The 143794-nt window shown below is 46.8% G+C and overlaps 1 protein-coding gene across 1 annotated transcript; it reads right to left on the reverse strand.

Moving 5' to 3' along the window:
* Nucleotides 1-32831: 32831 nt before the first annotated feature.
* Nucleotides 32832-120719, reverse strand: GRM4 (glutamate metabotropic receptor 4). The gene is made up of 7 exons (XM_036767858.1): nucleotides 120602-120719; nucleotides 116424-116564; nucleotides 79556-79756; nucleotides 78547-78683; nucleotides 72383-73318; nucleotides 42336-42582; nucleotides 32832-32883 (listed from the first exon to the last, which is right to left on the reverse strand). Exons 1-7 carry the CDS (start codon nucleotides 120702-120704, stop codon nucleotides 32834-32836), a joined length of 1815 nt encoding a protein of 604 aa, XP_036623753.1. The 5' UTR covers nucleotides 120705-120719; the 3' UTR covers nucleotides 32832-32833.
* Nucleotides 120720-143794: the final 23075 nt, after the last annotated feature.

The raw sequence follows: 143794 nt of genomic DNA on the forward strand, positions 1-143794 counted from the left end.
TCTAGGAGCAGTTTTGTATGGGTGTGTTGGGGGGAGGGGCACAACATTCATCAGGCAGCATCCCAGGAACCAAAGGTTACATTTGGTATTTCCTTATATTCCTCCTCCTAAATCTACCTCGTGGTAAATTTCTCCTAGATCTGCCTTCTGGGGCCAACAAGAACAAACTGAAGGCATCTTCTAACATGGCAGTTTTTCAGATAATTGAAGACTCTTACCATGCTTCCCTTCAGTCTTCTCTCCAGACTAAACACATCTAGGTCTTTCAATAAACTCTTATGGGGCATGATCTCACCACCCTCTTTTGAACTTATTCAATTTTGCTAATGTCTTTCCTAAAACAACAGGACACAGGCAATAATAAAGCAAAATTATCATCTCCTTTTGGGACCAAGTCTCTATTGTTGAGTTATTTCAGTCGTGTCCGACTCTTCATGATCCCATTTGGGGTCTTCTTGGCAGAGATATTGGAGTGGTTTGCCATTTCCTTCTCCAGATCATTTTTACAGATGAGGAAACTGAGGCAAACAAGGCCTCTATTAACAAAGGCTAAGATTGCTTTTTGCCTGGCATATTACACTGACGGATTGTTTCAATCTTACTGTCCCATTATTCTTATCCTACCCTGAACTTGTATAGTTGATTTTTTAACTGAATAAAGGATTTAATATTTGTTTCTATTAAATTTCATATTAGTCAGCTAAATAGTCTAGTCCATCGAGCTCTTACTCTGTTATTCAACATTTTAGTTATTCCCCCTAGCTTGTTGTCATTCCCCATTGTGTTAAGCATGCTGTCTATGCCCTCATCCAAGTCATGAATAAAAGAGTCGAACAAAACAGGGCAAAAAGCGGAGTCCTGGGGCACTCCTCTAGGGGCATTTCTTTTGGCTGACATCAATCCAGTAATCATTACTCTCTGAGGCTTATTATTCAACCAATTCTGAGTCCCTCTAATTACACCTTTACTTAATCCACATCTCTCTCCTCTGTTCATGAGGATTGCACGAAAGACCCTCAAATGCCTTGTTGAAATTTAGGTATACTGAGTCTTTGGTATTCTCTTGATTTAGCAGTCTGGAGAGACAGAGAGAGAGAGAAAGAGAGGGAGAGAGAGAGAGAGAGAGAGAGAGAGAGAGAGAGAGAGAGAGAGAGAGACAGGAGAGAAAGAAAGAAAGAAAGAAAGAAAGAAAGAAAGAAAGAAAGAAAGAAAGAAAGAAAGAAAGAAAGAAAGAAAGAAAGAAAGAGAAAGAAAAGAAAGAAAAAGAAAAGAAAGGAAAAGAAAAGAAAAGAAAAGGAAGAGGTCACCTCTAATGAAGAGGAAATCAAAACAATAATTAGGAATTATTTTGCCCAACTGTATGCCCATAAATTTGACAGCCTTAGAGATATGGATGAATATCTACAAAAATATAAACTGCCCAGACTAACAGAGAAGGAAGTGAAATTTCTTAATGACCCCATATCAGAAAAAGAAATTGAGCAGGCCATCAGCGAACTCCCTAGGAAAAAATCTCCAGGGCCAGATGGTTTTACATGTGAATTCTATCAAACATTTAAAGAACAACTAATTCCAATACTTTGTAGACTATTTGGGAAAATAGGTGAAGAAGGAGTCCTACCAAATTCTTTTTATGACACAAATATGGTACTAATACCCAAACCAGGTAGAGTTAAAACAGAGAAAGAAAATTATTTTTATATTTATTATAAATAGCATCTACCTAAAACCATCAACAAGCATTATTTGTAATGGGGATAAACTAGATGCATTCCCAATAAGATCAGGGGTGAAACAAGGATGTCCATTATCACCCCTATTATTCAATTTGGTACTGGAAGCATTAGCTGTAGCAATAAGAGAAGAAAAAGAAATTGAAGGAATTAGAATAGGAAAAGAAGAAACTAAATTATCACTTTTTGCAGATGATATGATGATTTATCTAGAGAATCCTAGAGAATCAAGTAAAAAACTACTTGAAATAATAAACAACTTTAGCAAATAAACCCACATAAATCCTCAGCATTCCTATACATTACTGACAAAGCCCAACAGCAAGAGATAGAAAGAGAAATTCCATTCAAAGTTACTGAAGGCACTATAAAATAACAATTCTACCTAAATTAATCTATCTATTCAGTGCCATACCAATCGAACCACCAAAAAAATTTTTTACTGAGCTGGACAAAATAATAACAAAATTCATTTGGAAAAACAAGAGGTCTAGAGTATCTAGGATATCAATGAAAAGACATTTTATTATATTAGCTCGGCCTAACCATGAGCAACTGATATTCCTCCATTTATTTAGATCTGATTTTATTCGCGTGAAAAGTGTTTCATAGTTATGTTCATATAGGCCCTGGGTTTGTCTTGGCAAATAGACTCCCAGATATTTTATAGATGATCATATGGTTTCTGCTAGTTTTGTTGCTGATATGGTCAATTATGCTAATAGTTTTCCTAATATTGAACCAGCCTTGCATTCCTGGAATAAATCCTACCTGGTCATAGTGTATTATTCTCGTAATGAGTTGCTGCAATCTTTTTGCTAATATTTTATTTAAAATTTTTGCATCAATATTCATTAGAGAAATTGGTCTATAATAAATATAAAAACTGGGCATAGACCAATATCTTACACCATATACCAAAATAAAGTCAAAATGGGTTCATGATTTAGGAGTAAAAGTTGATACTCTAAGTAATTTGGGAAAGCAAGGAATAGTTTACTTATCAGATTTGTGGAAAAGTAAAGAATTCATGACCCAACAAGAGATAGAGAGCATTACAAAATGCAAAATGGATAATTTTGATTATGTCAAATTGAAATGTTTTTGTACAAAAAAAGCCAATGCAACAAGAATTAGGAGGGAAGCAGAAAATTGGGAGAAAATCTTTGCAACTAGTATGTCTGATAAAGGCCTCATCTCTAAAATATACAGGGAGCTGAGCCAAATATATAGGAATACAAGCCATTCCCCAATTGAGAAATGGTCAAAGGATATGAACAGGCAGTTTTCAGAGGAAGAAATTAAAACTATCTACAGGCATATGGAAAAATGCTCTGGATCGCTGCTGATTAGAGAAATGCAAATCAAAACAACTCTTAGATACCACATCTCTCCTGTCAGATTGGCTAAAATAACAAATCAGGAAATTGGAACATTGTTGCATTGCTGGTGGAGTTGTGAGCTGATCCAGCCATTTTGGAGGGCGGTTTGGAACTATGCCCAAAGGGCTATAGAAATGTTCATACCCTTTGACCCAGCAATACCACTTCTAGGGCTGTATCCCAAAGAAATCACGCAAGCGGGAAAAGGACCCATATGTACAAGAATATTTATAGCGGCTCTCTTTGTGGTAGCCAAGAATTGGAAATCAAAGGGATGCCCATCAATTGGGGAATGGCTGAACAAACTGTGGTACATGAAGGTAATGGAATACTATTGTGCCATAGGGGATGATGCAGACTTCATAACAACCTGGAAAAACCTACACGACATAATGCTGAGTGAGCGGAGCAGAGCCAGGAGAACGTTGTGCACAGCCACAGATATATGGATTCCGTGAGGACCAACCCTGACAAACTGCGCTTTTCTCAGCAACCTAAGGGGCAAGGACAACTCCAGGGGACTCACAATGGAGAATGCTATCTTCATCGAAACAAAGAACTGCGAAGTTTGAATACAGACTGAGGCACACTACATGCTCGCCTTTTCTGCTTCTCTTTTGTTTTTGTTTTTGGGGTTTTTTTTTTTGTTCTGTTTCTTCTTTCTCATGATTCATTCCATTGGTCAAAATTCTTCTCCACGACTTGACTAGTGCATAAATTAATTCAATGCGAAGTTATACATGACAGTTATATGAGACTTCATGCCGTCTTGGGGAGGGAGGGAGGAGGGAGGGGAGAAAAACTGGAACTCAAAACTACGTAGAACCGTGCGTGGTAAACTAAAAATAAATAAAGAAATTTATAAAAAAAAAGGAAAAAAAAGAAAAGAAAAGGAAGGAAAAGAAAGGAAAAGGAAAATAAAAGAAAAGGAAAGGAAAGGAAAGGAAAGGAAAAGAAAAGAAAGGAAAGGAAAAAAGGAAAGTGATGTTAGTCTGGAATGTTCTATTCTTGGTGAAACTACAGTGGCTTTTAGTGATTGTGCTTCCATTCTTAAATGTCAATAAACCACCCCTTGAAGAGTACGTCCTGAAATTTTGCAGGTTGTCCGGTGCTCTATGAATTGCATGCAGGTTAATAAAGGCAGAGATGGCAAAGACAATGCTCCATCTAATGATAGTGGAAAGCAAACTCTATAATGTCCATGAAGGCTAAGGAAAGCATGAATTCATGAATTCCTCGGAGTATGGGGCTCTGGGCAAATTAAAATGACAAAATTGGTTGGCATGATGTTGGGCTTAAAACAAGTCTTTCTGGGTGGAAGTTGACTGTGACAAATTACATTGGCTTTGACCAGCATAATTTCCCACCAATCTCTTAGCATCAAACTTTGCAGCTCTGAAGATTCAACCTTTTGCAACATCAGTCCCAGGTCAGATCTTAAGATCTTAGAGAAATCGTAGATTTAGAGCTGGAGGGGGCCGTACAGATTTTCAAGTCGACCTTCTCATTTTATAGGTGAAGAAACAGAGGGCCAGAGAAACTGAACAAATTACCCAAGATAACCCAATTACTAAACAAGATAACTACACAAAATGAGTGATTATTTGATAATTAGCAGATAAGGGATTCAAATCTAGGTTTTCTGACTCTGGATTCAGAGTTTTTCCCATGACGCCACAGTGTGGAATGAACACTGACTACTGGAGTTGGAGGTCCTCGTTTCAAATCATGCCTGATACTACCAGTGTGACTTTGGGCAAGTCACTACTTGGGCTTCAGTTTCCTCTCTCTATGTAACACCAGCCGCCGTGGTCCTGAAAGCCAGATATGTTACCTTTCACCATTCCTCGGGGCTTTTCTGGTACCCTTAAGGGTATGGGGGAGTGTCTCTGCCAATGGCTCCAGCCCCCAACAATGGTGTCAGGCTAGGTATGGGGGCATTCCCTGCACCCCAGATTCCACGTCGACATTGACAGTTGGGTTAGCTTTCACAAATAAATATTTCAAAAGATACAATCACAGACATACCCATTATTCCCTCAACATGCGAGAAGCATAATCCTTCTCTCCCCCTCTTCCTCAGAATCCAGTCTTTAGAGAGGAGTAGGGCAGTAGGTTCCTAGATCAGTACAGTTCCTTTAGAGCCTAGTCCCAGTTTCACATCCAATGCCCTGCTGGGCCTTGAGTCCCAGGCACCCTGACTACTGCCGGTTTCCTTGCCAGGATGGCTGGCTGCAATATCCTGTCTGAAATTTGGCCTCCAAGGTCATCATGGCTCAACTTTCCAGGTCTGGTAAGGATTTCTGCCTAGGATAAATGACACAGAATAGAAACAAATGCTCCCAGGTTCAATTTTAGGAGCTAAAAGAGAAGGATGCAAGAGAAAGTGCCCTTTTCACCTCAAACAGAGAGAGCAGGAAAGAATGCTACCTTTAAAGATGCAGCCTCTTCTTGTTAGGCAGCCAACCAAAGAAGGCTACCCCCACCCATGGGTGAAGAGACACAAAGCTTCTCCATGTTAGGCAATCTGGGCATGCTTCAAAGACCCCATTGTTGTATTGTTGTTGTGTGTTTGCCTTTCATTCTCAAAGAGGACCGTGACATCAGGGAGATGATGACATGACTTGCAGTTGACTTTGATCTGAGCGAGGGAGGGCTGTGCAGGGTCACCAGCCTCACTTTCTCCTCCAGAGCCATCTGGGTCCAGTGGCCAGATATTCATCAGGACAACTGGAGATGGCCCAGGATGCACTGGGAGACCCATTACATACAAAATGAAGGGGTTGTATTAGATGTCCTCTAGGGTCCCTCCTGGCAGCTATGTGGCACAATGGATCTCTATCCACTGGGCTCAGGAACTCTCATCTTCATGGGTTCAAATCTGGCCTCAGACACTTACCAGGTGTGTGACCTGGGCAAGATACTTAACCCTGTTTGCCTCAGTTTCCTCACCTGGAAAATGAGCTAGAGAAGTAAATGGCAAATCACTCCACTGTCTTTGCCAAGAAAACCCCAAGTAGGGTCATGGAGAGTAGAACACGACTGAAACAACTCAACAACCAAACAAAAACAGAAAAGGTCCCTCCTAAGGGTCCCTGTCTTAGAATACTACGACCTTGTGAATCTCTGGTTTTGGCCGTACTTAAGTCCAAGTCACCACTTTTTCTGGCCTTTTCTAGCTAATCTCCTGGCTCACCTCCATCTTCATACCCAAAATCCTTCTAAGCTCAAAGGTCACAATTATTCCTCCCTCTAATGTCTCGACAGAAAGCCTTTTCCATGAACCCAGCCACATTCTACCCCGAGCCAAGTCCTGCCCTATTCACATCCTTTGCACCAGCGTAAGGTTTGAAGACTGGGGTGTTGTTGCTGTTTTCGTCTGGACACTTTCTCTGTCTCTAGTTTATTGGCAATTCTTGAATTCACCACAATTTTTAAGAGGAAGCTTTGACAGCCCCTCAGCAATCCTATCCAGCCAGCATCCCGGTCACTATTTCACAAGGAATTATCTTCAACTTCTCCCCTTTCTTCATCCCTAACATTCAGTAAGTTATCGAGTCCTGCTTTTGTTTTACATCCCAACAAGTGGGGTATCTCTGATATTGGTGAAGTAGATAGAGCTCTGGGCTTGGAGCCAGGAAAACCCGAATTCAAATCCTTCTTCCGATACTTACTAGCTGTGTGACCCAGGTTGAGTCATTTAACCTCTGCATGCCTCAGTTTCCTTAACTGTAAAATGAGAATAATTATAGCCCCTACCTCACAGGGTTGTTATGGGCAGCTAGGTGGCACAGTGGATAGAGCACCATATCTGGAGTCAGGATGACTCATCTTCCTGAGTTCAAATGTGGCCTCAGACACATACTAGCCGTGTGGCCCTGGTCAAGTCAGTTCACCCTGTTTGCCTCAGTTTCCTCATCTGTAAAATGAGCTGGAGAAGGAAATAGTGAACCGCTGCAGTACCATTGCTAAGAAAACCCCAGATGAGGTCATGAAGAGTCAGACACAAGTGAAACAACTGAACAACAACACAGGGTTGTTGAGAGAGTCAATTGAGATGATTATCTCAGCAGGACTGTTGCAATTGGTCTCCCAGCCTGTAGTCTCTCCCCTATTCTAATCCAAACTCCACACAGCTGCCAAATTGATATTTCTAAAGCATAGGTCTGACCATGTTACTCGCCTGCTCAAGAAACATCAATGGCTCCTTTTGCTCCTAGGATAAAATGCAAACTTCTCTGTTTGGAATTTAAAGCCATTCCCAGACTATCTCCAGTACGCTTTCTAGACAGACTTACACTTTGCACGCAAACGGAACTACCTGCTTCTCCCTTTACATGACCTCACGTCTCCCCTTTCTGAGGCTGTTTCTCCCTGCACTCCCTATCTACCTCCAACTCAACAGAATCCTTCGTGTCTTTCATGCGTCGGCTCATATGCTGACTCCTACATGAGATTCTTCCTTTTTCCCTTCGTTCTTAGCACGCTCTCCCCCATCGGATTCCCCATCATCACTTTGTATTAATCTTGTCTGTATTTTGCACTTACTTATCCATGGTAGAATATAAGCTTTCTCTTTTCTTATCAATTTATTTATTTATTTTTAGTTTTCAACATTCACTTCCATAAGTTTTAAATTTTCTCCACCTCCCTCCTCAAAATGGCATGCAATCTGACATAGCCGCTACATATATATATATATATTCTTATTAAACATATTTTCACATTCATCATGTTATATTGAAGAATTAGAACAAAGGGGAGGAACCATGAGAAAGAAAACAAAAACAAAAAAGAGTGCAATTAATATATTTCACTCTGCATTCAGACTCCATATTTCTTTCTCTGGATGTGGATGGCATTTTCTATCATGAGTCAAGCTTTCTAAAGGCAGGGCCAGTTTTTTGGTTTGGGCTTTATATTCCCAGCAAAATCAGGCATGTAGTAGGCAATAAATCCTTATCAAATGAATGAATGATGAACGAAATGTACCAGTACTTTCCACGTCCTATATAATCCTTATGTCAGAATGTCTCACATTGCCTCCACCCAGAAAATTGGGGAACTTCAAAGCACCGAGTGTGTGGTCAGCACCTCCTCCTCATAAGCACATCTCAAAGTTCAGAGAAGAAAATAATATTTATAGTTTAAAGAAAACAATTAGGACTCTTCTCAGAGCTCATGAAAAATATCGACCCTTACCTATGAGCAGCCCTTCCTCAGAGACCCGTATGGCTTCAGTCACTTATAAGCGTGCTGTTGGTAGGACTCCCAGCAAGCCCAGGCTCTCTGTGAATGGACTATAACGTAACTGTTCACGCTTCCCAGCAGGTTCCAGACACCTCCTATAGCTCCCAGCTGTAAATATCCATTGGTACTCCTTATGCCTCCCCATACCATTCTGTCTGCAGTCCTCTGTAGTTTCTAGCAGGTAGCATCGCTAGCCCCTTTTCCAGAGAAAAAGTCCTTCAGGTAGGCAGTTCAGAATTTTTCTGTGGTAATGCTAGACATTGAATCAAACCAGGGTGAATACTTTAAAGCCATTCCCTTGCACTACCTAGATATCTGCCCTCACAAAGTGCACAGGGAGCAAGAAGACAGTCAATCTCTCTTACCTTGGAAACAGTCTCCCTCATTGACACTAAGTTAGTCAGGATGGATTCACAGTCTGATGTTCTTTCTTCCCCCAACTCCTGGGAAATCTCCTGACCATGTCACCACTCTCTATAGGCCTAAAAGTTTGACCAAAAAAAAATCATCAAGTTCTTTCCCCAAAAAATTGTCCCTCCAAACTCATGATGACTCCTTCCCTCTCCATTGACCCAAATTCAAGTGCTTTCCACCATGCCTTCTCTTTTCCATTAATGGATTTTCTTACATCAATACAGAAACATCACTGTTGTGCTGGGAAGAAGTAAACAAAGAGATTTTGTTGCTGGCAGATACGTATCATAAATGTAGCTTCTTCATTTAGCTTTTCTTCTTTCTTATGCATGCTAATCAAAGAGGGTCTTGGGAAGAAGGCTCACATTGGTATCCTAATCTCCACATAGCTCCTCTAGGCTTTGCTAAGAAGAATCCCTGAAGTAAGGTCTGAGAATGCAGGCTCGTGATCAAAAAAGTAAAAGGAGTCATAAGGAATTTCCTAACCCTAAGTCAGAAAATGGTCTAGGACTGTAGACCTCAAACCAGCACCAAATGCAAGCAGTTAAAATTTACACGTATGTGTGCACATGTTTGTGTATACACACATACATATATGTGTATAAATGTTATGTGTATATACCTATAAAATATATATATCTATCATATAATTTCTTATATTTACAATATTATGTGATTCATTGTACATTATGTATTTATTATTATTACACATGATATCATATGTCACATATAAAAATATATTTATTACATTAATATACAATGTATAAATATATGTTTATTATATAAATATATAGTATTTATACAAATATATAAAAATACAGTCGCATTTTGTCGTAGCAAAGAACTGGGAACAAAATGGATCGGTAGATTATAGGAGACAGATAGGTGATAGAACGTAAGTGCTTCTTGTGGGTTAGGTGCTATACTAAGTGGGAGGGATACAAATGCAAGCAAGCAAGATAACCTATGCCCTCAAGAAGCCTACATTCTAACAGGGAACAATTGTATATAAAACGGAGCCGGAGAGTGAGAAGGCAAGGCGAGGCCTTGTTCGGGAGTAGAGTCCAAGGTTTGTTGTGGTTGGGGGATTTTGGAGGGGGGGGAAGTGTGTGGAATGAGGTTAATGGCCAGAATGCTGGTATCACGGCGTGGAGATGGCAGGAAGGTGGGTGTCCGTAGATTAGGCAAAAGCTTAACAAATTGTGCCGCATGATGGAACGTTACCGTTCTGCAATAAATTACTTACATGATGAATACAGAGAAGCATGAAAGATTTATATGAACTGATACAAAGTAATATGAAATAGAAAATGAAAACAATATAGACAATGTAATCAGAAAAAAATTATGACAAAATAATTAAAACTCAAGCTTGCTCCCAATGAAGACGGATGAGAAGACACCTCCTCCCCCGTCTCCTTTGCAGAAATGCGGGTCTATAAGTTTGGCATATAGCATTATAACATATAACATTTTAAAATATATGCTTTAGCTTTTAAACTTTTTTCTTTTAAAAACTCTTTATTTTAACAGTTCTTGGAGGGGGAAAGGGAGAAGAGGGATACTGTCAGAAATGTAAATAAGAATTGGAAAACAAAAGGGATCCAAAAAAAATTCTTTTAAAAGAGAATACATAATCTTGGGGCCTGGGGTAAGGAGGAAGAGGCAGTCCTATGGCCCTCCCTACCTCCCCACATAGGGTGAACAGACTCCTTCACCATCCACCATTGCAGGAAAAGCCCTGACAAGTCAGGATATTTTAAAGACTTTGACCCTTGCAGCTAAGCAGCCATCTTTGAGGAGTAGGTTATGTGTAATGAGTAAATTGAGGAACTATAAGGTTAAGGTGTTTAAGGAAGTATCAATACATCTGAAATTCCATAGTATGATGGCAGGAGTTGGGGAGAAGAGAAAGACTGTGAACCAGGCACTTAACTCTTTGAGGAAAAGAGAGTGTCTTTGGCTTCTTACACTTTACTCCCCTTCAGGTAGCCTACAATCCAGCGGTGCTGACCTTTGCCCTTTTCACTCATGCCTGAAATGCTCACCCTTCTCACCTCCACCTGGCTTCCATGGCTTCTTTCAAGTCTTAGCTTAAATTCTACCTTCTGCAAAAGGCCTTTCTTGCCTCAGCCAGCTCCATGAGTGCCTTCCTTCTGAGGGTCCCTTCCATTGCACTGTATATATCTTGTTCAATCGTAGTTGTTTGCATGATGTCTCTCCTCTATTACAATGTGAGCTCCTTGAAAATGGGGATCACGAAGATTTATATGGACTGATGCTGAGTGAAGTGAGCAGAACCAGGAGAACACTGTACACAGTAACAGCCACAGTGTGCGAGGACTGACCTGGAAAGACTCGGCTCTTCTCAGCAATGCAGGGACCTAAAACAATTCCAAACACTCATGATGGAAAATGCCATCCACATCCAGAGAAAGACCTATGGGGTCTGAAAGCAGAGCGAAGCCGACTATTTTCTTTTCTGTTTGTTTGTCTTGTTTTATTTTGTTTTGTTTCTCACGGTTTCTCCCATTCGTTACAATGCTTCTACACAACATGAATAATGCGAAAATAGGTTTAATAGGAAAGTATATGTAGAGCCTGTATCAGATTGCAGGCCATCTTGGGGAGGGAGGGGGGAGGGAAGGGGAGAAAATTTAAAACTTATGGAAGTGAATGTTGAAAGCTGAAAATAAATAAATCAACTAATAAAAATGGGGATCCTGTTTCTGTTTGTTTGTCTGTTTGTTTTGCCTTTCTTTGTATCTCCCAAGCTTAGCACTTAATAAATGCTTGTTGACTGACTTAATGACTGGTTCTCTAGGAACACACAGGTGAGAAAATGAAAGATATACAACAGGAGAAACAGGACCAGAGCTAATACCCCTTCGAGTGCTGCCTACTGTAACCAAGTCCCAACTTGACTCATACCACTCAGACTTCTCTTATTTGTATTATGAGTTTATGCAGGGGCGGGCACTGATTCTGCTGGGGATTATGAAGGAAAATAGCCCTACTCCCTTGGAATCAACTGAGTGAATCCTATTTCTGCTCTTTACATATTGCAATAAATATGCTTTATGTTCATATGTTTATTAGGGGCTTGCAGCTTGCAAGCAAGCTGACTTGAATACCCCTAAGGGAGAACCAGAAATGAGCGAAATTCAGATGTTCCCGTATTTATCTGGGAGGAGGGAAAACATGGAGAACATTAATTATTGAGAAACCTCCAAATTGAACTTGGGTTCAGAAAACCTTTCCAGGGTAATTTTGTATCATAAGTTTTGAGGCAGAAGGGATCTTAGGGGTCATCTCGTTTTACCCCTTTATTTTACAGATGAGGAAACAGAGGCACAAAGATTTGCCAAAGGTCATGCAGCGTCTGAAGCAGAATTCAAACCCAGGACTTCCTGACTCCATAAACATCTAGCCAGATTCCCAGGGATCTCTCCCTCCTCGAAGCTCTTGTGACATGGGGCTTATACCTTTTCTAAGAACTGGTCATCTTTGACCTTGTGTGACAGCCATCTAAGTGTGTGTGTTAAAAGTCTTCCATACACATCTCAGCTGACCCTCACAAAAACCCTGTGCAGTAGGGTTGCGCATGCTGAATGCAAATCTGATCCTTCAACATTTCAGTGGCTCGGTGGTCTCTTTCCGACAGTGCCTCAGCAACCATATTAGCATGTGAGCTCCTTGAAAATAGGGGTCATGAAGACTTATGTGAACCGATGCTGAGTGAAGTGAGCAGAACCGTGCCTTCTCAGTCTAGATAATTCCTGTCTGTGTTCTCCATAAGATCCCCCATAGTGGCTCTGGCCAGTGCCTTGCAGTAGGTCTTTTGCCATTCCATGGTTACAAGTGGAGTATTCAGGCTCCTAGAGATAGAGCTGGACAGGACCTCAGAGGTCAACTAGTCCAACTGAGGCCCAGGGAGTTAAGGTGATTTGCTTTAGGTTATACAGGTAGTAAATGTCTAAGGTAGCATTTGAACCCAAGTTCTCTGACTCTAGAGCTATAACAACAGGCTAGATGGGAATGGAGAGGCAAAGAGACTGATTAAAAAGCTGTTTCACTAGTCCAGTTGGGCAGCTAGGTGGTGGAGTAGATAGAATGCCAGTTTGGAAGACTCAGTTTCCTGAGTTTACATCTGGCTTCAGACACTAGGTATGTGACCCTGGGCAAGTCACTTAATCCTATTTGCATCAGTCTCCTCATTGTAAAATGATCTGGAGAAGAAAATGGCGAACCACTCCAGTATATTTGCCAAGAAAACTCCAAATAGGGTCTCGAAGAGTTGGACATGACTGCAACTGATGAAGAACAACCATCCAGTCAGCAGGGGATGAGGGCCTGAACTAGGGTGATGGCTGTGTGGATGGAGAGAAGACACAAGATGCAAGAGATGTGGTGGAAGACACAAGGTATGGCAACTAAGTGGACATGTGGGATGTCACTGAGGTTTTGAACCTAATTAATTAGAAGAATGGTGATGCTCTCTATATAAATCAGGAGAAACAAAGGTGGATTGAGAGGGTGGAAGGAAGAAATATTGAGTTCAGTCTGGGACACATGGAGTTTGGGATGGCTCAGGAAAAAGGTTAGGGCTGGAAATATAGGTGTGAGAGTCATCAGCATAGGGATAATCAAAGCTGATGAGGTCACCAAAAGAATGTGGAGAGAGAAGAAAAGAAGGCCCAGCACAAAACATTAGGATACAGTCATGTAGCCTTGTCTGGGGGATCACCCATGAGTTAGAGGGGTGACCTCAGGTGGCACACTGATAATCAGAGGATCATTGAACAAAGTTATCTCTGAAGCTGAATCTAGCAAGTAATCCTCTATGATCAACATATGCATAAGAGACACATTGTCAGAGGTGAGCTTTTAATCCTGAATTCTGCTTTAATTAGTGAAATTCCTTTTAATGATCGACAAATAATAACACAACAGAATCTTGTGTTTTCTGTGCCTTTCAGTCAATTGTGTAACTGCAGACATGTTCTGTTGTATAAAATCATTTGTGAAAACCTGCCTGTTCCTTTCTCATATTTTCATCAAAGATGCCCTCAATAAATGTGTAGATCATTTTTTATAAAAATATTGTCGAGATGAGAAAGAAAGCAGATGGGTAGATAATTGCTAAAGTCCTTTTCATTGCCTTTAAAGTGCCATCTGATTTGTTTTAGTCATTTGATATCTTCACTTCTTTGAGAAATCTTGAAAATCAAGCAGTTCAATGCTTTCAAAATTGCATTACCTCCAGGATGGATTTCTCCTGTCTTCACTTAGTCTGGTTCACTTTCTCTTGCTAATTTCATCTCCATCTTCTTTAGGGCCATTTCTACTTCCCCACGTAGCGCTGAGGTGTTGGAGCCCAAATGTGGTGGTTCTGCTATCATTGTGGATTAGAATAGATCACTATAGAAACGCTGACAAATGTTTCATTTTGTGCCAATTGTTGTCCTCTTCTTCAGTTTCATCTATAAATGCTCTTGGGACAATTTGGATTAGCCGGGTCTTACACGAAAGCTTCCTCTTACATCTGCCTCCCCGACCATGGTATTGCATGTTTTGTGAGGAAATATTGCTTATACTTTCCTACCATCCTTCTGCATAATGTTTTGCCGATGAGTTTATACTCTAAATTGGTGCTCCTCTTGGCTGCCGTGTCTCTCCACATGGCAAGGAGAATAAGTATTTAATGGCTGGAATGATTTCTGGACTGTTGGAGATGCCTCGTCGCTTTTCTTTGGTTAAACTTACAGGAAATGATGATAATCAGAATCAATGTCTGTATCTTTGTCCATTTCCATTTTTAGGCATACATAGATTGCTTGAATAGATCAGGTTGGAGCTATTTTTATGTACTAATCTTGCCTTCTAGTTTGCCCTGTAGAAGCTATAACTAGTTGGTAGTCTGACTGCACAGAGAGCTGGTTCAGAAATGGCATACATCAGAAACCAGTCATTTCCTGTTGTTAAGAAATATTTTACTTTTTGTGATGTTATTCGGTGTTTGCCATGTCTAGCACCTTTTGAATTTCTTGAGGAAAGCCCACAGGAATTAGGGGTGTATAACTTCTGGGTAGTCTAAATATCCTTTTGTCTCTTTCCTTTGTGAATCTCAAAATATGTTTTCCAGCAGATTTTTTACATGGTCCCTATACCCACCGTCTTCTTGAATTTACAAAGTATGAAGGTATGTGTATGGTGACTGGGTCTAGGGGAGCTTGTTAATTTTTTCAGGCTTCCCTCACAATGTCTCTCCGGCTTATTGCCCCACCCTGAAGAAACTCTGGGGAAATCTCTAAAGTGAAGCTTGGGTATGGCTCATATCCAGGATCTCCCCGAAGACTGGATAACAGGGTACCTTCCAGAAGAGGTACTCAATATAAAATATGGAAATCAGGTAGAAGAGAGAGGTTTATTTTTTCCACCATGGAAAATGCTTAAATCACAAAAGACTCATAAGCATGAACATATAGAGAAACATAAAACAATAATCCATCACACATATTGTACTTTACCAAAAGGCAAAAACAATTTTGTGGGACTGATGAAATAGATATTTCATATTTATCCTGGATCTACGCTGACTGAGCAGCTCACATGGTCTGGATCTCCTGGCCAGCCAAAGCACGGCCTTGCTTGGTTTCATCAGCTGTGGCACCCCTTCAGGAGTGTGCCATTGCTGGCAGTATGCCCTCGCTGGGCGGTCGGCGGCCAGCTCCTGACCTTTTAGACTCACAAGGTCGCCACTAGAAACATTCATTCCTCAGCTAGCATGCAGATTGCTGGGCCTGGAATCAGGAAGACCCGAAACAAAATCTGGCCTCAGACACTTACGATCTGTGTGACCTTGGGCAAGTCGCTTAACCTCTGTCTGCCTCAGTTTACCCATCTGTAAAATGGGGATGATGATGATGATAATAGCATCTTCCTCACAGGACTGTTGCGAGGATGAAATGAGATAATGAACGAATAAAGCACTTCTTTTTAAAAATATGGCTAATATGGAAATACGTTTTGCACAATTTCACCTACGTAATTGATATCATATTGCTGGCTTTCTCAGTGGGTGGGGGAGGGGTTGGAGGGAGGGACAGATTTTGGAATTCAAAATTCAGAAAGAAAAGAATGTTTAAAATAAATAAATACTGCGTTTGAATTCTTTTAAATTAAAAAAAACAAATAATTGTAAAGCAGGTCAGTGCCTGGCACATAGTAAGTGCTATAAAAATGTTAGTTACTGTAATTATTCTCAGGACTTCTGGCCCCTAGCCTGCGCTCACCGAGGCAAGCACATGTTCTCGCTGCCAAGGGCTGAGAGCCACCACTGCAGCCGGGACAAGGCAAGAAAAATTCCCTTCTGCCTTTGCTGTAAGTCAAAGGTAAGAGAATCACTGGCTTGAAGAGTTCCAAAGCAGGAGAGGAAGGCAGATAGAGGGGAGGAGGGGAAGAGACAGAGATGAGAGAAAGAGGGAGGGAGGGAGGGGGAAGCAGAGACAGAGAGACAGAGGGAGAATGAGAGAGCTGGAGAGAGAGAGAGGAGAGGAAGAAGGGGAGACAGGGAGACAGAGACAGAGAGAAAACAGAGAAAGAGAGACAGAAAGAGAGACAGAGGGAGAATGAGAGAGCTGGAGAGAGAGAGAGGAGAGGAAGAAGGGGAGAGAGGGAGACAGAGACAGAGAGAAAACAGAGAAAGAGAGACAGAAAGAGAGACAGAGGGAGAATGAGAGAGCTGGAGAGAGAGAGAGAGGAGAGGAAGAAGGGGAGAGAGGGGGACAGAGACAGAGAGAAAACAGAGACAGAGAGACAGAAAGAGGGAGAGACAGAGAAAGACAGACACAGAAAGATAGAAAGATAGAGAATGAGAGAAACGAGAAAAGATGAAGAGAGAGAAGGGGAGAGAGGGAGAGAGAGAGAGAATAAAGTACTTTTTGTTCTCTCTTCCTCTTATAAGTGGCAGCTTCTCCTGGCCTGTGTCCAGTTGTCTCTAATGTGAGGTGTAGTACCCGGGTAGAAGAAGAACAAATTATAAACACCAAACAGAGGCTTTTATATTTGAACCTGGAGGTGATAGGGAATTGATGGAGTTTACTGAGTAGGGGAGTGACCCGGTGATACCCGCCCTTGAGGAAGATCACTTTGACAGCTGGGGGGCGGACAGTCTGGAGTAGGGAGAGACCTGAGGCAGGCGGGCTAACCAGCAGGTTACTGCCATAGTCCAGGGGTGAGGTGATGAGGGCCTGCACCAGAGTGATGGCAGTGCGAGAGGAGAGAAGGGGCATCTACGAGAGATTTATAAAGGTAAAATCACACAACTTGGCAACACATTGGATGTGGGGGATGAGAGATAGTGAAGAGTCTAGCTCAGGGGTGGAGAACCTGCGGCCTCAAGGCCGCATGTGACCCTCTAGGTCCTCAAGTAGGTCCTTTGACTGCATCCAAACATCACAGAACAAATCCCCGTAATAAAAGGATTTGTTCTGTAAAACTTGGACTCAGTCAAAAGGCCACACCCAAGGACACAGAGGGCCACATGTAGCCTCAAGGCCGAAGGTTCCCCACCCCTGGGCTAAGCAGACATCTAGGTTATGAGCCTGAGTGCCTGAGATGTTTAAATTTCACTCTGTTCCTAAGGTTTGATCTTAAGAGGGAGTATCCTATGGTAAAAAGTATAGGGGATGGCATTTTCACTAAGACTGTCACTCCTGGGACATTTTCCAGCTAAATGTAGTGCCAGTACAGCCCAGAGTCATTTGACAAGGGACACAAGATCAGCGAAGGGAGGTGGAAGAAAACAGAGGAGAAAGAAACATCAGTAGGGATTATAACACAGTCACACTGTCCTCTTTCCCTTGTCAGTGTTAGCTCTCTGACAGTCGGGGTACCTCGTGCAGCATCATCCTTTGTTATATTCAAGCAGCTCCCCCATTTTAGCACTGAACCTTTAGGGGCAGATAGGTACATAAGCCAGATTGATGAATAGCAGAGTTTCTGGGACCTGGAAGTTATCAAACTCTGGATTTGGTGATCCCAATGTCTTGTTTGCCCATGAAGATGCACCTATCAGAACCATCAAAAAATTCTTGCAGCACTCTCTAGCCCCAATGTGGCAACCTTCTGTGAGTCAGACTTCCTGCATCTTGTTCCCACTCTACTGGGAGGCAAGGCATTTTTTAAAAAATCAGATACTAAACATCCATGTTGGCTTTCCCCATAGTTCAGCAGGCTGGAGAATAAAAACAGACTCCAACCTGGAAGGGGGATTTTTTGCCTTGGGGATTGAAGTTGAGAAGTAATTATAATGTTGTACTTGGTGACACACAAGCCTAAAGCTTCTTGATTTTATTTATCCAATTAAACTACTTGTTTAAAGATGAACTTGAGGTCTGGGTGAATGCTGAAAACAATGGATTTACCCAGAGGGAGTTGCTAGTAGGTGAGACTAACACGAGTCAATAATTGACTAATAGGCCTAGATATAGAAATGAGGTGAAACCGTCTGATCTGCATAGTACCTTGAGCCAGGAGTGATTTTCTGTGTTCTCACCTGTGGAAGGGAAGGCTGACCTGGAATACTGGTGGGGCTGTCCTATCACAGATGAGAAACAGCAGGATACCTATTACAAAGGCACGCAAGCTTAGACATAAAATACCTGCTTTTAAGTGCCCAAATGTGGTACTTCTTGAGATATTAACCCCTTGAGTCTCAGTTTCCTCATCTCTTAACTGTGGATGGAACTACTGTGTGGGCACTCTCTGCCTCCTAGGACTGCTGCAAGGACACTGCCGTATAAATGAGCCATCATGATACTACTCTGCCGTATTCATTTATTTCACACTCATTTCCTGTTTTAAGTCTGGCTCTCTTAAGACTAGCAAAAAGTTCCTTTTGCCCTCTTGTATCTCCAATGAATTCAGGCTAACATTTTCAGGGGTTTTGTACCTAAAGAGACTCAGGTAGAAGCTGTCGGCCTTTGGTCTTGGAAACTCCTGACCCTTGGAGAGATGGGTCTGGGTAACTCCAATAAAAACATAACCCAAGTAAGTGGATGGGTCTCTAAAGCCAGGGCCAGATAAAGGTTTCTGGAGATAGTCCGTGGTACTTCAGGACTTCCAAAAAAATCTACGATGGGTCTTTGTAGATGATCATAGGAGCTTCTGTGTTCTCCCCCCACCCCAACCTGTGTTGGCAATCAAAATGGGCTCTTAGCACTTAATTCAACCAAGTGCCCTTGAAGACTTTGGCCTTTATTTCCTTGATTAAATTAGGAGTCCTTGGTGACCTCCTTGCCTCAAGGGAAAGCCTAGTTTACATGGGTTTGAGCGACATGTTTGTGACATCAGAGGCTTTTAGACCACGTGGGTTTAAGTCACATTTTTGTGATGATTTTAGGTCCCATGGGTAAGTAGCATGTGTGACTCACCCTTGACCCTGAAAAAGATATAAAACCAGGAGTTGGCTTTCCTTTTTTGGAGTTCCTTTTTGGACCCACAGCAGTGGTGGCGTGCATGACTCTGGGCCAGCCCTTGTTATGAGCTCCCAGGCAGAACTTAGATGTTGATAACTATGAATGGCCTGTCTGTCAGTGTTTGTAATTTGTTTGTATTTGCTCTGAAGTTCAGGGTGCTGGCTTTTTCCCTGAACTAAGTGAATGATATTTGCATGCTGGATTAAAGTAAGCTTGTTAACCCCTCAACATTGCTTTCCTTAGTAGAGCAGATCAAAAGAACCTGGGCTTTTGCAGCGTTCTATGAGCTGGTTGTTGTTGGTTTTACACCCCCCACAGCAGCTGCTAGCCAGATTATTGAAACACCACCCCAAAAAAGTATCCTCCAGTGACCAATTCTGTAGTAATGAGCCTCTCTCAACTTACCTAAGCTGGACACTGGAAAACAGAGATACTGTTTTTCCTGTCAGTCCTGTCCTAGAAGACGTTCCAGCTTGGGAGAATCTGATCTTATCCCAGGCATAACCTTCCAAAACCCAAGACCACCTTCATATCATAACCAAGAAGACGTTAGTGGAAACAACACGGTATCCAATATGCATAAGGAGATAGAGATAAGAACTGAACCTTCAAAGGGGACTCCCAGATGAGGATATCTCCTCCACCAATTCAGAATAGCACCTTCTCTGCAGCCGAGAGACTCGCTCAAGGTAACACAGCCAGAATGTGTAAGAGGCAGGACGACGTGCTTAAACATGTACTAAATACCAGTAGTGGAAAAAGTACTAGCTTTGGAATCAGAAGACATAGAGTTTGAGTCCCAGCTCTACCAATGACTATCTGCATGACTGGACAAATTGCTTCACTTTTCTGGACCAATGTTTCCTCCTCTAAGGAGGCAGCAGCTACAGCTCCTGTTTTCCAGAGGACTTTAAGATTTGCAAATCACTTTCTTCACAGCAACCCTGTGACCTAGGAAGTGCAAGTAGTCGTGTTCCCATTTCACAGAGGAGGAAACTGAGGCCTAGGTAGATTAAGTGATTTGTCCAGGATCACACAGCTAGTAAATGCCAAAACAAGGAGCTGAGCCCAGGTCTTCACTGATACAAAATTGGGTGCTTGGCCCAGTATGCTAGTTAACCCTGCCAAGGCTGATGCTAGGAGATCTCTAAGGTCTATTCCAGCTCTAAATCCTATGATCCTAACAGGCCTCAGCAGATGAATTGTTTTTTGGCCACGGTAACTAATAAAATCAACAGCTAGTAACCAACTGACGATGGGCCTCTCCACACTTAATATTAATGCTGAAAAGAATATTAAGCAGAATTCAGTATATCGCCATATAAGTTCCAAACGGGTGCATGATTTAGACCAAAAAGGAGATACCCTAAACAAATGAGGGGAATATTGGTTTGGGGAGGGGGGATTACCTGTCCAATGTGTGGATAAGGGAAGAGTTCATGATTAGGTTCACAGAAGGCAATGTGGACAACTTTGGATTCATAAAAGTAAAATGTTTTTATGTAAACACCATCAATGCAATTTAAAAGAAACTAAATTTGGGGGATCTTGGCAGCACGTTTTTCTGATAAAGATCTCAATTCTAGGATATATTGAATCAAATTTATAAAAAGAAGAGCTATTTGGAAATTGATAAAAGGTCAAAGGATAGGAACAGTTTTCAGAGGAAGAAATCCAAGCTATCAACAGCCACATGGAAAAAAAAGCCCTAAATTACTGATAATTAGAGATATGCAAATTAACAGACCTCTGAGATACCACTTCTTACCCAACAGATTGGCAAAGTTGATAAAGAAGGAAAATGACGAACGCTGGATGGATTGTGGGGAAAAAAGGCATTTTAGGGCCCAGTTGGTGAATCAGCCATGCTGACCTGGCAGTTTGGAACCATGCCCAAAAAGTATGAATCTATGCATATCCTTTGCCCTGGTGATACTGCTTCTAGGTCTACACCCCAAAGAGACCAGAGGAAAAGGACCCATATGAACGAAAAATATTTTAGCAGCTCTTTTCATGGTGACAAAGAATTGGAAACTGGGAGAGCGTCCCTCGTTTGGGGAATGGCTAAACAAGTTATGGCGTATGAAGGCGGTGGAATATTATTGAAGGAGGTGGTTTCCAAAAAAAGCCTGGGAAGACTTCTATGGCCGGATGTGAAGTGCAGTGAGCAGAGCCGGGGGATCCATGTGATTTGTACGATAATAGTATTGTATGGATGAACCACTTTGAAAGATTGGAGACCTCTGATCAATACAACGCCCAGCCGCAAATCTGAAGGACTCGCAATGAAACGTACAGCCCACCCCCGGGCAGAGAGCTGATGTGTACTGGAGAGTATAGACTGAAGCATGTTTTCTTTGTTTTCTATTTGGCGTGATCAATGTGGGAATTCGTGTCACTTGATTTAATATATATATATGTATATATATAATTATACGTGAATAAGACTCATATAATCTTATATGATTATGTTTATAAGTGGTTTTGTTCTTCTTGCCCTTTCAAAGGAGGGGGGATGGAGAGGGAGAAGGGAAAAGATCCAGAGCTGAGCATTAAGTTAAATTTTTAAAATAATCCTACTCCCTCATTTTATAGCAGAGGAAACAGAGGCCCGGAAAGAAGAAAAACTGGGATTCTGTGAATGACCCTGTGCTTGAGAGGAAGGTAAACACGGAGACACACCTGGAAGGAGGCAGGCTGTGATTGAACATTACCTCTGAGTCAAAGGGGCCAGTGTCTGAGAGCAGACCCTCTCCTAAGATCAGGTCTATTCATAAGGAAAAGGAGTGAAAATAGTGTTTGGGGGGCAGCTAGGGGGTGCAGTGAGTAGAGCATGGGCCCTGGAGTCAGGAGGACCTGAATTCAAATCCAGCCTCAGACACTTGACACACTTACTAGCTGTGTGACCTTGGGCAAGTCACTTAACCCCAATTGCCCTACCTTCCCCCCTCTCCAGAAAAAAAAATAGTGTTTGGATGGCCCAGGGACCCCAAGGGGTAAGGACTGAGAAACGGGCAGGGAATTTGAAAACCATCTTCTGCTTTTCCTAGAATCTCAGAACTGGAAGAATCTAGAATGAGAGATTTAGAGCCAGAAGGGACTTTAGAGGCCCTTAGGGACGTGGGCGGGGTGGGGAAACACTGAATTTGGAGTCAGGGAACTGAGTTCAAATCCCAGATCTGCCACTTAGTACCTGTATGACCCAGGATGAATCATTTGTCCTCCCTAGGTCAGTTTTCTCATCAGTAAAAATGAGGACTAGGATGCTTCAAGCCCTCTGATGTCCCTTTCAGTTGAAATCTACAGCCCTATGATGTTTGTGACAGTCAAGCCCAACCACCTCAGTTTACAGCCCAGAGAAAGCAAGTGACTTCTGGGTGGTCCCACCTGGAAGCTGGAAGGTCAGAGATTCCCATTTGAGTGGGGCTCAAAAAGTTCAGCCAACTTTTCAGAAGCTGGGGAAATTATTCAGACTTTTGGGCAGGTGGGCTTCAGTCCTTCTGACTGAACAAGGATGGGAAAGAGAGTCCAGTGTGGGAATCCCCCCAGACTCGGTGCCTGGGGTTCAGTCTGCACTCTACCCCTCCCCCTCTTTGTTTTCATTCCTGCCTCTCCTTTCCCACCTCACTCGCAATAAAAACAAAATTAGGGGCTGTTTTAAGAAAAAGCAAATTATAGTGACATACTTTAATTATCTCCGAGCAATGGCGGTGGGGCTGAATTACCCAGGCAGGGACTCGGAGGTTACCTAAAAATAAAGCAGAAGCCTCATTAGATGCTAATTGCAGCTTTTGCCGCCTAAGTGAGATTTTAACACAATCTGCCATTCACTGGCTTTGCCATATGTGGGGTGGCATGTGATGGGAGAAGGCCCTAGGGTGGGGGTGGGTGCTGTGGGGGGTGGGAGAGGGGGAGGAAGAGAGGAGGTGAGAGAGAGGAGAGAGGGGGGGAGAGAGAGAGAGAGAGAGAGAGAGAGAGGAAAGGGAGAGACAAGAAAGAGGGGAGAGAAGAAAAAGAAAGGAAGGAAAAAGAGAGGAAGGATAGAGCAGAGAGAAAGAGGAAGGGAGAGGGAAGAAAGGTGAAATAAGAGCAGAGAAAGGAGGGATAGAAAAGAGAGGCAGGAAGAAGAGGGAGGTCAAGGGAAAGAAGAGAGACATGGCAAGAAACTAAGAGAGGGAAAGAGAAGGAAAGAAACAAAAAGAACGGGGAGAAACAAAGGAAGAGAAGGACAACGGAAGGGGTACAGAAGAAATCGAGAGGAGAAGTGTGAAGGAAGGAGAGAGGTGAGGAAAGAGGAAAAAGGCTTGGAGAGGGAGGGAGAGGGGAGAGGGAAGAAAGTGAAAGTAGGAGGGGCAGAGGAAAAACGGAAGAGGGCCCGCTACCGTCGATTCAACCAACAATTACTAAACTCCTACCTGGTATATGCAAGTCAAGGGGGCTCCCAAGCAGATGGCGCTGGGTTTTTTCTCTCCAGCAAAAAGGAAAGGAGCTCAAAGAATGGAGACAGTGATCTCTCCGTGGAGGTGGTGGGGGAGTGGGGAGAAGGAAGGGGGGAGGGGGTGTCTAAGGTGCGAGGAACAGAGATGGTCGCATCTGGTGTGATTTATCATCCCTCAGTGGCATAAGGAGAGTTCCTTCATCCTTCTGCATCTCCCTACAGTCTTTTTCTAATGGAAGACAGGGTCTCCAGCCCCTTTTCTTCTCCTTCTCCCCATCCTCCACTCCCCATGAGACACATGTGGAGAGAGGCCTATAGGGGCAGTCCATCCCAGGGAAGGGGCATTATGGAAGCCAGTGAGCTGAAGGGATCAGACAGTAGGTTGAGGGCTGGGAAGGAGACTAGAGGAAGACTAGATGGATCAGTGAGTGGACAAGCACACAGGATTTGGAGTCGTGAAGACCTGAATTCAAATCCTGCCTCAGACACTTATTAGCTGTGATTCGATACTGGTCAAATCACTTCACCTCTCAGCCTCAGTTTCCTTGTCTGTAAAGTGGATGTAATAAGGGCACCTACCTTACAGAGCTGTTGGGAGGATTACATGAGACAACATTTGTAAGGCGTTCTGCAGATTCTTGTAAAATACTATATAAATGCCAGTTTTTATTATTAGATGTAGTCAAGGTGGTTAGGAGACTGCCTCAGAATGACAGGTAATAGTGCCGGCCTTAAGAGCTTTCTGTCTCTTCCTTTGGGCCTCATCATTTCATTTCATCCTCAGAAAAGATGCCCCTGCGTGGCTAAGGCTGGAGCTGGAGCCATGGCATAAGGTGGGACAGACAACCACTTGACTCCCCTAGGAGATGGTCCTTAGAAAAGGAGGCGAGGGTTGGAAATCAAGAGCAGGTGAGGGTTGCATCTGGGAAGGACAACTGAGCAGAGGTGTCCCCCGTAGGAGCAAAACCTGGTGCCAGAGAGGAAGATCAGGTCCGCAGATTGTTGCAGCAGGAGGCAGGGGGTAGAAACAATGTAGGGTAACCCCTTCTACCAGAGCTCCCCCATCCTCTGAAGGAGAGTGAATATCTTAGAAGGGCCTGAATCCCATTCAATGGGCTCTTCCTCCCTCCCTCCCATTCCTCCACCCAATACTCCCTGAGGTTTGGCATTCCATCTGGACGACTCTCAAGCCACCCATAAACCCTCTAAACCAATGACGGTGTAGTATCCACGGTTCTCCCTGCCTTTCCCCACCCCCAACCCCTGCACCTTGTGGCTGATCTTCCATCCCACTTTAAATAAAATCTTTTACATGATTTTAAAAATATAACTTAACAGTTGTTTCTCTTGAATCTTCTACGAACACCACAGCTGGATTTCTACCTTATACAGATGTGGGAATCTGAAGATTCCACTCTGATTCCCTGTGGGCCTATTTAAACAAACCCTACCTCTTCATTCAGCTTTCAAGGCCCCTCTACCAACTGCTCAACCCATCTTAATTCTCATCTTGTCCTTTCTCAATAGACACCCGCAGGTTCTAGGTAAGTCTGTCATGATTCGCGCGACTCTCATTTTACACATGAGGAAACTGAGGCAATTCGCAGCTGAATGACCCATTCAAAGTCATACACTATGTTATTTAGAGAGAGTTCTCCTTGAGGAGTTCTAAGTTTTATGGAGACCGGACGCGTGAAAATGACCGTGGAGCTCTCATAAAGCCGTAGATTAACTGTGTGACTTTGGAGGGGCCATGACTGACTCAACTCTACATGTCTCAGACTGGAGAGATAGTATGGTATGGTGCCTCTAGGGTCAGAGAAGCGGGGTTCAGAATCTACTCTGACGCCCACCATCTCTGTGATCTGCGGGCATCTCCCTTGCCCTCCTTCATCAGTCAAACAAAGGAGCAGGACTAGATGGTCCTTTCTGAAGGCCCTTTCAGTTCTACATCTATGCTCTCATCATCTTTCCTCCCTTAATCCACCCCTTCTGCCTGTGGTACCACCATTCAGCCAATGTCCAATGTTCAGAACTGTGACATTACCTCTGACTCTCCCCTGTCCCTTAATTCTCATTTGGTTAATTATCAAGGCTGCTGATTCTGCCTTCACAGTGCCTCTCTCACATCCGTCACCTCCTCTCTATTATTCCCAGGGCCGCCTTCCTAGACGACTTGTGATACTTGACCAAGAGTCACAAGAGGGCAGGGAAGACGGGTCTTCCTGGCTCCTCCCTTCCTGACACCCTCTTCGGTCCATCCTTGACAACGCCGCCACAAGCTTTCTTCTATATACAGTCTAGTTATTGAGAACTGGTCAGTATCTCTCTATCCCAAACAAGTAAAACACAACTTGCAGATGCTAGCCTTCAAGGCCTTTCATAACGATGCTATACTGCCCCTCCAGGCTTAGAGATAGGGACTGGACCTGGGAGGGCATCAGTACGGGGAACTCCTAGATAAAGAAATTCCAAATTGAGGTCTGCACCTTGTCTGTAATATATATAATTAAAGAGTTGCCTCAAAGAGCTTCTTAAACTCACGACCCCATGCGGAGTTGCAAAAAATTTGGCAACAATAAAAGAAAGCACAACGACTGAAACTTAATTAAAAATTAAACACGCAATGAATGCGAGGTTTTCCTGACAGCGCTTGTCCATGCTGCGTCATGTAACTTCACTGTGGCCTTGGTTCTGAACACAAAGCATGTGCACTTTGCACTGGGTGTTCCCTCGTGCCATGCAATGCCGACGAATGCTGCCGAAACGGGAAAAGGGTCTGGAGAAGAAGAAGTTTAAGAAGCTCTGGCCTAGAGTTAAGTGACTCGTCTAGAGTCAAACATTCAGTCTTACAGCATGAATTTGTAGTTGTTCACTTGTGTGGTCCGACTCTTCATGAGCCCCACGGACAATAGCGCACCAATACTGCCCATGGGGTTTTCTGGGCAAAGATGCTGGAGTGGTTCACCATCTCCTACTCCAGTGGATCAAAACAAACAGCGGTTAAGTGACTTGCCCAGGGTCACACAGCTAGTGAGTGTCTGAGGTCACATTTGAACTCAGGTCTCTCCTGACTCCAGGCCCAGTGCTCTATCCACTGAGCCACCTAGCTGCCTTAACTTAGAGGTTAAGTGACTTGCCCAGGGTCACACAGCTAGTGAGTGCCTGAGGACAAATTTGAATTCAGGTCTTTCCACTTCGACATCTGGCTGTCTAACATGCTGATAGCCTGTACTTATTTTCCAATACAGTTGAACCGAACGACACACCATTCCAGTACATGTCCTGTGCATTCTGAACTCGGTGCCCTTGCTCATGGTGCTCCTATATTTGAGACACCCTCCTCCTTCCCTACTGCCTGCATGCTGAGTCCCTACTCATCATTCGAAGCTCACCCACAGGCCGCCTCCTCCAAGAAGGCTCTCATGAGTCCCTCTCTTCCCTCACGGACCTCACACAACACTCTGCTTTGGGCTTTCCTAGCGCAGTCACCGTATAGACATCAGCGTACGTGCCCTATCATGTTACGTCAGAGGATCATAGAATTTAATGTGGAAGAGACTAAATGCTGCCAGCTAGTCCAACCTTAGCACTTTGTGGAAGAGAAAACCAAGGGTCAGAGAAGTAAAGAACTTGTGGAAGGTCACACAGGAACTGAGGGGCAGAGCCAGGATTTGAACCCAGGTCTTTGAATGCCACATCCATTTGCACTGCACCACCTGCCATCTTTTCCTATTTAAACTTTGCATCTCCAGCCCCAGCCCTCACTTTTTTACCCATTCTCCTCCACCCAACCCAGCACCATGTGCTGCACACAGTAGGTACTTAATGAATGTCGAATTGAATTAAATTAAATTGATACAGTGCTGTACATGCCCGGTCATCAGGTCCTCTCAACAGCACGTCGGCAGGCAGCACAAGCCCCAGTATCCCCCATTTTTATAGATGAGGAAACTCCTCCATCTGACTCGCTGGAGGTCACACAGGAAAGCCCAGTCTGAGAGCTAGGAAATAAAGTTTTCCTGCTGTTTCCATTGCACTGTCAAAGATGGAAGGGGGATATCTGAAGCTTCTGCTAATAAAAGTTCTTCCTCTCTCACTCCCCCTCTCCTCTCCTCTCCTCTCCTCTCCTCTTTCCCCTGCCTTCCCCTCCCTTCCCCTCTCCTCTCTCCTCTTCCCCTCTGTTCTTCTCTTCTCCTCTCCTCCTTTCTCCTCTATTCTCTTCTCTCCTTATTCCTTTCCCTTCTTATTCTCTCTCCCCCTCTCATTCTCTCTCCTCCTTTTTCTCTCTTCCTTCCCTTTCTCCATCTCACAAACGACCAAAAATTTGGGGGAGCCCATTGCACTCTACAGAGACACTCCCCTTCCCATTCCCCAGGTGGGGGAATGGGTACTGTGAGCCAATGGGATTTACTGAATTCATCCCCTATATTTCCATATGCCCCACCCCCAAGCAACTTTAATTCCCCCTCCCCCAACTGTGGTCCTCTTTTCCATCCTGTCTTTCTCTCTAGCCTCTCCACTCCTGATCTTATAAACCCTGCCATATGTAGGTGGCAGGGCAAAAGAGGAGAGGAGAGGTGGGGAGGATGAGGAGCTTCCCTCCTGACTCCAGCTGCTTCTTCTGGGTTTTTTTTGAAGCCTGAATAATTTGCTCTCTGGTAATTCAGCTATCTAGCCTTGGAGCTGTCCCTCCACACCCCCAACCCCAACTAAGTAACAGAGGGAATAACATCTGAGATCTAGAACATGGAGCTGGAGATGGGCTACACATCCTGTGACAGACAAACAGGCAGGTGTAGCCTGAGAAAAACAGACCACATATAGAACCAGACAGACACCCCAGGATCAACAAATACGTATCTGGAAACACTCAGATAGGTGGCTTAGATGGGGAAAAGGGGAAGAGGAGAAAAAGGGAAGGAGGAAGGAAGGAAGGAAGGAAGGACGGAGGGAGGGAGGGAGAAAAAAGGAAGAGAGGAGGAAAAAAAGGAGGGAGGAAGGGAGGCAGCGAAGGAGGGAGGGAAGGAGGGAAGGGGAGGGAAGGAGGAAGGAAGGAAGGAAGAAGGAAGGGAAAGAAGGAAGGGAAGGAGGGAGGTAGAGAAAAGGAAGAGAGGAGGAAAAAAGGAAGGGAGGCAGGGAGGCAACAAGGGAGGGATGGAGGGAACAAGGGAGAGAGGGAGGGAAGGAAGGAAGGGAGGAAGGGATGTTGAATATTCTCCCTCATCACCTTCAAGCTGGTTTTAAAGGCCTGCAGGAGGCCCTCCTCAATTCCTCCAGTCCTGAGTGTTCCTCCCTTCCCTTCACTGTGCTTTTATTTTGTCTTTATCTTCTGTTTACTTATCTATGAACTTGTACTCTCCACCCCACCCCCCAAGCGAAAGTGAGTTCCTTAAGGTCTGGAACTGCCTGACTTTTATATTTGTGTTCCTTGCATCTAGCGCCATGTCTGGTACACAGTAGGCACTTAATACTTGTTGATGGTTTGATTGGTCACTTCTTGTCTCAGCCTCTATTTCATCTGTAAAATGGGGGAGTTGGACTACATGCAATCTAAGGCCCCTTTCATCTAAAAGATTCTATTTCTGCTCCTGGAAGTCATTCTCATTGAAGGAGTAGGGCTAGGACAGCTAGGGATGGGGGCTTTCAAGTCTAAGGCAAGGAGGCTGGTGAGCCTCCAGGGCTAGGGTGAGGAAACACTAGGGAGATAGTCACTAGATCTCAGCTCAAGCCACAGTTAACCAAGAATCCTCCTCTATTAACATCCCCAGTGAGTGGTTATCCAGTCTTTAAGACCTCCAGTTTTGGACAGGACTTGGTGGTGCAGTGGATAGAGTGCCGGGCCTGGAGTCAGGAAGACTCATCTTCCTGAGTTCAAATCAGGCCTCAGACGCTGAACTACTTATGTAACCCTGGGCAAATCACTTAACCCTAGCTGCCTCAGTTTCCTCATGTGTAAAATGAGCTGGAGAAGGAAACGGCAAACCACTCCAGTATTTTTGCCAAGAAAACTCCAAATGCAGTCACAAACAGTTGGACATGCCTGAAAAATGACGGAACTGAAGTTATTTTCATTGGTATAGGGAACTTCTGATGAGGACTTCCTTCCACCACAGTAGTCAGGCATCTTCTCTGCAAACTATAGAGAATCGCCTGGGGGCACTGAGAGGTGAAGGGACTTTGCCCAGGGTCACAAAGGCAGGACTTGAACCTGGGTCTTCCAGGTTTTTAAGCCAGCTCACAGCTCACTGAATTAAGATGCCTCTGATAAAAATAAGATCATACACTTAATGCTCATAACAGCATTTTCTTCACAGCTATCCTTGCCACAACCCTGTGAAGCAGGGCAATCATCACGAGGCCCATTCGGCAGGCCAGGAAACTGGAGCTCCAATAATACTGCCACTGCTGATAATAAGAGTTAACATTTACACAGTGGTTACTGTGTGCCAGGTACCATGCCAGGCGCTCTTCAGTTATCTTACTTGGTCCTCATCACAGTCCTGGGAGGTAGATGATATCATCATCCCATTGCAGAGACAGGAAACTGAGGTGAACAGAGGTTAGATGATTTTTCCAAGGTCACACCGCAATGTTTCAGAGGCCGGATCTGAACTCGGGTCTTCCTGACTCCAGGCCCACTGTACCACTCAGAGATAAAGAGATTTGTCCAAGATCACACAACTAAGTGTCAAAGCCAGAACAAATCAAGATATCTCTCTCTCTGTCTCTGTCTGTCTGTCTCTCTGTCTCTCCCCAAGTCTCGTGCACCACCATTACTGCCTCTCCTGGGGAACCCAGCACCTCTAAAGGCTTGGGGGAAGCTCTCATAGTCAGGAAGCTTTTCTTACGTGGAAGCTGATCACCACTTCTCTACAATGGTCACCAGCTCAAGGCTCTGAACTCTGCCGTCTCGGGCCAAGCCAAACAAGTTTGATCTCTCTTCCCCACGAGAGCCCTTCAGATACTTGAAGACAGTCATATTGTCCTTCCCCATCCACTCTCTACTCCAGGACAAATATCCCAAGATGATCACATGGCATGGCCTAGCTGCCCCTCAAAGACCATTGGACTCTGAGTCAGATTACCTGGGTTGGAGACTCTAGCATGCTAGCCATGGGCAAATCGCTTTGCCTGTCTTGAATTCCAAATCCCCATTTGGACCTGGGTTGAACGGTGATGGTGATGGTGGACGTCTAGGCAGCTGGATGTAGCTGCCTAGAGGATGATTCTCCCATCAATAAAAGGGATTTTGAGTTGTGGCTTCCCATTTATAGGGACCTGAACTTCCTACCTCTCAGGGTGCTTGAGAGAGAGTAACTTGGTAAACCGCGGGTCAAGCTACAGTCATTTCATTTCAGCCTCATTGACCCTATCTATAAAATAGGAATAATCTTAACCGGGGTGAAGGATGATGGACATGGGAGCTCTACTACTCGAGATGCAAAGGGCAATGAGTCAGCAGGGCAGCGGGCACTCTCCAGGCCATTCCTGGAGGGACAGAGTCGTCAGCCTCCTTCTGAGAGTCCCAGAGTTTCTCTAAGCCCCCTACCCCTGCTCCAAGTCTTTGACTGACTCGGTGTGCTCTCTCCTCCCACTGCTCCCAGGTCCCTAGGCAGGTGAGATCAGGGCCGTATAGCCGCAAGGCTGGGTGCCCATCCCAGTGTGTGACCACCTTCCCTCCCTCCCAGTCACCAAGTCCTTCCCTTCCTCTGAGTACCACCCCTCCCTCTGCAATATCAGCATAGTCCTCCTACAAGTGCTCCGGGCAAAGGAGGCGGGATGCAAAACCATGTGTTTTTTTTTATTAGAAATGTCCTTGGTATAAAAACAATCATGCTCTACACATTGTCATCAATAGTCATTAACATCCAGGCACTGAACTCTGTGTTGTTGGTGGGTGGGCGGGCGACTGGTCGGGTGGGTGGGCGGGCAGGACACACAGCAGACAGGCTTCAATCCGTGGGTTGGGTCACACAAATAGAGGCCACCAAGAGGACTCAGCACTTTGCAACACACTCGAGATTTGTTTTTGTTTTGGTTTTTTTTTGTTGGTTTTTTTTTTCCTTTTTCTTTTTTGCAACACATAAGATTTGTTAAGTGGGGGCAGGGGAATGAAATAGGACAAAAATGAGGGAGGGAAGGAAAGACAGGAAAGCAAAAATGCAAAAGGAAGGGAGACAGAGGATTGGGAACAGTCAGAGAGAAACAGAAGGAGAGACAAAAAGTCAGGGAGAGAAAGAGGCTCCAAAAGAGGCAGAGAAGAGAGAAACAAAGAGCCAGACACGGGACAGAGAGAAGGAAGGCAGGGAGAAGGACAGAGAGAGAAGAGAGACAACAAAGAGAGAAAGCAAGACAGGCAGACACAAAGATATAAACTCAGAGACTCGCAGACTGAGGAGAACATTGAGTCCAAACCCCTCATTTTATGGTGGAGGAAACTGAGGCCCGGAGCAGGGTGGTAATATTGATAGATAGGTAGAAAGACTCAAAGGCAGAGAGAAGAAAGATAGAAGGAAAGACCGGGAAAGGATGGAAGAGAGGGGGGAGGAAGAGGGAGAGAGAGAGACAGAAGAAGAGAAGGAGAGAGGAGAGAGAGGAAAGGCAGGAAGGAGGAAGGAAGAGGAGAGAGAGGGAGAGGGAGGGGGGAAGAGAGAGAGAGAGAGAGAGAAAGAAGAGAGAGAAGAGAGGGAGAGAGAGGAAAGGAGAGAAGGAGGGAGGAAGGGGAGAGAAAGAGAGAGAGAGAGAGAGAGAGAGAGAGAAGGAGAACAAGAGAAGCCAATAGGTTTGACACAACTGAATATAACCTCCTATGGTTTGGGGCAGGAAAGGCCAGTTGGTCAAAGACCCTGGAACCAGGGGAGCAGAGAGCAGCTTCCCCAGGTCCCCCTCCTCCTGCTCCCTTGGCCTGGCCAGGGCCTGCACTGCTGCCACCCCCCAGGCACTGGGGTTCTTGCTCTGTAAGCACCAAGCCTCCTCCCCAAGCTCCCAAGGCAATCAGGGAAACTCCTGGGGTGCCTGGAGATCGCTAGAGATCAGAGCCCTGTCTGGACAGGAGACTCTACAAAGTTTCCATTCTCTCCTCCTCTTCTTCCTCCTCTCCTCCTCCGACCCGGCAGCTGCAAGGAGCTCCAGCTAAATTGCATGGTTGGTGTAGGTAACATAGGTCTGTTTGGTCGCCAGAGCTGTGAGGAGGAAGAAAGGACATATACGGAAGTCACAGCATTGCCTCCATCCCTCCCTCCTCAGCCCTTCTCTGCCCCTCACTCTCCTTGCCTGTGATGGGGATGGACCACTGGTCATCTGAAAGAGGCAGTGAAGTATAGTAGCTAGGGCCCCAGATTTGGAGTCACAAGTCTTGGGTTTGAAATTGGCCTCTGACGCTGCAAACTGCGGCCGTAGACAAGTGCTGAGGCACAGTTTCCTCGGTGGAAAATCGGGAAGGTTCACTACCTGCCTCACAGCATTGTTGTATTACAGCAACGTGTGTTATTACTGCCCCATTCTGTGGACGAGGAGAGTGAGCCCAAAGAGATAAATTTAGATATTGGAACTCATATCCTCTGATACCAAGTCCGTGGCTCTTTCTGCCTCAACATGCTGCCTCCCCCAAGGTAGGGGACCAATCCAGGCAGGACCCACATCTTTTGAGCAGGCGTCCTTAACCTCTCTAGTGTCAACAGACCCCTTCCCCCCTCCTTTTGGAGAAGCCTGTGGACCCTTAATTCTCCTGAAATTCAGACTCTAAAAAGCCAAGTTCATGGACCCCAGATAAAGAGCTATGTGGGCACACCCCCAGGAAACTGTATGTTGGCCGAATGCCCAAGGACCCAGGCCACAATTCTCCCAGGAGACCCCAGGACCAGCCCTCTAATTCATCCTGTCCACTGCCCCCACAAGGATAACATTAAACACACACCCCTTTCATCCCACCCAAGAACCTTTAAAGGCTCTCCATAACGGGCCACATGAAGCCTAAATACCACCCCTCCCCAATCCCTGGCTTTCAAGGCCTTCCACCATCTGGTCCCAACCTAATTATAATAATGACAGTTCACATTTCTATAGATAGATCTCTAGGGTCCGTGAGGCACTCTGTGAATCCCATTTTACAGGTGAGAAAATTGAGGATCCTGACTGTTGAAAACTAAAACTCAATTAATTAATTATTAAAAAAAAAGAAAACTGAGGATCAGGGAGTTGAAGTGACTTGATCAAGGTAACAAGTAATGAACATCTGAGCTAGGGATTGGAACCCAGGGCATGCACACACACACACACCAAGTCCAGCAGGTACATATTATTACTGCTGCTAACTAGACAGCCTTCTTCCACTCCTCCCCTTCTTCACTATCCGATGGATCAGCTATCCTTCCTCCATTTTCTATAAAATGGCCTTTCCCTACTTCTCCAACTTGTCCATGATCTCACATTTATTGAATTTGTTTACCAGATTCAATTTCTTTTCTTTTTTTTTCTTTTGAGGAGGGAAGGCAGGGCAATTGGGGTTAAGTGACTTGCCCAAGGTCACACAGATAGTAAGTGTAAAGTGTCTGACGTGAGATATGAACTCAGGTCCCCTGACTCCAGGGCCCGTGCTCTATTCACTGTGCCCCCTAGTTGCCCCCAGGTTCCTTTACAAAATGGGAACAGACCACTGTGATGGGGAGAGGTCATGCCCTTGTAAGGCAGGCCTTTCCTAAGCACATGAAAATGGGGGTACCAATATGGGGCAGAAAGTGAGGGCAAAAAGAGAGCTGAGAATGAGCCAATGAAAACACAATGCTTTCTTCTCAGTTTGTCCAAAGCCTGTCTTCCTCTGTGAACTAACAGCCATTCTCACTTACAAATCACTCGCTTGTGAGTGGGGGTTCCTAGAGAACCCGCTCACTCCTGGATGAACTGACAAAATTGAGTTTCTGAACCTGCAAAGCAGAGGGCCAGACTCTGGTGGACAACAGTAACCGTTAAGCCTCAGGAGCTGCTGCAGCGAAGGCTCTATTGACGGGACTGTGGCAAGGATTGCCATGGATGAGAGCACATTAAAAATCTAACTAGTAGGGTTCTGAGGGGCATGGGAGCAGGGACCACACTTCCAGCTCGGGCCTGGTCATCTCCAAATGCTTCGGGGTAGCTGGGGATTCTCAGAGGTTCAGGGAAATCCAAGCCATCTAACTAGCTTTTGAGGGCCTTGTGCCATTTAAGAATACAAACAGAGAGGAAATAAAGGCGTAGCCCAGCCTCTACCCAAAGTGAGAAACAATAAGGTGTTTTTTTTTTAATCTAAAAGAAAATCCTTTTCTAGTCTTTTTCTGTGCATACATAGCAATGTTTGAGGGAGAAATTTAGCTCCATCTGTACAATGGGAGAGTTGATATTAGCCAAGCATTTCTTTGTCAATAAAATGAAGGGGTTAGACTAGATGACCTTTGGTCCCTTCCAGCTCAGAATCGATGCTTCTAGGAACCACAGTCCAGTTACAACTTAAATGAGCTGACCTTTGTCCCTGACAATGAGGAAATTCTGCCATGCTTCAGTTTTGTGACTCACGCTAAGGCTCTTGCCCCACAGCTTGACTGATCACGGATCTGGAGTTAGACCCGACCTCTGGGGCCATCGAATTTGGGCTGTGCTGGAGCCAGCTCATCCCAGCTCCGGAGCCCATTCTTTACATTTCCAATATGAGAATTTACATCTCAGAAACAGGCCGACTCTACAAAACAGGGCTTTCCTTCTTTTAATTATTTCCTATGTGTCCTATACAGAGCTTGTTTTGCATATATTTGTTTGCATATTGTCTTTCCCATTAGACTGCAAGCTCCAGGAGCAGCTACAAGGAGCCATAGTACACAGAGTGCTGACCTGGAGCCAGGAAGACTCATCTTCATGAGTTCAAATCTAGCCTCAGACACTTACTAGCTGTGTGACCCTGGCCAAGTCACTTAACCCTGCTTGCCTCAGTTTCCTCATGTGTAAAATGAGCTGGAGAAGGAAATGGTGAACCGCTCCAGTATCTTTGCCAAGAAAACCCCAAATGGGGTCATGAAGAGTCGGACATGACTGAAAAATGACTGAACAGCTGAGGGCAAAGACTCTTTTGCACCTTTTTGTATCCTCAGTGCTTGGAACCTAGTAGGTGCTTAATAAACGTTTACTGATGGACCACTTTGTTGATTATATAGACTTCAGTCAATGCAGATTAAACTCAAAAGTATGTCATGAGTATTTTCTCTCCCCCGAGGGCTAGTGGTTAAACACCAACCAGCACGTCTCTGTTTAGTCCAGCCATCTCATTACACAGAGGGGGCACAGCCATGCTTGATATCAGTTCTGTCCAGGTCACATTAGCAGTATGTGACAGGCAGAATTTAAATCCAGGTCCTTGGACTCCAGAGCCAACAATCTTTCTACAATTCAACATTGATGAAGCACCTCATCTGTGAAAGTAGAATGGTCAGGATTGATAGAACACTGATAGATCTTGGTTTAAGAGGCCAATGGGATGCAAAGCAGGCTGACCTTGGAGCCAGAAAACCTCCGTTCAAGTCTTCCTCGAATGCTTACTAAAGTGAAGTACCTAGAGCCCTGACTTGGGAGTCATAGACCTATTTTACAGAGGAGAAAGGTGAGGACCACTCAGGTCACAAAGGTAACAAACACTGGAAGGGGTATGTGAACTAAGGTCTTCTCGGATTGGACTTGGGCTGGAATCCTTGTTGTGTTTCCTACGACCCATGAGACTTTAAGCAAATAACTTCTCCTACTAGGTTTCCAGCTTCCTTATCTATTAAATAAATGGGACCAGCCAGAGGATTTCTAAGGTCCTTTCCAATGCTAAGTTTTATGATCCTATGAGAACCATGGGCGAATCACTTAAGCTCCCTAAGCCTCAGTTTCCTCGTCTATAAAACATGCACGGTAATCACCTATCCCCCCTACCCACCTTGACTTGTCCAACTCATAGGGCTCTTGTTGTGAGGAAAGCACCATCGAAACCCCAAAGCACAATAGAAATGTGAATCGTGATTATTAACTGTTAACTGTTAACTGTTCTGAAGCCCCTTTTGGGCTTGGGGTCCAGACTTACTCACTGCTCCTCTTCCCTGGCTTCCTTCTCTTCACCCAAACTGACTGGCCCTGAACGTGGTTATAAATCTATTAACTAAAGTTAAACTGGCACTCCAGGCAAGAGCTGGAGCACTGAATTTCCTCCAGGGAATGATGATTGCAGGCACAGATAGGATGGTCCCTGATTCTAATTAACGTCCCTACCTCGAGTTTCTCCCCACTTCAGTCCTTCCATTCTGCACTCCACTGCCTAAGTGATTTTCCTAAAACATAGGTCTGACCATGTCAGCTCCCCCCCACACCCTCAATAAATTCCGTTGGCACCCCATTGCCTCCAGGATCAAATATAAAATCCTACTTGACATTTAAAGCTCTTTGTAACCTGTCAGCTTCCTGCCTCTCCAGTCTTCTTACACTTTACCCATCTCCACACACTTGACAGTTCAGTCATACTGGCCTAATTGCTGTTCTTGAAACACTCCTCTCCTGTCTCCCTGCCATGGTACTGGCTGACACCCCACCCCCCACCACCCCCATGCCCAGAGGGCCCTGCTCTCTCATTTCCACCTCTTCAAGGGTCGGCTCAAATGCCACCTTCTGCAGGAAGCTTTTCGGGATCTCTCCATCCCCCACTGCTAGTGCCTCCCCCGCTGAGAGTGTCTCCTGTCTATTGAATCTACATCTTGTAGGGACCAAGTTATTTATATGCTGTCTCCCCTATTAAAATGTGAACACCTTGAGGGAAGAGACTGGTTTTGCCTTTTCTTTGTAACCCTAGAACTTAGCACCGTGCCTGGCACTTAGTAGCACATAATAAACGCTTTTTGATCGACTGGTCACACGCCGTCTCAAGCTAAAATGAGAGGTGCAGGTAATGACCTCCCCAGAGCCCCACCTACAGAAAGACAGAAGTTTCTTCCCTGAGAAAACTTAGCTGTGTAGTTGTAGAGTCTGAAGGCTTCCTCCCTGTCTCTCCAACGTTGAGAGCCCTTGGACTCTGAGGCTGAATGTGTTGTGGGAGGTACCAGCTTAGTGCTGGTGCGTGGCTCCAGGTATCTATCTTGGGGGATTCTCTAAGTCCCTTTCAGGGGAGGAAAGGGGCAGAGAGAAACAGACAGAGAGACAGACAGACACGGAGAGAGAGGCAGAGACAAACAGAGAGAGACAAAGACACAGAGGAAAACACAGAGACAAAGACAAAGAGAAAGAAAAGCAAAGACAGAAAATGAGAGAGGAAAGAAAAGAGAGAAAGAGTAAAGAGGGGAAAAGAGAGGAGAGGGAAAGAGGAGAAAGGGAGAGAGACAAACAGAGACAGAGATGAAAAAGGACACAGAGACAGAGAGACAGAGAAAAAGAGAGAACATAGAGAAGAAGGAGAAAAGAGAAAGAGTAAAGAGGGAAAGAGAGAGAAAGAGGAGAGGAGAGAGAAAGAGGAGAGAGACAGACAGACAGAGACGGTGATGGACACAGACACACAGAGAGAGAGAGAAACACAGAGACAGAGAGAACAGACAGAGGAAAGAGAGGAAAGATAAGAGAGAAAGAGTAAAGAGGGAAAGAGAGAGGAAAGAAGAGAGGAGGAGGAGGAGGAGAAGAAGAAGAAGAAGAAGAAGAAGAAGGAGGAGGAGGAGGAGGAGGAGGAGGAGGAGGAGGAGGAGGAGGAGAAGGAGAAGTGGAGGAGGAGAAAAAGAAGGGGAGGAGAAGAAGGGGAGGAGAAGGAGTGGGGAGGAGAAGGAGAAGAAGGAGGAGAAGGAGCAGGAGGAGGAGAAGAAGAAGGAGAAGAAGGAGGAGAAGAAGGAGGAGAAGTAAGAGGAGAAGAAGGAGAAGGAGAAGAAGGAGAAGAAGAAGGAGAAGGAGAAGGAGGAGGAGAAGAAGAAGGAGAAGGAGAAGAAGGAGAAGGAGAAGAAGGAGAAGGAGAAGGAGAAGAAGAAGAAGAAGAAGAGAGAGAGAGAGAGAGCGAGCACAGTGTCTGTGTGTGTGTCTGTGTATGTGTGCACGGGTTCCCAATCCTGAGTGAGCATTCCTGCTTCCTCATGTGCCTGCCATGTGCTCACACCCCACCCCGTGCTGACAAATGACCCTTTATTGCAGACTTCAGATGCTGTTACCCTCAGATAACAATTAGATGGGCTATACAAAATTAGAGCTGACAGCCTCTATTTGTTAGCCCCCGTGTTTCCCTAGCCAATCTGCCGGCAATCAGGCCCTGTAAATTATTTATTCTGTTGTTTGTTTAAAGATACGTGGCCTGCCAGTGACAGAGTGAAAAATGTCCCTGCTCTCCAGGAGTGACAACTCTGCCATCCCCACCCTCCCCGACTCTCCCCCTACTTCCCCAACCTTTCCCAGAATTAATCACCTGCCTGCCAGTTTCACCGTGAGGAGGGGGCTCTTGTCTCAAAGCTGTGGACTGGTCTCTTGGGCCTTTGGCCTCCCGATCTCTGCTGGCATGCAAGGGAAGGGAGAGGTGGAAGGTGCCTAGCTCTCTTCCCTGGCCCCCATGTAGGTGGTAAATTCCCTAAATCATGTAGGAAGTAGGGGGCTGGGAGTCTAAACTCCTGAGTCTATTCTATACCCTACTATTCCTTCCCCTACCTCGTGCCTCAGTCTCCCAAACTGTAAAATGGATTCAGCGATGTTAAGCTGGAGCTGGGTGAATCTGAAGAGGGGTAGAGGGTGACTAAGAACAGCCCAGCGCTCCTATGGGGGTCCAGCCAGAGCTCACAACTCATACACTCACACATCAGAGGGATCACTGAGGAAGCTCTCCTTATCCCATAACACCTCATCCCCTGTGTCTGCGATTTAACCTTGAGTCACCCTTTTGGTATAAGACCTTATTTTCAGAAGGCCCCTGGAAATGTGTCTGTGTTAGCATGGAGGGGGTGATGTGTTAACCTGAGGTAGAAGAGCGTGGGAGGCACCAGCCAAGTAGCTCTGGCGGTCCATGTGTGGGGATCACGGGTTCCCCCGTTGCCATATGCAACACAGTATGTTGGAGTTGGAAGGAACATTAGAGATCATTTACTTTAAATCTCTCATTTTACTGCAGAGGAAGCCAAGGCCCAAATGGAAAATAATCTGCAACAGGTTCCTGGAGGGCTTGAGTTCTCAGATTAGCTGGCTGAGGGCATCCAGCCTGGCACAGCGGGGGACTGAGAAGATGGGACACAGGCCGGGTGAGTCTGGGTTTGGAGGCAGAGTGGTACAAGGAAGGTGGAGTAGGAGGGTAGATGGCAAGGGTGGGGTCATCTGGGGGTGGGGTGGGGGCTCTGAGCCCCTGGAGATGGGGAGGACGAGAAGATGGCAAATCATTAAATCATAGCATTTAGGGCTTAAAGACATCTTAATCAAAGCCAGAGGATCCATAGGATAATAAAGATAAAGACCTAGAAGTGACCTTAGAGATGGTCTAGTGGCTAGGTCCTTGGGTGCGGCCTTTTGACTGAGTCCAAGTTTTACAGAACAAATCCTTTTATTAAGAGGAGTAAATCCTGTAAAGAAATAATAATAGAATAAATACAGAATAATGCTGTAATGTTTGGATTCAGTCAAAGGGACACCCTTGAGGACCTAGAGAACCACAAGTGGCCTCGAGGCCGTAGGTTCCACAGCCCTGATTCTAGTCTGACTCCTTTTTATAAATGGGGAAACCGAATACCCAAAAGGTTATTAATAATAGTCTTAATAATGATAATTACTTTGGAGAGGCAGCTATATTTATAAATTAAAATAATAAAATAAAAAATAAAAATATTTATAAATATTATCCTATTTGCTACTCACAACAATCTGGTGAGGGGGGGGACGACTAATCTCCCTATTTCACAGGTGGGGAAATTGAGGCAAGTTAAGTAAGTGGACATACGCTAAGGATAAGCACCCAGAGGCAGAGTTCAAACACAGGTCTCCCTGACTCCAAGTCTATACCTCCTAGCACAGAGCTGGCCTTGGAGTCCAGAAGACCTGGGTTTGAGTCCCAACTCTGATGCCTAATGGCTGTGAAACTCTAGACAGGCCCTTTAAGCTCTCAAAATCCCAGCCCCAGAGTATGGTGCTAAGCTGGCAGAAGGGCTTTCTTCACTGGGAGCTGCACCCATCAGTGAAATCACAGGCCTAAGTTCCTTCCAAAACCTGGAACTCTCATTCTATATGACTTTTTAGCAGCCCTGTTACCTGAGACCTGGGAGACCTCAAGCGAGTGACTTATCCTTTCGGGTCTCCAGCTTCCTCGTCTGTTAAAGGAGCTGGCTTAACCACAGGATTTCTCTGAGAATGCCTCCCACTTCCCACTTCCATCCCTTGTGGAATAAAGGTCTCTCAGGTAGTGTCAGAGCTGGCATTCGAATTCGGATCCCCTGACTTGATTAGGGAGGTTGAGATGAGGAGAACAGAAGATGAAATACCCCTAGGATAATTACATCTGGAGAGGAGGGAGCCTCCCTAGGAGCATCCCTGCTGGGAAAGGTCAGGGCTCCAGGAGAGGAGAAGCAGGACGGTAGTGACATTCTGGGAGGGCATAGAAGGGGAAAATGGGAACTTAAATCGGAGGGCGGGGGGCTTTTGTGGGGGACTAGAGAGGTCCTCCAATCAGTAGGACAGCGTTACTTAAATCAGAGGGCAGCTTCTAACAAGGGCTCTACCACTGACTGGCACAACTCACTTCCCTTGTTTGGGGCTCAGTTTCTTCACCTGTAAGGTACAGGGGTAATGCCACTCCCGCCCACCTTGAAGAGGGGCTATGATGTTGCTGAGCGCTCAGATAAGATGATGAATGGGAAAGTGGTCTGGGAAATGATGAGGCCTCACACAAAGTGAGTTGTTATGCTTTGAATGGGAAAGGAGCCAGTGCTGGAGGGAGAGATGAATCACCCAGAATGCTGAACCTCACCCCTGAGGCTTGCTCCAGCTGAAATAACTTGGGGAGTGAGGAAGGCGTGTCTTGACTCTACACACACAAACTTTGAGGGAATGAGACAACACGGTACAGGGGCAGGACTCGTGGATCAGGAATCAGGAGTCACAATTCTAGCGTGAATCAGCCATGTAACCTTGGACAAGTTATGTCCTCTCTCTGACCATTTAGAGGGGCTGAACTAAAAATGTTTAAGGTCCCTTACAACTCTGTGATTCTATAGAGATGCTCTGGACCAGCAGGCCCAGTCCTTGACCAAATCTAGCCTGCCAAATCCATCCCTCCCAGGGAGTCTTTGGGAAACATGGCTTATCTCAAAGGGGCTACTCCAACAGAGGGAAATCAGGGCAAAGGGAAATATCTGATGCAGGGGCAAGATTTACCCCATAATCCACAACCACATCGCATGCACCCAGCCCTGCCCATGTTGAACCATCCCTTCTTTGAGGCCTCAGATGGCCTAGATTACCACATGGGCTCCTACCAGGTTCCCCTTCCTGGGGCCTTGCTCCTGAGGGGACCCAGCTAAGCCTTCTCCTCATCACTCCCACCAACTCTGCCCCACGTTCCTCCTCTGTCCTCCCGAACACTGGACTCTAGGACATCTTGGCCCGGAGCAGGGTCGTTCTGGGGCCCCAGGGCAGGGGAGCTCACCTTGGGCCTCGAGGTTGTCGCAGAGCTCCGACCTGGCCTCCCCGTTGGGTCGGAAGCTCCCCTTCTGCGTGAACTTGTTGGACATGGTGGCAGCAGTGACCACGGCCTTGAGACTTCGTTTGCGTTTGGGCACGTTCTGCTCAGGGTGGAAGAGGATAATATAGACCTTGGGCATGTACAACATCCCCAGGGACACGGAGGCGCTCAGGCTCACCGAGACCGTCAGCGTCGTGGTCTGGATGTACAGCTGGGGAAGAGGAGGGAGGGGGGAGAGCATCAGAGAAGGATCCAGGGCCTCAGAGCGGACCCCCTCTCTTCATTCGTTCGTTTGTTCCAGCCGTTCCCACTTGTGGACTACACACCCTCCACCTCCTCCTAAGCTGCCTTCGAAATTCACCTCAGTCTCCTAGAGAAAGCCTATCTTCACCCCACCCACCCTTAGGTCTAGTCTGCCTATATTCGATTGACTTTTCTGTGTTTGTGTTGTTTCCTCCTTCTTGAGAGTCAAGGCTATCTCGGTAGTGTTTTTGTGTCCCCTAGTACCTAGCATGTGGCTCGGCACGAAGTAGGTGTTTCACAAAATGCTTGTTGAATGAAAGAGTGCACAGTGCACATAGTAGGTACTTAATAAATGCTCATTAACTTACTGATATGAAATTAGCTACTTCTCAGTCCTAACCCTCATGACACTTACAGTCCATTAAGTGACTAAGACATAATCGTGGACCATAACACAGGACATCCTCAGGTTAAACACAGTTAAAAGGGATGGGGGTAAATGGTCTGTAAAGTGTGAGAAGGAAAATCATTCCTAAGCCAGGTGGGAGTGGGGGAGAAGCCATGGAGGGCTCTAGGGAGGAAGGTCCATGGAAGTGATCCTGAAAGGTATTCTAAAAAGGTAAGACGGAGAGGGGGGAGGTGGAACACTCCGGGCACAGGGAGCAGACTCTGCGGGAGGGGACGAGAGGGTCTTTGGGGGACCACGGACCAGGGCAGCTGGAGGGTGGAGGATGTGGAGGGGGAGCGCTTGAGACGGCGGAGGGCCTTGAGAACCGGGGAATCGCCTGGCCATGGGGACCCGGCGCGCTTGTTTGATCAGAGGAGGGGCGTCGTGAGATCCACGCACAGAGATACACTTTGAGAACGGTGTGAAGGATGGACTGGCGTGTACGGGGGGAGGGGGGCGGGGTGACGAAGTCAGGAAGACTTGAGCTCGCACCTCGCTTCTGTACTTACTTGCTGCGTGGCCCTGGGCAAGTCACTTAACCTGCTTGCCTCAGTTTCTCCAAAAGTAATAACAGTACTTACCTTCTAGAGTTGTTGGGAGGGTCCAATGAGATATGGATCTGCATCGTAATAGCGCATGTATTTATAATTTTATAATGTTATTATGTGATACATATCATATATCATATAACACATCATGCAACAGTATTATTACATAACATATTATATTATTATACATAACATTATAATTTATAATTTCATGATATGGGTGTGTGCATGTATATATACATATATGTATCTGCATGTGCATGCATGTGCGTGTGCATATATGTGTATGTGTGTCTGTACGTGTACACACATACACACGCATACGTGCGAGCGCGCACACACATACACACACAAACATACACACATACGCACACATACATGCACACATACACGCATACACATGCGCACACATACATACATACACACATACACACACGCACACACATACACACATGCATACACACATACATACACACACAAACATACACACACATACACGTACACACATACATACACACACATACACACACATACACACAAACACACATACATACACACATACACACACACACACACAAACACACACATACACACACACACACACACACACACACACACACCCCATCTCCTTTGACCCTCCGAACGACCCTGGCAGGCAGGCGACATCTATAGATCTCCACACAGTACATCTAATAAATTTATATCACGTCTTATGCTGTTACGCCATAATACACAGTACACATCAGATGACACACAATCTAATCATGTGTAATAATACAGCGCACGCTCTACACAGCACACGGTGCGCTAACACTATGGAGACAGCTGTGTCTGCCTCCGCATCCGTACGTCGTGTACGGGGTGTAGGTACAATTAGGTCCAAGCCATTTCAATGGGCATAGATCTATGGATCTCAAATGAGATGATATTTGTAAAGTGTTTAGTACACAGCAGGTGCTACATAAATGCTTATTCCCTTCCCCCCCCCCAGTGGGAGGAGAATCGAGGTAAGAAGACCTAACCTATTAAGGGGTTATGGCCAGGGCAGGGCTAAGTAGAGACCTGTTCTAGGGTGGTGGCAGGGGGATAAAAAAGAGGAGAAAGATATGAGAAATGTTATTAAGGCAAAACCTACAATGTAAGTGACTGAGTATAAGAGGAAAGAGGGAGGCCAACCTGGCCCTCTGCTCTCCACCTCCATTCCCACGCCCTGCCTCAGTCTCCTCTGGAGCTTGGGAGCAGAGGGGGACCTAGGGGTAAACAAGAGAAGAAACTGCCTAGGGCACGACACACAAAAGGGAGTATAATGAGACATTTTTCATTCTCCTTTTTATAAATGCACATATTTATAAGGCCAGAAAATGCTGCTCTCCAGGGCTCATAGGTACACAGTTGGTTATAAGTCAAGTCCCTTGAGACAGGAGGGGGCTCAAAGCCTCACACAGACAAGCCATAAATAACACACAATTTAAAACCTTCAGACCTGGGTCCAATTCTGTACACACTGAGTCCCCCTATACCCAGCCCAGCCTCCAGCTCAGCAATGCTCCCGATCTCTCTGTACATCTGTCACCTTTCCCCTTCTTTGGAGGGACAACTGCCGTGGGTGGGCTTTGGGTGGGGGTAACACAGGCTAGTGGCAAGGGTTCCCAGGCTGAGTGTGATGAGGAATTAGGTTTGGGGTATTAGGAGGAGAGAGAAAGAGGCTCTGAGGTCTGGGGAGTCAACTCAATTTAATTCAGTTCAAGTATCTATTGAGGTAACTAATGCTGGACTTGGAATCGGGAAGTCCCAAGTTCAGATCTAGCCTCTCACAACTAAATGTGCGTCCCCTCCTCCTTCATGAAGCCTTCTCTGACTACCCAAGCCTCCTTCGATTCAGGGACTGTTATGTTGGTCATGGTGCCCCTAGCTTCAGGTATACACTAGGTGCTTAATAAATGCTAGTTTATGGATTGACTGATACAAGTCCATTGTAATCAAGCCTCCTTATTCAGAGTTCGCAAGTCACTTAACCTCAACTGCCTTTAAAAAAATCCAGGTCTTCCTGCTTCTGAGGCTGGGTCGGTCTCTGTCTTCTCTATTCTGTGTCAGAGACAGGTTCAAAAGGGAAGTTCTCTGAGGTCTAATTCCACAGGTTAATTAGAATTAGGAATAATTGGATTCCTTTTCCTGCCCCGTCTTGAGTCCCGCAACAGCCTCCACCATTCTACTGATCCGGCTCTCCTCAACGAACGGCCAGGACGGGGGAGGATGGGGAGATAACGCTGACATATGATAGAAAATAGTCGAGTCCCTTTAGATCGGAAGCTCCTTGAAGGCAAGGATTGCTTTTGCCTCTCTCTGTATCCCCAGCACTTAGCACAGTGCCTGATACATAGAAGGCACTTCATAAACGTCGATTGATTACCGATTAGGTACTGGAATGAGGGATGGGAGGCCCGAGCAAGAGGGCAGGAGGAGAGGTAACAAAACTTCAATGGCTCTCCTTTCTCTGCTAGTTAAAATACGAGCCCCTTCCTCTGACATTCTGGGCCCTCCGAGGTCTGGCTCCATCCTACCTCACACGATCCCTCCTTCTGTACACAGCCGGCTTCGGCACAACTGGACCACAAGCTAGGTGGAACCGCGGCTGATATGGATGCTGGGCCTGAAGTCAGGAACACCTGAGTCCAATCTAGCCTCAGACAATTACTAGCTGTGTGATCCTAGGCAGGTCTGCCTCAGTTTCCTCGTCCGCAGAACGGCGACAGTAGCACCCCCCTCCCAGGGTCATGGGGATCATATCTGTGAAGCACTCTCCAGCCTTTTGAAGGCGTACATAAATGCTGCTGCTATCATGGCTCCCCACGGCCACTGTGCCCTTGCCTTCCTCGGCATCTTTGGGCACGCCACCCCCCCCCACATGCCTAGAATGAATTTCCATTCCGTCTCCTGTCTGATACTCGTAGCATCCATCAAGGTCCGGCCCGGGCACCATCTCCTCGGCCAGGAACGCTCTTCCCCTCCTCAGATCCCCCAAGCCCTCTCTTTGATCCCTCCTGAGCACTCACTGGCATTCTAAGTCATCACATCAGTGCGTCTCTCACCCCCCGCTGAGAGCTCCCACCTCGACAGGAGAGGCCTTTCTCCACCACAGCCTTCTGAGGTGGGCAGTGCGGGCGTTATCATTGCATTTTACACATGAGAAGACTAATCTTCGGGCAGCCAGGTAGTGTGGCAGAGTGAGGAAGACCCGAGTTCAAATGTGGCCTCCAACACTTTCTAGCTGTGTGACCCTGGGAAAGTCACTTAACCCCAATTGCCTTAAAAAAAAAAGCCAGGTCAGCTATCTTCAAATCTAGTGCTCTCTGCTGTTCTATGAGATGGCAGGTCAGAGGCCTCTGAGGCCATCTAGGCCAACCCCCTGTTTTTACACAAGAGGTAACTGAGACCTTGCCCAAGGTCGTATAGGCATGATTTGAACCCCTGCTCCATGACTTCAGAGCTGGTATGCTTTCCCCTGTACCAAGCTGTTGGTTAACTGAGGTCAGAAACTGTCCTGACTTGTCACTACATACTGCACCAGTGCCTTGTGCATGGTGGGCTTTGAGTAACCATTTTAATAGAATGGATTGAATTAGATGGTTGAAATGGCAAAGAGAAAAAGGGGCCCCTTCTCTCAGAGACTGGGCCGCCACAGGCCTTCTGTACTCAGGGGAGTTGGGGTGTGTGTGTGTGTGTGTGTGAGAGAGAGAGAGAGAGAGAGACAGAGAGAGAGACAGAGAGAGACAGAGACAGAGAGAAACAGAGAGACAGAGACAGAAAGAAAGAAGGAAGGAGAGAGAAGGAAAGAGACACAGGCACGGAGTGATCCTGGGGCCCATGGGTTCTTCGTCTATACTTGGTAAAAGAAAATCTGTATTCTCAGAGAGCTTCCCCTGGATAAACTTCAAGACAATGGCATGAAGGGTAGAGGGGAAGGACAGTGAGCTGTAATGGAAAATACAACCTTCAGTTGGAAGAGCGGAGACCCGGCAGGTTGTGGTTCTACCTCTGCCACACTGACTCACTGTGTGCCCCTCACTGTGGGCAAGCCACTTCCCTCATCTGGCTCTTAGGTCCCATCTCTATAAAATGAAACTGATAGCACTTTCAGGATTGACATTAGGACCAGCTGAGACGACGGGGAGAAAGTGCTTTTTAACAGTGTAAACTGCTCTACTGAAGGCGTCCCTGTTGTGACTGAAGGAGGAGAATCAGGGCCTTCATCTCCTACGTCTTCTGAGTCACAGGCAACTCTCTAAGGTAATGAGTTCTTAGAGGTTCCAGCCACGTCCCAAGTTTCTTACACAGGTGAAATCACACATCTGAACTCTGTCTCCTTCACTGTCTCCCTCCTCCTCCTCCTCTTCCTCCTCTCTCTCTCTCTCTCTCTCTCTCTCTCTCTCTCTCCTCTCTCTCTCTCTCTCTCTCTTTCTCTCTCTCTCTCTCTCTCTCTCTCTCTCTCTCTCTCTCTCTCTCTCTCTTTCTCTCTCTCTCTCTCTCTCTCTCTCTCTCTCTCTCTCTCTCTCTCTCTCTTCTCTCAATCTCCCTCCTTTCTTTCTTCTCTCTCTCCTCCTCCCTTTTCCTCTCCTTCCCTTTTTCTCTCTCCCTTTCTCTTCTTTCTCTTGTTCTCTCCCTCTCCCTCCTTCCCTCTCTCTCCTCTCCCTTTCTCTCTTCTCCCTCTTCCTCTCTCCCTTTCTCCTTCTCTCTCTCCTCTCCCTCTTTCTCTCCTCTCACTCTCTCTCCCCTTCTCTCTTTCTCTATCCCTTTCTTGTCCTCTCTCCTTCTCTACTCTTCCTCCTCTCCCTTTCTCTTCTCTCATTCTTTCTCCTTCCCTCTCTTCTTTCTCTTTCTCTCCCTCCCTCTCTTTATCTTCTTCCTCTCTCTTCCTCTCTGTCTCTCTCCCTCTCTTTCTCTCTCATTCTCTCTCCTTCCTTCTCCCTTCTTTCTCTCCCTCCTCCCTCTCCCCCCTACTCTCTCTCTCTCTCTCTCTCTCTCTCACACACACACACACACACCAACACACATACACACACACACACACACAAAATGAGAAGCAATATAATGTAGTCAATAAGGAGGTAGCATTAAGAGCCCTGAAAACCTGATTTCAAATCCCACCTCTGACACCCACAGGCTCTGAAAGCCTCTCAGTGACCTAGGCAATCCATCTCTAAGACTCTCACGTGTAGAGATAGTACTGAACTGCATTGGTGGAGGGAGTGTCCTCCTATGGGAGTTCTCTATATCAATGAAATCACAGGTCTGGTCTGCTATTATTAATATTTCTTGGGACCCCAAATTCTTCTTGCACTCCTGGAGACAAGAAGGGCAAGACCAGCCAGGACCTCTTCGTCCATCCCCATCCACCCTCTCAAAACCTAAGGCACCCATGGGTCTCAGAGGCATCCACGTCCTCCGAAAAGCCTTCCAGGACTACTTCCACCACAGCGCTCTCCCCTTTCCTGACTCCTTCTCCATGGCATGTACGGTCTGCACTGCACATGCTGAGACAGCGCATGATGTTAAGTTTACGGCTTTATTTTTCATTCTCCGGTCTGGTCCTTTGTCCTTGTCTTAAATGCCGGGCTTATAAACCTCCCAGGGGCAAAGATCTGGCCTTAATAACAACTCACATTCCTAGCGAGCTCTAATCTACGGAAAACTCCCCGAATCCCAACAGGCCTCCTGGGGAGGTGACACAAGTATCCGTGCCCAGTTTTATAAGTGAAGCTGCCGAGAACCAGAGAGAAGTGATTGATCAAAGGTAACACGATCAGTATTGGAACCAGGATTCAAACCCAGGCCCCAAAGTCCAATGCTGTCTAAACTAAACTACACGAAAGAGAAAAGGACTTCTTCAGAAGGTGGCAGGTTCCCGTTCGATGGCGGCATTCGAGCAAAAGCTGGATTACAGCCAATCGAGCGCCCTACTTCTAGAACACAGAGAATCACAGGTTGTTAGAGCTGGAAAGGGCCTGAAAGGTCAGCAAATTCATTCCCCTCATTTTACAGACAAGGAAACCGTGGCAGAGGTTAAGTGACTCGCCCAGACTCACACAGCTAACAAGTGTGTGAGGCAGGATTTGAACTCAGGTTTCTTGACTCCAAGTCAAGGCTCTTTGTTGTAGTTGGGATTCTTTCTACAGCCTGGATTAGCTCGGGGTGGGGAATCTGCTCTGTGAAATTTGGATTCAGTTAAAAAGCTGCACCTGAGGACCTAGAGGGTCTCATGTGGCCTTGAGGCCGCAGGTGCCCCACCCCTGGACTAGACAGTGGGCTTTCTAACTCTCAAATTCCATTATTCTGTAAGTACGCTGGGCTTTATCCTTCTGCATCTCCCACAGTACCTGGCACAGACAAGGCTGGGCACATACTGGGTGACGTGCTCCATAAATGGAGAGAAAGGAAATGGAATAAGCATTTATATAGTGCTTACTATGTGTCAAGCGCTGTGCTTGGTACTTTACAAATAGAAAAAATGCCCACTGAAATGAACTGGAACCTCCTGCCAGCACCCACCATTGCCCAAACTCCTCCTGTGCCCAGCGGCTAGATCAGCACTGCTCCCGGGCTCCCTCTCTCTCTGGCCTCCTGATCCGCCTTCCTCTCCTGGGCTGACCATCAGGCTCAGCGGCCCTGGACCCCCGTCCTGGCAGCTCTGGCCCAGCCAGTTGGCATGTAAGTCACATAGCCCACCAGGTCCACGCTTCTCCACAGTCAAAACTAATTTCATGCTCGCTATGCAGGACTAACGGTGACAGATGTTTAGCAAAATGAAAGCCCATTAATCTGGGTGTCGGATAATCCATTTTTCAATAGTGGGGCCTTCCAGGCAGCACTCGTCAATTCTCATCCTGCCATCCCGCCTCCTTGTTCCTACCTACCTACCTTTGTCCCTAGCAGGGATCCCCCGTCTTGCCCTCCCTCTTTCTTTCCTAAGCTCTCTGGCAAGGCCTCCCCCACCTCTCATCACTTAGCAGCCTCTCTGGCTCTTCTAGGCCAGGGGCAACGCCAACTCAGAAAAGCTACTGCCAGGGGATTGGCTCTGGATGCCCTGGGTTCAATTCAAAAACTCAATTCTACAAACATTGATTAAATATCTACCATATATGAGACGTGGTACGATAGAGGGCTGGCCTTGGACACAACGAGAACTGGGTTCAAATCCTGACTGGTACATAACCGGCTATGTGCCTCGGGGAAGGTCCCTAAAGCTCTCAGTACTGCCAGGCCACCCTATTAAGTCAGTAAGTTACAACTAATTGCCCATCTGCATCACTGGAGTGAGTGTGCAGGGCTCTGGCATGTACTAGGAACTTAAATGCTTTGGACTTGGAACTGACTTTTGTGTCTAACCCCTTCTCCCCTTTTTACAGATGAGGAAACGGAGGCTCAGAGCGTTTCAGTGACTTGTCCAGGGTCACGCAGCTGAAAAACTTCTGAAAAGGGATTTGAAACCTGGTTTTCCTGACCTCCAGGTCTTGTCATCGACTGTTAATTGAAAATCTCCTACATTGATTAAATCATAGGCCCAGACCAAAAAAAAAAAAAATGCAAGATACTGTGCTACTATCTCCCTAGTGTATAGTACAGGCTTTGAGCCAGAAGGCCTAGTCCGAATCCTGGTTCCAACAGGAAGAGATAGGGATAGAGAGGGAAAGAGAAAGAGAAATAAAGTTCTGAGTTCAAATCTGGCTTCTGGCACTTACTAGCTATGTGACCCTGGGCAAGTTGCCTAACCCTGATGGCCTCAGTTTCCTCCTTTGTCAAATGGGGTAGTGATAGCGCCTCCCTCCCAGGGTTGCTGTGAGGACCAAATGAGATAATACTTGTAAAGCACTTCACACGGTGCCTGGCACATAGTAGGTACTATTTCACGGCTAACAACTCATGCTGTTTGTTCTCTCTCCTTTTTTTGCTTCTTCTTTCCATTGATTCTGATTCTTCTCTGCAATATGACTTGTGCAAAAATATGTTTAATGTGAATGCATATGTGGAGCCTGTATCAGGGTGGGGGAAGGGAGCCATAGGGAGAAAATTTGGAACTCAAAATCTTACAGAAGTGAACGGTGAAAACAAAATTAAAATAAATAAATAAGACCTTTTTTAAAAAATAAAATGTTAGCTCTTATTAGACGGATAAAATGATGAAAAGCTTATAAGTTAATAATAAGGAATCTTATGTGCCATCTCCGAGAGTGGACATCATAGAGGAAGGGGGCAGTAATCTCTCCCACCCTGCCCCCATCTCCACAAACACTCTGTCTGGATCTGGCTCTGCCTTGCCGGACCCTGGGGCCTGGGGCCGCTGCTAGGGAAGAGGGAAAGGGGGGCAGGGAGTTGGGGAGTGGGGTGAGGAGGGGTCCTTCCAAGTCAGCTGACCTCCCTGGGGCCTCCATTACTTCATCTATAAAAATGAGGGTGCCGGACCCTGGCCCGTGAATGTCCTTCCAGCTCCATGAGCATCTGTGACTCTGAGAGACTACCTCCGGACCGCTCCTGTCGATAACTCAGGAGAACGCGGTCGTGGCTTTGCCACTGGTCCCTCAAGTGACCTCATCCCCTGCCCAGGCCTGGGTTTCCTCATCTGGAAGGAGGATAATCTCTGCTGTCCTCACAGGGCTGCCAGCCTCCCGAGTCAAAGGACACAAGGAAAGGCAAACGTCATCGGGAGGTGGGGTGGGGGGGCCACAGGCAATGGGATGGTGGGTTAGGGGTCAGCCCCGGCTGCTTCTTCTCCCCTGATTCCCCGGCCTACAGACTGAAAGCGATGCTGCAGGGGTCAGGGTGGCGGGGGCCTCCGTGGTCCAGGATGAAGGTGGGCCCACTGAGGGGAAGACGAGGGATCCAGCAGGAGCCCCAAGATACCCTCGTCCTCGCCACGTGGAACGAGATAATCTTACCTCCCCCATGGCTCATTAACCAGAAATTGACAAGCCTATTGTTACAGAGACACAGGAAATGAGCTAATTGCTCTCGTGGAAGCCAAGTGAAGGAACCTGGCTACTAATTACAGCCCAGGAGCGGATGCAAGCTGGCCGAGGGCTTAAAAGAAAGAACAGGAAAGAAAGCGAGGCAGGGCTGGGAGAAGCCAAGAGGGTGGCAAGGGGGCTGTTTGGATGGAAAGGCAGCTGGCACGGGGAGAAGAACGCTAGGCTGGCAGTCACAGGACTTGGTTCTGGCCCTGGCTCTGCCACCAACAAGAGACACGAGCACGGAGAACCTCCTCTCTCTGGGCCTGTGGGGAGAAAAGTGCCTTCTAAACTGTAAAGGGCTGTTGTATTCATGTGTGCTTTTATTATTAATACCACCGTTCTCATCAGACAGGAGAGAAAAGAAGGATCATAGTGTCACAGACTTCAAGCTGAAAGGGATCTTCGAGGTATCAGGTCCATCCCTCTCATTTTACAGAGAAAGAAAGTGAGGCCCACAGAAGTGACTTGCCCAGGGTCACACAGCAAGTGAGTCGCACAGGATTCAAACCCAAAGACTTCAGATCCAGGGCTCTACCCACCGCAAGGGCTGAGAATACTATCCTTCTCCTCGGGCTGCTATAGCTCCCCCCACTCTGTAGCTGGGATGCTGGTCCCAAGGTATGGTCTTACCCTTGTCTCATCTCTTTCTTGGGGCGTGGTGTGAGGAAAGCACCTTCTGGAGTGTTCTGAGATGTCAGGAGGTGTCCAAGGTTCCCAGATACCATACGTAGTATTTGCCTTTTATCTCTCTCTCTCTCTCTCTCTCTGACCACTCCACCCTGCCTCCCCACCAACATATTCCAATTCCTTCTATTTCTCCATTTTCTCCTCATTCACCAGCTCTCTCACCCTATCTCCACATCTTCCTGTCCTCCTGTTCAGCTTCCCACAGTTCCCCCTCCTCGATCACACCATCCCCCAATATCCATCCATTTATCCCACCTCCCATCCTTCCTCATGTCCTCGCCCTCTTCCTAATCTTTTCCATCCTAACTCTTATCCACCCAACTTGCCACCTCCCGCCAACCCCATTTCCCTGTCTCCACCCAAACGATGGCCAAGGTGGAGAGGGAATGGAGTTCATTCCTATCACCTGTCTTCTCTGTAATGCTTTCCTTAGAAAACTGACTCGAGTTTCAGTTATTTCCAAACCTAATCAGGCACCCTCGTTTGAACCAACCTGGCCTAATGCCCCTCATCCTATCACCACAACACTATGGCCACCATGCCCACATTCAGTTTATCTCTTGACTTGTTCATCCATTCATTCATGCATTCATTCACTGATCTCAGCATACCAATGATGTACTGGTCACTAAGAATATGAACGCAAGAATAAAAATGTCCCTGTTCTTAAGGACAATGTTTCTGATTGGGGGTGAATGACTTGAACCCAAATGAGGAAAAACAAAATAATTTCAGACGGAAGAGCATTAGTAAATGGAGGTTGGGGGTCAGAGTTGTATAGGAGGGAGCACTTGAGGTAACCCTTAAAGGAAGTGAGAAATTCTAAGACATGAAAGTGAGGAAGAGAATGTGTTCCCTCCTCTCTCCATGGGGGAACAGTGTGTGCAATGTCATAGAGGTGGGAAATGGAATATCATGAACATCCAATAGACCCATTTGACTGGACAGTAGAGTTCCTGAGGGAGAGTCATACGCAATAAACCTGCAATAAAAGCAGGCAGAGGCCAAACTGCAAAGGGCTTTAAATGCCAAACAGAGGAGTTTGTATTTTATCTTGGAGGTAAGTGGGAGCCACTGGATCCTCCTGAGCTGGGGAGTGACACACTTTAGGAATATTGGTTTAGCGTCTGTGTGAAGGATGGACTGGAGAGGGGACAGACAGAGGAGATTATTGGGGTTGTCCAAGGGAGATGTGATGAGGACCTGACCTACAATGGTGGCTGGGTGAATGGAGAGAAGGAAATAGATGTAGGAGATGTTGAGGAGATAACTGGGTGAGATTTGAGCCCCCTGGCCACCATTTGGGGGAAGACAGGGAAGTGGGGTTGGGTAGGTAAATGGGAGATGGAAAGTTGGGCGAATAAGAGTTAGGATGGAAAGGATAGAGAGATTTAATAGGAGCCCTATCACATGCATGCGCGCCTGCACACACACACACACACACACACACCCCAAATGAAGCAAAATTTAACTTGGTAAAGAACTCACTGCATTTGCTCCAGTTCCAGGAAAATTTCACGGCCACTGATCTCCAATAGCACACGACCCCTTCTCTATACACAAATACACACACACTCACATTCGCACACATGTTCAAATGTGCATTCCTCCCAATATAGCTTGGGAAAGGTCAGGAAAAATTCCCAGGCATATTGCCTTACAAAGGGACCCCTGACTGAGATGATTACAGCATCATCTCCTCCTGCCAAGCTATTAGTGGCAATTAATCCAACAGGCAGAGAAATGTTCTTTGAGAAACCTTGTCAGGTGCCAGGAAAGACTACAGTGGGTCTGTGGGCAAGGGGGCAGGAGGCGTGGAGGGAAGTGCAGGGGGCCACAGGGACCCTCCAGGGCTTATGGGACACGCTGGCAGAAGGTCTTGTTGGTTCTCCTAAGGGATCTTCAGGACCCCCGCAGCACTCTTACTGGGCCCAGGGTACAGCTGTTCTGTGGTTGAAGACTAGAGACAGCCAGAACCTGAATGGCCCTCCCTAAAGAAGCAAGAGGAGGGGGAAGGCAGACCAGGGAACTATGGGGATTGAGGCTCACTGCTGCCCCGTTTGCTTTTTGCCTTAGCCTCGGGGACTGTGTCTCCCCCATTAGAACTGGAGCTTTCTGAGAGTAAGGCCTGGATTACCCCCATCAGTGGGAGCCATCTCCCCCATCAGGGCTGGGAGTACCCTGAGAGCCAAGACTGAGTCTCCGGTATCAGAGAGAGAAGCAGGAACTGTCTCCCTCAATAGACTGGTTGTTCTATGGGGAAGTGACTGCTTCCTATCCAATGGGTACCTCCTTAAGAATGGTGACTCTGCCCCATCTGGGGAGCTCTCAGCCTGATGGGGGACTCAAGATACGGGGCCAAGCCAACAACACGGACACTGGCATTTTAACAGTCTCTAGAGGCAGCCATGGCAAAACGGATAGAGCACTGCACCGGGAGTCAGGAAGACCTGCGTTCAAATCCAGCCTCAGACACTTTCTAGCTAGGCAACCCTGCAAGTCATTTAACCTCTATTTGCCTCAGTTTCCACAACTGTAAAGTGGAGATGGTAATAGCACCTACCTCCCTGGACTGTCGTGAGAATTCAATGAGATAATAATTGTGCCTGGCACACAGTAGGTGCTTAATAAATGTGTGTAACTTCCTTCCCCCTTCTTTAATGAGCATGGTGCAGGCTCTGTATATACCAAGGGGCCCCATATTAAAAGAGCGGTCCTAGTTCTGTGGGGGGAGCTCACGGAAGACTGATATCAGAAAGAGACGGCATAGAATGGTGAGTAGGCCAAGGGAGGACAGCCCCAACGAAGGGAGTGGACCCCAGGAAGCCCAGTTGGCGGAGTCGGGAATGAGCAAACCTCAGGAAAGAGATTCTGATCAGTGAGCTGGAGACAGGAATCCCTATTGGGTGGTAAGGAGAAATGAGGTTGGCAGGGCCATCGGCTTCAACCTTCTTTGCCAAGGACTCCTGCCTCCAGCTCACTGTGTGCAGAAACAGCCCAGCCATGCTCAGAGGTGGGACCTCCTCCTTCACACACACATGCATGCACACGCACATGCACACACACACACGCACACACACATGCACCCACATGCACACACACGCATGCACACACACGCATGCATGCGCACACACACATGCATGCACGCGCACACGCACCCACGTGCGCACACATGCATGCACACACGCGCGCACACGCGCGCACACACTATCCTCATACATTTGTGTGAGATGCTAGCTCATAGAAGGGCGTTAAACAATCGGCTGAGGCACAGAAGAGACCTTAGAGGCCACCAAATCTTCATTTTACAGATAAGGATACCTGAGGTGCAGACTCCCAAAGTCACACAGGGAGGAAGTGGCAAAGCAAGGACTCAAACTCAGCTCCCAGGGCTCCCAAGTTCACAGGATCGTGGATTTAGAAATGGAAGAGACTCTAGAGCAGAAGCATCAAACACATGGAACCCTCCCAGTTGCGGCCAGAACCCTATTAAAGTATAGTTTCTGTCTGACTTTAATCAGAAGGGAGAGGAGGAGCATTGAGCCTGGAGTCAGGAAGACGAGAGTTTAAATCTGGCCTTGAACATTTCTTAGCGGTGTGACCTTGGGCAAGTCACTTAACCTCCGTCTGCCTCAATTTACTCATCCGTAAAACCCCTCCCGGGGTCATTGTGACCTACTAATGAGAGAATATTGTAAAGGGCTTGGCGCAGTAGCTGGCATACAGTAGGTGCCGTGTAAATGTTTGTTCTTATTACTATTAGTAATAAATATATAAACATGTATGGTTTTCTAAGTCAATGTATAGCCCACAGGTATCCTTAAGTACAGTCTGATACCTGGTACTCTGGGGCAGCTAGGAAGTGCAGCGGATAGAGAGCCAAGCCTAGAGTCGGGTTCAAATCTGGCCTCAGATGCTAACGGTGTAACCCTGGGCAAGTCACTTCACCCTGTCTGCCTCGGTTTCCTCCTCTGTCAGATGAGCTGGAGAAGGAACTGGCAAACTACTCCAGTGTCTTTGCCAAGAAAACCCCAAAGGGGGCCACAGAGAGTCAGACACGGCTGAACAGAAACATTCATTGCTCTAGAAGGCATTTAATCCACCATTCCCATCATGTTACAAACGAGGAAACTGAGGCCCAGGGAGGTACAGTGACTTGCCCAAAGTCACAGGGATGATAGGTATCTGGGGTCAGATGGGAACCCAGAGCTTCCTGACTCCAACTCCAGGACTACACCAAATGGAATTTAGTGAAAAGTTGGGTTTGTTTGGTTTTTCCCTCCATTGCTTAGAAATCCTGAGGATTTACACACTCCACGGTCACCCTATGAGTCAATGAGGAGAGGGAATTTCCCAGAAAAGAACATGGACAGGGAATAAGAGACCTGGGTTCTAGTCCTGACGATGCCATTAGCTTACTATGGGAACATGGGCAAATTAACCCTTCTTGGTTTCCTCCTTTGTAGAATGGTTAATAGACAGGCATTATAGGATCCTGAGCAGAGAGAGAATGGATGAAAAAGCACAAATTAAGTGAATACTGTGTACTAGTGTGAAGGGGACCAAAAGGGAAGCCATACAGGCCCGGCTTTTAGGGAGCTCACATTTTACTTGGGGGAGACACTACATAGCGGGTTCAAATGTACAGCAAACTCAAAGGCCCGGTGGTCTCAAGGGTACAGATTCAAGGTGGCTGGCCGGGCCTGGGAGGGCTTAGGTTATTTATGTCATTGCCCAGGGGTCTAGAGAGTGTGGAAGAAGGGGTGATGGTAAGGCTCTTACTAAAAGGAATGTAGTTGGTCATTCCATGCTCATCCAAATGGTGTGAGTGGCCATGTCCACACAATAAGGAACGGGATGGGATGGGTAGAGACAGAGGGGTCCAGATCATAAGAGCTGGGAAGGGTCAGAGTAGAGCAGGGGCTCTGGGTTCCCTCCTGAGAGGGTGGGGAAGATGCACAATAGACCTTCCAAGGCTTCCCTCCTGCCTAATGGATAAGGTCCAATCTCCTCCCTATAGCAGGCTGCATCCCTCCTGCAATTCCCTTCCCCCTGGTCTCTACCCATCCTAACCCTACCCATCCTTCAAAGCTATTGCCTCCTCCAGGCAGCACTCTCTGACCAGCTGTAATATCAATTAAGTTGGGTGTCTTCGATTGAGGCTTATTATAGGTGCTAAGCCCCAGGCCCAAACCCCTATCTATTAGGGGCTAAGCCTATGTGGGCATGAACCCCTCAGGGTCCTAAGGGGAGTTGCTAAGACCAGAGCCAATAGTAAAAGCCTAAGTTCTGGTCGCTTAGATAACATTTGATGACGGCTAAAGAGTGCAAAATAAGAGAGAATAGAGCTACTTGCTTAGGGCTCTCACTCTCACAGTGTGCTGATGTGGAGACTCTGGGCAGCTGTATAAGAGCCCTCCAGCTTGTAAACCCAGATGTTGGGACTTTGTTAAACTCTGGTAACTGTGCATTGAGATTTGAATCAGACAAGGCCTGTCTGTTGCTGTTTGTAATTTGTTTGTATTTGCTCTGAAGCTCAGGGTGCTGGCTTTTTCCCCTGAACTAAGCGAATGGCATTTGTATACTGGATTAAAGTAAGATTGTTAACCCCTTAATGTTGCCTTCCTTAGTAAAGCAGATCAAAAAGACCTGGGCTTTTGCAGCATTCTGTGTGCTGGTTGTTGTTGGTTTTACACCACCACAGTAGCTGCTAGCAAGATTGCTGAAACACCAGCCCAACCCCCAGAAATGTCTCCTTTTTCTGGATTCTTGGGCTATTGATCACCAACTTAACATCCATATATAATATGAGGTCCTAGCTGTGTGTGTTGTCTGGCTCCTGGAAGGCAGGGATCGTGTCTCCTAATTCCCTACGTTCACATACAGTGCCTAGCCCAGGGCTGGGCACTCTTTGATGGCTAGGTGGTGAGGGGCTGAGTGCCAGGTAATCCTAAAAGCTCGTATTTCTGGAGAGCTTTACAGAGAGGCAGCTGGCAGAGAGCTGTCCTGGAAGCCGGGAAACCAAGGATTCACATCCCGCTCCCAGGAAAGTCTATAAACTGCAGAGGTGCCCGTCTGCATGGGGGAGGGGAATGTCCTAGACCGATAAAAACACAGATCTCACCTCCAGCCCTTTACTGTCGACAATGAGCTTTCTGAGTGACTGTCTCCGTGACGTTGGTAGAACAAGTTCTATTACTCTCACTTTCAAGATTACGAAACTGGAGCCCAGAAAAGTGCAGCGACCCAGTCACAGTCTCATAATTACTTAATATCGGAGTCAGGATTCAAGAGGACAGAGGTCTCCAACTCCAGCTTTGGCATGCTGAACCCTCCAGCAGTCTCCCAAAGCGAGAGGGAGTGGATAGGGCAGAAGAGACCTTGGGAGAAGGATGCTGCTGCTGATCTCAAGCCAGGCTCCCCCTGAACATCACTGTCTGCCTTCCCTGGGTTTAGGTGCCCGGGCATTTGATTCCCAGAGGCTTCGATCTAAAGCCACCTTACAGGGCTGTGTTTCCCTGCAGAGGGGTGGGGCTAATGTACATTTTGGAAGCTCTGCTGGGGGGCTATGATTTTTCTAAGCCTTCTTAGAACCCCATAGGGAAGGCTTTCTGCCTCCTGAGTGGAATGGCAATGGGGGAAGGGGGTGAAGAGGGAGAAGGGGAACTGGGAAGCCCTAAGAGACAGAGTGGGATGGGAGTGGGTCAGTAAGCCTTCACTTCTGAGATTTGTAATATCATAGAAAGAATACTGGTCCTGGAGTCAGGATATCTGGGACGTTGGGTAAGTCTTGTCCCTTTCTTGTGAAATAAAAGGGTTGGACTAGATGGCCTTCCTGTCTCTGACACCCAAGAATTCTCAGATTCCTTTGGGCTCAAAGGAGGTCCCTAGGAAATTACTCCATTTCCATCAATCCTGCTCAAATCTGTTTCAGCTGTCACTTAATAGAGAGCAAATTCCTGGGAACATGGGACATAGGCCGTGGTGTCACTCTTAAGAGTAGAGAGGGCTCTTAGATATGATTTGACTGGGTTAGGAAGGTTCCTTTTAACCCAAACCCATCCCCAAACTGGCTTGAAAATGATGAAAATGCCATCGGGAAGACTTCATTCTTTTTGGCTTGGGCCAAATAAGTGATCTATGCCCTCAACATCTCCCCATTCAGGCGTAACACATTTAATCTTACCAGTCATTTCTTTATACCCAAGCACCAACGAGTTTGCCAGGTGGTGCAGAGGAAAAAGCACTGGATTTGCTGCAGTCTGCCACAGTGGATCTCAGGCCCCACCATTTTCTCCCTCTCAGCCTCAATTACGTTGCTTTGTAAAAGAAAGAGGTTTCTAAGTGATCTCTGGGACGCCAGGTAGTGCAGGGGATAGAGCGCTGAGCCTGGAGTCAGGAAGACCTGAGTTCAAATCCAGTCTCAGAGACTCACCAGCTGTGTGACCCTGGGCCAGTCACTTAGCCCTGCTTGCCTCAGTTTCCTCATCTGGAAAATGAACCAAACCACTCCGGGATATTGGCCAATAAAACCCCAGATGGGGTCACAAAGAGTGGGACATGAGTGGAAGGACTGAGCAAGAACAAGTGATCTCTCTCTGGTCCGTGTCAGCTGCCTCACCTACTGAGCCAGAATGGGACTTCTTCTGAAAGTAGATTCTCATCAGGAACGGACCCAAACTGGAGGTGTTAAGGGGAAGCAGGGCAGGGAGTAAGAGAAGGGAGGCAGTTCTGTGCAGTGGAAAGAGTCGGGGAATCTGGGTTCAAAGGCCGGATTTGCCACTTAACGTCTCTATAACCTCAGATAAGTCACTTAACTTCTCTGGGCCTCAGTTTCTCTGTCCGTAAAATGACAGGGTTGGAATAGATGCCCATCCAGCTCTAAAGCAATAATGCAAAGTGTTTATAGTTAGGTCCTCTTTCACAATTTTGCCAGAAGCCAGCCTTGGAAAGGACTGGACAGGCCTAATGCTGAAGAAGACGCTACCGACATACAGGGAGGCACGCCTGGGGGCATTGCTGTGGGGTCAAGGGCATTGAGGAGAGAACAAGAGAGCACTGAGGGACTGGAGGGATTGGTGGGGGGGGTGAAAGGGAGATAAGGATACTGAGGGAAAACCCTTTCTTCACATTCTAGGATCCCAGAACACCAGAGCCAGGAGGTACCTAAGAGACCATCTAGACCAATTCCCGCTTCATCCCATTTTACGGAGGCAGAAGCTGGATTCCAGAGAGAATCGGTGAGAGAAACTGATCCCGATCCAGCACTGTTTACCACTAAAGTCCCCTCCACCCAGGCTCACTACCGACTGGTTCTTGGGGTGGCCCCTGGTGGTTGTATAAAGGCTCAGGACCTGTAAATCCTAGAGAAAATAAACTCTGTTAACCCCATGGCTGAACCCTAACCTCACAAAGCTGAGAAATCCTTGGCTCAGTGTAATTCTGAGAGGTCGAGGTATTAAGCCCTGGAAATCCAGGCTAATACCGGGAAATCCATTCCACTCTTCCCCTAGGGAAGCACCAGCTACTTGGTTCTGATATAATACACCTGGTACTGGAGTGAGAGAGCTTCTGGTTCTCTCTCTCTCTCTCTCCCTCTCTCCCTCTCCCTCTCTCTGTCTGTCTCTCTCTCCCTCTCTCTCTCTCCCTCCCTCTCTCCCTCCCTCGCCCCCCATCTCTGTCTCTTTCTCTTTGTTTGTCTTTTTCCTCTCCCTTATCTGTCTGTTTCTGTCTCCCTATCTCTCTCTGTCTGTCTGTCTTTTCCCCATCTCTGTCTCTGTCTTTCTCTATCTTTCTCTCCCTCACATCTCTCTGTCTGTCTCTCTTTCTCTCCCCCATCCCTCTCTGTCTCTTTCTCTTCATCTGTCTTTCTCTACCCTGCCTGTCTGTGTCTCTGTCTCCCTCCCTCCCATGTCTCTTTCCCTCTCTCTTCCTCTCCCCCATCTCTGTCTCTAGCTTCCTCTTCCCCCCATCTCTCTCTCTCTCTTTCCTGTCTCTCTCTCTCTCTCTCTCTCTCTCTCTCTCTCTCTCTCTCTCTCTCTCTCTCTCTCTCTCTCTTTCCTGGGAATTCAAAGATACACCTTAAAGAATGGCTCTCCTATTCCTGGCAACTCAGAGAATTTAATTCTAAACATTTACCTCCTGTATACCTCCTGTATGTGCACTGGACAGAACCTCCATTGGGGTATTTATGAGAGGATGTGGGCAAGAATGTATTTTTCTTTTGCCTTTCTTTGCATCCCCTGCATAGTTCCTGGTACGCAGTAAGTGCTTAATAAATGTTTGTTGACTACCCAAATGACTGAATTTTGATCTGCACAGCCGAAGGGGATCCTTACCCTGCAGAGGTCATCGATCTACTGATTAGTCTACCACATAGACTAATGTCACATTACTGTCCATTATAGACTCTATGTTCTACCCAAAATGGCCACTTGTTCCTGGTACATGACTCCATTTCCCACCTCTGGATCTTTGCACAAGCTGTGCCCCCTTGCCTAGAAAGCTCTCTCTCCTCCTCTCTGCTTCTTGAAATCCCTGGGGTTTTTGACACGGTTTAACTCAAGTACCACCACCTACATGTGGCCTTTTCCTCATCCCCCAAAAGGTGACACGGTGAATAGAACACCAGGCCTGGAGTCAGGAAGACCTGAGTTCAAATCCAGACTCAGATACTTATGCGCTGTGTGGCCCTGGGCAAGTCGCTTAGCCTCTGTTTGCCTCAGTTTCCTCATCTGTAAAATGAGGATCCTAATGGCACCTGATATTTCTGAAGAGCTTAGCACAATGCCTGGCACACAGTAGGCGCTACATAAATGTTAACTAATAGAAGTGGTAGTGATGGTGGCGGTGGTAGTAGTAGTGGAATGGGGATCATAGCAGTGGCTGCCTCCCAGGGTTGTGAGGATCCAATGAGGTAACCGTGCCTGGCGCACAGTAGGTGCTACATAAATGTTAATTAGTAGGAGAGGTAGCAGTAGTAGTGGCACAGGAATGGGAACTCCACTCACTTGTCGTTTCCTCCTGGTAGAGAATCAGCTCCTTGAGGGCAGGGACGGCTCAGAACCCAGCACAGCAGCTGGCACACAGTAGGTGCTTTATAATAATAACTAAGAAAAGGCTTACAAACTGCATCACACGTATTATCCCAATTGGCGCTCCTTGGTACTGTGGAAAGAATCCTGTCTCTGGAGTCAGAGGACTTGGGTTCGAATCCTTCCTTTGACACAACCTGTGTGACTTTGAGCCAGTCATTTCATGTCTCTGAGCCTCAGTTTCCCTCTCTGCAAAGAGAGGAGGCTAAACTAGACAGCCTCAGGGCTCCTCCCAGATCTGAGCCTCTGGCCCTATGAATCACAAGGCCCTGGGCTGGATGCTGAGGGGCAGACGGATAAACATGGAACGGCAATGCTGCTTCATAATGCAGCCACGCAGAGCTGAAAGGGAACTGAGGAGACCTTCTAGCCGGACTCCCCATTTTCCAGATGTGAAAACTGAGGCTCAGAAAAGGGAAGGCGCTTGCCCAAGGTCACACGACATCTGCGAAAGAACCGCACCACACTATCCCCGCTGCCTCCCCTGGCCCCCGGGCAGCTGCCCCACAAACAATCGAGCAAGGGAATCATTTCTCTCGGGATTGTCGATTATTCTGTTGTCTCAGTCGATCTGAGAGCCGCTGGGCGGAGCTGGTCCTGGCTGTGATGAGAGGATGACTGAAGACGACAGCAGTCACAATGCTGATTCACTATCTGTAAGAACACTTTCCTCAAATCAGAGCGGCAAAGTATGGAGCACAAGCAGGATTATCCCCACCTGGAGAGTCAGTCAGTCAGTCAACAAGCACCCACTAAGCGCTCACTGTGCGCCGGGAACCGCCCTGGGCCTTGAGACTATGAAGACAGAAGTGAACCAGCCCCGTCCTCAAGGAGCTTATGTCTATTTTAGCACGCAAAATATAAGCCCAAAGTGGTGGGGGGTGAGAGAGGCTCCAGCAGACGCTGCTGGCATCGGAGAAGGCTTTATGTAGACGGAGCAATTAAGCCGGGCTCTGATTCAAAGACGGAGGGAGTGCAGTCTAGGCATAAGGGGACCACCTGGGCAAAGACACTGAGGTGAGAGATGGAATGTCATGCGTGTGAGGGTGAGTAAGGCCAGTCTGGCTGGACCATGGAGAGAAGCCAGGGGCGAGGGGCTTTAAATGGCAAATACAAGAGTAAATTTTTTATCTTAGAGGTAATAGGGAGCAACCGACGTTTGCTGAGCAGAAGAGTGACCCTGATTCAGAAAGGGGGTATGATTTGCCCAGAGTCCTATTATTAATAAGGAGAAGACCCGGGACTCGAACCCTGGCCTCCAGCGTCCATTCCTTCATCCACTCATTCAACAGGCATTGCTACGTCAAAGTACTGAGCGAGGCTCTAGGGGAGACCCGAGGTTTAGATGAGGCCAATGCCTACCTTCACGGGGCAGATGCTATACGTATCCCCTCTATGCCAAGGGGTGCACTGTGCTTTGCACCTACAGGGGGAGGGGCTCCAGGAAGCTTTTCAGCCCACTGGATCCTGGAGAAAAGGAGCCGGTCACAAGAGCCCAGCAAGCGAGCTCTCCAGGACCGCCTCTCTGGCCTTTCCTCTAGGACCCTATGCACTGATGCAGCAAACACCAGCGTTGAGAGTGCCGTGTCCAGCACTGACAATCTGTGGGAGATAGCAACACAGGGTTAGGGAAAATCTGCAGGACTGGGCGTGATGAGGCCTGGGTTCAAATCCTGACTCTTCTCTTAACTCTATGACCTTAGGCAAATCGTTCTCCCACCTTGGGCCTCATTTTCCCCTGCTTGTGAACAAGTGGGTTGAATTTTCTAAAGTCCCTTCTAGGCAGCCGGGAAGGTGAAGTAAATGAAGCACACAACTCAAACCGGGCCTCAGATACCAGCTGTGTGACTCTGGGCAAACCTCTGTCTGCCTCAGTTTCCTTGACTGTAAAATGGGCATAGCATATGGTGGGTGCTTAATAAATGCTTTTTTTCCTTGTATATTGTTATGTTTTAATTTTTATCACAACAGAGGGAAAGAGTTCACACGAATTTATGTAAGGAGCAGAATGAAGAATAAATGACTTCCAGCCATGAGGTGGACGAGCTCAGGGCCTTCTTCATTTTCCTCCTGCCACCTCTTTCCTGGCCCATTGTAACAGCTTCCTAACTTGTCTCCCAGTAGCCAGGCTCTCTCCCCTCTAATCCATCTTCCCCACAGCTCCCAGAATAATCCTCCTAACTGCAAATGTGCCTTTGTCATGCCCCTTCTCAAAGACCTTGGGGGGCTCTCTGCTGTCTACTGAACAATGTCTGAACCCCTGATCCCGGCATTCGAGGCCCTCCACCATCTCACTGCACCTTGCCTCTACTCTGTTGTGTCTCCCCCCATCACACAACAAACCCAGACTCTGGGCAAACTGAACTCTCTGTTCTAAATCTGCATTACCCAAGCTTTTGCTCCCAGATGCCAGGATGCCAAGAAGGGTCTCTCTCTTGCCCACCCTCCGCCATGTCTGTCTCCTCTACAAGGCCCAACTCAAGGGCCACCTCCTCTTTGACACCCTAAGTGACCTCTGCCTCCTCCAATGCCCCCCCTTTGCACTTGCCACATTCTGCCCTGTGTCCAAGCAGACTCTTTAAATGGGAAGCCCCCTGAGAGCGGGTCTCTGTTGGTTCTATCTTCACAGCCCTGGTGCCAATCACAGGCATCATTTGATACATGTTCGTTGAACGGAACTGAGTTAAATTAAATTCATTTAGCAGAACTTGCCGGCAGACCTTCCCCCTGGGCCAGGACAGCTGAGCCCCACTACTACCCACCAAGCTCCTCCTCCTCCCTCTGTTGCCACCCTTTCGGGTCTGGCATGGTTAGAAATGGTCACCACAGAGAGAACAGTGAGAGGACAGGCTTCATTTCACCAAAGGGGGGGAGGAGGAGGAGGAAGACAAGAGGGAAGGAAGAGAGGAAAGGGGAAGAGGAGACGGAGAAGGAAAAGGAAGAGATGGAGAAGAAGGAAGAGAAAGAGGAGGAAAAAGAGGAGGAGAAGGAGGGGGAGGAAGGGAAGAGAAAAGGAAGAGGAAGAGGAGGGAAATACAGAAGGTACAGCAAGAGGTTCACAGTTAGACCTAAGGAGGTAGATGTACGTACCTCATCTAACTCTATACGGTCTCTAGACATGATTCTCACCAATAAGGAAAAACTGGTTGCTAGGGTGGAAGTGGGGGAGCCTTAAGAGAAAAGTAACTGGGGCAGCTAGGTGGCGCAGTGCGTAGAGCACGGGCCCTGGAGTCAGGAGGACCTGAGTTCAAATCCAGCCTCAGACATTTGACACAATTATTAGCTGTGTGAGCTTGGGCAAGTCACTTAACCCCAATTGCCCTGCCTTCCCCCCTCCAAAAAAGAGAAAAGTAACTACTTCTTCCTAAGGTTTCTGTTAGAGAAAATTAAATCTGGGCACAATCTGACTGATGGATAGGACTTTATCAGGGGAAAGGACACGAAAGAAGAGGTATTCCCATCTGCTTCGCTGCTTTCCCCTAAGGACCATGGGACTCTCCCATTGGACTTGTAGCTGGAACCTCCCATGAGCGTCACCTCCGCCATCAGCAGGTGAGATCCTTGAGAGCAGAGACTGTCTTTCCTATCTGGATCCCCAAGGCTTCGCACAACGCACTTTGCACACAGTGAGTGCTATGCCCCCTAGATTTGGGGAAGAATCAATCAACATTTATGAAGTGCCTACTATGTGCCAGGCACTGTGAGAAGTGCTATGGATACGAAAAGACGCAAAAGACAATCCCTGCCCTCAAGGAATTTAACCGTCTGCTGGGGACGACAAGCAAACACAGATACACAAAGCTAGCTGTGTGCAAGATAAATAGGAAACAATTAATAGGGAAGGTGGTGGAATTAAGAGGGGGTTGGGGAAGGCTCCCAGTAAAAGATGGGATTTTAGCTGAGACCTAAAGGAAGCCAGAGTGGTCAGCAGGCGGACTGGAGGAGGGAGAGCGGTCCAAGCATGGGGGACAATCACAGAGGAGGCCAGGAGCCAGAAGATTTCTGAAGGTTCAGAGGAGAAACAGGCCGGAGCTCACGGATCAAAATTCTACAGGGAAGTCAGTCTAAGAAGTGTGAAAACTTTTGAGGGGGTGATTCTGAAAACATGAAGAAAAATGATTTCGAGAAGGGAGAAAAAGAGTTCTCTAAAGAGAATAAGGCGGATGCTCAGGGGATTCAAGGTCTGGAGTTTTAGACAAAGAACAAAAGATACTGGATGTAAGGGCGGGCAACAGAAAACGTTTACAAAATTGGGTCACAGACCTCGAGGAGTAGCACCGGTGGTGTTAGCGCTCACAATGAATTGAGGTGGGCAAGAAACGCCAAAGACAACAACCATAGATTGTTTTGTTTCATTTTTAACTCTCGTGGGGAAAAGAGAGGGACCAAAGAAGGTACTGGGCCGCTGCTCCTGGCGGATGGGAGGAAAATGACCGAAATAAGCGGAGGCGCTTCATTCTTTGTTTGCTGACGTGATATTGTTCTTTTTGGAGGGTCACCAGGGGGATCAGACTTGTTCCACTGGAGCCAGATAATGGTATAATGTTAATTTTATATATTATACATCTCTCTTTATCATCTATCATTCTCTGTATTCTTCCATAACTGCAGCTATCTCTATTTCTGTTAATCAGCCTGCAATTCTCTCTGTCTCTGTCTCTGTCTCTGTCTCTCTCTCTGTCTCTCTCCCTCTCTCTGTCTCCCTCTCTCTCTGTCTCTCTCTCTCTCTGTCTCTCTCCCTCTCTCTCTGTCTCTCTCTGTCTCTCCCCCGCTCTCTCTGTCTCCTCTCTGTCTCTCTCTGTCTCTCTCTCTCTCTCTCGTATCTCTCTCTGTCCCTCTCTGTCTCTCTCTCTTCTCATCGTCTCTCTCTGTCTGTCTCTCCTCTCTCTCTGTCGTTCTCTCTGTCTCTCTGTCCCTCCTCTCTCCTCTCCTCTCTTCGCTCCTCTCCCTGTCTCTCCTCTCTTCTCTGCTCCTCTCCATCTGTCTGCTCTCTCTGTCCCTCTCCCCTCTCTCTCTCCTCTCTCTCTCCTCTCTCTCTCTCCCTCCCTCTCTCTGTCTCTCTCTCTCTCTGTCTCTCTCCCTCTCCCCTCCTCTCTCTCCTCTCCCCTCCTCTCTCTCCTCTCCCTCTCTCTCCTCTCTCTCCTCTCTCTCTCTCCTCTCTCTTTCTCCCTCTCTCCCTCTCCTCTCTCCGTCTCTCTCTCTCTCCTCTCTCCCTCTCTCTCTCCTCTCTCTCTCTCTCTGTCTCTTCCCTCTCTTCCCCTCCCTCCTCTCTCCTCCTCTCATCTCTCTCTCCCCTCTCTGCCCCTCTCTCTCTCCGCTCTCTCTCTCTCCTCCTCTCGCTCCTCCCCTTCTCTCTCTGTTCTCCCTCTTCCCTCTCCTCCCTCTCTCTCTCTCTCCCTCTCTCTCCCTCTCTCTCTCTCTCTCTGTCTCTCTCTCTCACCCTCCCCCTCTCTCTCCTCTATATTATATGTATATATACACATATATCATATATACATACATACACAATAATATTATTAACAATAATAATAGCTTATATTTATCCTAATAGCCAACCTCAAATAATATTAATACCCATCATTCTGGGCCTGAATTCAAAAAGACTTGAGTTCAAATCTGGCTCAAACACTTACTAGCTATGTGACCCTGGGTAAGTCACCTAACCCTATTTGCCTCAGTTTCTTCGTCTGCAAAATGAGCTGAAAAGGAAATGACAGGCCACTCTCGTATCTCTGCCAAGAACACCCCAAAAGGGGTCAAGGAGAATCAGACACGCCTGGAAAACGACTGAACGACAAACCTGCCGCGCATCCTCACCTCCTAAAGCAGTCTGCACGCCAGACTGGGGCGAAGATCAGTCTCCCTAAAAGACTGCACGTCTCACCGTAGGCGGGGGGAAGCAGGGGCACAGAGACCTGAGGGACATTAGGGCATGCTGGTTAGGGAAACAGGAATCCCTCACCTTGGGACGCAGGGCTCGTGCTCCCAGCCTTTGTTTCCTGTGTCCTCTAAGACAAATCCTGGGAAGTCGGTGTGACTGCTGGGAATCTTGGACCCCGTATTGGGGCTTAGAAACTAAATCTGGACTAGGTGATGGAGGATGGGCAGATGAAGGGGAATTCCTGGGAGATGCTGAGCTTAGGAAGAGGCAAGAACCACAGAGGTGGGAAGCAGGTAAAGCAAGCGGGCAGTCATAACCCGGGCAGGGATGTCCCTGGGATGGGTCACACTCAGGTGGAGAGCGGTGCCAAAGATTTGCCCCTACAAGAGAAATAAACATGGACCTAACAGCATCAGAGCGGCCTCCTCTTTCCCCAAAACGTAGAAGGTTGTCGTGGTCAGGGTTTGATGCTTAAATTAACCCCACCAAGGTAAAAGCGGTTGCTGACCAGAGGGGGATGCAAACTTGGGTCCTACTGTTCTGCTCAGACAACCCTAAGGTTTTAAAGAAGGATCTTGACAGTGAAGAGGCTGGGCCATGACGACCACTATATAGGGCACCCAGAGTAGGTAGGTCAAAGGTCACTCTGCCCAGTCTAGCAGTATATACAGCATTTTGCACCCATAAATCTCAACCTCTGCAAAGAAGGCAAGGAGTCCTATCCTCTCTCTGGTGCCAAGCTTGGGCATTACATGGCAGCCAGGTGACACAGCGGATGCGTGTGCCTACTGTACCCTGGGCACGGCACTTCACCTGTTTGCCTCCATTTCTTCACCTATAAAATAAGGAACTGTACCTACTTCACGGGGCTGGGGGCAGGACCAAAGGAAATAACAACTATGACGTTCTGAGCACGGCACCTGGCACGTAGGAAGTACCAGGTAAACGTTACTTGTTGTTAACAACACCTATTATTATTGTGGGTATTATTAAAACCATCACGAGGTTATGGAGAGGATCAAAGGAGATGATAATTATAAAATTCTCAGCACAGTACTCGGCACATAGTGAATGCTGTACGTTAGCTAGCATCACCTTCCTCTTCATTCTATTGTACCACACCAACTCCCCACCCTAGAGCCATCAAACTGCCAGAAAAGCAGCCACCATAAGGTTCATCTGGCCCAACGCTATCAATTTGCAAATTTGGAAACTGAGGTCAGAGAGGTAAAAGGACTTGGCCAAGGTGACATGGTTAGTTAGTGGCGGGTCTAGGACTAGAACCTGCATTTCTCAATCCATATCCAGGGCTCCTTTCAATACTGCTTCTTCTGCTCCATTCAGATGATCTCACTTGGTATCTCCAAACACACTCTGTCCATTCTTGCCTTCCCGTATTCGCTCATACTATTATTCCCAGCCTGAGATGCCCATCCCCTTTGCCTCCAGCTCTCCAAATCCCACCCATCTTTTACCAAGCTTACTGATGTCCGGGTCTCCTCCAAGGAGATCTTGATCCCGCCCTGAACCTCTATAGTCCGTACTCTGCAGACCACACAGTTTAGCATTTAATAACACACTTTATTAAACGGTTCTCTAGTTCCGTCACATTTGAGGAAGGACGGCTTTTATCAAGGTAAGCTAGTCTTATTTTCCTGTACAGACCATAAGTTCCTTGAGGGCAGGGTGGTGCTCGCGCTCCTTTTGGATGTCCCACAGTCATAATACAGGGCTAAGCACACAATAGTCACTTACAAAATACACACTGTTTTACCTTGACACTCAAGAGAGACAGGGAGAATGGAAGGGACTGTTTGGGACTGAGCTCCCTTGGCTGGCAAACAAGAAGAATGAAAGCTAAATCTTGGGAGTATTCATTCCGAGAATTTAGAGCTTGAGAGATCATCTAATCTAACCCCCTTCATTTTATAGTGAGGCAACCTGAACCCAAGTCAAAATCCAAGGTGAGTAGCAGAGTTAGGATTCAAATTCAGATCGTTTGAACACAGAGCTCTCTCTCTCTACTACTACATAGATGGTGATAGGACCCAGAAAGAGATCACTAAAAATAAGGACCAGGGAACAGAGCAGATCAGCGAGGCTCCAGACGTGTGCCCCAGGCTGCCTCATTACATAGATACCATTCCATCTGCCCTCCCTATCTTTCTGTTTTTGACAAAACAAGGCTCTTCAGAAGCACCTTTCGCCCCCTGCATTTCTCTGCGATCATTCCAGCTCCCAGTGCCAATCTCCTGAGGTAGGAGTGGCCTCGGAGTGAAGGGGTCACTTGGTGACTCACTGCAGGTCAGTGGGCTCTGGGCACCTTAGAGAGCTATTAAGCCCCACAGAAGTCTCTGGCACTCCCAACATGGCATAAGACAAGGGGAGAGGGGAGGGTGCCGGGAAGGTAGACCAGGATTTATCTCGTCCCTGTTCTATGGATTCCCTTAGGAAAACGTACAGAGGAGAACACTATATTTAAATAGGAGTGTTACTGAGAATCAATTATGGTTCTCTTTTTTGTTAAAGAAAAAGAGATGAATGGGAAAATGGGTAAGAAGAAGAAACAGAGGGAGGGAGAGAAGGAAAAAAGAAAAGAAGGAAGAAGGAAGGAAGGAAGGGAGGGAGGATATAAGGAGAAGACATGGATGAAAGGAGGATGGACAAAGAAAGGCACAAAGGGAAGAAAATCTAAAGGGAGAGAGGAAAAAGTCAGAGGGGAAGACATGAAGGGAGCAGGAAGAAAGAAAGGGGAGAGAGTAGGGGGAATGAAGAGATGAATAAGGGAAAAGGAGACTAGGAGAGAAAGATAAGAAATTAGGAGGTTGAAAGAAGGGAGAGGATGAGTGGCAAAGAGATACACAGAAGCAACCAGAGAATAAATGAGACCTTTTTATAAAAGGGAAGACAGAGAGAATAAAGAATAAAGGAAAATTTGGAGTGAATAAGAAAGTTAATAGAAAAGCAGGATAGAGAAGCTAAGAGAAGGCCCCTTGAAGCTAAGAAAGGAGATCTGTCCTCTTCTCTCCAGGCCCCTCAGCTGCCCAGGCCCACCCTACATTAGGGGCTCCCCAGCTCCTCCCTGCAGGCCACAACCACTGGGCTCACCTTATCAGCAGACTGCGAGGTCCCAAAGAAGATGGGGATAAAGGCGAGCCAGACGATGCACGTGGTATACATGGTGAAGCCGATGGGCTTGGCCTCGTTGAAGGTTTCAGGCACACCACGGGTCTTGATAGCATAGACAGTGCAGGTGACCATGAGAAGCATACTATAGCCCAGCAGGCAGATGAGCGACAGGTCCGAGATGTCACACTTGAGGACCCCCCGGGCGAATCGAGGGTCCAGCGTCCGCTGGTCCTGGAAGTCAACCACTGAATGGGAGGGGTCCACCACGAACCAGACACAGATGCCCAGCAGCTGCAGAGAAATGAGGCTGAAGGTGATGGCCAGCTGTGAAGCGGGGCTGATGAATCGAGGAGCACTCACTGACCGCTTGCCCTGCTCGAAGATACGGTAGATGCGGTTGGTCTTGGTGAGCAGTGCCGCATAGCTGATGCTCATCCCCAGGCCCAGGAAGACCCGGCGCAATGAGCAGGTGCCCAGGTCTGGCTCGGCAATCATGAGGAAGGTAGTGGCGTAGCAAAGAAAGATGCCGGCCAGCAAAACGTAGCTTAGCTCACGACCCGAGGCCTTGACAATGGGCGTATCGTTGTAGCGTACAAAGGTCACCACCACAAAGAGCGTGGCCGCGATGCCCACCACAGCCAAGAAGAGGGGAAGCACGGCCCAGGGGGAGCCCCACTCCAGCTTGATGATGGGGATGGGCTGACAGCCTGTGCGGTTCTCTGTGGGGCGCATGTTATAGGGGCAGGTCTTGCAGGTGTAGCGGTCTTGCTGATACTGGTAGCCTGTGCATGGCTCGCAGTGCCAACAGCAGGGGATGCCCTTCACTGTCTTCTTCCGTTCACCTGGCTGGCAGGGTAGGCTGCAGATAGAGCTGGGGAGCTGCTGCCCCCCGCCTGGCCAATGAATGCGCTCCATCTGACAACAACAGGGATCAGAGAACCATAGAATCTTAGAACACAATGTTAGAACCAGAAGGAATCTAACAGATCATCTACTCCAACTCCATCATTCTTACAGAGAGAAAAACCAAAATCCAGAGAAGGAAAGGGACTTACCAAGGCTTAAATGGCATAGCTAGGACTAGAACCCAGATCTTCTAAGTTCTAGATCAATGTTACCATTCCATTAAAGTGAAGTAAAGAAAATCACAGTTAAATAAAGCAAAAATAAACCGTTGAAGTTTAGTGAGGAAGGCATTTGATTTGTACTTAGGTGTTTGCATTTCTTTAAACCTTGCTCTAAACTATAGCAGCCTGACACAGTGGATAGAGAACCAGCCATTCAACTCGTGTCCATACTACGTACTAACTGTGACCCTGGACAAGTCACTTAACTTCTCAGTGCCCCAGGCTTTTCTCTAAGACTATAAGTTGTGAAGCAGGTGCCAATTTGTACTGGAAAAGGAAGTTTCATCATCAGGAGTTCCCACCATCAATGAACTCATAAGTACAGTCTAAACATCTTAAATAAATTTTTTCTAAGCCAATGGAACTTAAAGTTTTGTGAATCTGAAGTTGTATCTGCATTCATCTTTCCCCTTACAAGCTCTATGATTCCTGTTATCTTTACAGAGTCAGCTGGCCTTAGAGACAGGAAGACCTGGGTTCAGGTCCTGTCTCTGGCACATACTGTCTGTGTGACTTCAGATAGGTCCCCTAACCTCTTGGTAACTGCAGGTAATGTTCTTAGACTGAATCTATGCCTACAATTAGCAGGGGGAGAAACTGAGTCCTCGAGAGAGGAAGTGACTTCTCAAAAGTTACACTAGTGGTAAGTAACAGAGCTGGGATTTGAACCCAGGACCTTTGAATCCTGAGCCAGGACTCTTTTCACTATATCATGGCTTTTTCTAAAGTTCCCTACTAAAGGTACCAATCTAAAGGCAGCTGGGTGGCCCAGTGGATAGGGCACCAGGCCTGGAGTCAGGAACACCTCAGTTAAATTCGGCCTGAGATAGTCACTAGCTGTGTGACCCTGGGTAGGTCACTTAACCTTTGTTCTCTTCGGTTTCCTCATCTGTAAAGGGAAGATAGTAATATCCCTTACTTACCTCCCAGAGTTATTGTGAGGGTCAAATGAAGTAATGACTGCGGGCTCTTGGCACAGTGCCTGGCATATGGTGGGCACCACATAAATAAGCGTTATTTTATCGTTATTATTATAACAGAACATGACAACACAGAATTGAGAGGCCTTGAGTGCTAAGGAAAGACTTAAGCCATGTGCGTCCTGCTCACAAACAGTCCTCAGAAATTGTTAGCTGCTCCACACTTGCATTTTCATTTTTAGGGAGAAAACATGATTAATTAGCCCTTGCACTATACATATACATACATATATATACACATACACACATATACATATACGTGTACGCGTACATACATACATACATACATACATATATATATATCCCTGCTCTCTCTCTGTTACCCACACCTGGAAATGTCATGGAGCTAGGCAACGACACGCCAGTATCACCACGTGGTTAGAGCCACCTGAACCCCAGCCAGCGCGCCTGGGAAGCCGCTTCTTTGGGGCGGCTCTTGCAAATCCATGTCTCTAAAAGGACGGAGAACGTGACAGGAACAATTGTAGCACCGAAGGTCCTGGAATCCTGGACATCCAGTGGGGCGCCTGGGCAACTCTGCCTCCGGCCTTCGGGCCAGGCGGTCATTATTTTGCCCAGTTTATATTATTCTCCTTATCTTGCAGAGGAAGCAGCGAAAGCCCAAGAATATGGAATAACCTCCCCAAGGTCGTGTCGTCACTGGGAAGGTTGGAACTAGAATCCACATCTCCTGGCTCCTCGCTGAACATTGAAACATTTTCCCTTCTCCAGGAGGAGAAAATAGGGGGGAGTCCCTGGGAGAAGCCAAGGACGTAGAACTGGCCAAAGGAGAGGGAAGAGGACAGTTGATGGCAGCAGCAAAGTGCAGGAAGGGGCTTTACCACGCCACTAGTGATACCGCAAGCTGGCCCTTCCTAGCTTTCCAATATAGTGCCCTCTCCCAGTTCAGTTGATACACACCCACTCCCTCCAGGCCCAGCCAAACTTCCTTTCTTTTGAGAATGGCTCATCTTGAGATGAGAACCAGGTCTACAGAGACTTAGGGGAGAGGCAGGAGTTCCTTTTCCCAAGGAATTCAAAACAGGTAGCAGATCCCATCTTGAATTTTGCTTCCTAGACCCCATTTCTTAGAGAAAAGGAAACCCAGTCAGTTGAAATGATCTGTCTGGGCTTTGTAATGAGTCATAAGGAAAGCGGGGAATAGAACCCAGGAATCCCAACTCTGAATTTTGGGTCCTGTCACCAATTGTTCCATCATTTCTTCATCTCTCTCTGTTGCCATCAGCCATGTTGGGTGACCCCGTCCCTGATCCTCTGCCCTATCATAGCCCTGGAAAAGGGAGGGCCTGCTATGACTCCCAAGACTGAAACGTCCCCCTGCTCTCTACCATCCCCACCATGCTCCTTGATACCTGAAATTCTAAAACTAAACTTTGACTGACCATAAGAACTTCATTTATTTAGCTTTAGACTTCATCCCCTTTAAAACAAAAAATCTTCCTGGAATGGGAGAGGGCACACACTAAGCAGGTCATTTAAACCTCAGTGTGAATGAATTTATCAGATTCTTTCCTGAGAAAAGAAGGCTTTAGTAGAGAGCAGAGAGCTCATAGCATCACGGATTTAGAAGGAGACTTGCCCGAGGTCACAGTTGGGTACTGACTCTAGAGCTAGTTTTCCTCTGTACACTACATCTCCACCTTGATGATAACAATAAACAGCTAGCATTTACATAGTGCTTCAAGGTTTACCAAGCACTTCACAAATATTATCTCATCAGGACACAGGTACTATTACTATCTCTATTTTATGGTTGAGGAAACTGAGGCAGACATAGATTAAGTGACTTGCCCAGGGTCACCCAGCTAGTGTATGAGGCTAGATTTAAACTCAGATCTTCCTGACTCTAGGTCCAGTCCAAGCTGGATGTCCCCTAGTGACCTCAAGTTCAATGTGTTCAAAATAAAACTTATTATCTTCTCTCTAAAACCCACCCTCCTTCCTAATTTCTGTCAAGGGCACCATCGTCCTTCCAGGCACACAGATTCACAACCTAGACGTCATCTGTGCCTCTTCATTATCACTCACTCCTCCTATCTAACCGTTCAACAAGTCCCAGTAATTCTCCCTTAGCGCCTCTCCGGACCACCCCCTTCTCTCTTCTCACAACTCTACCAACCTAATTTGAGTTCTCATCTCTTATCATCTTGCTATCTTATCATCTCTTGGCTGAACTCCTAAGACATCAACACCAACCACTGGTCTCCCTTCGCCCAGCCTCTCCTCTCTCCAATCCATTCTCCACACAACTGCCAAAATATATATTATATAAATATATGCATACATACATAATATACATACATATGTGTGTTTGTCTGTCTGGTGTGTATATATGTATGTGTGTGTATGTATGTATGTATATATATACATATATATAGATATATGTGTGTGTGTGTGTGTGTGTGTGTGTGTGTCATAGATCTTTCAGCATCACTCCCCCACTCAAGAAATGTCAGTGGCTCCCATTGGTTCTTGGATGAAATACAAGTTGCCTATTTGAGACTCCAGCTTATCTTTCCGGGCTCATTAATTACAACATTACTCACATCCCATGTCTATCCAAATTAGCCTATTTTTTTCCCCATATGGAGAATACAGCTGATAGGACAGAGAGGCAGGGAACATCAGGAAGAATTATAAAGGTGAGATTCTTAAGAAAATAAACATTTGTTGCCTTCACAATTTTGCCAAGAGCCGGTCCTTTGGGTGAGATAAAGCAAAGCGAGGGCTCCTGGGACAGCAGCCACAGAGCTAGGTCAAAGAAGGGAACATCCCCAAGCCTGTAGAAGCCTCATGGGCTATGGGGAGTGGTGGGCACAGGGCCTACGGGGATTCCTCCACCTCCAGTCTTCTCATTTCTACCAGAACCAACCACCTTTAATGATCAACACTTGAACATACTGAGTGACAAAAAGGGGCCAGAGATAAGTGACAGGTTCCCACTCAGCCCATTCTCAATCAGAACAGGAGGCGGAAGAAAGGAAGGAAATCAGTTTGAAGAAATTAATAACACTCTCCCTTTGTAAATGGCTCATCAAAGCCCATGCCCGCCAGGCCTGTGTGTGGATTAAAGGGGATCACGTATGTAAGAAGACTTTGTAAACCCAAAAGCACCATATCGAGTGTCCCTAAAAGTGTGACAGCAGATTTAAGCTTAAATCTGCACTAAGACTTCTGGAGACACCCCATATAAATGTCAGCAATTATCATTATCATCATCGGTTACTTATTCCCTCACTTATCTGGTAAGTTTGTTTGATTTTAGCTCCATACCATGTCTCAGTTGGATTAAGTGAAAGAAGGCTCTTCCTCCTCTCCGTACCAGGAAGAAGAGTACGGAGGCTGAGGAGGAGGGGGGAGAGAGGATTTTGACACCCCAGAGTACAGGAAGGGACTGGTAACACCTAAGATAGGGTCTTAGATAAGATCTAGCACATCATGGGTCTTAGAGCTAGAACAGACTTTGGCTAGAAGGCACAGTGGATAGAGTGCAGGGCCTAGAGTCAGCAAAACTCATCTTCCTGAGTTCAAATCTGGCCATAGACATTTACTAGCTGTGTGACCCTGGGCAAGCCTCTTCACCCTGTTTGCCTCAGTTTCTACATCTGTAAAATGAGCTGGAGAAGGAATTGGCAAACCACTCCAAAATCTCTACCAAGAACACTACAAACAGGGTCAGGAAGAGTCAGACACAACTTCTAGAAATGGGAAGTGACTTGCCCATAGTTACACAAGTTGATGGCAGAGCTGGAACCAAAACCCAGGGAGGGACTGGCACTAGATCCAGGGCTGTGTCAGCTGCAGAATGCTTTTAAAAGGCTCACGAAAAGGGGTCTGGGAGTCAGGCTGTGTAGTCCTTTGTTTTTCCCCTGGGGTGGTCCTTTACATGGATGAGATAGGGGTTCAGGTCCAACAGAGCGAAGGAGCCAGGACCCACCCTGTTGTTCCTCCATGGCCATCTTAGAGCACCCAAGTCCCTCTTTGCCTCCCACCAGAGCCCTCCCATATCTCTTACTTTGAGGTGCAGGTGATCTGTCCAGGACCCGATGACTCTGTATTCAGGGGTTGCATTCCGGATCTGATACTGATAGATGTCGTAGCGACCAGGGGCATCTCCATTCTCATTGAAAGTGACGGGGGTCCCAGCAATGCCTGGGGAAGTGGGACGGTAGAGTTGGAGTCTGGGCCAATGGCGTACAGAGAAGGAGTATTAGGTGGGTCCAGGCCTACATTCTTGGGGAGTACTGGTTCATGCTTCTTGAATTCCTAGGGCCTTAGAGTCATAGAACTCAACCTGAGAAGAAACCTTAAAGGCCATCAGAGGCTTGGAGGAGGGATTCGCTTAAGGGTACCCAGCAAGTAAGTGGCAAAGATGGGATTTGAACCCATGTGTCCAGACTTCAAATCTATCGTTGAAGCACTAGTGGCCCCACAGCACTTCTCAAGGAACAGAAGGTAGAGAATCCCCCGACCCACTGAGAGGTCCTAATCCAGAAGCCTCTCCAAACTCTAGGGCACGGCACATTACTGGGAACCTTCTCACTATCCCAGGAAACAAGAGAACATATGGAAAGAGCTCTTCATTAAGGTTTAATGGAATCCTCTTCCCACCCCCTCCCCAGGAGCCCAGTTCACCCCAGCATGCACCTGGTCTTGAAGGAAGAGTTGAATGGCTGTCTCTAGGCTGCTCCAATCTTGTCTCAGTTTATTGCATTTGATGGGCACCTGGAGTGATTGGCTTTGACACCTCTTGACATTCAATTGTGTGTGAGAGAGAGGGAGGGGAGGAGCAGAGGAGCTCAGGGAAGAAGGGAGGGGGGCTGGAGAGGGACGGATGTACAGAGCTCACATCCTCAGGCTCGCTCAGTAGACTAGTTCTGAGGATCCCCATGAGCTCCCCGGGCTACTTCCTCAGGATGGGTAAGAGCACTTGCCCTCTTCACCTGGGGTCCCACCTCCTGCCAGGTGTCCCCATCCCCCACTCCTACCCAGCCCCAGCCTTGGCCCAGGTGGGTCTGCCTCACCTGAGAAATTGACGTTGCGGATATACTTAAGCAGCTCCACACCGTCCACGGGGTCCATACGGGGACAGAGCCCCACCCTGCCAGGACACAGGTCCCGGTGCATGGCATGCAGTGCGTGGCCCATAGCATAGACGGCATCGATCACAAACTGCACTTTCCCTTCCTGCTCATAGGACGAGTCCTGCCCAATGCGCTCTCGATCTGGAATACAGTTACCAGGGGACCCCAGCTGAGACCTCTGGGAGTCCCCAGGCCCCACACCCCTAACTCCCACTGATCCTGTTCTTAGAGGATCAAGACAGAGTCAGGGGTGGGGGAATCTCTGGCCTCGAGGCCACATGTGGCCCTCTAGGTCCTCAAGTGCAGCCTTTGACCCAATCCAAACTTCACAGAGCAAATCCTTTGATTGAGGGAACGTGTTCTGTGAAGTTTGAATTGGGTCAAAAGGCCGCACTTGAGGACCTAGAAGGCCACATGTGGCATCGAGGCCACATGGTACCCCACCCCTGGCTAGTCCAACCTGCTCTTTAAAAAAATAATAAGGAAACAGACCCAGAGAGGCAGAAATGGCTTGCTCAGTGGTTTCCCATCTGAGAGTTAACTATAGAGCTGGGATAAGAACCCCAGGCCCCCTGGTTCCCAGTTGAGGGCCCTCCTCCACTCCCAGGGGTACTACCTAGGGCAGCAAGGAACAGAGCTGGTCCCCTGAATGCTGGCTTCCAACCTTCCAGCTCTTGGAATTTGGGGAAAACTGAATCGAGTTGCCCACAATGAACTCGTGACATAGCCCAGAGTACCGATTCTCACTTAGTGCAACCACTGCAGGACGATGTAAAGGGGGAAGCCCCATACTCTACCAGCTCCCATTCAGGAAAGACTGTTCTCAATTAAAACTTTTTGCAAACTTTATTCTGTACACCCCACTCCATGCCTTCTTGCTGTACCTCACACATGACATTACACCTCTTATCCTCCTGCCTGGATTTCACTCTTTCCTTATCTCTACTTCAGAGAATCCCTGGTTTCCTTCCATGCTCAGCTCAAACACCATCTCCTCAAAGCATGTCTTTACTTTTTCTCCACTTGAGCTGCTAAGGAAGTTACTTTCTATTTACTTAGAGAAGGCAGGATGGTATAGTGGTTAGCAGGCTGGAATTGGCATCAAGAAGGCTTGCGTTCTAATCCTGCCTTAGACATTTACTAGATGTATGACCGTGGGTAAGACATTTAATACTTCCCAGCCTCAGTTTCCAACTTGACACCATGCTGTCCTGATGGGCATGTGCCTTACCTGACTCACTATTTTATTCGGGTTCCAGCCATGTTTAATTTTATTCCCCATATCCGTGGCCATCTTTTCTCCCATCACCTTGTCTCTAGGGGTGCATCCTCAACTCCTCCTTACTCCCTTTTCCAGTTGGAAACCACAATTTATCCACTTTGACATTGTTTCTGGTAAGGATGCGTCAGTCTGCTCTCCCGCAGCTCAACCTCACCATTCCTGTAATTTCTGGCCCAAAAATGCCAGACCAGCTACCATTTTCCTTTAGTGGACGGTCTCCCTTTTTTACTAGAATCTAAGTTCCTTGGGGAAGGAACTGGCTTTGCTTTTGTATTTGTGTATCCCCAGCCATAATCATAGCACTTGGCATGTGATAAACACTCAATAAATGCTTTTTCATTCACTCAGTTTCCACATCTGTAAAGTGGGGATAACAGGAGTGCCTATCTCATGGGATCCAGTGAGAAAATACATTCAAAGCACTTTGCCGACCTTGAAGTACCACATAAATGTTTGTTATTATTATTTTAGAATATATTTTGGGATACGAACTAGTACTGTATTTTGTCAAAAGTCTGGGCGGAGCCAATATGGCGGCTGGAAAGCAGGGACTAGTGTGAGCTCCCCGCTGAGTCCCTCCAAAAACCTCTAAAAAATGGCTCTGAACCAATTCTAGAACTGCAGAACCCACAAAAGAGCAGAGGGAAGCAGGACTCCAGCCCAGGACAGCCTGGATGGTCTCTGGGTGAGGTCTATCCCGCACGGAGCTGGGAGCAGAGCAGAGCAAAGCAGAGCCCAGCCTGAGCGGCATGCACCAACCAGACCAGGAGCCGGGCGGAGCAGGCCTCAGTGCCCTGAATCAGTGAGCTGCGGCAGTTACCAGACTTCTCAACCCACAAACACCAAAGACAGTGGAGAAGGTTAGTGGGAAAAGCTGTGGGAGTGGAAGGAGTTCCTGGTTCAGCCACTGGCCCAGGGGCAGCAGAGATGGAGCAGCTACAGAAGTACAGCTGCAGTTGCTTCCAGCCCCAGGCCCACCTGGTGGGAGGAATTAAGTGGCGGATCAGAGCAGGACTGAAGAGCCTGCTGAAGATCGAAGCCCAGTCCAGGTTGGGGGTTCTTGGGGAAGGAGGAGTGCTGGTGTGGCAGAGCTAGTGCATCCCCCCAGTCTTGGAACATAGTTCTCTTGATTCTACAAGCAGTCATACCCCGCTGAAAAACTCAAGGGTCAAGTTAGTTGGCTGGGAATATGGCCAGGCAGCGAAAATGCACCCAGATTCAGTCTCAGACTTTGGATTCTTTCTTTGGAGACAAAGAAGATCAAAACATACGGACAGAAGAAGTTAACAAAGTCAACGAGCCTACAACAAAAGCCTCCAAGAAAAACATAAACTGGTCCCAGGCCATGGAAGAGCTCAAAAAGGATCTGGAAAAGCAAGTTAGAGAAGTAGAGGAAAAATTGGGAAGAGAAATGAGAAGGATGCGAGAAAACCATGAAAAACAAGTCAATGACTTGCTAAAGGAGACCCAAAAAAATACTGAAAAATATACTGAAGAAAACAACACCTTAAAAAATAGACTAACTCAAATGGCAAAAGAGCTCCAAAAAGCCAATGAGAAGAAGAATGCCTTGAAAGGCAGAATTACCCAAATGGAAAAAGAGGTCCAAAAGACCACTGAAGAAAATACTACCTTAAACATTAGATTGGAGCAAGTGGAAGCTAGTGACTTTATGAGAAATAAAGATATTATAAAACAGAATCGAAGGAATGAAAAAATGGAAGACAATGTGAAATATCTCATTAGGAAAACTACTGACCTGGAAAATAGATCCAGAAGAGATAATTTAAAAATTATTGGACTACCTGAAAGCCATGATCAAAAAAAGAGCCTAGATATCATCTTTCAAGAAATTATCAAGGAGAACTTGCCCTGATATTCTAGAGCCACAGGGCAAAATAGAAATTGAAAGAATCCATCGATTGCCTCCTCAAATAGATCCCAAAAAGAAAACTCCTAGGAATATTGTCGCCAAATTCCAGAGCTCCCAGATCAAGGAGAAAATACTGCAAGCAGCCAGAAAGAAACAATTTGAGTATTGTGGAAACATAATCAGAGTAACACCAGATCTAGCAGCTTCTACATTAGGAAATCAAAGGGCTTGGAATACGATATTCTGGAGGTCAGTGGAGCTAGGATTAAAACCAAGAATCACCTACCCAGCAAAACTGAGTATCATGCTCCAAGGCAAAATATGGATTTTCAATAAAATAGAGGACTTTCAATCTTTCTCAGTGAAAAGACCAGAGCTGAATAGAAAATTTGACTTTCAAACACAAGAATCAAGAGAAGCATGAAAAGGTAATCAAGAAAAAGAAATTGCAAGGGACTTACTAAAGTTGAACTGTTTTGTTTACACTCCTACATGGAAAGATGACGTGTATGATTCATGAGACCTCAGTATTAGGGTAGCTGAAGGGAATATGCATATATATATATATATATGTTTATGGATATATATATAAGTGAATGTGTATGTATGTATATATGTATGTGTGTGTGTGTGTGTGTGTGTATGTATACACACACGGGGGGGGGGGGAGAGAGAGAGAGAGAGAACACAGGGAGAGTTGAAGATGAAGGGAAGATATCTAAAAGAAATAAAATCAAATTAAGGGATGAGAGAGGAATATATTGAGAGAAGGAGAAAAGGAGAGATAGAATGGGATAAATTATCTCGCATAAAAGTGGCAAGAAAAAAACAGTTCTGCAGGAAGGGAAGAGAAGTCAGGTGAGGGGGGAATGAGTGAATCTTGCTCTCTTCAGATTTGACCTGAGGAGGGAATACCACACACACTCAATTGGGTATCTTACCCCACAGGAAAAAAGGAGGAAGAAGAAGATAAAAAAGGGGGGATGATAGAAGGGAGGGCAGATGGGGGTGGAGGTAATCAAAAACAAACACTTTCGAAAGGGGACAGGGTCAAGGGAGAAAATTCAATAAACGGGGATAGGTTAGGAAGGAGCAAAATATAGTGAGTCTTTCACAACATGAGTAATGTGGAAGGGTTATACATAATGATATACATGTGGACTATGTTGAATTGCTTGACTTCTTAGGGAGGGTGGGTGGGAAGGGAAGAGGGGTGAGAATTTGGAACTCAAAGTTTTAAAAACAGATGTTCAAAAACAACAAAAAAAGTTTGTGCATGCATCTAGAAAATAAGATACACAGGCAATGGGGCGTAGAAATTTATCTTGCCCTACAAGAAAGAAAGGGAAAAGATGATGGGAGGGGAGTGGGGTGACAGAAGGGAGGGCTGACTGGGGAACAGGGCAACCAGAATATATGCCATCTTGGAGTGGGGGGGAGGGTAGAAATGGGGAGAAAATTTGTAATTCAAACTCTTGTGAAAATCAATGCTGAAAACTAAATATATTAAATAAAAATTTTTTTTTAAAAAAAGAATATATTTTGGGTAGCAACTCTTCCAGCATAGCTCACCCAACCTGGACCTGAATTCACAAGGTGGAGTTGAGGCCCCAAAGAGCAGACTGCCACCTCAAGTTCTAAGGGTAATCCTGTGAGTCGCTACTCTTGGCTCATGAGCCCCTACCTGTGCGCTTTCTATTAACAATCAGTCAGTAGACTCAATTAAGTGTTTATGTTAGACATTTACTAAAACGGAATAGAAAGAAAGCAATAAACCATTTCCCCAGAAACCTGAGCCACCCTTTCCCACAAAGACACACAGAGTCTTAAAAGAAAGACAGAACATGAATTTCAACATGGAGGAAATGCATGTGGTCAAGGCAACTCACAACTCTTAAGAACAGTGCTTCAATGTCCTATCTTACTTCAGAGAGTCCTCATGAAGTCATGGTGGTGCAGGGATCAGTGGGCTTAACTCCTAGGTTGGGCTGGCTGCTTAGGAGGCATGGGGCCTCGAATGGACCAGAATCTCAACCAGGCTTGTTCGTTGCAGGTAACAGAGCTTCAGATGGATAGGTCAAGAGGCCAGACTGGGCCAGGAAAGTTGCTTCATCTCTGGGCTCTTCACAGGACAGGGCATGTTTACTGAAACCCCCTGGGCTCACTCTTCCTTGGGCGGTTGCATTCGCTCCCACTTTTAGCTCCTGACTGAGCTAGATATCACTCGGCTCTTTACAGCTCTTTCAACAAGGCCGGTGACTCACAACCTAGGACTGGCAGGCATCTCTCCTCTTTGATTCCGAGGGCCTTGGCTCTTCTAGGCAAGTGGAAGCCTCTCCTATTTGACAATTTCTCCCCATTCACAGTATGGTTCCCTCAGTAAGGAAACCTACCCTTACTTATGGTGACCAACCAGTTAAATTTCCCAGATTCCTCTTGCAGATAGGTATCTAGGGACAAAAATATGAAGGCAGTCTGTGCCCCATAGCAAGTTCATTGTCTTTGTTGGCCTTTTCAGGGGCGGTTGAGCTATTCAAGCCTCAGACCCCTTCCAAGGGTTGGAATGCTTCTACTACACACCTGGAGGGACTCTCTCTTTGTCCATTCTGACCCCCAGCTTTGCTGATGTCTAACAAGGGTCCACCCCTACATCTGCTTATACTTACACATGTACATGTCATCTCCCACTACTCCATAGAAGGTAAACTTCTCGAGGGCAGGGATTATTTAAATTTTGTCTTTGTAACTCCAGTGCCAAGCTCAAAGCCTGGCTCACAGTAGGCTTGTCGACTAATTGAATACAACCAGAGAGATCAATTAATGAACATTTATCAAGAACCTACTATGTGCCAGGCACTGTGCTTTCAAACACTGCTTTGGAAAGAGTCCTGGGCTGGAAGTCAGGAGACGTGAGTTCAAGTCCCAGCTTTGTTACTAATTCACTGTGTAATCTTAAACAAGCCACCTTCTCCTTCTGGGTCTCAGTTTTCTCGTCTGTCAAATGGCAGAATTAGAATGGACAGCCCTTAATATCCTGTTTGGCTCTAAAGGTCTTTGTCTCTTTTCTATATGCCCAGAAGAGGGCAGGGAATGGGGTCTTTGCTCCAATATTCTTCTAACCTCCTGCTCCCCAAATTCTTCTGTCCCTACCCTTTTCACCACAGCTTTACTCCCCTTCATTATAGTTATATGTTCCCCTCCTGCCAGGCTTGGCAGAGGGACTGGCTGGGCGGACACAGTAATTACTAGAGACAGCTGCCTGCCTCTCTCTGTCATAACCCCTCTTAATGGGTTCAGAAATATGTTAATCATTTAGCAAAAGACACCGATTAATGTAGCACACTGGTAATTAAGGTGGAGGCAAGGCCCCCTGTGGCAGGCTCACCAGCTAGGCTGACGGGGCACTGACCCTGGGTCTCAAGGACGAAGGTTAGTCCCCATGCTGAGGCCCAGAGTGCCAAGGGTCTCATCCCCTGTGAGGGTGTGGAGGTTGAACACAGAAGAAGCCTAGATTCTCTCGGGGTCCTAGGAAGAGGCCGCTGAGAGAGACTGGCCTCTAGACGCTTCCACAAGCACAAATCAAAGATGTGAAATGTGAAAACACCTGGGGATTTTTAGTGACTCGAAAGCTCCATTAGCCTTCCTGCCATTAGTCAGGAATATGATCTTTGTTGTATAGTCTCATTTCTGTCATGTCCAGCTCTTTATGGCCCCATCTGGGGTTTTCTTAGCAAAGACAATGGAGTGTTTGCCATTTCCTTCTCCAACTCATTTTACAGATAAGGAAACTGAGGCAAACAGGGTTATTGACCTGTCCAGGTTTACACAGCTAGTAAGTGTCTAAGGCCAGATTTGAACTCAGGAAGATGAGTCTTCTGACTCCGGGCCCAGCACTCTGTGCACTATGGTGCCACCTCACTGCCCCAATATGTGTTATTCTCTTACCTCATTAAAATAAAAGCTCCTTGAGGGTCAGGACTGTCTTTTATTTTTCTTTATGTTTGTATCCCCAGCACTAAGCACAGTCTGGCATGCAGTAATCATTTAATAAATGCTTATCGGAAAACAAAGACTTGGGAAAGAAGAGGGTTGATAGTTGTTTTTTCTTGATGGACTACAAGCTCCCTGAGGACAAGGACAATTTCATTTTTATCTCTGTACCCTTAGTGCCTAGCACAGTGCTAAGCATTTAATAGATGCTTAATAAATGCTTATTAACTAATAAATATTTTGTAATGGGGGCTGGAGGTATGGTCCCCCCAGCATCCTCTATAGGACTAATGACATCTTAGATGATCTAGGCATTCGCCAAGTTCCCATTACGATCTGAGGAACTGTCACATGGAAGAGAGATCAGACTTCAACTTGGCCTCAAAGAGCAGAATTACAGAGCCAGTGACAGTTGCAGAGGATAATTTTTGCTCCACATATGGAAAAACTTCCTAGCCTCGATTGTCTAAAAGTGAACAGACTGCCTTGGGAAAAAGAGGCAGTGGGTCTCCTGGAGCAGAAACTGAAGCTGAGAAATGTTAAATGACTTGTCTAGGGTCATACAACTGGTAAGACCGCTTGAAGACCTTCAAAAGGAGGTTGAACTTGTATTCACCAAAGGTCTTCCTCCGTCAGGTATAAGCTAGCCTACGAGGCCTCTGAAGTCACTTCTGGCTTGGAGATTCTGTAAGTCTAATTCAGAAACCTGGGATTCCTACCCATTCACATCTGACAATGTGACTAGAACTGGTTCAGGTTCCGTCTCCTCCTCCTCCCGGCTCCAAGCCGGCCTCCAGCTCCATGATCCTGTGTTTCCTGTTCTTCTGAAGAACAGCGTTTCTGGAATTCACAGAGCACCACTTAATCCCGTGGCGAACCTTAATATTTAATCATTTCCACAAATGATTATCAGTGGGGTCATGAAGAGTCAGACACAGCTGAAATGACTACAACTGTATTTATTTAATAAATTGAAGAAGCATCTTTCCCCATAACACGCTGCTTTTATTTCTGGTTTAGTCTTCTGACTCTAAATCCAATTTTTTTCCATCTTGCCTTCCCAGCTCTCAATACGCTTATTTTCTAATTTATTTTATATTTATAAGTGTAGATGTATAGAGCAGGGACCATACCTTACGTACTTATACAGTAAATGGCTTACACAGAACCTAAAAAGAGTCTTGTCCCTATAAACGATATTTTATAAATGTTTGTTGAATTAATGCGTCAAACCCAGAACTCACCGCTGTAACATTGGCTCATTGGTTTGCAGATTATTCATCTTCATTTTAAAAAGTAATTATCAAAAAAGTAATTATCAAGCGTTGACTATGGACCCCGCACCATACTGGACAGTATGAATATAAAGAAAGATCTGGGGCCTGTCATGCTCTAAAGAAGTACACACTCTCACAAAGTGGGGAGACAACGAGCATATAAATATCTAAGAGAGAGAAATAAGCAAGGAGTGAACTGTGAGAGACAAGAAAAGACAAAGACCCCTCTCATCCGAGGGAACCAAGGAAGGTTTTACAGAACAGCTAGCCCTTGGCCACCAACTCTTCTCCAACTAAGGACATTTCCCAACTGCGCGACATCTGTTGTCATTGTCGTCAGTCATTTCAGGAGCGTCTGACTCCTCCTGACCCCACTCGGGATTCTCCCGGCAGAGACGATGGAGTGATTTGCCGTTTCCTTCCCCAGCTCGTTTACAGAGGAGGAAGCGGAGGCAAGCGGGGCTCAGTGACTTGCCCAGGGTCACGCAAGTGTCTGAGGCCAAATCTGAGCTCAGGTCCTCCTGACGTCAAGCCCAGCATGCTATCCACTGCACCTCCCAGCTGCTCTGGTGCAACACTGGCCATGCAACAGCACACAGCCATGCCCCTGCATACCCCCCACTAAAGAGTAAGAAATGGACTGTTTTTGCACAGTCCCCAACTAACTAAAAGACCCTGTCACCAATACTCTAAGCAGCCATTATGGAGATCGCCACTTGTTCTGCTGTTTCAGTCACGTCCAACTCTGTGACCTCATTTGGGGTTTTCTTAGCCAAGATGCTGGATTGCTTTGCCATTTCCTTCTCCAGCTCATGTGACAGATGAGGAAACTGAGGCAAACAAGATTAAGTGACTTGCCCAAGGTCACACAGCTAGTAAGTGTATTAAGTGTAAGTAAGCAGTTAAGGCTGGATTTGAACTCAGGTCTTCCTGACTCTAGGCCTGGTGCTCTATCCACTGCTCCATCTACTTTCCAGGAGATTGCCACAGAGAACCACAAAAAAAAAAAAACCAAATTAAAGTTTCCTAAGAGCATGGGCTGTCTTCATTTTTGGTCTCTGCACCATATGCACGTAATAAATTGTATGCACTTAATAAATGCTTATTGAATTAACAGGATCATAAACTGAGAGCTAGAAAGGACCTTGGTGGCTATCTAAGCCAATCCTTTCACTTTGCAGATCGGGCCCAACGAGGTGAAACCTCCCACTGCTGCACAGCCAGTGAGCAGTAGAGGCAGTTTTGGACCAAGGTCTTCCCGACTTGAAGGACTCTTGTCGCTTGAGCTGAAGTGAATGGTTCAAGGGTGGACAATGGCACCTCTAATACAGCGCTCAGGAAATAGGGTTTATTCAGCCTGGAGGAAAAAATACTACTTGAGAAGTTACTGAGAATCAATGCAATTATATACAAGTCTACGTGGGAAAGTCACGTCCTTTACCGTGTCCTCGGTTTCCATCTCTGTAAAATGAATGCTCACCGAGGTCCTTCCCAGCTCTGACAATTCTTCTTCCGTGACTGTCCTGCGTCTTCACAGGGGTAGGTAGGAAATATGTCCATTTCCCCCAAAGAACCTCAGGGAAGGAGGCACACTCAATGTATTTCAGGAATATATTCCACCGCTCACCACCATGCATCATGGTATGGGCTTGGGCCCAGGGACCTGCGTTTTAATCCCTGCTCTGGTGACCCTAGACAAGTGATTCCATTTCTAAACCTCTGTTTCTTCTACAGAATGGGCATTATCATGTTTGTTTACCTCACAGAACAGCTGTGAAGAAAACGCTTCAAGTATTACGTACCTGTGTATTGGTATTGATATCATGTCTAACCCACATTCCACTCGTTGCATCCAAGTCAGACCCAAAGTGTAGCACAGCCCAGTCCAGGAGACAGGGCTTGGGAATCCCCTTCATTCTGCCAGACCTCCGGGGAAGGAGATATTTCAGAGTCCCCCAGCAAAGTCTTATCTGAGTCTGAACGCTGCCGGCAACCTGGCAGAGGCATCCAGGCAGGCACAGCCTACTGTGAATCTGATCCGGCCTTGGGGACAGAAAACACAGAGACACCAAGCACCGCTAGAAAGCCAGTGGAAACTGTACTGGCTTTAAGATCAGAAGATCCGAGTTCGAACTACAACGCTGCTATTTATCATCAGCATGACCGTTATGATAAGTCATGATCGTCCTCCGAAAAATGATGAGGCCGGACTAGATAAGGGGGTTCTTAACCTAGAGACCATGAAGTTGTTTTTTAAAAATGATTCTGATAGCTATATTCCCACACGATTGGTTTCTAATATCCTTTAAGCGAGAGCTAAGTTCATTTGTTTCTACCTATTGATGGAATACGAGTGCCATCAGTATGAGGACCCTCTACACTTTTGCACTCTGGAGAAAAGCCCCTCTCATCCTGCCCTGGTCACAGTGGTGATGCTTACTATATACTCTTATACAGCCACAGGACTGTGGTAGGGCCTGAGAGAGACACAAAAATGAATGATTATAACAACTCATATTTGTACCGTTGTTTAAGGTTTACCAAGCATTTCTCCGCAACAACCCTGAGGAGTAGGCAGCACGAGTGTTACTACATCCTTTTTATAGATGAAAAAACTGAAAATCAAAGAATTGTGAGTATCGTGGTTCTGGCCACAATGAACAAACGCTGGAGCTCCAGGTCTCCTGGTTTCATGTCTAGTGTGCTTTCTACGAGGCCACGTTGTACCCACAGAGCTCACAGTCATACGGGCACAGGCCTTCCAGGGTCTAGAGGGGTCCTTAAGGACCAAGTGGTCCAACCTTTCCATCCTACAGGTCAGGGGTCCATGGGCCAAATCCAGCCGGGTGCCTGCTTTTGTTGGGCCGGGGGCAGCTGTGGTTTACCCGCTCTTGTTGTAGGTTACACAGCCAGATAGCAGAACCGGAACCAGGATCACAGCTCCAGACTTAGAAGGAGCCTCTGAGACCGTACGGTCCACTTTCCAGAGAAGGGACCTGAGGCCCAGAGTGGTTAAGTGATTTGCCCGAAATGACACAGGTTTGGTAAGCATCAGAACCCAAGATCTGAACCCAGGTACTGCGATTCCAGAGGTTCTTTCCACTGGACCACGCTTCCTCCTAAACCCAGGATTTGAACCCAGGTACTCCGATTCCAGAGGCTCTTCCTGCCGAGCCACACTGCCTCCTAAACCTGAGTCTCTTGCCCTCTTGGGGCAGGCCTCCTTCCCCTTTGCCTCTTTGGGTGTACCTTTGCTCCAATTTGAATCTTACTCCCAGAGCTCAACCTGCGCCACCCCCAACTCCTGCCCAACATCTTTTTAAAACTTTTTTAAATGTATGGAATAAAAGAAGCATTTCCATAAGACAGCATAATTTTAAAAAGGTGATCGTACATGAAACTGAAATCTACTATGTACAACCTGCTAATCCTTTTAAATGTACAACAAAGTTATGCACTACTTTTTTTCTTTTCTTTTCCTTCCTTACCACCCCCCACCCTAGAGATGGCCACCATTAGACACAAATAGGGGGAGAGGCAGAGGGAGGGAGGAAGGGAAGGAGAGAGAGAAAGAGAGAGAGAGAGAGAGAGAGAGAGACAGAGAGAGAGACAGAGACAGAGAGACAGAGAGAGACAGAGAGAGACAGAGAGAGACAGAGACAGAGACAGAGAGAGAGAGAGAGAGAGAGAGAGAGAGAGAGAGAGAGAGAGAGAGCACGCAAACTTGAGGTCCAAAAGACAGAGGGAAAATGACCCTTGAGAAATGAATGGGGTTGCTACAGACATGGGGAGAGAGGTCCTTGTAAGAATCCCCACTCCAAAGAAGTTTCAACTCAATTTTCTGAGCAAAGGAAACTGGGAACGGAAATCAGTATCCAAACATCTTGATGCCTTTGGACCTCGAGGCAAGAAATCTGGGTCCAAATCCCAATCTATTACTTATGTGACTGTGGCCAAATCATCTTGTGTTTCTGGGCCTCAGTTCCCTTCATTTGTCGAAAACAGATACAATAACACTTGTACTACTTACCTCATTGAGATTGTTGGGAGGAAATTGCTTAGTATACGTGATAATGCTATACAAATATGAGGTATTAATGTGCATCTTTCCAAAGGTTCAGCCAGGCCTGCTTATGAGGGGATAAAGAAAAGTGGTTGCTGGGGGCAGGGGGAGGCTGGGATCTGGGAGGAGTCCCAGATCCTTAGAGTTGAGAGGAATCTCTTCCCCTCAAACCCCTCCCTCTTTTAAACTTCCTTATTTCTGTCGAGGGTATGGGGCCATCCTCCCAGTCACCCAGGTTTGCAACCTCAGCGTCATCCTCACTGGTCCTCACTCCTTCTATCCAATCTGTTAGGAAATCTTACTGTTTCTATCTCCACAACATTACTCACAATCTGCTCCCTTCTCACCACTCACACGCTCTCCCCAAGCCCTACCCCCGCCTTATTCAGTCTCTACTCACCTCTTGCCCAGATTTACAATGGCCTCCTAAATGGTCTCCCTGCCTCAAAAACTGGAAATTGAGGAGAGGCCCATCCATCGGAGAATGGCTGAACAAGCTGTGGTCTGTGATGGTGATGGAAGGCTACTGTGCCATAAGAAATGACGAGCAGGATGGTTTCAAGGAAACCTGGGGAGATTTACACGAACTGATGCAAAGTGAAGTGAGCAGAACCAGGACAACACTGTATACAGTGACAGCAATATTAAAGGATGGTCAATAGCTACTCTGAGCAAGACAATGATCCAAGACTATTCCAAAGAACCCATGATGAAAAATGCTATCGACCTCCAAAAAGAGAACTGATAGACTGAATGCAGAGTGAAAAGGAATTTTGCACTTTCTTTATTTTTCTTGCTTTTTTGCTAATTTTGCTAACATGGCTAATACAGAAGTATGTTTATATGATTTCACATGTATAATTCATATTATATTGTTTGCCTTCTCAATGGGTGGGAGAAAGGCTGGAGAGAGGAAGATAATTCAGAACTCACATTTTTAAACAAGGAATGTTAAAAAAAATAATACTTAAAAAAGGGTCTCCCTGCCTCAAGTCTCTCCCCGCTCCAGTCCATCTCCCACTCAGTTAGTTCTCAGTTGCCAAAGCGATCCCCATAAAGTAAGAGTCTGACTACATCATTACTCTACTCAATAAATTTCAGTAACTCTGAGATAAAACACATACTATTCTGTCTGACAGCTAAAATATTGCCATTCTGACCCAACCTGCCTTTCCTGCCTCATTACACATTACTCCCCACCCCAAACGCTGTGGTCTGGACAAACTCTTCTTCTCACTGGTCTTCTTCTCCCATAATATTTCATTTCCCATCACCATGCCTTTGCACTAGCTGTCCCCCATGACTACCTTCTGATCTCATAGACCTCATAGAATCCCTTACTTCCTTCAAAACTCATCTCAAACTTTCCCTTTTACACAAAGCCTTTCCTGATTCCTCCCTAGTGCCTAGCGGCCTATCCTCCCTCACTACCTGGTGTTTGAGTTCCTTATTATGACAGTCCTAAGGCTTAGTAAGGATGGCCATACGTTGGGGGGTAGGGGAAAGAGCACTGGTTTGGGATTCTGAAGACCCGGATGCAATGTCCGCTTCTGCCGCTGACTCAGCATATCATTTCTGGGCCTCAGTTTCTCTGGCTCTACGAGACGGATTACACAATATCTGAGGCCCCTTCCAGGTCCAAATCCTATCATGTTATAACTAAGGACTGACACTGGTCACTCAGTTATTGGGCCATGCCCCATCTGGTGTCTAGTAGAGAACATTAATCTTCTTCTTCACCTCTCAGTCCCCCCCACCATGCTTGCTCCTCAGTGGGGTGGACAGGCCAATCCATCTTGCTGTGAGACAGGTCAAGTCAATCCACCGGAAGGGTTAAGGGATACTGCTGCTGAGTACCTTGGGTACGAGGCCGTGGTCTGTCAAATGGCCCGTCAGGCATCTATTCAGTACCTACTTAATGTGCAAGGCATGGTGGGGGTGACTGCCCACCTCACGGGGTTATAGTCAGGAAAGTGGCCTACAAACCATAGCACACTACAAACATGTAGATTAGAATTATTGTTAGAATTATTATCATATTGAGAGGCAGCATGGCATAGTCAGAGGCAGCTAGGTGAAGGTCTCTGGGGAATCAACGGGTCGCAGGCACAGAGCGCTGACACGAAGGCAGTCTCGTCCAGCGCTCTCAAACTCAAATAGAATGGATCCCTGCCGACGGGCGCATTGACTTAGAAAACCACAAATTAACATTATCTATGTTGTATTGTATTTTTATTTAGGCTGTTAAACATCACCTGATTGGAACATGACTCCTCTGACCCGTTCCCACCCCTGCACTTTACAGATGTGGATACGGAGGTCCAGAGAGGGGGAGTGAAGGCCAAACACACAGTAAGGAACAGAGACAGGATTTGAACCCAGGTCCTGTGACTCTAGTTTGGGTTTGTGTTTTCTTCCACCCCACCACAGCCAGATGTTGCAGTGGAAGAGCACTGAGCCCAGACTCATGAAGACCTGAGTTCCAATGTGGTCTCAGATAATGACTAGCTGCGTGGCCCTGCTCAAGTCACTTAACATTGGTCTGCTTCAGCTTCATCTGCTGTGAAACGGGGATAATAAGGTCACTGACCTCCCAGGGCAGTCATGAGGATACAGTGAGATAATGTCTGCAATGCGCTCAGCGCGGTGCCTGGCACGTAGTAGGTGCCTTCCTTCCCTCTCGGAGGTGGTCTCTATTGTCCCACTGTGAGTGTCGGAGGGGGCTAAGACACCCGTCGGTCTCTTAATCCTATGAGTTCTGAGCTCAGATGGGGTTCCGTGAAACCTTTGGGTGATTAATCAGTGACTCAATCCTAAGTCGGGCAGCCAGGTGGCACGGTGCATGGAGCGCCAAGCCTGGGGTCAGGAGAACCCTAGTTCAAATCCGGCCTCGGACACTTCAGAGCTAAGTGACCCTGGGCGAACCACCTAACCCTGACTGCCTCAGTCTCCTCACCTGTAAAACGAGCTGGAGGAGGAAATGGCAAACTACCCCAGAATCTTTGCCAAGAAAACCCCAAAGTGGAGTCAGGAAGAGGTGGGCGCGACTGAAACGCCTCGACAACAGCTGAATCATAAGTCACGTTTCCTTCTGCTTTAATGGAGCCAAAGGGCTTCCCTCACAGCCTGGAGATCCTGCCGCCTAGCAAAGGAGGTCTTTGGTGCAAGATATTCCCCTCTTATAGATGAGCCAACCGAGACTCCAAGAGGTGAACAAACCTATCCACGGAGAGCTAACACATGTCAGCACCATGCTTCCTGACTCCGAGTCCCGTTCTCTTCCCGCTCCACCAGACTACACATTCCCCTATATCCTCCATCCCTCCCCATCAACTGCTCCTCCTTCTCCTCCACCTCCTCGATCCTCCCCCTCACCCCTCTCACGCAGCTTTTCCAACCCTCTCACTATAACGCCTGTTCTTCAGCTCCAGTTACAGCCCTTATTCCATACTGACGAGAGAGTGAATTATTAATGAAGCAGCCGGCGGCAGCGGCAGCATCACAGGTCTGAGGAAGGAGGAGGGAGGACGGAGGAGGGAGGAGGGAGGACGAAGGAGGGAGGAGGGAGGAGGGAGGAGGGAGGAGGGAGGAGGGAGGATGGAGGACGGAGGAGAGAGGAGGGAGGCCTTCTCTTCGCCAGCCTAGCTGGGTCATCGTGATATTTCCAGAATCCTTTACGGAGAGTGAGCGGCTTTCCTCACAGCAGCCTCGGTAAGGGGGTAGTGTAAATGACCATAGGATGGGAGCTGAGAAGGACCTCAGACGTCATTAGGTCCAACCACTTCATTTTATGGGAGCTGAGAAAGGTTAATGACTTACCTAGAGCCACACAGCAGGAGATGAATTCAGATCTTCCTGACTTTGAGTCCCATGCTGTATTCACTACCCCCAACAACGAAGGCTCAAAGACAGGTAAGGTCACTCAGCCAGAGCCACGAGACTCCCACCTGAGCCCAGGTCTTTGGTGCTCTTTCTACTACCCCCATGATACGAAGGGGCAGCTAGGCAGCACAGTGGGCAGAGTGCCAGACCCAGAGCCAGGAAGACCCGAGTTCAAATCCGGCCTCAGTCACTTACTGGCTATGTGACCCTGGGCAAGTCACTTCACCCTGTTTGCCTCAGTTTCCTCACCTATAAAATGAGCTGGAGAAGGAAACGGCAAACCCCTCCAGTGTCTTTACCAAGAAAACCCTAAATAGGGTCACGGAGAATGAGACATGACTGAAACAACCCAACAACAACACGATGCCAAGGCAAGGGTCCTGGGCATGGATCCCAAAGCCTTCCTTGTCAAAGCATCGCTAGCTGGCGATGAATCCAAAGCATCCCCTTGGTCCAGGAAGCGCGTCACCTTGACCTCCTGCCAGCCTCGGCTCTGACATGGGCTGGAGATTCTCGGGCGTCGGAGACCGATGCCACCTCGAGTTTGGCAGAGAAGCGGGTGACTGATAGGTGCAGAAAAAGCGTAGTCGAGTATAACCTCTGTTTGGTTCACTGTGCTTTGTTCGAAGAAAGAAGGGGCCGCAATTAAAAAGCGATGGCGATGTAAGAAGAAAATTGGAGCGCCGATAAAGTATTTTTAAAAGATTCTCCAGCTCTTGCTCGGCAGTCCCGGAGGGCTCGCTCCCTCCAAAAGCTACGTGGCAGTTACCGGGTGAAGGACATCTCAATGACAAAATTAACAAGCGCTAGACGACAGAGTCGAGATGTTCAAGGAGAGGATGATGGCTGGGCTCCCGGCAAGCAAATCCATGGAAATGTTTACGATAATAATGAAGAAGAAGAAGCATAGCTCGCATTTATATAGCACCCGGTGGTTACAAAGCACGAGACGCACATTGTCGCCTTTGACCATCGCATCAGCCCTGCGAGGAAGGCAGTGGAAGGACGATCTTACCCACTGAACCGTTGACGAAACAGAGGCTCGGCCAGTTGGCCCGTGAATCCAAACCTTCCAACCTCTAAGTTCAGGACCCTTTGTGAATCCTTCATTTTGAAAACTGTCGCCCCTGGAGGAGGTGAGAGTTCCTCGGAGGGGGTGTGAGTGAACCACGCTCTTCCTGTTCACATCTAGAACCTAGCTCTTACTACAAGGACCAGAGTCTGATCTCCCAACCACAACCCACCTCCGCCATCAAGCCCTGCCCTTCCAACTTTCCTGAATCTCCCCTTCCTGTGCCCTGCACTGCTACTCCTCTTACAAGCCAAGGAAACCAGAGTGATTGGTCTGGACTCCAACCTCCACCCTCCTCCCACCCACACACCTCAATGGAAGCCTCCAATGCATCTCACAGTCAGAGTCATTGTCACTGGATTGTCAAGGCTGACTCACTTGAGGCTTCAGGGTCCTGTGACCTCTGACTTCAAGGCTCCTGTGACTCCTGGCCCAAGAAAAGAGGCAAGGGCTCAGAAGGTATTGTGACATAAGGTCGTCACCACCCAGGCCTTGGTGCTCTCTTGTGGCCAAGAGCTTGGGAGGCTTGAACACGTGAGACTTTTCCCAAGGACACACACAACACTGGGGAACTCAAATACAGACGCACTAGAAAATCTGCCCAGGCAACCTGACTCCCTAGAGCCCTCTTACTCTATTAGAAAAATCTCCCTGTCTCCATGTCTCTGTCTCTCCCTCTCCCTCTCCCTCTCTCTCTGTCTCTCTCTCTCTCCCCTTCCCTCCTTCAAATACCAACAATTTTCAAACTGCAGTAAACTGGACCTGCCTACAAACACCAGCCCAGAGTTTCTGACCCACTCCTTAGTTTTAATTTTTGCTTATGGTCAGTCTCAGGGTGGGAGAGGGGCTGAGGCCTTTATTAGGACTATTAGCAGCAGCTGCTACCCTCCCACTGCCGAAGCCCAGCTGCCCTTGCCTTCCCTAATTGTGGCCACACAGGGGATGGGGACGCACACCTACAAGCTGGCCAACCCTAGAAGGAGCTGTCGGTGTCACCCCCACCCTGGCCTCCAAGTGGCCCCTTCTTCTGCCTGCTTCTTCACTCCTTTTCTACCAAATCTCCAACAAGAGTCTCTGCTGCCTGGATAGGACAGCTCTATTGCGGATTGATAGGCAGGGGATGGAAGAAGAATGGCAGAGGGAGGGAGCCAAGAGGAGGCTAATAAGGGGGCAGGTCCCACCCAGGCTGGAGGAGAAATCAATGCTTCAGGAGACAGCGAAAACACAAATCTCCCTCGGCTATTGGAAGAGATAAATCCGAGACACCCGGTGGTGGCGGGCAGCGGTGACAGCAACAACAGTGTGAAGATGTCCTAATTGTGTCCCGGGGCACAGTGAGGTATCCCGGCAGCCCCGATCTGCCCCGAATGACAGCCAGCCTGGGAACCAGCCAGCAAAGGATTTCTCCCATCAAAAACCCAGCAGCTGCGGTTACTACGGCGACTGCAGCCTTTGTCTGTGGGTTGTAAATTGAAATTGAAATGAGTTTTTCAAGGTTGAAATCATGAGGGTCTCTCCTCTCCTGCTCCCTCCTGGTTCCCCACACCTCACCCCTCCCGACCTCAGCCCTGCAAGGAGGGGTGTGTACACACCCAGAGGAGGTGCGTGGGATTCTGTGGTTACACACACACACACACAGTCACACAAACACACAGAGAGTCACACACACACACACACACACACACACACACACACATCCCCGTTACAACAAGAATAACAATGCCAAAAGCTGAACTTGCATTTCTAGAGTGTTTTGTGGTTTACAAAGGGCCTTCCTCTGCACAGTCCAGTGAGGCGGAAACACAGATGTTGCTATCCCCCCTTTACAGAGGAGGACACAGGTTCAGGAAGGTAAAGAAATTTGCCCACAGCCACACGACTGCTTGATAAAGTGCCCTTCTGAAGCACTTACTATGTGCCAGACAACGGGAATACAAACACGAAGCAAAAGGAAACGCTCCCTGTCCCTCCCACTGAAGGAAGATGACCCCTAAAAAGGGGCAGATACCAGAAGATACCTGGGTGGGGGCCGTGGCAGAGGAATAAATAATCCCAGTGCCTGGTTAAGAGCCAAGACTCAAGCCCCCACCCTGCTAGAGCTCCTTCTACTCCACTTCTGTAGTTTTCAAAGCGTTTTTCATGCATGTTACCCCCCATTAGACCCTCATACGACCCTGAGAGGCAGGACAGACAAAGATCATCTCCATTTTACAGATGAAAAACTGAGGCCCGAAGGGGTGCAAAGTCACACGACTGATTTTTTGCCTCCACCCTGGCTGACTGCTCACCCCGGAAGACCCCTGGGCCCCATGTCCCCCCTCGGCCCTCATGTCCTCCTCCAAATGGTGAGTTCCTCTCAGAACCTCCATTTTTAGGCAGTGCCCAGGCCAGCCACCCTTACTGCTTCTTGACTCTATTCCTGACTCTCTCCATTTCTCCATCAAGCCTCCACACAGATACCTTCTTCCTATCTCCTTTTCACCTCTCTTTTGCGGGTTGTCTCCCCCAGTGAGGCGCTACTTGGGTGCAGGGACTTCCATTTTGCTTGTATTTCTATTCCCAATGTCTGGCATACAGTAAGTGTTTAATAAATGCTTATTGACTTGACTTGACACAAGTAGTAAGTGGTACAACTAAAATTTGCACACACATGTATATATATATGTGTGTGTGTGTATACAAATATTTTGTGTTTGTTGTCGTTAAGTCATTTTTCAGTTGTGTCTGACTCTCTACGATCCCATTTGGGGTTTTCTCGGCAAAGATACTGGTGTGGTTTGCCATTTCTTTCTCCAGCTCGTCTGACAGATGAGGAAACTGAGGCAAACACAGAGACCTGCCCCAGGGTCACACAACTAGGAAGTGTCTGAGGCCAAATTCGAACTCAGGTCTTCCTGACTCCAGGCCAGCGCTCCATTTGCTGCACTACCTGGCCACCCCTATGTACATACCCACATATCCACATTCAGCCACAAGCAGTCACACGCGTATATGTATGTATGTGTATTTGTATATATTATGCCATACTTAGCACACACTGAGATGTACAGAGAAAACGATGAAAAACTACAGATAAAGCCAACGCTACCTTCATTCCCCGAACAGGAAGGCGTACCTCTCTCTGCTCCCCGCCATCCCCTGCCCTGGAAGAGTTTCCTCTCGCAAGCATCTTTTCCCTTTAGGAAGGGGAACTTGCACCATCTGGGAATCACGGCCTGCGACTCTCTCTTGGAAATGTCCGAGAGGATTCCCCAGCCCGCACCTGAACGTGGCCACGGGCTCTGCCCCTCCCCACCTCCAGGGGTGGAGTCACTTTAGACGCTCTCTAATTCATCTACACTTCTTGAGCTCAGCACAGACCGTTTACGAACTTCTCTTACTTTGATCTCTCTTCTTTTTCTTTCTTTCTTTCTCTCTCTCTTCCTCCTCCCTCCCTCTCTCTGTCTCCCTCCTCTCTTCCTCCTCCCTCTCTCTCTCCCTCTCTCTCTCCCTCTCTCTCTCTCTGTCTGTCTCTCTCTCTGTGTCTGTCTGTCTGTCTCTCTCTCTCTCTCTCTCTCTGTCTCCCTCCTCTTTTCCTCCTCCCTCCCTCTCTCCCTCTTTCTCTCTTCCATTTTGTTAAACCTCCCTCAGACCTGGGTTCAGGCCCTGTCTCTGACACAAACTGTCTGTGTGACTTCAGGTGACTTCACCTAACCTCTTGGTACTCCAGGTAATGTTCTAAGGCTGCATCTATGACTACAATTCCCCTAGAGAGGGGAAGTGGATTCTCAAAAGTGACACTAGTGGTAAGAAACAGAGGTGAGATTTGAACCCAGGACCTTTGAATCCTAAGCCAGGACTCTCTTCACTATAGCATGGCTTTTTTAAAGTTCCCTACTAAAGGCACCAATCTAAAGGCAGCTGGGTGGTCCAGTGGATAGAGCACCAGGCCTGCAGTCAGGAAGACCTGACTTTAAACCCAGGCTCAGATACTTACTAGCTGTGTGACCCTGGGTAAGTCACTTACTTTGCCTCAGTTCCCTCATGTATAAAATGAGCCAGAGAAGGAAATGGCAAACCGCTCCGACATCTTTGCAAAGAAAACCCCAGACGGGGTCGCAAAGAACAGGACACGACTGAAACAACTAGACAGAAACCAGTCTTGATTTTTTACCATCCCTGCCTCCCCAGACCAAGCCGGAGTCCGTATCAAGTAATAACCCTCTAATTCTGGTTAGGTTGTAAGCATCTGGCCTCGCTACCTGAACAACAGAAGGCCGAGAGCACGGGAGCAGACAAGCGTGCACCAACTCGAATCCAATACCCGGGAACAGCACACATGACGGTGATCGCGTCCGTGGCAATTAGCCACGAATGAGAAGCGGTTCTCACCCACGGCTGTAATCGGGATCCCTTTACATCTGTCAGCCAAGTTTGCGCTCTTCTTCTGTCCAGCATCTAAAAACATCGTCGGTGTTTTTGTCACAAAATCTTAGAGAAGGGACCGCAGAAACTGCCTAATCTAACGTGAACCAGAACCAGAAGGAATCCCTGCAAAAACTTACCAACAAACGGTCACCCAGCTCTTACCTGGAGAAGATCTCCAGGGAAAGGAACCACCTACACCGCCCGAGACAGCCTATCCCACTTCGGGATGGCTCTAATTAATCGTTAGGAAATTCTCTTTGCTTCAAGCTGAAACGTGCTTCTTTTCGGCTTTCATTCATTTCCCGGCCTCTTCCTCTGTAAAATAATGCTAGTCTGGGTCCCTGTGACTTTGTTAATGAAGCAGCCTAAGGTTGGATTCGCTTTCTTGGGCTCTGTATTAGATTCATCCAATATTTATTGATTCATGTTGAGCGTAAAGTTCCCTAACACCTCCAGATCTTTTTCAGAGAAGCTTAACTATAAAAAATAACTTTTCCTTCGTAGCATTTATAGGGTATAAATCGTATTACTCTATAGGGAAAGGATGATGATAACATCTATCTCTCAGGACTAGTGGGAGATCAGATGAGAGAATATTTATGAAGCATTTTAAAACCTTAAAGCCCTATATAAATGGAGGTGATGATGACAATGATGGTGATGAAAGGAAAGAAATGAGCATTTTTATATTGTACCTACTATGTGCCAGGTGCTGTATTAAGTGCTTTTAGAAATACGATCTCAAAACTAAAAATAAATTAATTAATAAAAAGAAAAAAAAGAAATACTATCTTATCTAATCTCCGCAACAACCCTGAGAGGTAGACAATATTACTATCCCTATTTTACAGTTAAGGAAACTGAGGCAGACAGAGTTTAAGTGACTTGTCCAGAGTCACGTATCTAGTAAATGTATGAGGCTGCATCTAAACTTGGGCCTCCCTGAATCCAGGCTCAGCGCTCCATCTGCTACACCCTCTGGCTGCTTTGCTGTTGCGGTGGTGTCCTTGTTGTGGCGACTGTTATCACTCTCTGGGACCAAGAGAAACAAGTCCGTTCCCTCTTCCCAATGACGCCCCTTCAAATATCTGACACCTATTCTGTCCCACCCAAGTGTTCTCTTCTCCAGGCTAAACATGTTTAACCGATCCACACATGGCATGGATTGGAGGCCTGTCACCACGCTGGCTGTCTTCCTCCAGACCTCCTCTAGTTATCAAAGTCCTTCCTCTGTAGCACTTCACCCAATCAGGAGTGATCCGACCTGGGCAGAGTCCGCTGATACCGTCCCCTCCACGGTTCCTGGCACTTTGAGCCCCTTAATGCAGGATCCTAACATTATATTCACTTTCTTGGCCGCCATTTTGGATTCATTTGCGACTATTCAATACTTACTGATTCATATTGAGCTTGAAGTTCACTAACACCCCCAGATATTTTTGGGAAAAAATAAATTTTCTCCTGATACCATTTATGGAATGAAATGATCCTCACCCCTCACACACATATATAATTCATTTTAAAAAAACAACCTTAAGCCTGGCTAACCGAAATCCAAAATTATTTGTGTGTTTTCCCCATCCTCCACTCCTGCCCCACTAATGAAAAAAGACAAACTTTGATATTCAAGGTCCTCCAGAAACTTACCTTCACTCAAACTTTCCAGCCTATTTTCATAGCAAGTCCTTTCCTGTAATTGATGCTCTAGTCAAGCTGGACCACTAGCCTTTTCCTTATGTTATGAGTTGTCCTCTCCCACCTCGGTGCCTTTGCTTATACACAAAGTCAAAATCTTGTTATGTCTCTGATCATACACCTTCAGGGGCTCCCTATTTTGCCACCAGAATAAAAATACAGACTCCTCAGCCTGACTTTTAAAGCCTTCCACAATCTGTCTCCTACATACCTCCTCAACTTTTTTCACCTTTTTCCTCTTCATGCACACTATGACCCATCTCCCACCTCTGAGCTTCCAAAGAAGCCACCCCCCTGTGCTCCCTCTTCAGCTTGTCCTCTCAGAATCCTTATCTTCCTTCAAGACTAGGTTAAAGTGCCACCTCCTTCATGGAGCCTTCCTCGATTCCCCCCATCTGAAATTTTACAAAGAGAAATAAAAGCAATGGTCCCTCAAGGGACTTCCAGTATCCTTAGACAACAACAATCACTTATTAAGTGACTGCTATGTGCCAGGCACTGTGCCAGGCACTAAGGATACAAAGAAAGGCAAAAAAAAGAGTCCCTTCCCTCAAGAAGCCTACATTCGAATAAGTGTCTTTAGGAAAGGCAAGCTTAATAGCATGTGAAAAGGGAAATATCACCTCATAAGAACTCAGAGAATCCTAAGAAGACTTACATCAACTGATGCAGAGAACAGAACCATAGAACAGTTTATACACCAGCAACAGTATCATGAGGACAAATAACTTTGAAAGACAGGAACTCTAATCCATACCATCAGTCCTTTCAGTTGTGAATGACCCCATTTGGGGTTTTCTCAGCAAAGATACTGGAGTGCTTTGCCATTCCTTTCTTCAGCTCATTTTACAGGGTTAAGTGACTTGCCCAGAGTCACACAGCTAGGAAGTGTCTGAGGCCAGATTTGAGCTCAGGAAGATGAGTCTACCTGACTCCAAGCCCAGCACTCTGCGCACCACCTAGCACCATAACCAACCAAAATGATTAACCACTTTTAAAGCAGCAGTGTCAAACTCAAATAGAAACTAGGTGCCACTTAACCATAAGAAAGATCCCTGCAGGGGCTACATGTTGACTTAGAAAACCACACTCTAACATTATGTTTTACTGTATTTTTATTTATTTTATCAAATGTTCTCCAAATACATTAATCTAGTTTCAGCTGTACTCAGGAATGTTATGGATCACAATGGGGCCACTGGGCCACATGTTTGATGCCTCTACAATCCAGGAAACTCACGACAAAACAGGCTCCCCGCCTCCTGAGCCAGGTGAAAGACACGCACCACAGAATGAGACTTTTTGGACACGGCTAGTGCAGGAATTTGTTTTGTTTGACTCTATAAATTTGTAACAGAGGATTTGTTTTTCTTGCCTTTTCAACAGGTAGAAGGAAGGTGGATCTTTGTGAAAACAAAATAAAATTTAATTTAAAAAAAAACAGAAATAAATCCCTAATGCATTAGTATCCTGTGAATATGTGAATAAGAGCTAAACTCTTCACATTAATACCTTGAGCCTTTCAGGGAAGTCAGCTTAACCTCTCCTATGCACTTAATCACGTTATGACTTATAATTATCTTTGTGTGCCTACAAATTTGTATACTCATTAAGGACAGGGCCTGTACCTTTCCCCCACCCCACTCCCACTTTCTCCACAGCACCTCATACGGTGCTTTCAACATTTGAGCTCTCTTTGAACTCCATGAGGATAGCGACCATGTCTTATCTAATGTTTAGATATCTTTCTTAGGTGCCTAGAACCGTGCTTTGCATGCTGTAGACAATCCATAAATGTTTTTTGAATGAATGAGTGAGTGAATGAATTAACAGATGAACAAATGAATCAGGATAGTGTGAACCCACCCTCTACTAAGGCAGGTGCCACTCTCTCCTCGATTAGGAGATGGACTTCAGGGGGTCACTCTTGTTAAAAAATATGACAACCTGGTAGCCAGCATTCTCCAACAGCCCCGGCTAAGCTGCCTGGCCTGGGCTCAGAATCAAAGCCTTCGCAGCTGGGCAGGCCTAGCCAGAGGTTGGGCTCTGCAGGCATAAGCACCCTGGAACCAAAGGTCACCTCTACACCACCATGGCGCACTAGGGTGTGACATCGGAGGACAACTTGTACACAGCAGGTGCTTAATAAATGTCTTTGGAAACTGATCTGTGATTCTGTGATAACCCAGGCAAGAGTGAACACTCATCCTCTCTGTCTCTCTCTGTGTCCGTATCTCTGTGTCCCTGTAGTAACGTACTTATATTTCTTGAATATGAGACAAGGACATCTAGGTGGTGCAGTGGATAGAGCACCAGGCCTGGAGCCGGAAGAATCTGAGTTCAAATCCAGCCTCAGACACTTCCTAGCTGTGTGACCCTGGGCAAGTCACTTAACCCTGTTGGCCTCTGTTTCCTCATCTGTGGAATGAGCTGGAGAAGGAAACGGCAAACCCCTCCGGAGTCTTTGCTAAGAGAACCCCAAACGGGGTCACGGCAAGAGAGACACAATTAAAACTATCCAACGACACCAACAACAAATGAGATTCCATGTCTCATCTCTGTGTCTTTGTACTGGCTATGTCTCTCTATGTCCCTATGTATCTCTCTCTCTCTGTTTGTCTCTGACTCTCTCTCTGTCTCTCTCCCTCTGTGCCTCTGTCTGTCTCTGTCTCTGTCTCTCTCTCTGTCTCTCTGTCTCTGTCTGTCTCTGTCTCTGTCTCGCTCTCTCTGTCTCTCTGTCTCTGTCTGTCTCTGTCTCTGTCTGTCTCTGTCTCTCTCTGTGTCTCTGTGTCTCTGTCTCTCTCCCTCTGTGCCTCTGTCTCTGTCTGTCTCTGTCTGTCCCTGTCTCTGTCTCGCTCTCTCTCTCTGTCTCTCTGTCTCTGTCTGTCTCTGTCTCTGTCTGTCTCTGTCTCTCTCTCTGTGTCTCTGTGTCTCTGTCTCTCTCCCTCTGTGCCTCTGTCTCTGTCTGTCTCTGTCTGTCTCTCTGTCTGTCTGTCTCTCTGTCTGTTTGTCTCTCTCTCTCTCTCTCTCTCTCTCTCTCTCTGTCTCTCTCTGCTCTGAAGTACCCTACTTTCTGACCTCACGGTCTCTCTCTGCCCCTGATGAGCTCCCAATGTGCCTTTCTCAGAACCTCCCCAGAACACGTCTCCTTCTCCTTCTCCTTCTCCTTCCAAGGCCCGCGGGCCCTCCTCTCTCCCATCTGTCTCCCGGCTGCTCCTCCTCCCCTTCTGCTCTCCAGCTTTTTTCTCCTGGCTTATTCCTTGTAGCCGCACGACCCTGATCGAATCATTTTGTTTGGTGTCATCCAAAGAACAATTATCTTGGAATCAGAACCCAGAGGAACAGGTTCGAGTCTTAATTTTAACACTGACTAGCTGTGCCACCCTGGGCTCTTCTGAGTTTGTTTTCTCCCCCGTAAACTAAGGACAGTAAGATCCCCATTAGCTGTCTCACAGGACCGGGGTGCGAGGAAAGCGCTCGATGACAGCATAGCAGATGCTGAAGAAACAGAAGAAAGCTTAGAGTCCAACCCTCCCATTTTACAGATGGGAAAATCAAGGCCTAGATCCTCACGACAGCCCCGTGAGGCAGTTGTCACCATCACCTCCATTTTCCGGATGAAGCCCAGAAAAGCTAAGTGAATTGTCCGACATCACACAGCCAGAAAGTGCCTGAGACAGGATTTGAACCCAGCTGTTCCTGACTCGAAGATAAATACCCTATCCACTATGGCACACTGCCTCTCAGTAGCACTCTAAAGCACTACATAAGCATGAGCAGTTATCTGTACACACACCCTGCTCTAGTTGCCTTCCTCCCTAATTTTCAAGTGTACGTCCCAGGCTTGTTTTCCCATTACATTAGTATTCTCGAACCCTCACCAACATTTACAAAGCCTCCTTGCCCTTGTCTTTGAGGAGATTGGTTCTCGGCACAGAAAGTGGGTCAGATATTATTATCCCTGGCTTTGCTGGGACAGCTTGAGGACCAGAGAAGTAAAATGACTTGTCTAAGAAAGACAGAGCTGGGGCTTCTCATCACTCAAGGGCCTATGCTTTTCTCACCATAGGAGATCCTAAATTCTAAGACCCCCACTCATGCCTGGACCCGGCCGCCTTGGACGAGGAAAGAATCAGGGGACTGGAAAATGCCACCAGGAGCTGCCTGGCCACTCCTGATTATCTGTCTGGGAGTCCTCTGTGTTGGGAATTCTTCATGACAAAAATTTCCTCCCTGGTGGGCTTTCTTTCCTCAGTCCCCTAAGCCGGCTTCAGTGCCCTCACTCCTTTCCTCATCCCTGCCATCAGTCAGGACTTGCTCGGTGAATGCAAACTCTCTGTGATATGAAGCTTCCTCCCGAGGAGGAATGGAAATGTGCCGAAGCACATCCTAAATGCATTTCCCAAGCCTCTAGTCCCAGGGATTTGGGGATCATCCATTGTGTCTGGATTAGCTGCATGGCTACACCCATCCGTCAGACTGGTACAAAGAATGGAGAGCGAGCTGGGTGACAGAGTGAGGGCACACACAGCGTTTGAAAGCGGAGCACAGCCGAGCTCCGAGAGAACATTTCTCCAAACCTCCCTTTACAGATGGAGAAACTGAGGCCAAGAGAGACAAAGTAACTTGTCCAAGGTAGGAACCTTCTAATGATTGTGCCTGGGATAAGAATCCAGGCCTCCCAGCTCCAAGAAGCATATGCTGTTCTTTCCCAGCTAGGCTTTCTTTCCTCTTGAGACTAGGTCCACACTATAAAATAAAAGCAAAACCACCAGTATCAGATTAAAATCCTAGTTCTCCCACTTACTCCCTGTATTCCTTCACAGAGTATCCTAACCTCTCTGGGCCTCTGGTCCATCTAGTCCCTGTTTGGACTGGACTAAATGATTTCTAGCAGTGTACAAGTCTGTGCATTTTGAGCCCCCAAGAAAAAAGTTTCAAAAAACCACCACCACCCCCCTCTCCTAAATAAACAGAACCCTGGTGGAGAGCAAATCCCTCCCCCACAATAATGCAGGGGCTGCAATTGAAGAACCCTACCCCAACTGTGGGGAACCAAGGATATCCCCCCATCCTGTTACCCTGCTCTCTGGATTGAAAATGACTCTGAAAAGCAGGAAGGAGGGAAATCTCGCTGTCCAGACTGTCCAAGCCTTACCCACAGTCTCACAGAATCAAAGATTTAGAGTTGGAAAATAAGACCCAGAGGGGAGAAGTGATTTGCTTAAGAGAGAAAGGCTACCAAGTATTCTCGAGGTTGAAAACTGAAGTCAAGTCTTCTGACTTCAGATCCAGTGTTCTGTCCCCAGAACCACAGTCGATCGATGAACTGTCTTAGAATAAAATCTGCTTTGTAACTTGTTGTGAGGATCAGCTCTCTGCAAACCTAAATGCTCTACTGGCTATCATCATTCTCATCGTCACCATAGCATATTGCTTGCTACAAAACTTAGCCTACTCGGCCTTACATCATGGTATTTTGTAGTCCTGACTTCCCTTCTTCAGACTGTAAGCTCCTTGAGGGCGAGGACCCCTTATAATTCTTCTTTGTCCCACTATGCCTAGCACAGTCTAGAACAGGGATGGGGAACCTGGGGCCTCGAGGCCACATGTGGCCTTAATAAAAGGATTTATTCTTGCGGAGCTTGGATTCAGTCAAAGGGCCAAACTTGAGGACCTAAAGGGCCTCCCCACCCCTGGTCTAGTAATACAGTAAGCACTCTATGAATGATTACTGAATTAACTCATTACTTAGTGATCTCACTGCTAGACAGGGGAGGCAGAGTCCCTAGGAGGGCTAAAGTCCTCACCCTGGGAAAGCCCAAGCTTGGGCTGCAGAAGTGTGGCTCAGGGGTTATACAACACTCCATAATGAGGCCCAAATCACATTAAAATGTAATTGGGAAATATTTAACAAGATAAATTAAAATACAATAAAACATAGAAGATGGTTTCTAAGTCAATGTGCTGTATGTAAAGGATCCTTACGTACAGTTTAGTGGCCCCATTTCCATTTGAGCTCGACACCCCTGGCCTAGAGTTTTTAGTTCCTAAGTATCACAGAACAGAAGAAGGTGGGATTTGACAAGCCAACCCCCAAAATATCAGTATGGCAACAAAGGGGACTCTGGTTTGGCATGTACATGGTTAACTGAGAAGGGAGCCCCCCTCCCCCCTGCCTGGGCATCTGTGTCCGCCCTCAGCCATTCAGAGCGCTGGGCACCGTCCCCAGTCCCCTAGGGAGCAGACAGGCAGTAAATCTCTCCTATCTCTCCGTAAACATGTCACCTCCTCAAGCCTCCAACCATCACCTCGCTGGCAGGGATGTCAAAAAGACAGATGCCCCTTTCCCCTTGTTTACTGCTCTCATCCGTGCACTCACTGGCTGACAGAGAGGTGGGAGGGAAGCAAGCCCGGGGCTGGAAACCAAGGGAGGAGAGATGTGGTTTCCTCTCTGCAGTGCCCAGCTACCCCTCAAACAGCCACAGCAAAAGCAGGAAGGTCGATGCGAGGCATTGCAACAAGTATTTATCAAGCAACTCTTGGGTACAAGGGACTAGGAAAGAAACCGGAGGAACAGAAAGAGGGAGAAGCTACAGGCTCTGATCTCACGGAGCAGGCCTACTTCCCTCAAATCCCCAACCTGGACACCTCATGGCTTTCCTTTATACCTAGCGAGTTTCCCAACTCATTCAGGGAGCCATCATTCCTTGGGTCTTTTATTGCATGGCCTGACCTGTGCTAGAAGCCATGAGAGATGAAAGAGAAGGAGACTGTATATAAGCCCTGCCCTTAGGGAGCTCCTGGTCGGGTGGGGATGGACAGCTCCTGCCCTCAGTCTGATGGGGGGACACACAGCCCATGTCTGTATCTGATCCCTCAGTCTAGACTATAAACTCCTTAAAGACAGGGACAGAGTCGTATTTATCTCTGTATCTTTCTCAGTGCCTGGCCCTGAGCCTCACATGCAAAAGGTGTTTAATATTTGTTGACTCGCAGAGACAGTATGATGTAGTGGAGAGAGTTCTGTACTTGGAGTCATGGGACCTGAGTGTAAATTCTGACTCTACTTGAAACCTTTGTGACCTTGGACACATCACTTAACCTCTGGGCCTCACTTTCCTCGTCTATAAAATGAAGGGGCTGGCCTCAAAGGCCTCTAAAGTCCCTTCCAACTCTAAATCATATGAAGTGAATTGAAATCAACTGAATTAAATTGAACTCCAATCTATAAGTGCTGACGCGGACCTGAGTGATCTGAGAAGTCAGTTGGGCAGGATTGATCCAGGGTGGCTTCCTGAAAGAGATGACTTGGAATCCCAGTTTCAAAGGAGAGACTGGACGGTGTAATACTGTCATGGACTGGGAATCAGGAGACCCCGATTCAAGCCCTGGCCCTGCCAGTCACCGGCTGCATGATCTTGGGCCAGAGCCTCAGTTTCCTTATCTGAAAGATGGCGGTAAGGACATCCCTACTACTTACTTTACTGAGTTGTTTTGAGGCTCACTTGAGAAAATGTATGCAAAGTACTTTATATGCCTTAAAGTGCTACATAAACGTCAGTTCTCATTATAAAAAAGAGAGATGGAACAGAGGAAAAGAGTGGAGGGAGCTGACAAAAGAAATAAAGATATGGATGAGTGAGAATGGGAATAAAAATAGGGCACCGACTCTCCAGGTCTGGCAGGGATCCCTGACGGTCCTAGCTTTGGGGTTATCAAATCAGGGTGGGACACCAGGGAAGGATTTCTGGGGTAGGAAAATACCAGAGCCTGTGGTTGACTCAGGTCACCACCAGACGCGGCAAATTCCGAGGACTCTCCCCTGGGGATTAGCTAGGTGAGACAACACCCCCTATCATTCCCCAAACAGGCTTACCCAGCAGGCTTATATTTCAGCCAAGCCTTTAGGGGTAGCCCCAGCCATTGGGTAAACTGGCTCAGCTGGAGGAGGGCAGGGGAGAGTGTCATGATCCAGCCCCCTTGAGAGGAAGCATGGTGTAGAAGGAGGTAGGTGGATAAAATGTCAGAACCCAGTAGCCCTGGGTTCAAATCCCCCTTGAGCACTTACTGATTATGTGACCCTAGACACGTAATTTAACTTCTCTCAGGCTGTTTCTTCATTCGTAAAAGGATAGGGTTGAACTCAATAACCTCTGTGGTCCCACAAAGCTGCTTTTCTCATCCACCCCTCCCAACCATCCAGTTGTAGTTTCTGGAGCACCCAGAAATCAATTAATTAAGAACCCACAGTGCGCAGAGCATTATTCTAAGCACAGAAGTTCTTGTTAAGTTGGTAAGACAACACTTGATCCTTGTCCAGGAGGATGGTTCTAATCTCTCCTCTCCAATTCTGGCCAATCACTTAAAGAGGGCTGTGTTAGAGTTGAAAAGAATATTAAAACCACCTAGTCCAACCTCCTCCTCTTACAAGGAAGAAAACTGAGGCCCAGAGAGAAAAAGCAATTTGTTCTTGGCCATCATCAGTGCCAGGATTGGTGAATGCTTTCCACCCCAAGTCTCCCAATTCCTAGGCTTGAGTGTTCTTTTTCTGCACCACCCACTGGTTCCGCCTTTGACCACCGCCCCAGGGGATGATCTCCCATTGACAGTGGCCCCGAGAGGCACCAAAAAGCCTGAGAAAGGCGAAAAAGAGTCCCTGCCCTCAAGAAGCTCCCAGTCTAATGGGGGAGATAGATATAAATAAACAGATATATAAGCATGCCTAGAGAGTGGATGGAAGGCAGCATCAGAGGGAAGGGACTAGCACCTGGGAGAACCAGGAAAGTCTTTCTGCAGAAGAAGCCAGGGATTTGTTGTTTAGTCATTTCAGTCACGTCCGACTCTTCGTGACCCCATTTGGGGTTTTCTTGGCAAAAATACTGGAGTGGTTTGCCATTTCCTTCTCCAGCTCATTTTACAGGTGAGGAAACTGAGACAAACAGAGTTAAATGACTCGCCCAGGTTCACACAGCTAGTAAGTGTCTGAGGCCAGATTTGAACTCAGGAAGATGAGTCTTCCTGACTTCAGGCCTGGTGCTCTGTGCACTATGGCACCACCTAGGTAAAGAGGAAGGGCATTCCAGGCACGGAGGACAGCCAGTCCAAAGAAATGCATGTGGAAGATTTACTGTCACATCTCGGAGTTGGGAGACCTTCGTTTGAATTGTGGCTCTGATAATTTATGAACATTGAGATGTGACTTAACCTCTGTAGAAACCAGTTTCCTTCATTGTCAGAGACCTGCTAGGGGCTCGGACCGGTCCAGACCAGGACTCAGGGGTCTGAGTGAGGACAAAAAGACCTTTGGGTTTCAGCACTTTACTGTGAGATTTGTCAAAAAAAACCTAGATTCAAGTCCTGCTCGGCTGCGTCCTGGCTTCATGTCTCTGGACAAGTCATTTAACCTCGAAGTGCCCCTCAGATAATTCTCGAAGATTCTCAGTTGCAGAGTTGCTTAAATGATCAGAAAAATGAAATAACATCACCTAACATGTCTACAGCACTTCAACGTTTGCTAGGCAATTTACAGGTACGGCCTCATTGATCTTCACAACAACCCTGAGAGGTAAGGGCTACGGTTATCCTCATGGTAGAGGTGAGGAAACAGTTGGAGAGAAAAGGGATTTGTCTAGGGTCAAGCAGCTATTAAGTGTCAGAGGCAGGATTTGAGCTCAGGTCTGTCTGACCCCAGAGCATTCTAGACACTGTGGCACAGTGGCCTTATAGGCATGGACCAAAAAATAAAATGACCTTAGCGCCAAACAGGAGGACCAGGTTTTTGTATGGTGCCCTGGCCACTAGAGGGTGGCATTGTCACACTGGGACCTTCTCATAGACATGACCAATGGGCTCCTGGGCTGCCTTGGCTGCCTGGGCTCTCCTTACCTTCCCCTCTCCTCTCTTCCCCCATCTCTTTTCCATCTCCTCTCCCATATCCCCCAAAGCAGGCAGCCAGAGTGGAGAACTCACTGGATTTGAATGAGCTTAATGGTATCTGTTCCATGAAGACCAATGATCTCAAGCTAGAAAGGAGCTTAGAGGTCAAGAAAGTCCAATCCCCTTGTGCAGAGGGAGAAACTGAGTCCCACAGAGGAGATGTGGCTTGAAGCACCAAGTGGCAGAACCAGGATTAGAATTTGTGTCCTCTGATCCAGATTTAGGGCTGCCTCCCAAAGCTGGGAGAGTACGGTGACGTTTCCAGAGCAGATAAATCTGTGTATCTCTGTTGTTTGATGCCCATATGCACTTTATAGGCTCCTATCCCTCAAAATACACACACACAGAGGAAATGGGTGGAAGTTGGAAATTTTGAGGTGTTGTAAAAGAGATATGAGAAAGAGAGAGAGAGAGAGAGAGAGAGAGGGAGGGAGGGAGGGAGGGAGGGAGGGAGAGAGAGAACTCATATACATAGAGTCCACAAGGTGGTTTCTGAGAAGCCCAGCAGCCTCTGAGTAAAGCACTGACCCCAACCCACCTCCCCACCCCCAAACACACAATCTCTCCCCGGAGACACTCAGTAGGAAGTCTGAAATCGCCTTAGATGGAGTCATGATACTTATGTGGTAGGATTTCATTGGTACCAACACTCCCCTACCTCAAATTATTCTTCCTCGCATCCAGGTACCAAAGTCAGAAATTCCACCATCAAATCATAGACTCTCTTAGTAAGAGAGGACCTCAGAGGCCAATCTGTGTACAACCAGGAATCGTCTCTACAGCAGAGCCGACAAGAAGTCCCAGGCTCCCCTGGAAGACCTCTAGTGATGGAGAGCTCATTACTTCACTATTCCATTTTTAAACAACTCTGATAGTTAGAAAGCATTTCCTTCTATTCAGCCTGACGAATCTCTCTTCCTCTTCCACTTACTGCTCCTGGTTCTTCCCTCTGGGACCAAGCAGAGTAAGTCTAACCCTTTTTCCATGTAATAGACCCTCAAATACTTTAAGATAGCTATCCTGTCCTCTTTATGTCTTTTTAAAAATTTATTGAAACTTCTGTTTCTATATCACCTTCAGTTCCAAATATATCCCTCCCTCTCCCACCCCCGGAGCCGCTTCTTATAACAAAGAATAAAGAGGAATGGAGTGGGGGCGGGGAGAGAAAACCCAGGACGCTTAACCATCACACGGAGCTGGTCTGATAGTACATACTGCGCTCCGCACTCACAATCCCCCGGCTCCACAGAGAGGAGAGCGGGGTTGTCATCTCTTCTTTGGGGCATCCTCCCTAACTGTACTTTTTTCCAAGCAAAATATCCCCATTTTCTTGAACTGACCTTTATATATCGTGACCTGAAGTGCTCCCCCACCACCGCCATCATTCCCGCTGCCCTCTGACAAGCTCCTATTCGTCAAGGTCCTTCCCAGAATGGAACCCCATATTCCTGACATTTTCTGGCTGCGGCAGGACTATCACTTCCATCACTCTGGATATCAGGCTTCTGTGAACACAGTTTAAACTCTCAGGAGCTTTCTCGGTTGTCCTATCATGCTGCTGACTCACATGAAGTTTGCTGCCATCCAGAAACCTCCGAGTTTAGGGTTTTTTCCCAGATAAACTGCTGTCTCATCCTGTCTTCCCCCTGTGCTATACTTGTACAGCTGTGCCAGACTTAACGTGTATCCTTATTAAGTTTCATTCAGCCCATCATTTCTAGTCTGTCAAGATCCTTGTGGATCCTGATTCTGCCCCCAGCACATTAGCGCTCTCTCTCTCTTCCTCTCTCCCTCTTTCCCTTTCTCTCTCTCTCTGTGCCTCTGTCTGTCTCTGTCTCTGTCTCTCTCTCTCTCTCTCTCTCCCCCTCCCTCTCTCCCTCTCTCCCTTTCTCTCTCTCTCCATCTCTCTCTCTCTCTCTCTCTCTCTCTCTCTCTCTCCTCTCTCTCTCTCCTCTCTCTCTCTCTGTTTTGTGTCTTCCAAAAATGTGATGGGCATGTCATTTTTGCCTTCACCCAAGTGATTGATAAAAATGTTGAACAGCCCAGAACTGTGGACAGATCCCTGAGGCACTCTGCTACAGACCTCCCTCCAGGATGACACTGATCCCATCAATTCCACTCTGGATAATACTATTCAACCAGTTATGAAATCATAGGATTCCAGCAACACCCTCCAGCCCCCCACCCCATACTCCATCCTTTACATATATCTTTGGTCCCTGCCCTGGAAGCCCTAGGACATTAGCCCCCAAAGCCTCATGCCACCATTGTCCCCTCTCCCAGTCTCACCCTGTCTTCTCACTGTCCTGACCCAATACCCTAAAGTGTCCCAGTGTCAATAAGACCCTGACCCAGAACTGACTAGGAGCTACAAATAAAAAGAACTTAATAAAGTTAGATGTGTTAGGGTTAGGGTTAGGCATCCTTCCTCTCCCATGCTTCCCTGAGCAGACCCCTCCATAGGGTAGCAGATCCAGAGAGCAGATCAAATAAATATAGAATTTCAGAATTTGGTGGGACCCCAGAGATTGTCTAACCCAATTCATACCTGAATAGGAAATCCCCTTGACAAAACCCCTGACAAGTCTAGCCTTTGTCCCTATCCTTCCAGGGAAAGGCAGCCTCCCTACCTCCCAAGGCAGCCCATTCTACCTTGAAACAACTCCAATTTTTAGAAAATATTTCCTTACATCAAACCTAAATCTGCTTTTCTGTAACTTCTATCCATTGCTCCTAGGTCCGTCCTCCAGGGCCAAGTGAGCAGATCTAAGCATCTCTCTTCCCCATGACAGCTTCCACGACACTTGAAGACAGCCATAGAACTCCCCTGCATCTCCTCTTTTCCAAGTCAGCCATTCCGAACTCCTTCAACTAAGCCTCATGTGGCATGGCTTCCAGTTCTCACGCCAACTCATCTGCCCATCATTGAAGAGGATAAATCTGCCCAGCTATCTACCACGCCATCACCCAGTGCATATCCCCTTCCTCCCTAGTCTCCCTGCCTCCCGCTGCTGCCATTGGGGTTTCATCTATTCAGTAAAGATTTCTTGAGTGCCCACTATAATCAAAGCACTGGGATGTTGAGACCTCCCTTCCTTCTTCCACCCCACCTCTGCCTGGTAGTACCCCATATCCAAGACCCCTTTCCCCTCTGTAATTTGTCACAGGCCCCTCTCAAAGTTCTCATATCCCCTTGCCTCCCAGCTTCCAGCTTTGCCACTTCTGCCTCTGCCTCCTGGTCCCCCATTAGTCCCCTCCCCCTCCCACCATCCCCCAACCCCAACCTGCAGCCTCCAGCCCCAGCCCAGCCCCAGCCCCCAGCTCTCACTAGTGCATTTTTTGACGTGACTGCCCTTCTTCAGGGCATGCCGGCTCAGTTTGCAGTGAAAGTTGTCCTCCCAGAACTCAGCAAACCAGATATTTCGCCGATTGTTGTCCAGGGTCCGGCTGGAGAAGTAACGGTCAAAACCTGATCCCCCCCATTGAGGGGCGTGGGAGAGAGAGAGAAGAGAGAGCAGTCAGAGTCTGAGCTTTCCCAGCGGTCTTTTCTTTCCTCCCCCACCTCACAGCAGCTACACTGGTAGGGAAGGGACCATGGCTTAGTGGAAGGAGTAAGGGACTCCAAGACTGGAGACCTGAGTTCAGATTCAGACCCTGCTCCTCACCGTATGACCTTAGGTAAGTTCACTATATTTTTGTAAAGTAAAAAAGTCTAGAAAGCAAGCAGTGTGAAATAGAGACTCGCAGCTTTATATAGAGCCCTCTTTCTGTATTCTGATGTGCACGAACTGCTTTTTTGTGTATCTAAGTTCAAAGGAATAATTGAATGGTTTTATGTGGCCCGTTTCCACACTAGCCTGTCCCAAACCCTGGCCACCCCCATCTCCCAGCTTCTTCTCACCTTTCCCCAATCCCTCGCCATATGCTCAATGTATCATGTAAACAGCGGTCACACCGACCCTGGGGGAGGGCCAGACAGAATTCTAGAACAATCGCAGGTGACCCAAACAGAGGAGGCCTTACAGATCATCCAGGCCTGTCCCTCATTTTAAGGTGAGTGTCTAAAAGGGGGAGGTGGTTCACTCCAGATCATACATGGACTAATACAATCACAGAACATCAGGAGTGGAAGGTCCTCTAGTCCAGTGATTCCCCCCTCCAACAACAACGAAACAACATATTATAAACCCCCCGGGGAATTTAATATACTCCTCATAACAGTCTTTACAATTATTTAATTAAACAGTAAATAATTGTCATTAAAGGTGCCATGAAAAGAATTTTCAGGGCAAATTCCTTGGACTATCATTGCAAGCCCCCACCCCCACCCCCACCCCCACTGAGCTTCATGAACCACTAAAGGGGAACCAACCCCCACTGTAGCATTCCTGGATGGTAGTCATCTATCATCTGTATGAGCACTTCTAGTGAAAGGGAGCTCACTGCTTCCCTAGGTGGCTTAGTTCATCTTTGGCCAGCTCTAATTCTGAGGTTGTTAGGTTGGCTCGATGGATGAAGCACTGGGCGTAGAGTCAGGAAGACCCATGTTCAAGCCTCAGCTTCAAACACTTACCAGCTGGGTGACCCTGGGCAAGTCACTTAACTTCTTTCTGCCTCAATTTTCTCAATTGTGAAATTAGAATAATCATAACATCTACCTTCCAGGGTTGTTGTAAAGATCAGATGAGATCATATTTGTAAAGTGTTTCCGTAACACAGTGCCCGGCACAGAGCAAGTGTTCAACAAGTGATTGTTTCCTCCCTTCCTTCCTTCTGTCATTCCTGCCCTCCTCCCTTCCCTTCTCCCTTTCTCCTTCCATCCATTCCTTCCTTCTCTCCTTCCTCCCCTCTTTCCTTCTCTTCTCCTTTCCTCCTTCCCTTTATTCCTTCCTTCTTTCCCTCCTTCCTTCGTTTTTACCTTCCTCCCTCCCTCCATTCCTTTCTTTCTTCCTTCCCCCCTTCCTTCCCTTCTCCTTTCCTCCCTCCCTCCATTCCTTCCTTCCTTCCTCCCTCCTTTCCTTCCTTTCTTCTTTCCTCCCTTCCTTCCCTTCTCCCTCCCTCCCTCCCTTCATTCCTTCCTTTTCCTTTCCTTCTTTCCTTTCTTCTTTCCCTCTCTCCCTCCCTCCCTTCCTTCCTTCCTCTAACTGTGAAAAACACAATTGCTTCTCCTGCCTCCCAGTCTATGGATCCTGCCAGAGCATCAGGCTGCCTCTCTCCTTAGGGTTCTCAGCAGAACCCACTGTCTCTGTTCTAGGGACAAAGAAGGGTGCCTAATAAAAGGACTGGGGTTGCGACTAAGCATCTCTCTCCCCAGTTAGATGGGTGACCTTGAATAAATCACTTCCCTTTTTGGGGTCTCCACTGCCCTATCTGGCAAGGTGCCTTCTCGCTCTAACTCAATGACATCATCTATGATCCCAAGGGTGCTGTAATTTTGTCCCTTTTTGCCACAAATAGTCATTTTATGATTTTGGTTGTTGTTTCTGTTGCCTGGAAATGTGATTTATTTCAATGACATAAGGAACTCCCAGATCAACAATTGTTCTACCACTTCTAGTCCACCCAGGGGGACTGGGGGGTTTGAGTGACTTGCCCAGGGTAACAGAGTCCATAGGCAGGACTTGAACCCAGGGCTTTCTGACTCTATGGCCAGACTTAAGAGCGGGAAGAAACGTTAAAAGCCATCAAATCCAACCCTCTCCAGATGAGGGTCAGAAAAGTGACAAAGTCACCCAGTTAATGAGTGTGAGAGCTAAGATTCAACCCCGGGTTCTCTGACTCCAAATCTAGTGCCTTGCTCCTCCCCTTTCACTGCTCTGCTTCCCCTACCCACTAGGCTAACCTGCCTCTCATCTTACAGATGTCCTATATAAAGGCAGGTATTTAGAAATGTTTCCTAGTGGAAACAGAGGTTCTTAGTGGAACAGAACAATGAGGACAACCGGTAGGAGGAAGCTCCCCATCACTGGAAGTATACAAACAGAAGCAAGATGCCCACCTGCCAAAGATGTTGTAAAGGGAATTGCTCTCCATGGAGTGGGAGATTGGCTGACCTCAAAGGACCCTTCCAACTCTGACTGGAGCTAGTGTCGGAGAATCTGGGTTCAAATCTTGACTCTGCCTCTTACATGATCTTGAGTCACTTCACCTCCAGGACCCTCAGGTCTCTCATCCACAAAATGTAACATAAGGGGGTCAGATTCAAGGGCCTCTCGATTCCCTCCTTGCTCTATATCTGCGATCACATGATTGCCAGTCTGTACTCTACTGCTCTCTACACTCGGGTGAAATGGCATTGTACCCTGAATGGATGGCTCGACATGCCATCATCTGGGTGACTGGGTACAGATCCCTGAGACACAGCCCAGCGTGGCAGAAAGAGCTCGAGGCTGGGAGCGAGGAGAGAGGTTTTCCTCTCTTTTCTCCACTAACCCAGCTCCTGACGGGGTCACATCTCCCCTCCGGCCCTGAGCTCCCTAACCTGTGAAATGGAGAAGAGATTGAAATCGGTGACCCTGACGGTCCCCTTCAGCTCTGAAATTCAGCAAATCCAAGACTAAATGAGATAAAGGGGACTGAGGCATTGGGAAAAGTGGAAGGTGCTGCAGGAGTGAGAGGGAGTCCCGTTATTACCACTAGAGCAAGGTCAGAGAAATATTGGAGCCTGGGGAGATGGGTAGAAGGTGTGGGAGGCATCGAGCGAGGTGGAGGTTGGGAGGGTTGGTGAGGAGGTGGGAGGAGGGGGTAGACACAGGAGGAGCAAGAAGTACCTGCCCTCCCCCTGTGAGCGTAGCGTGCTGCCCAATTAAGGCCATTACCAGTTCCACCAGATCGATTTGTTCCGCCCTAGGGTGGCTCTCACGGACCCATCGCCTCTCATTTGGGAGGCAGGGATGCCAAGAGCTCATGACCTCCTCTTCCCCTCTCCTCAGGCCACAGAAGAGAATCTAGCCTCACCAAAGAGCCTCCAAGGGCGCTGGGGTCGAGGCGGCAGGGGAGATGGGTAGGGACTGCCTCCCCCGACACAATGGAGGATTTTATCGGCCTTTATTTTGTATGTGTTTTCTACTTCTTTTTCAATGTTTTCCACGGTCTTACACGTGTATGTCTTATCTTCTCTGGGAGAATGTAAGTGCCCCAAAGTCATTTTTATCTTTGAATCCCCAGAATCCACACAGTTCCTGGCACATTATTGGTTGATCCTAGAACTCAAAGCGACCTCAGAGATCATCTGTCACTTATTTACAGAGATGGAAACTGAGGCCTAGAGTGACTTATCCAAGGTGACGCAATGAGAAAGGGACTACAGCTGAGCCACATTTAGAGCGCAGGTCTCCTGGTTCCTGTTCTTTTCAGGAAGGTCCATACAAAGGCCCACGCCTCCCTGCCCAAAGGGATTCCATGGGCACGGGGTGGGGGCGGGAGGGTGTAAGCAACACTACCACAGAATACCCCAGGGCCCAGGGGGATGGGGAGGGAGAAGAAGACCCCCGGTACCCTGCCCACCTCTCACAGACATTCTCTTGGGGAGGATGGTGACGGCGCCTTCGGCCACCTCTTCCAGGTGGAGCACCGGTGAGATCTTGGAGCCCCAGCTGTCTGAGCCCATCCAGATGAAGTGGCCTGTCTGATTGGCCTTCCTGGCTGCCTCCAACACTCGCCTGTGGAGGACAGATAACAAACGGACACCCCGGCTCCATGCTATGTCTACCTCTCTGGCCCCCACCACCAGGCCCACATGCAGGCATGCTGCCCCACAGCTAAGTCTCCTATTGCCAGACATCTATTCTCACTCCCACCGCTCAGCCCTCAGCACCAACCAGTCCCTACACCTGCAGTTCCCTCTCCCATATCTGCCACATCTTCCAATTTCACGTCTAACTCCCTTCCCCCTCCCCCAAAGCTCTAGGCCCAAGTCCACATCTGTAGGTCCCTGACTCACAGCCACATCTCCCGGGCACAGATCTATCCCCCCATCCACCCACATACCCAGTCTCTAGCACCAGGCCCACACCTACGGAAGGCAATCAATGTATGGGCCCCAGTGGTACATCTACCTCCCCGGTCCTCGGCACCAGCCCTGCATCTTCGGGTCCCAGTCTCAGATCTGTCCCATATTCCCCAAATCTCCAGTATATCTACAGCCCCCCACACTACCTCAGTGCCCATTTTGATCATGCATCCACAATCTCTAATTCTGCACCTGTATGTCCTCATACCACACTACGTTCACACCTGCTCACTCAGTACGGTCTCTGCCTAGCACCTCTTGGAAGGACTGAGATGAGAGCCCCATTTGAAGAAGCAACTTCCCCCACCCTAACCCCAAAGCATGTGTTCCTTGTCCTGGAGCCCCTGCTCAATGTCCTTCTCTGTGCTCGAACGCCCTCCTCAGCCCTCACCCCCCATCCTCTCTGAAGCCTTCCCTGACTTCCCATGGGGATTTCCCCTCTTCAGAGCCCCAGGACCCCCGACTGTCTGTCATGCTCACTGCAGATGCTGCCTTTGTGCTGGGAGCCTTTCCATGGGAACAAGTCTCATCCTTATTAATTTTTTTGTTTTGTTTTGTTTTGAATTAAATTAAACTAGGTCGCTTAATAAGCTAGCATTAGCCTACCACTGGAACAAGCTCTGGACTTTGAGTCAAGAGATACACTGGTTCAAATCCTGGCTCTGTCAGGTACCAGCTGCATGACCTTGGGCTGCAATCACTTCACCATTCTGGGTCTCAGTTTCCTAAACTGTAAAGTGGCATCATAATACCTGTAGGACCTACCTCAAAGGCTGCAGGGAGAACCAAATGAAATCATGCTTATCTTAAAGCGCCATACAGACTCAGCTTTTATTATTAACCTTGCAGGGTTCTTGTGATAAAAGCACTTTACAAATTGTTTACAAATGTGAAGCTATTAAATTCTGCAGAGCCTCCCGTCTTCAACATCTGAATCTCTCCCCAGCTAGAAACTGGGAAGACTAGACTGAGTGCTAGAAGAAACCTCAGCAAGCACCATTCTGGTTATTTAGGCGGTGCCGGATGAATGAACAAAGGGACACCTCTAACTGTACCCCAGACATGACTCTTGGAAGAGGAGGAGGCGTGGAAGGGAGAAGAGGCAGGCATGAGGCTCTCTTCCTTACAAATGGAGACAAGGGGGCACAGAGAGGTTGACTTGTCCAGGTCACACAGTGAGCGGATGGCTTTCCCAAGCAGATGAGTTGTGCTCCCTTGGACAAAAGAGGGACCCAGGGATGAAGCCGTGGAGCTGAGCAGTGGGTGGGACTCAGGACCATCCCCCAAAGATACAGACAAAGCCACTCCTCTGTCTGCTTGCACTTCACCCCTCAACCTGTGCATTCAGGTGATGTCAGGCCACACCAAGTGCATCCCAAGGGCAGTCTTGAAAGGGAAAAACAGTTCCCGAAAGAGCAGCCTGAGGGGTGAGTAGAAAGGGGTTAGAGGAGGAGTGCTGCTCTGTAAGGTAGGGTGCTTACAGACTGATAAATTTAGATCCTCTTTTGTACCCAACGAGGAATGACATCTCACATCTAAGAGAGAGCTTTTGGCGAGGGCTGATTTTCCAGAAATTCTTGTCTCCCCCCTCTCACCTCAACCCTCTGTGGTCATCTCCTCCTCCCAGAAACCTCTGCCAGAGCTGTTCAAACCTCTCTCCGCTCTACTCACTCCTCCCTCCAATTGCTTTCCTCCCACAATCCCCTCACCTGCCAGGTGGTTCCCAGGTCATCTTTAATAGTAGGGATGGGTAGTTTTCTCAGAACCCAAACCCACATTCCTATTATTACCCTCCCTGCATCCGGCCCTTGTCCCCAGACTCCGGACCCACACCATCCCCACAAAGTCACCCACATTTATTTTTACTCCATCTGCCTCTGAGAATGCACGTGGATTTCCAAAAGTGACCTAAGTCTGAAGCCCAGCTTCCTGCTTCCCGTATCTGAAGACAAATTAAACACCTCTCTCCTCAAGCCCCAACCTCGCCCTCGCCCCATTTTTCTCCTGCCTAGAACAAATAGCCCCAGTGCCTCCATCCTTCCCTCCGTCATAGGCTGGATTCTCGTAACACCTGCATGGGGGCCATGTGACCTTGGCTGAGTCACATCAGCAGGTACCTCCCTTAGTAAAGTGAGAGAACAGGCCTAGACAAGCTGGGATGTTCTGTGAATCCCTGACTTTGGACTTCCTTTACAAAATCTTTCACATCCACTGCCTTGTTTGATCCTCCCAACAGCCCCGGGAGGCTGGGGAGACCAGAGGTGACTATACCTGTTTGACAGTGAGCCCCAGAGTTTTATGTAACGTGCCTAAGATCACCCAGCTGTGATCGAGACAAAGGACGAAGATTTTGTGACTCCAGACTCCCCAGTCTAGCCACTACATCATGACAAACAGTCGATACCCTGCTCTGCTATTCGATGTCCTTCGCTGGTGATGGGGATAAATAAGGGAAAGTGAGGGACACACTCCGGGATCTCAGGGAGCCCCCAGGCTGACTGATGGGGGTGGACAGTTCCTGACTTCAGGGAGCTCCAGGTGTGATGGGGGAAGCAGCTCTTAATCCGCAGAAAGAGTGCTGAGATTGACGTCAGAGGACCTGGGTTCAAATCCTACTCCTGGCACCTACTACCTGTGTGATTTTAGGCAGGTCCCTTAACCTCCAGGTTAAGTGACTCAGTTTCCTCATCGCTAAAACAAGCGGGCTGGATGACATGACACTCTTATCTCCCAACTCTGAGCATTTCCTCTAGCTGTCCCCCATGCCTAGAATGCTCCCCACCCCCTCCTCATCTTCCTTTCCTAGTTTCCTTCAAGCCTCAGCTAAAGTCCTACCTTCTATGAAAAGCCTTTCAGGGGTAACTAGGTGGCACGGTGAATAGAGCACGAGCCCTGGAGTCGGGAGGACCTGAGTTCAAATCCAGCCTCAGATACTTGATACTGACTACATGTGTGACCTTGGGCAAGTCACTTAACCCCAATTGCCCAATTGCCTTACTTTCTCCCCTCCAAAAAAAAGAAAAGAAAAGCTTTAATCCTTAATCTTAGTGTCTTCCCTTTAAGACTAACCCTAATTTATCTTGCATATATAGCTTTTTCGGACATAGTTGTTTGCATAGTCTCCCCTATCAGACTGTGAGCTGCTGGGGAACAGGAACTGTCTTTTACCTTTCTTTGTATCTACAGAACTTAGCACAGTGCCTGGCACACAGTAGGTGCTTAATAAATGCCAGTTGACTGACTCTAAGATCCCTTCAAGCTTTAGATATATAATCCTATAAAATACAGTAAGAGGCTCCCAGGTTGATAAGAGAGTCACAGTCCCTGCCCTCGAGGAACCTTCAGTTTGTTAGCAGAGACACAGCCCCTGCTCCCAAGGAGTCTGATGTGGGAGACAAGAGCACAAACTCAGAGGAAAAAGGGACACCTAGGCTAAATCGAGTATAGCTTGAATTCCTCAGAGTCCAGGGGAAGTAGAGTCGAGGAGTAATCAGAATTAGCAACAGTTTCCTGGATGGGGCAATTTTTGAGCTGGAGGTTCGGACTAGGGGAGAAAGATGAATTGATACCTGTACAGGGAATAAAATAAAATATAATAAAAATAAAATAGAAAAACAAATATATATATAAAAATATATAAAATACTAAAAAAATTAAACCCAATAAATAAAAAACCCAGGTCCTCTGACATCAAATTCAAATTCAAAATAAAATAAAATAAACCCGAGAAGATACACAATTGAGAGTAAGTAGAAAGGGACAGAGGTCACACCAAGAGCTAAGGGGGAAGGGGACTCTCAGGGAAACAGAAGGATAGCAGCATGTGTGAGAGGGCCCAGAAAGGGCCTAGCAGCCCAACGGCTTTGTCCAATCAGTTCCTAATGAGTAAAATTGAGGAAAGATGTATAGATAATTAGGGAGTAATGAAGATCTTGTCAATACAGTGGTTGATTAAAAAGCAGTTAAGGGAATGTCTGGCAGCTGACGTCCAAAGCAAACGGGAGAGTAGGAAAGGTGGGGTCCCAGAATCCTAAAAAACAACAGGTTAGGGATGGAGATGGGCTTTCTAAGTAGGGACTACGTTCATCCAATCAGAGAGGGAGTCATTTTTGGAGCTGGGTGTCGTCTTCCCCATCTAAATGGAAGCTTCGGGAAGATCAGAACTAGTCTCATTCTCCCCACCCATCCTCATCAGATTGGAATCTCCCCAAGGGCAAGGACTATGACCCACCCCTACCCCCCCCCCCCGCCCCCTATCAGACTGGGAGCACCTTGAGGACTAGGTTTCTAATAACTGTCCAAGTAGGAAGGTAGGACTTGGTACATATTTTTTCTGATCAGCCTGAAGGAAAAAAGTTTATATCAGGGTCCTTCCCAGCTGGATTCTCCCTCTCCTTTTCCCATTTATGTGCCACTGGGCACCTGGGTGTCACCCAGCCTGCCTGCCTTGGGCCTTCCCAAAGTTGCTGAATCCTCAGCCTGTCTGTTTCCCCTCTCCCCCAACTTGTCATAAGCGACTGACACTTTCCTGGCAACCTTACAGAGCATCCTTGCTGAGTCCTAAACATCTGTCTCCAGTGCAGGCTGGGTCTCAGCTACTAATCCCCCCACACACCCCATGAGCTCCCTGGAGGCTAAGGCTGTGATGATCTAGCATTCAGGTCTCTACCCAGCCTGCTCCTTCCCTGACTCATCCGCCAGCCTAGACTTGGGTCTGTCTCAGCTCCTTCTGCCGTCAGCTCACCCTGCTCGCTCCCACCAGCACAAGACTCGTCTGCTCCTTTGCCACAGCAGGGGGAGCAGTGGGGGGAGGAAAGGGGAAGGAGGGGAGACATGGGAGACAGGAGGGAGAGAGGAGAACACAGGAGGGAAGGCTCATAGGATCTAGAGTCAGACGGATTTCAGAGATCATTTACTGTCTCAATCCCCTCTTCAGAGAGCAGGTAACTGAGGACCAGAGAAGGAAAATGACACACCTAAAATCATACTGGTCATAAATAGCAGAGCCAGGATTCGAACTTGGATCCTAGCTCCAAACCTAGTCTTCTTTTCACTGTATCCCACTGCCCCTATTGAAAAAGGCAAAGATAGAGAGAATGGAGAATGAGGAAGAAGGGAGAGTGGGGGAGACAGGGAGACAGAAGGCAATATATATATTTACATGGTGTGAGATGTTTTGTTGCTGTTGAATCATTACAGTGGTGTCTGACTCTGCGTGACCCCATTTGGCGTTCTCTTGGCAAAGACACTGGAATGGTTTGCTATTTCCTTCTCTAACTCATTTTACAGATGGGGAAACTAAGGCAAACAGGGTTAAATGACTTGTCCAGGGTCACACGGCTATTGTCTAAAGCCAGATCTGAACTCAGGTCTTCCTGACTCCAGGCCCGGCACTCTATCCATCGTGGCCACCTAGCTGTGTGTGTGCGTGTACAAATATGTAGGTATGTATGTCTATATGGATACATGTGTATAAATATGTACGTACACATATGTATGTTAAACATGCGCGTTCCAGCTGCTGATTTACTTAGCCATTTGGGACCAAAGGCCCCCTGAGGAATGGGGCAAAGGATTCACACCTCCCTTTTTCCTCTCCCTTCGCAGAATCAGCATTACAACTCATTTACATATCTGCTAACTGGTAATGGAATTTTACTAATTAATAAACATTAGAATACAATTCCTACAACCATCCTTAAGTCCTCTGGTGAGGAGGGGGATGTGCGGTTGGGATGCTGAGAGTGCTCCCAGTCTGTCTCTCCCTCTCCGTCCTTTCTGGTCTCTCTTCCTCTTTCTCCGTCTCCCCGTCTCTCTCCCTGTCTCTCTGTCTCTCCCTCTCTCAATTCAACCCTTCCCTTTTCTTTCTGTCCCTCTCTTTCTTCCTTCCCCATCTTTCCTTCTTTCCCAACTCTCTATTGGTTCGTCTCTAGCCCGTGTTTCTGCACACACACACTTTCTACCCAAATCATCCTGTATATACCTTGTCTGTACATAGTTGTTTGGAGGTTGTCCTATTATTAGACTGTAAATCCCTTAGGAGCAGGGACTGTGTCTCTGCCTCGTCTCTGCTTCTCTGTCTCTGTCTCTTTGTCTCTACTTCTCTGTCTCTGCTTCTCTGTCTCTGTCTCTTTGTCTATGTTTCTCTATCTCTGTCTCTGCTTCTCTTCCCCCTCTCCTTTCTTTCTCTCTATATCTCTGCTCTTCTCCCCACCTCTGTTGCTCTCCCCTCCGCATCACTCTGTCTTCTTCTCTTCTTCCCATCTCTCGGTCCCACCCAATTTTCCGACTTTCTCCCAATCTGTCTTTGCCTCTCTCTTCCCCAACAGGAAAGAAAGCTGCAAGCATGATGCCCAATTTCACAATCATCCAATCCCCGAGAGTGATGGGGTCGGGGTGGGGGGGGGGGGGTGTTGTTTAGTTGCAAGGAAGAGGCTGGGAAAACCTGAGGAGAAGGAAGGAAAGGGCTTGGGCTGCACCTGTCCCATCACTGCCCCCTGGTGGGCAGACGTCCTAAGGAAAAACAGCCTATCTGCTCCGCCCCATTCCTAAAGAAGGGAAATCACGGGATTTAGAGCAGGAATGGACCTCAAAGGTCATCAAATGTTAGCCCCTCATTTTACAGATGAGGAAACCGAGGCACAGAGAGGTAATGAGATCTTTCCAGCCAGGGTCACTCAGCTAGTAATTGAGGTAGGATTTGAACTCAGAACCAGCACTCTATCACCTAGACTCTGCTTTACACCTAACTTTTATACAATGCTTTAAGGTTTTGAAAAAGCACTATATATATACATATACACACACACACATATATACATGCATGCACACATACATGTGTGTTTATACATGTTTATAAACATATACATGTATGAGCATAACATGTATACATACATACAGAAAAACATTACACAGAGACACACACAGTTATTCTATATAGTCTCACTTAATGTTCATGACAACTTTGTGAGGACAGGTGCCATTAGTTGTCCCCATTTTACAGCTGAGAAGGCTGAGGCTGAGAAAGGTTAAGTGATTTGTCCAAGCTATGAAGTGCCTAAGGCTGGATTCGCACTCAGATCTTTGTGACTCCAAGTCCAGCCCACATAGAATACTAGAATTCAGTAACAGAAAGGGGCCTTAGAGACCACCTCGTCTAACCCTTCCGATTTTACAGAGGAGGAAACTGAGACCCGTGGAGAGAATGTGACTTGCCCAAAGTCACAAAGTGAGTTAGTGGAAGAGCCAGGGCTAGGACTCTCACCTCCTAGCTCCATCCCTGAGACCCTTCCATCGTACCATCATCATACCTCATCCTTGTCCTCTGGGTCCAAGATCATAGGCCTATAGGTGCTAGAAAGGACCTCTCAGGTCATGTTGTTCCAACCTCCTTCCCCCATTTTATTGACGAGAAAACTAAGGTTATGTGGCTTGCCCAAGGTCACAGACAGAGTATCAGAGCCAGAGCTCGAACCTAATGCCTCTCACTCCACACAAAACTCTTCCCATTACACCATATGCTCCCCCCCACCCAGGCCCATCTCCTACCTAGACTTTGGGAGATGCCCAGTGACACAGATTCCCCCACTCCCACCACACACCCCCAGCCAGATCTTTCACCATTGACAAACCCTCTCCACATATGTCCACACACTCCTCCTCTCCCCCCATTCCCATCTTTGTCCCAGCTCCCCCTCTCACCTGATGTCATCCTCGTTGGCAAAGATGATAACTGCCCTGGCGTTGGAGGTCTCCAGCAGACGACGAATGATTTTGTCAAATTCCCCAGGCTTCGGCTCCCTGGGAATCTTCACTGACTGGGCTATACACACTCCTCCTGGAGACAGAGGGGTGAGAGGCATCAATGTAGGAGCCAAAATCAGGAAAATACACAGGAAGGAAAATGGTGAATACAAGAAGCTTCAGGGCTGAGGAAAAGTTTCACAGATAGTTTAGAGCCGGAAGGGACCCAGGAGACTAAGTCCAATATCCTATATTTACAGAGCAGGAAGCTGAGAGGTTAGAAATTAACAGAGGTTAACTGGGAAGACTTACATGAACTGATGCAAAGTGAAATGAGCAGAACCAAGAGAACAGCGTACACAGTAACAGCCACATTGTACACGATCTACTGTGAATGACGTAGCTATTCTCAGCAGTACTGTGATCCAAGAGAACACCGAAGGATAAAGATGAAAAATGCTGTCTGCCTCCAGAGAAAGAACTGGTGGAGTCTGAATGCAGAGTGAAGCACATTATTTTCCACTTTCTTTATTATTTCCTTTTTTTTGGTCTGTGTTTTCTTTTGCAACACAGCTAATACGGAAATATGTTTTGCATGACTTTACGTGTATAATCTATATCAAGGAAGGGGGAGGGAAGGGAGAGAATTTGGAACTCAAAAATGTTTTTAAACATTAAAAATTGTTTTCACATGCAATTGGAAAAAATGAAAAAATTAAGCCACAAAAATAAAAATTAGAGGATAAGTGACTTGTCCAAGATCACCCAGGCACTAAGTAACAGTGCTTTCCCTCCATTGCTTAGCTCCAAATCATCCTGTACCTTGTCTGTACATAGTTGTTTGTAGGCTGCCCTATTAGACTCTACATTCCTTAGGAGCAGGGCCTGTCTTTTGCCTTTCTCCATATGACATTTAGCACAGTGGAATGTAGCAGGTAATAAATGCTTGTCTACTCGACTCAAACCAGCATAAGAACCCAGTTTCTCTGACCAGATCTAGAGCTCATGATAGCTATAGAAATACGAACGGTTGTCATTACTTAAAAGAGAATCTGGTTTTTTTTAAATCACTATTAAAAGTAAATAAATGAATGAATGGATAGAAAAATAAATGTATTAGTAAGAATAATAAATGGTTAAAAGATGATCTGGTTAATCCCAATAACATTTCCATAGATCTTTGATCTCAGTGGGGTGGGTACTTCCTCTAGCTGCCTAAGTATTCCATTTACAGGTACTGATAACAACCCCCTCTGCTGGTCCAGCTTATGCGAATTCCTGCCACTGCCTTCCTGTATATCTTTCATAGACAAGGCTCATCTACAAAAGCTGTCCTCTGTATCCCTTAACATTTCCTGGTGACGGGGTCTAATTCTAGCCATCCATATGTTACCTCCTATTCTTGCTCGCCTACCTCCCTTTCGAGCCTAGAACCAATCCATAGATCAATCGACAAGCACGGATTAAGCTCCCACTATGTGCCAGGAGCTTCTCGAGGCGCTCTGGGACACAAATACAAAGAGACAATCCCTACTTCCAAATGAGCATCCATTCCAGCGGGGAAGACGAGAACAGTGAGAAATATAGACTATACGATGACGGCAACGTTGTACGCTGATGCTATGACTGACTTAGCTCTTCTCGGCAATACCGTGATCCAAGACAACTCCAAAAGACTCCTGATGGAAAATGCTGACCACATCCAGAGAAAGAACTCTGGCATCTGAAAACAGATGGAAGCTACTACTTTCACTTTGGTTTTTGTGGCTTCTGCCTTTTGTTCTCTCTTTCACAACATGACTAACATGGAAATATGTTTACAGGATTGCACATATATAACCTCGATCAGGTCGTTTGCTGTCTTAAGGAGTGGGGATGGGAGGGAGAGGGAAAATTTGGAACTAAAAATTTTATTAAAAATGAATGTTGAAAACTATCTTTACATGTAATTGGGAAAAATAAAATACTATGTTCAAAAAAAAGAAATATATGCATACATACACAAAACAGTTATATTATATAAGGTAGTCCGAGGGGGACAAAGTTCTTTGTCAGTAGATTCAGAGCCTCATGGTAAGAATTGGAAGAGACCTTGAGCAATCACTTAATCTGATCCCTTTGTGTTGTAGATGAGAAAATGGAATCCCAGAGAGGGTATGGGAATCTACCCAAAGTCACACGATTAGCAAATAGCATAACTTCAATATGGAAACATTTCCTCTTTCCTTCTTCTCTTCCCCATTAGAATGTGAGTTCCTAAAGAACTAGGGATTCTGAATGCAGAATGAAGCATACAATTTTCACTTTGGGTTTTTTTTTCTTTTGTGCCTTTTCCCTTTTGTTCTGTTTCTTCTTTCACACATGACTAATGTGGAAATACCTTTAACATGATTGCACATGTATAACCCACATCAGATCGCTCGCCATCTTGGGGAGGGGGCGAGGAGGAAAATTTGGAACTCAAAATCTTATCAAATATGAATGTTGAAAACTATCTTTACATATAATTGGGAAAAATAAAATACTATTAAAAGGAAAAAAAGAATGTGTGCTCCTTGAGAGCAGAGACTTATTTTTGTACCTGTATTCCCCCAGGCTTAGCACAGTGCTTTGCACATAGTAAACACTCACCTTGTTTTTCATTTATATATATGTATGTGTGTGTGTATATATACATGCATACATCAGAAGGTAGTATTTGACCAAGGGTCATTAGTCATTTTTGTATCATGGACACCTTTGGGGGTCCTTGAAGCCTATGGACACCACTGGGGGCCATCTCCAGTAGTCCTGATCTATATCTGGCCACTGAACCCAGGTGGCTCTGGAGGAGAAAGTAAGGCTGGGGACTTTACACAGCCCTCTCTCACTTAAATACAATTCACTTGCAAGTCATGGCATCACTTCCTGATGCCATTGTCCTCTTGAGAATGAAGGACAAACAGCAACAACAGACCCCCATCTCAGAATATCATTTTTAAATAATTGAAGGAAATGCTACATTTCAATTATAGATTAGAGAAAATAAAGGTATAATGTCTTTCCCATCCTGGATGCCCTGAAAGCCATCCCCAGGTTCCTAGTGTCACTAGGCTAAGAACTCCTGCATTAGATGAACTAAAAGGGTCCTTCCACACTAGAAAAGTCTTTACAAGGTGCCCAGGTTTGTGCCATGTGCTATAGAGGGAGCTGAAAACACATAAGATATGATTCCGGTCTTCAAAGAATTTATAACCTATTCCAAAAAAAGTCAGGCGATCACACCTGTATAAAGCAGATTTGAGCCTGGCTGTGCATTCTATTTCTGTTTGTTTCCCTGTGCTATGTGGTAGATCTCTCTCCAAGTCCTTGGGTTCTGGCTTTCCTCAGTCTGTGGTTCTCCTCCAGATTCCCAAAGGTGGGAAAGGGGGAGTATCTCTCTCCCCATCCTACCTTTCCTTCCTTTCTAACCTTCTATTTGCCTTTCTGGCCTGGTGGAAAGAGCACTGGCTCTAGAGTGAGAGGAGCAGGGTTCAAAATTTACCTCTGACACCTACCTGTGTGACCTCGGACACTTAACCCTCGAGTTCATTTGTAAAATGAGAGAAACCAAATGGCCTCTGAGGACCTTTCCATCTCATTAACCTATAATTCTTTCGCTCCAGCCTTAAAACAATTTACCTAAAGCAGGGTAGATGTGAATCTCCCTGCATAAAGAGGAAGGATGTGTGAGGACTGAGATTAAGTAGACAGGGGAAAGAAGACTGTGGACCAGTGAACCTGGGGAGAAGGGGTCTCTGGAGGACAGAGAAGAGGGTACGCTCAGCCCCTCCCATGCTTGAGTGATGGATCACAGCAGTTTGAGCTGAACCCCACTCCTTGTTCCCCTACACCCCCTTCCAGCTGCCTAAGAAGGGATTTGTAGGCTCCATGAGGGTAAAAACCATCCAAATATCTTTATGTCCCCAGTTCCCAGCCCTGTGCCCTGAACATAGTAGGCACTTTAAAAGTGGTTTGGGACACAATGGGGGAGTTCCTTTAGAAAGCAAGGGGTGACTCCTGAGAAGAACAGGTGTGTGGAAAGCAGGCACTGAGCAAGGTCCCTGTGCAGGGGCTTTTCATCTCACTCCAGGCAAAGAACCCCAGAGAAAGACATAGGGAGCCAGGTGGGCCCAAGAAGCTGTCCCTGGCCATTCGACTAATGGGGCTGGGCAGGCTCTCAGCTCTCCTGCTAAATCTCTCCATATGGTTTCCTTACAGTTGGAAATTGGGCCAACTGAGTGGTTTTCTCCCCCATCTGGGGAGCCAGATGGACAGAAAGGATGGAGCTGGAGGGGAGGGGCAGGGATTAGCTGCCTGGCACTGAGAAAGGAGGGAGGAAGGAAAGAAGAAAAAGAAGGAAGGAAAGGTTAAAAAAAAGAAGGGAAAGGAAGGGAAGGGAAAGGAGGGGAAGAGAGAGGAGGAAGGAGGGGGAGGGGAAGAGGAAGCGAAGGCATGAAGGAAGAGAGTGAGGGAAGAAAGGAATAGATGTGAGATGGGAAGGATAGAGAAGAAAAGAGAGACAGAAAAGATGGAAGGGCAAGGAGACCAGGTTCCAAGTCCCTTCCCACTCCCGACCCACCTTCCTGAGCCTCAGAGTTTCCTCTCGCCCACTATTTGTTAAAGACTACAATGAAGACCTCTCTGTGGCATTAACAGGGAAGTCAATATGGGGAGTATTTCACCAGAGATTCTTCATGAGTCTCAACTAGTTAGTGCATACAAATACAGGCACACATAGACACACGCATGCATACATAGCAAAGAGCACATGCAGATTCACAAAAAAAAGCAACTTGGCCCATGCTCTCTTACATACACGCACACACACACACACATGTGCGCACATGCACAGCCCTATGATCCTAGAATCATTACAATTCACACAGGAAATATCTTAGACGTACCTTCCAAACCCTTTCCCTTAGGCACACAACCACTTCACATACACATACAACACAACTGCCAACAAACAAACGTGGCTCATTCATGTGCTTCCCGGCACATCACATACAGACATTCTCCTGTATTTTAATTTCTCCTGGAACACACTCTCCAAAAACATAAATGCGTGTCTCTCTCTTTCTCTATCTCTCTCTCTGTCACACACACACACACACACACACACACACACATGGCAGAAGAGACTTGGAATCCATGGGAGAGTAATGGAGGGAACTGGGCTATTATAACAGCCTCCTAATTGGTCTCCCTGCCTAGAGTGTCTCCCTACTCCAATCCATTCTCCACACAGCTGCAGAAGTGATTTTCTTAAAGCACATATTACTCTCCCACTCAATAAGTTCCAGGGCTCCCTATTACTTCTAGGATCCAATTCACCGTCCTCCGCTTGACATTTAAAGCCTTTCTTAAGCTGGCTCCAGCTTACCTTTGCACTGTCCTTCATGGATTCCACAATCCAGGCAAACCAGGCCTTCTCGCCACCTCGAATGCCGGACATTCCATCTAACATTGCCATGTTTTCATTTTAGTGCATGCTGTTCCCCACCCCCCACCCCTCACCTCTACCTTAGAATCCCCAGTTTCTTTCAAAGTTCAGCTCAAACACCACCTCCTATAGGAGGCCTTTTTGGATCAGTTCCCCCAGGTACTAGTTAACTTGATTCCCAAATTACCTTGTATTTATTTTATAGACAAGGAGCCTTGCCCAGAGCTTACAAGCCCACATCTCCCAACATGGAGGCACCCCATACTTCCACAACCACTGTGGATGGTGTAACCACCCGTTTGGCTGCCTCCTTAAAAACAGTGAGACTGAGATGGCCATGCTGGTTCCTGAACACTCTTCCTGCTTCCTCCAAAGGGTGGAGATCACACACAGTGTGTGCACCCGAGGGCGATAAGAAACACAACTTTCACCATCTATTGCAGTCTTCAGGACAAGAGTTTGCAAAAGGCCACCATGAAAATATCCCAGATTACCAATGAAGCAGCAAGCATTTATCCAGAGCCTACTATATGCCAGTCCTGTCCTCGAGGAGTTGACATTCTATTGAGGAAAAGTACTAAGTATACACAAAGTAAATACAAAATTGTTTTGGAGGGAAACACTGGGTGCGGTGCAAGCAGCAAAGAGAACATATAAGAGTGGAATTTGAGCTGTGTTTTGAAAGAAACCAGGCACTTCCTGTGCCCAGCTCACACAATAAGACAGAGGTGAGGAGAGAGAGCATTCCAGATCTGGAGATGGAGAGGGGCATGTATGATGTTTATATATGTTTTTGTTGTTCAGTTGTTTCAGTCGTGTCTGACTCTTTGTGACCCCATGTGGGTTTTCCTGGCAAAGATACCAGAGTGGTTTGAATTTCCTTCTCCAGCTCATGTTACAGATGAGGAAACTGAGGCAAACAGGGTTAAGTGACTTGTGTCACACAGCTAGTAAGTATCTGAGGCCAGATTTGAACTCAGGAAGATGAGTCTTTCTGACTCCAGGCCGGCAACTCTGTCCAGTGCACCACCTGGTTGTCCCTGATGTCATGTACAATCCGTTATCATATTGCCTGCCAGCTCAAGGAGGAGGGAGGAATGGGATGGAAGGAGAGAATTTGGAACTCAAAATTTTAACAAATGAATGTTAAAATTTTGTGAAATGTAATTGGGAAATATTTAATGAAATAAATAAAAATATTTTTAAATAATACTTTTAAAGCATAGAGATGTTAGAGGAAATGCCATGCATTAGAGACAGCAAGAAAGCTCATTCGACTAGACTGTCAGGTCTATGAAGGGGGGTGATATATATAATAAACCTGGAAAGGTAGGCTGGAGCCAGTTTGTGGAGCGCTTTAAATGTTAAGCAGAGGACTTTGTGTTGGATTCTAGAAGCAATGCTCTAGAAGCACTGGAAGTGACACGGTCAGACCTCATGCTTTTCTCATATCACTTTGGCAATGGGGAGACATTTGAGGCAGAGAGATATTTGAGGCAGGGAGACAAATTGGGCTGTTGAAAAAGTCCACTTGTGCTTATAGAACCTAAAAACCACTTTGGCCAGCAAACCCTGAGTTTGAAGGTAGAGAAATTTTACAAAGAACTCAATGAGACCCTCTGAATTAAATCAATATGTAATTTGATGCTGGGTGACTTCAACACAAAGATAGAAAGAGAGGAGGATGGCAAAAAAAATGGTGGAAAATATGGTTCAAGAGGAGTAAGAAACAAGTCAAAGGCTCATAGATGACGCTGGAACCTCACCTTTATCATGAATGCTCGCTGTCAGAAAAGAATCAGGCAGTGTTGGACACAGTAAGCACCAAGAAACATCATTAAAAAGGAAACTGATTATTTTTTAACAGACCTGCTGCTGATGTGGGGTCACTCCTGAATCAGCTCTCTCTATATATTTGGTGAGACCATTGGCTTGTTAGAGCAAAGATCAAAATTAACACAAAACCAGAAGAATATAAATGAGAAAAAGATAAGGCAGGCAATTAAAATGGCTCCAACCTGACCTATTTAAACAAGTTATTGACATCAAGGAAAGGGAAATGGGTGGAGAGGAGGACATCAACCCTGATTAGAATAATGTCATTAAGAAGTTTAATCAATGTAAATGAATTACCATAACAAGGAAACAAAAAAGAGCCTTAAAACCACCTCAGCCAGCAAACCTTTGATTTAGGCCTCCATGCCTCATCTATAAAATGAGGAATTTGGATGAGATGACCTCTAAGGTCCTTCTCAGCTTTAAATCTATGATCCCAAGACTTTCCTTGCGAAGCAGAGAGATCTGGCAGCCAGTGTTTGGATCTGTTTGGAATATAAACTCATTTGTAAAATCGTATGGAGAAGGACAATGGAAAATTATGAACAGCTCTGCCTTACAGAACCTTGAAAGCAATGGAAGGGAAGCTGGGTTTGTTTGGTTTTAAAGTTTGTAGAACTATGGCCAAAAAGCTACTACACTGTACATATCCTTTGACCCAATTTAAGCTATACCACTGCTAGGACCACTCCTCCCTGCAAAGAGATCAAAGAAAGAGGGAAAGGACTCCTATATGCAAAAATATTTGTAGCAGCTCTTTCTGTGGAGTTAAAGAACTGGAAACTGAAGGGGTCCCCATCAATTGGGGAATGGCTGAACACCTTATGATTTATGAATGTCATGAAATAATATCGGACTGTAAGGAAACCTGGGAAGAGTTGCATGATCCGACACAGACAAGAAGTGAGCAGAACCAGAACACGCACACAATGACACTAACGGTGCAAAGAGACAACGACTTTGAAGGACTTAGGAACACCGATCAACATGATGGAGCCAACATAGCGCCAGAGAACTCGTGATGAAATATGCAGCCCACGTCCAGACAGACGACAGACTCAGCATGCAGACTGAGGCAAATGTTTTTGGTTTTGTTCTTGGAGGGGTGAGGGGCATGGGTTGGACATGGTTAATGCAAGGATTTGTCTTGCTTAACTCTACATTTTCGGTTGTTTGTTTTTTTCTAGTGGGGTGGGAGAAAGAGAAAATTAATGCTTGCTAATTGAAAAAAGTAAAATAAAAGTTGTAATGTTAAAAGAAACAATAAAGAAAGTTTGGCCAAAGATGTAACTAAGTAAGCAGAGTCTTCCTGGGGACACTTGGGGATGAAACTGGAAGGACGCAACAAACAGATGAAGAATGGAAAAAATCTATAAAGGTTTTTATAACGAATGTTTTCCCATGCAGAACAACGGGGCTGTTTCGTCTCCTTAACATTTGGACTCCTAACTTCACGGTCCCAGATAGATATCTAGGGGAAACGGCACTCCAGAAAACAGGGCTGATATTGATAAATGGCCACAGGATTTGAACAGGCAGCTTTTAAAGAAGAAATCCAAGTTATCGATAGCCATTTGAAAAAATCCAAATCATAATTAGATAAATGGAAATTGAAGTAACTCTAACGTCCCAGTGAAGACCCATCAGATTGGCAAAGTTGACAAAAACGGAAAATGACAATGGGGGAGGGGTCGTGGCTGGGGGGCGGCGGGGGGGAATAGGCACATTAATGCATTGTTGATGGAGCTGTCAGTTGGTCAATTATTCTAGCAAACGATTTGGTGTTATGCCCCAAAAGTCATTAAACTGGCCATATTCTTTGACCCAGGGATACCATTACTAGGCCTATCCCCCAAAGAGATCAAAAAGGAAAAGGACCCACCCATTCATGCAAAAAAATATTTACAGCAGTTCTTTCTGAAGTGACAGAAAACTAGAAACTAAGGGGGTGCCCATCAAATGGGGAATGCCTTTCCTACGGCATGAATACAGTGGAATACAGGCTATAAAAAATGACAAAAGGGATGTTTTCAGAGAAACCTGAGAAGGCTTCAATGAACGATTTATATAACAATGCTGTAAATACAAATAGCTTTGAAAGATTTGAGAACGCCGATCAATGTGGTGACCAGCCGTGTTTCCAAGAGACTAATGATAAAGCTTCTCCCTTTCACACAGGTGAGGACTCCAGACTTTATGTATTCGTTATAACGGTATGTTTTTTCTTTGCTTTTTTTGTAACCAGGGGAAGAAAGGAAGGAAGAAAACAAGCATTGGTTAATCACCTCCTTACTATGCGCACTGTACAAATAGCATCTCATTTGGCCCTCTCAACGGCCCTGTGAGGTAGGTGCTGCATTATCCCCATTTTAAAGTTGAGAAAACTGACACAAACAGAGGTTAAGTGATTTGCCCAGGATCATATAAACTTCTGAATTCGAATCTGAACTCGGGCCTTCCTGACTCCAGGCCTAGCACTCTATCCACCTGAAAGGTGATGGATTCTAGGTGCAGAATAAGACGCACATCTTCAGACACAGCCAACGTGGGAATTTGTTTTGTTTAACTATGCATATTTATTACAAGAGTATAGTCTGTTGGTTTGTTTTCAAGGGGAGGGGGTTAGGAGAAGAATTGAAAAATAAAAATAAATAAAAACATAAAATATAAATAATATAATAATAATATAAAAATAAAAACAAAAACAAGGATAGAAAAAGCAGCCAGACCAAGTGAACACAGAGAAGGTCCCTGCTGAAAGTCACACAATTCTGAGAGTGTAGAGAGATTCATTCTCAAAGTACATGAAGGAGAAGAGGAAACCAAAGGAGTGGGGGAAAAAAACCCTCAGCCTTTATTATTACCCCTTCCTCCCCAAAGTGATCGGGAGAATATCAGTCTTTATGAAAGCAACCTCCACGTGTACTGAGGGCGTCTTTGATGAGAGCATGAGAAGAGAACAGGCAGGCACTGGCCAACGAGATTCCATAGAAGAATGCGTCTTCACAATCACACAACTGACTGAAAGGCGTCGAGGATACAAGTTCCCACCGTGCTTATTGTGTGTTAACTACAACAAGCATTGTTTGATTCACTAGAGCCCAACGCAGGCTCGAGGCTCTCCACCGACGAGATCTCTCCCACACACGTGTCGGAATCGTGTGAGAGTCCTTGAAAGAGAGAACCACAGAGGTAACCTCGTTCAGCAATCTCTGATTATTTATATCAAGCGAGGCATAAAACGGAGGCTCATGGTCCCGGAAGACGCTCACCGAGGCCTTGCTATCAGTTCAAACCAAGGTCCAAGCTGAAGATGTAGATCACAGGATCACAGATCTATTCGGTCCGTATGGCTCATTTTACAGATGAGGGAACTGAGGCCCAAGGAGGTTAAGTGACTTGCCCAGGGTCACAAAGCTGAGGCAGGATTTGAACCCAGGTCTTCATGAGTTTGAGTCCAGTATGTTAGCTACTTTTCTAAGCTCTGGATGCTCTCCTTTGCATGTTTGCACCAGTTCCCCAAATCGTTCAAACCTTCCAAATCAGATCCATGAAAATCTAAAGAGTCTGGCCTAAATATCCATCCAAAAAGAAACCAAATGCACGAATAAGTGTCTTTTGAATGGACCGTGATATGCAAGCTAGGAAGGCAGACACTGCAAACGGACAGTGAGTGAGCTGGGTCCAGACTCGAGCAGCCGGAGGGGAGTAGGCTGGGTTGCCTTCTGCAAGTTACATAGTTGTTGGGGTTTAGGGGAACGTCGGGGTGGGGGAAGGGCGGGGGTTCTAGATTCAGAAGTCCTGCCTCCAACACTTACAATCTGTGTGACCTTGGTAAACTACTCCTCTTTCCCGAGTCTCAGTTTCTTCGTCTGTAAATTAAGAGGTGACTGAACTTAGAGAGCCTCCGAGATCTCTTCTGGCTGTGGATTCCTGATTCTATGAATCTTTTTTCAAGATCTCAAACTGCTTCCTAAAACAAAGGCACACATCTTTAACAGCAATTGTCCTTCTAATGAGGTAAGGCTGTAAGCCATGGAGTACAAGCCTCTGAAGACCTGAGGTCTGGGAGGGCCCAAAGAACCATGGAGGCAACTAGGTAGCGCAAGGGATGGACTGCCAAGCCTGGAGACCCAGCTTCCTGAGTTCAAGTCTGGCCTCAGACTTTCTAACTGTATGACTCCGGGCAAGTCACTTAACCCTGTTTGCCTCAGTTTCCTCATGTGTAAAATGAATGGAGAAGGAAATGGCAAACCACTCCAGTACCTTCGCCAAGAGAACCCCAGATGGGGTCAGGAAAAGCTGGACACGACTGGACAACAACATTATTATTATTATTATTATTATTATTATTATGGTCTCCAGGCATGTCATCATGCTGGTTACCCTTGTGGAAGTGCCTCTGAGATTAACGTGTCTGTTTTCTATAAGCTACGCTACCAGGCAGATGCACTGGGCACAGAGTAACCGGTGTGCTGAAAGCAGCCGATCAAGAGCCTGCCCTGAGCCAAAGTCTCGCTTACTCCCAGACCTTTGCGGTGTTGGCTGGCTGACCTTACTGAGCTGTGCCCCCTCCCCCGCCAAAAAAAAAAACCCGCCCAAACCAGCCTTGTGGTCCTGTTCCTGCAAAACCTGTTCCTGAGAAATACTGTCCATTCTTTTGTCCAACCCCAACCTGACCTTCCCCTTTGCGGTTTTCAACCATAAATCTCCCCTGCCTCTCCTGGGCTGTGGGCTCCTTTGTACCTTGTACTGGGGGCCTCAGCACTAGCATCTGGTTTTCCTCCCAATAAGACTTTTCTGCTTTCAACCCAGCTTGGTCTCCTCTGCATTTTGAGGGGTGGGCTTCACCTGGCTGACAGTCTCCGCTGGATACCTTCCAGAATATCAATGTCTTTCATAAACTGTGGCTCCCAGAACTGAGAGCATAGTGCGCACAGAACACCGAGGAATTACCATTTCCTCATTCCTGCCTCTCGTGATGGAACCTTCACTTTAGCTGCATTAATCATATTAGCTGTTTTAAAGGCTGCTGACCTGTGTCAAGCCTCAAGTCCACCAGAACTCCTAGATCTCTTCTCAAACTACTGCCTAAGGAAATCTCCCCAGCCTGTATGTGTGAATCCAATTTTCTGAACCCAAATCTAAGACTATACACAATCTAAGACTATATACATCCTTAATCTTATTAGATTCACCCCAGGCTTCTCCCCATAAGTTCTGTTTTTGTGGGGGTTTTAAAAAAATTCTGTCTCTGTCATTCAATGCATTTACTATCTCACCTAGCTTTATGTCATTTGGAAATCTGATAAGGGTAGTGTCTATCTGTATCCGAGGCATCGATAAAAATGTTACACAGCTCGGGTCTAAAGCACGACTCCCCAGGGTACTCCACTGGAGACTTCCTGCCAAGTTCACACAGAATCATTAATGAGGGCTTCTTTTTGAATAACATCTTATTTTATTCCAATTACATGTAAAAACAGTTTTGAAACACTCGTTTTTTCAAAAATTTGGAGTTCCGCATCTTTCCCTCCTTCCCTCCCCTCCCCCTCTCCCCCTTTCCCCCTTCCTGAGACAGTAAGTAATTTAAGATAAGTTATACATGTGCAATCATGTAAAACATATTTCCATATTGGAATGACCACTTTCTGATTAGGTCACAGAACCAGGTCCAGATCATCTAGTCCACATCTCTCCATTTCCTCCACAAGAATGCAATGAAATACTTTTTCCATAAAATACTTCGATGAAATCTAGTTAAACTCTATCCACAGCATCCCCCCTTCCACCAGTTGAGTAACTCCACCCAAAAAGGAAATGGAGTAGGGCATGACTTGTTCTTGGTGAACCATGAGCCATACCAGCTCTTCGTGACCGCTGCTTCCTTTTCTAGAAGTTCACCAACCATCCCTTTAAAAATGGACTCTCAGTTTCCTCAAGAATCAAAGTCCAGCTCCCTGGCACCTAGCTTGCAGACTCTAAAGTTCTTCTCCACGCTGCCTCCCCTTTTAAAAAAAATAGTCCATTTGCCTTTCTCTAGTCTTAGCTCTCTCCTACTTATGATGATCTTCCGAATCACTAATGGCCATCACGCCTAAGACCTTGGGATAGGTTAGACTGCCCCTGCTTGGCTGGGGATGGTGACTAATAACTATCAGGAGGCTGAGGCTAATAGATCTCTTGAGTTTAGGAGCTCTGAGCTATAGTGGGCTATGCCAATCAGGTTTCCATAATTGCATAATGATACGTTAATTATGTACCACATTGCCTAAATAGGAGTAAACCAGCCCAGAACCGAAACAGGGAAGGTCAAAGCTACCAACTTGGGTGACGTAGGGAGATCCAGTCACAGAGATACAATAATCAAAACATTTTTTCTTAAAAACCAGGTTCATTAGGGCAGGTAGGTGGCTCAGTGGATAGAGCACTGGGTCTAAAGTCAGGAGGACCTGAGTTCAGATCCAGTCTCAGACACTAACTGTATGACCCTGGGCAAGTCACTTAACCCTGACTGCCTCAAAAAAGAAAAAAAAGTTTTTGGACCCCAGGTTAAGAACTCTTAGTTTAAAAGGATGATCATAGGGAGAGGAGAGTGGTCCCCTCACTCCACTGAACTCCTAGAGAATGACCAGCACATCCTCCCTTTTTGACCGTCCTGCTTTCCTAGGCTGAACCCTCCCTGTCTCTCTCCCACTGTTCAAATGGCTATAGAACCCTCACCACACCCCCTCCAGGAAGCCTGCTGGGACTGGGTGAAGGCCAGCAATAGCTCTTCTGGCCCTGCACACCCTGGCTACAACTGGAGCCCCTCCAGCCGCTCCCTCCTCCCCTGCCCTCGGCCCACACCCCAGGCCAATCGCACACTTATCCCTGACATGAGTAAGGTGTGAATATTTTACGGTTGTAACCTGATATTGGTTTCCTGTTGGTATTTGGTGGTCTGTGCATTCTTTCCTTCTGTGACCTCGTGCATCCTCTGTGAGTCGGGCATATTTACGTCAGCGTATCTGACTCAGACGATGCTCTCCAAGGGCAAAGTCACAGCGGAGCGCTCATCCGTTCAGCCAGTCATCCGCTCACTCAACTTTCACAAAACACCTACTGTGCGCCGCCACGGCGTGGAGGAGAGAGAAAGAAGGCGGAGCCAAATGTCTGCCAGTGTGCTTGGAGGACGGACGGAACCCACATTGAACACGATTCCCGGGATGCAGATTTCTCTAGCGCTCTCATTTTACAGAGGAAGGAACTAAAGACTAGCCCAAGGACCCAGGTGCCTCAGATTCAAATGCAGGTCCTCGGACTCCCTGCGTGTGCAACAACAGTGCAAGGCAGTCGCTGTAAACTGAGGCAGTTCAGCTTGGAGCACCAGGCCTGGAATCAGGAAGACCCGAGTTCAAATCAGGCCTCAGACACTGACTCGCTGTGGGACCTTGGGCCAGTCGCTTGACATCTGCCTCAGTTTCCTCAGCTGTAAAATGGGAACATTGATGGCACCTACCTAACAGGGTTGCTCGTGGCTCGAATGAGATAATATTTATAAAGCTCTTAGCAAAGATACTAGAATGATTTGCCATTTCCTTCTCCAGCTCATTTTACAGGTGAGGAAACTGAGGCAAACAGGTTAAGTGACTTGCCCAGG

This window comes from Trichosurus vulpecula, chromosome 7, assembly GCF_011100635.1.
Source record: "Trichosurus vulpecula isolate mTriVul1 chromosome 7, mTriVul1.pri, whole genome shotgun sequence".
Classification (NCBI taxonomy): Eukaryota; Metazoa; Chordata; class Mammalia; order Diprotodontia; family Phalangeridae; genus Trichosurus; species Trichosurus vulpecula.

Bases quoted from the DNA above. Each gene is read 5' to 3' on its own strand.
- GRM4 (XM_036767858.1), bottom strand. From the start codon at position 120,704: ATGGGCTCAGACAGCTGGGGCTCCAAGATCTCACCGGTGCTCCACCTG. The intron at 79,757-116,423 runs GTGAGAGCTGGG...ACTGTATTCCAG, and splicing joins TCACGTCAAAAAATGCACTA to ATCGAGAGCGCATTGGGCAG. The intron at 32,884-42,335 runs GTGAGCTCCCCT...TCCTCCTCACAG, and splicing joins CGACAACCTCGAGGCCCAAG to CTCTGGCGACCAAACAGACC.